This window comes from Bipolaris victoriae (genome assembly GCF_000527765.1).
Source record: "Bipolaris victoriae FI3 unplaced genomic scaffold scaffold_77, whole genome shotgun sequence".
Classification (NCBI taxonomy): domain Eukaryota; kingdom Fungi; phylum Ascomycota; class Dothideomycetes; order Pleosporales; family Pleosporaceae; genus Bipolaris; species Bipolaris victoriae.
In genome coordinates, this window is record NW_014575315.1 from 1,581 (window position 1) to 134,432 (window position 132,852).

General features: G+C 50.8%; 47 protein-coding genes across 47 annotated transcripts in view; 26 read left to right on the forward strand and 21 right to left on the reverse strand.

Moving 5' to 3' along the window:
- Nucleotides 1–2,095: 2,095 nt before the first annotated feature.
- Nucleotides 2,096–2,275, reverse strand: COCVIDRAFT_106227 (hypothetical protein; the record flags this gene model as incomplete). Its single annotated transcript, XM_014698446.1, has 1 exon — nt 2,096–2,275. The coding sequence occupies one exon, from the start codon at nt 2,273–2,275 to the stop codon at nt 2,096–2,098; it is 180 nt and encodes a 59-aa protein (XP_014553932.1).
- Nucleotides 2,276–2,685: 410 nt separating this feature from the next.
- Nucleotides 2,686–3,840, forward strand: COCVIDRAFT_40067 (hypothetical protein; the record flags this gene model as incomplete). Its single annotated transcript, XM_014698447.1, has 4 exons — nt 2,686–2,938; nt 2,992–3,085; nt 3,137–3,546; nt 3,608–3,840. The coding sequence occupies 4 exons, from the start codon at nt 2,686–2,688 to the stop codon at nt 3,838–3,840; spliced, it is 990 nt and encodes a 329-aa protein (XP_014553933.1).
- Nucleotides 3,841–5,532: 1,692 nt separating this feature from the next.
- COCVIDRAFT_18222 (hypothetical protein) lies at nt 5,533–6,156 on the forward strand (the record flags this gene model as incomplete). The annotated part of the gene is made up of 1 exon (XM_014698436.1): nt 5,533–6,156. The coding sequence occupies one exon, from the start codon at nt 5,533–5,535 to the stop codon at nt 6,154–6,156; it is 624 nt and encodes a 207-aa protein (XP_014553922.1).
- Nucleotides 6,157–6,641: 485 nt separating this feature from the next.
- On the reverse strand, nt 6,642–8,089 carry COCVIDRAFT_40068 (hypothetical protein; the record flags this gene model as incomplete). Its single annotated transcript, XM_014698448.1, has 6 exons — nt 6,642–7,042; nt 7,089–7,207; nt 7,265–7,318; nt 7,369–7,421; nt 7,471–7,732; nt 7,782–8,089. 6 exons carry the CDS (start codon nt 8,087–8,089, stop codon nt 6,642–6,644), a joined length of 1,197 nt encoding a protein of 398 aa, XP_014553934.1.
- Nucleotides 8,090–10,279: 2,190 nt separating this feature from the next.
- On the forward strand, nt 10,280–11,588 carry COCVIDRAFT_40069 (hypothetical protein; the record flags this gene model as incomplete). The annotated part of the gene is made up of 4 exons (XM_014698449.1): nt 10,280–10,307; nt 10,914–11,040; nt 11,164–11,332; nt 11,397–11,588. 4 exons carry the CDS (start codon nt 10,280–10,282, stop codon nt 11,586–11,588), a joined length of 516 nt encoding a protein of 171 aa, XP_014553935.1.
- Nucleotides 11,589–12,394: 806 nt separating this feature from the next.
- On the forward strand, nt 12,395–13,426 carry COCVIDRAFT_106330 (hypothetical protein; the record flags this gene model as incomplete). The annotated part of the gene is made up of 1 exon (XM_014698450.1): nt 12,395–13,426. One exon carries the CDS (start codon nt 12,395–12,397, stop codon nt 13,424–13,426), a length of 1,032 nt encoding a protein of 343 aa, XP_014553936.1.
- Nucleotides 13,427–15,886: 2,460 nt separating this feature from the next.
- Nucleotides 15,887–16,507, forward strand: COCVIDRAFT_18225 (hypothetical protein; the record flags this gene model as incomplete). Its single annotated transcript, XM_014698437.1, has 1 exon — nt 15,887–16,507. One exon carries the CDS (start codon nt 15,887–15,889, stop codon nt 16,505–16,507), a length of 621 nt encoding a protein of 206 aa, XP_014553923.1.
- A 992-nt stretch (nt 16,508–17,499) lies between these two features.
- COCVIDRAFT_106294 (hypothetical protein) lies at nt 17,500–20,852 on the forward strand (the record flags this gene model as incomplete). Its single annotated transcript, XM_014698451.1, has 2 exons — nt 17,500–20,598; nt 20,655–20,852. 2 exons carry the CDS (start codon nt 17,500–17,502, stop codon nt 20,850–20,852), a joined length of 3,297 nt encoding a protein of 1,098 aa, XP_014553937.1.
- Nucleotides 20,853–23,779: 2,927 nt separating this feature from the next.
- COCVIDRAFT_106302 (hypothetical protein) lies at nt 23,780–27,376 on the forward strand (the record flags this gene model as incomplete). Its single annotated transcript, XM_014698452.1, has 2 exons — nt 23,780–26,333; nt 26,391–27,376. The coding sequence occupies 2 exons, from the start codon at nt 23,780–23,782 to the stop codon at nt 27,374–27,376; spliced, it is 3,540 nt and encodes a 1,179-aa protein (XP_014553938.1).
- A 677-nt stretch (nt 27,377–28,053) lies between these two features.
- On the reverse strand, nt 28,054–29,080 carry COCVIDRAFT_18228 (hypothetical protein; the record flags this gene model as incomplete). The annotated part of the gene is made up of 4 exons (XM_014698438.1): nt 28,054–28,307; nt 28,372–28,468; nt 28,520–28,803; nt 28,858–29,080. The coding sequence occupies 4 exons, from the start codon at nt 29,078–29,080 to the stop codon at nt 28,054–28,056; spliced, it is 858 nt and encodes a 285-aa protein (XP_014553924.1).
- A 1,168-nt stretch (nt 29,081–30,248) lies between these two features.
- On the reverse strand, nt 30,249–33,835 carry COCVIDRAFT_40074 (hypothetical protein; the record flags this gene model as incomplete). The annotated part of the gene is made up of 8 exons (XM_014698453.1): nt 30,249–30,581; nt 30,706–31,019; nt 31,353–31,597; nt 31,818–32,014; nt 32,086–32,336; nt 32,409–32,713; nt 32,909–33,128; nt 33,316–33,835. 8 exons carry the CDS (start codon nt 33,833–33,835, stop codon nt 30,249–30,251), a joined length of 2,385 nt encoding a protein of 794 aa, XP_014553939.1.
- Nucleotides 33,836–34,237: 402 nt separating this feature from the next.
- Nucleotides 34,238–35,225, forward strand: COCVIDRAFT_106332 (hypothetical protein; the record flags this gene model as incomplete). The annotated part of the gene is made up of 2 exons (XM_014698454.1): nt 34,238–34,580; nt 34,645–35,225. The coding sequence occupies 2 exons, from the start codon at nt 34,238–34,240 to the stop codon at nt 35,223–35,225; spliced, it is 924 nt and encodes a 307-aa protein (XP_014553940.1).
- A 357-nt stretch (nt 35,226–35,582) lies between these two features.
- On the reverse strand, nt 35,583–37,229 carry COCVIDRAFT_18231 (hypothetical protein; the record flags this gene model as incomplete). Its single annotated transcript, XM_014698439.1, has 1 exon — nt 35,583–37,229. The coding sequence occupies one exon, from the start codon at nt 37,227–37,229 to the stop codon at nt 35,583–35,585; it is 1,647 nt and encodes a 548-aa protein (XP_014553925.1).
- Nucleotides 37,230–39,217: 1,988 nt separating this feature from the next.
- Nucleotides 39,218–41,217, reverse strand: COCVIDRAFT_40077 (hypothetical protein; the record flags this gene model as incomplete). Its single annotated transcript, XM_014698455.1, has 3 exons — nt 39,218–40,089; nt 40,483–40,687; nt 40,720–41,217. 3 exons carry the CDS (start codon nt 41,215–41,217, stop codon nt 39,218–39,220), a joined length of 1,575 nt encoding a protein of 524 aa, XP_014553941.1.
- A 332-nt stretch (nt 41,218–41,549) lies between these two features.
- On the forward strand, nt 41,550–42,301 carry COCVIDRAFT_106335 (hypothetical protein; the record flags this gene model as incomplete). The annotated part of the gene is made up of 2 exons (XM_014698456.1): nt 41,550–41,973; nt 42,033–42,301. The coding sequence occupies 2 exons, from the start codon at nt 41,550–41,552 to the stop codon at nt 42,299–42,301; spliced, it is 693 nt and encodes a 230-aa protein (XP_014553942.1).
- Nucleotides 42,302–43,669: 1,368 nt separating this feature from the next.
- On the forward strand, nt 43,670–45,739 carry COCVIDRAFT_106283 (hypothetical protein; the record flags this gene model as incomplete). Its single annotated transcript, XM_014698457.1, has 2 exons — nt 43,670–45,544; nt 45,593–45,739. 2 exons carry the CDS (start codon nt 43,670–43,672, stop codon nt 45,737–45,739), a joined length of 2,022 nt encoding a protein of 673 aa, XP_014553943.1.
- A 362-nt stretch (nt 45,740–46,101) lies between these two features.
- Nucleotides 46,102–46,461, reverse strand: COCVIDRAFT_18234 (hypothetical protein; the record flags this gene model as incomplete). Its single annotated transcript, XM_014698440.1, has 2 exons — nt 46,102–46,281; nt 46,318–46,461. The coding sequence occupies 2 exons, from the start codon at nt 46,459–46,461 to the stop codon at nt 46,102–46,104; spliced, it is 324 nt and encodes a 107-aa protein (XP_014553926.1).
- A 2,667-nt stretch (nt 46,462–49,128) lies between these two features.
- Nucleotides 49,129–49,648, reverse strand: COCVIDRAFT_40080 (hypothetical protein; the record flags this gene model as incomplete). Its single annotated transcript, XM_014698458.1, has 2 exons — nt 49,129–49,226; nt 49,288–49,648. The coding sequence occupies 2 exons, from the start codon at nt 49,646–49,648 to the stop codon at nt 49,129–49,131; spliced, it is 459 nt and encodes a 152-aa protein (XP_014553944.1).
- Nucleotides 49,649–51,170: 1,522 nt separating this feature from the next.
- Nucleotides 51,171–51,951, forward strand: COCVIDRAFT_40081 (hypothetical protein; the record flags this gene model as incomplete). The annotated part of the gene is made up of 3 exons (XM_014698459.1): nt 51,171–51,293; nt 51,346–51,576; nt 51,625–51,951. 3 exons carry the CDS (start codon nt 51,171–51,173, stop codon nt 51,949–51,951), a joined length of 681 nt encoding a protein of 226 aa, XP_014553945.1.
- Nucleotides 51,952–55,503: 3,552 nt separating this feature from the next.
- On the reverse strand, nt 55,504–55,986 carry COCVIDRAFT_40082 (hypothetical protein; the record flags this gene model as incomplete). Its single annotated transcript, XM_014698460.1, has 1 exon — nt 55,504–55,986. The coding sequence occupies one exon, from the start codon at nt 55,984–55,986 to the stop codon at nt 55,504–55,506; it is 483 nt and encodes a 160-aa protein (XP_014553946.1).
- A 3,619-nt stretch (nt 55,987–59,605) lies between these two features.
- On the forward strand, nt 59,606–60,131 carry COCVIDRAFT_18237 (hypothetical protein; the record flags this gene model as incomplete). The annotated part of the gene is made up of 2 exons (XM_014698441.1): nt 59,606–59,836; nt 59,901–60,131. 2 exons carry the CDS (start codon nt 59,606–59,608, stop codon nt 60,129–60,131), a joined length of 462 nt encoding a protein of 153 aa, XP_014553927.1.
- Nucleotides 60,132–61,648: 1,517 nt separating this feature from the next.
- On the forward strand, nt 61,649–61,903 carry COCVIDRAFT_70975 (hypothetical protein; the record flags this gene model as incomplete). The annotated part of the gene is made up of 1 exon (XM_014698461.1): nt 61,649–61,903. A coding segment is annotated over one exon (255 nt), but the record flags the coding sequence as incomplete, so codon positions are not given.
- A 3,207-nt stretch (nt 61,904–65,110) lies between these two features.
- Nucleotides 65,111–65,923, forward strand: COCVIDRAFT_106263 (hypothetical protein; the record flags this gene model as incomplete). The annotated part of the gene is made up of 1 exon (XM_014698462.1): nt 65,111–65,923. One exon carries the CDS (start codon nt 65,111–65,113, stop codon nt 65,921–65,923), a length of 813 nt encoding a protein of 270 aa, XP_014553948.1.
- A 291-nt stretch (nt 65,924–66,214) lies between these two features.
- On the reverse strand, nt 66,215–66,505 carry COCVIDRAFT_40084 (hypothetical protein; the record flags this gene model as incomplete). The annotated part of the gene is made up of 1 exon (XM_014698463.1): nt 66,215–66,505. The coding sequence occupies one exon, from the start codon at nt 66,503–66,505 to the stop codon at nt 66,215–66,217; it is 291 nt and encodes a 96-aa protein (XP_014553949.1).
- A 443-nt stretch (nt 66,506–66,948) lies between these two features.
- Nucleotides 66,949–69,972, forward strand: COCVIDRAFT_18239 (hypothetical protein; the record flags this gene model as incomplete). The annotated part of the gene is made up of 9 exons (XM_014698442.1): nt 66,949–66,966; nt 67,036–67,069; nt 67,125–67,130; nt 67,181–67,225; nt 67,276–67,389; nt 67,446–67,576; nt 67,626–67,671; nt 67,727–68,894; nt 68,949–69,972. The coding sequence occupies 9 exons, from the start codon at nt 66,949–66,951 to the stop codon at nt 69,970–69,972; spliced, it is 2,586 nt and encodes an 861-aa protein (XP_014553928.1).
- Nucleotides 69,973–70,511: 539 nt separating this feature from the next.
- Nucleotides 70,512–72,164, reverse strand: COCVIDRAFT_106342 (hypothetical protein; the record flags this gene model as incomplete). Its single annotated transcript, XM_014698464.1, has 4 exons — nt 70,512–71,190; nt 71,241–71,613; nt 71,742–72,027; nt 72,099–72,164. 4 exons carry the CDS (start codon nt 72,162–72,164, stop codon nt 70,512–70,514), a joined length of 1,404 nt encoding a protein of 467 aa, XP_014553950.1.
- A 277-nt stretch (nt 72,165–72,441) lies between these two features.
- COCVIDRAFT_106285 (hypothetical protein) lies at nt 72,442–73,235 on the forward strand (the record flags this gene model as incomplete). The annotated part of the gene is made up of 2 exons (XM_014698465.1): nt 72,442–72,753; nt 72,816–73,235. The coding sequence occupies 2 exons, from the start codon at nt 72,442–72,444 to the stop codon at nt 73,233–73,235; spliced, it is 732 nt and encodes a 243-aa protein (XP_014553951.1).
- Nucleotides 73,236–73,523: 288 nt separating this feature from the next.
- On the reverse strand, nt 73,524–74,099 carry COCVIDRAFT_40088 (hypothetical protein; the record flags this gene model as incomplete). The annotated part of the gene is made up of 2 exons (XM_014698466.1): nt 73,524–73,668; nt 73,747–74,099. The coding sequence occupies 2 exons, from the start codon at nt 74,097–74,099 to the stop codon at nt 73,524–73,526; spliced, it is 498 nt and encodes a 165-aa protein (XP_014553952.1).
- Nucleotides 74,100–75,084: 985 nt separating this feature from the next.
- COCVIDRAFT_106339 (hypothetical protein) lies at nt 75,085–76,262 on the forward strand (the record flags this gene model as incomplete). Its single annotated transcript, XM_014698467.1, has 3 exons — nt 75,085–75,201; nt 75,256–75,968; nt 76,022–76,262. The coding sequence occupies 3 exons, from the start codon at nt 75,085–75,087 to the stop codon at nt 76,260–76,262; spliced, it is 1,071 nt and encodes a 356-aa protein (XP_014553953.1).
- A 647-nt stretch (nt 76,263–76,909) lies between these two features.
- Nucleotides 76,910–78,402, forward strand: COCVIDRAFT_40090 (hypothetical protein; the record flags this gene model as incomplete). Its single annotated transcript, XM_014698468.1, has 3 exons — nt 76,910–77,188; nt 77,278–77,409; nt 77,458–78,402. The coding sequence occupies 3 exons, from the start codon at nt 76,910–76,912 to the stop codon at nt 78,400–78,402; spliced, it is 1,356 nt and encodes a 451-aa protein (XP_014553954.1).
- Nucleotides 78,403–79,400: 998 nt separating this feature from the next.
- COCVIDRAFT_106316 (hypothetical protein) lies at nt 79,401–79,550 on the forward strand (the record flags this gene model as incomplete). The annotated part of the gene is made up of 1 exon (XM_014698469.1): nt 79,401–79,550. A coding segment is annotated over one exon (150 nt), but the record flags the coding sequence as incomplete, so codon positions are not given.
- A 596-nt stretch (nt 79,551–80,146) lies between these two features.
- On the reverse strand, nt 80,147–80,968 carry COCVIDRAFT_43932 (hypothetical protein; the record flags this gene model as incomplete). The annotated part of the gene is made up of 1 exon (XM_014698470.1): nt 80,147–80,968. A coding segment is annotated over one exon (822 nt), but the record flags the coding sequence as incomplete, so codon positions are not given.
- A 1,264-nt stretch (nt 80,969–82,232) lies between these two features.
- On the forward strand, nt 82,233–82,876 carry COCVIDRAFT_106277 (hypothetical protein; the record flags this gene model as incomplete). Its single annotated transcript, XM_014698471.1, has 2 exons — nt 82,233–82,465; nt 82,519–82,876. 2 exons carry the CDS (start codon nt 82,233–82,235, stop codon nt 82,874–82,876), a joined length of 591 nt encoding a protein of 196 aa, XP_014553957.1.
- Nucleotides 82,877–84,468: 1,592 nt separating this feature from the next.
- Nucleotides 84,469–88,346, forward strand: COCVIDRAFT_40092 (hypothetical protein; the record flags this gene model as incomplete). Its single annotated transcript, XM_014698472.1, has 3 exons — nt 84,469–85,999; nt 86,100–86,504; nt 86,557–88,346. The coding sequence occupies 3 exons, from the start codon at nt 84,469–84,471 to the stop codon at nt 88,344–88,346; spliced, it is 3,726 nt and encodes a 1,241-aa protein (XP_014553958.1).
- A 2,005-nt stretch (nt 88,347–90,351) lies between these two features.
- COCVIDRAFT_28922 (hypothetical protein) lies at nt 90,352–91,188 on the reverse strand (the record flags this gene model as incomplete). The annotated part of the gene is made up of 1 exon (XM_014698473.1): nt 90,352–91,188. One exon carries the CDS (start codon nt 91,186–91,188, stop codon nt 90,352–90,354), a length of 837 nt encoding a protein of 278 aa, XP_014553959.1.
- Nucleotides 91,189–97,413: 6,225 nt separating this feature from the next.
- COCVIDRAFT_106333 (hypothetical protein) lies at nt 97,414–98,528 on the reverse strand (the record flags this gene model as incomplete). Its single annotated transcript, XM_014698474.1, has 7 exons — nt 97,414–97,453; nt 97,656–97,697; nt 97,955–97,975; nt 98,050–98,128; nt 98,216–98,280; nt 98,347–98,389; nt 98,444–98,528. The coding sequence occupies 7 exons, from the start codon at nt 98,526–98,528 to the stop codon at nt 97,414–97,416; spliced, it is 375 nt and encodes a 124-aa protein (XP_014553960.1).
- Nucleotides 98,529–100,835: 2,307 nt separating this feature from the next.
- On the reverse strand, nt 100,836–101,850 carry COCVIDRAFT_106255 (hypothetical protein; the record flags this gene model as incomplete). The annotated part of the gene is made up of 2 exons (XM_014698475.1): nt 100,836–101,084; nt 101,161–101,850. 2 exons carry the CDS (start codon nt 101,848–101,850, stop codon nt 100,836–100,838), a joined length of 939 nt encoding a protein of 312 aa, XP_014553961.1.
- A 749-nt stretch (nt 101,851–102,599) lies between these two features.
- On the forward strand, nt 102,600–103,205 carry COCVIDRAFT_106213 (hypothetical protein; the record flags this gene model as incomplete). The annotated part of the gene is made up of 1 exon (XM_014698476.1): nt 102,600–103,205. The coding sequence occupies one exon, from the start codon at nt 102,600–102,602 to the stop codon at nt 103,203–103,205; it is 606 nt and encodes a 201-aa protein (XP_014553962.1).
- A 242-nt stretch (nt 103,206–103,447) lies between these two features.
- COCVIDRAFT_40097 (hypothetical protein) lies at nt 103,448–104,763 on the reverse strand (the record flags this gene model as incomplete). Its single annotated transcript, XM_014698477.1, has 6 exons — nt 103,448–103,480; nt 103,544–103,675; nt 103,746–104,343; nt 104,392–104,474; nt 104,563–104,635; nt 104,720–104,763. 6 exons carry the CDS (start codon nt 104,761–104,763, stop codon nt 103,448–103,450), a joined length of 963 nt encoding a protein of 320 aa, XP_014553963.1.
- A 1,397-nt stretch (nt 104,764–106,160) lies between these two features.
- COCVIDRAFT_40098 (hypothetical protein) lies at nt 106,161–108,641 on the reverse strand (the record flags this gene model as incomplete). Its single annotated transcript, XM_014698478.1, has 5 exons — nt 106,161–106,527; nt 106,586–107,379; nt 107,429–108,111; nt 108,176–108,203; nt 108,261–108,641. The coding sequence occupies 5 exons, from the start codon at nt 108,639–108,641 to the stop codon at nt 106,161–106,163; spliced, it is 2,253 nt and encodes a 750-aa protein (XP_014553964.1).
- A 5,668-nt stretch (nt 108,642–114,309) lies between these two features.
- Nucleotides 114,310–116,218, reverse strand: COCVIDRAFT_40099 (hypothetical protein; the record flags this gene model as incomplete). The annotated part of the gene is made up of 2 exons (XM_014698479.1): nt 114,310–114,453; nt 114,518–116,218. The coding sequence occupies 2 exons, from the start codon at nt 116,216–116,218 to the stop codon at nt 114,310–114,312; spliced, it is 1,845 nt and encodes a 614-aa protein (XP_014553965.1).
- Nucleotides 116,219–117,072: 854 nt separating this feature from the next.
- Nucleotides 117,073–118,461, forward strand: COCVIDRAFT_18253 (hypothetical protein; the record flags this gene model as incomplete). Its single annotated transcript, XM_014698443.1, has 1 exon — nt 117,073–118,461. One exon carries the CDS (start codon nt 117,073–117,075, stop codon nt 118,459–118,461), a length of 1,389 nt encoding a protein of 462 aa, XP_014553929.1.
- Nucleotides 118,462–119,984: 1,523 nt separating this feature from the next.
- On the forward strand, nt 119,985–126,094 carry COCVIDRAFT_40101 (glycosyltransferase family 2 protein; the record flags this gene model as incomplete). The annotated part of the gene is made up of 7 exons (XM_014698480.1): nt 119,985–120,155; nt 120,262–121,351; nt 121,398–121,968; nt 122,001–122,171; nt 122,527–122,736; nt 122,820–124,768; nt 124,821–126,094. 7 exons carry the CDS (start codon nt 119,985–119,987, stop codon nt 126,092–126,094), a joined length of 5,436 nt encoding a protein of 1,811 aa, XP_014553966.1.
- A 496-nt stretch (nt 126,095–126,590) lies between these two features.
- Nucleotides 126,591–128,215, forward strand: COCVIDRAFT_106341 (hypothetical protein; the record flags this gene model as incomplete). Its single annotated transcript, XM_014698481.1, has 2 exons — nt 126,591–127,887; nt 127,971–128,215. 2 exons carry the CDS (start codon nt 126,591–126,593, stop codon nt 128,213–128,215), a joined length of 1,542 nt encoding a protein of 513 aa, XP_014553967.1.
- Nucleotides 128,216–128,696: 481 nt separating this feature from the next.
- On the reverse strand, nt 128,697–129,205 carry COCVIDRAFT_106245 (hypothetical protein; the record flags this gene model as incomplete). Its single annotated transcript, XM_014698482.1, has 3 exons — nt 128,697–128,739; nt 128,835–128,959; nt 129,158–129,205. 3 exons carry the CDS (start codon nt 129,203–129,205, stop codon nt 128,697–128,699), a joined length of 216 nt encoding a protein of 71 aa, XP_014553968.1.
- Nucleotides 129,206–129,609: 404 nt separating this feature from the next.
- On the forward strand, nt 129,610–130,732 carry COCVIDRAFT_28934 (hypothetical protein; the record flags this gene model as incomplete). Its single annotated transcript, XM_014698483.1, has 3 exons — nt 129,610–129,779; nt 129,877–130,483; nt 130,541–130,732. 3 exons carry the CDS (start codon nt 129,610–129,612, stop codon nt 130,730–130,732), a joined length of 969 nt encoding a protein of 322 aa, XP_014553969.1.
- Nucleotides 130,733–130,910: 178 nt separating this feature from the next.
- The window catches only part of COCVIDRAFT_106244 (hypothetical protein), a gene marked incomplete at both ends in the record, with an annotated part of 2,224 nt that continues 282 nt past the window's right edge, over nt 130,911–132,852 (reverse strand). The window contains 2 exons of the mRNA XM_014698484.1: nt 130,911–132,767; nt 132,814–132,852. The exon at nt 132,814–132,852 is cut by the window's right edge and continues 282 nt beyond it. Coding sequence (XP_014553970.1) covers nt 130,911–132,767; nt 132,814–132,852 — 1,896 coding nt within the window. The remainder of the gene's footprint in view (nt 132,768–132,813) is intronic.

The following is a 132,852-nucleotide window of genomic DNA, read 5'->3' on the forward strand; positions in this document are numbered from 1 at the left end:
TCCTCGGTCTTACCTTCCGCATGCAATTTAGCGCTAAATATGTTTCACTCCACCACCGAACAGCCTCGAGATGCACATAGAAAAGCAAAGAATTGAACTTGATAGAACAGAAAGGCGAGTCATCGGAGTTCGCGGCGAACGTAGTTTGTGATAACTCAGAGAGATGGATGAAAGATACTGAGGCTTAATATTAAAGTTCTCTAACAAGACCCACAATTAAGTCTATACCGAGCCAAGTGTGATATGTAGTGGAAGTCTTACATGCCACATGCGGATTCATGCAGCTGAGCAGGAACACGGCACATATCCTTGCTATCAAAACCATACATTCGGTAGCTCTCCAAGAATAATCCAGACAGTTAGTTGGTCCTAGGAGTGTTTTTCTACATCTCCTAAAAGACATTGGGATGGTGAACAGAGGCCAAATCAAGCTGTATTAGCCTAATGAGCAGACTATAAGACTATTGGTGATAGCCGAGGGGAGGTAGACTATATGAAGGAGGTGGAAGAGAGAAAGCTCTACCCAAAGGCACCAAGGTTCGTGCGAGGATCTAGCAAGAATATTGTTACATAAGACCAATCATCTGTTAATATGTGAGAGGTCAGGCGGACGATGTTGTTTCTACCCAATAGTATATTGAGATCACACTTACGAAGAATAAGACACAGAAGAGAGCCATAACCCAAATTGATCACGAAAACGGGTCAAATCTTTTAGCATGGGGCCAGTACCACGCATACTGTGTGACTACGTGCATGCAATACTATAATAGCTCTTCGAAAACTCCACTACGCTAACCCGTGCCGCTCCTCGTATGGTAACCGCCCACTATGCGTTAAATACAACCAATTATACCCAAAGCAATAGGCTTTGGACCAGTCATAATTTTTCTAGAAATACTCAAGAGCACTTTCAACACCGTAGTCTCACAGAGTAGCTGCACTGAGACTCAGCGAGCGATATTGCCCTTCTAATGCCTCTTTGCGACTAACACCCAATTGGACGGGTGATGTACAAACAGTGGCACGGGTATTGTATGATGAAACGATTTGGCGCCTGGTGGAGGATGATGTGAGTACTTCAAGCATATTGATGTGTCATTAGTAGCATTAGAGACTTTACAACCCCACCCACTAGGCTGCAGGTGCTGCAAGAGACCTACTTCAGCGCGCACCCACTTCTTTGGCTTCTTCCTATCACTACGTACGCCAAAGTCCTGAAGAGCGGCTAAGCGCGAACTATCTTCAACTATCAAGGTCCCTTCTATCTCAACCCGCTTTCTTTTGTGTAATTTTCTTTGTGTTAAGCCTCGTTTGCTACCGAAGTAGTAGTGCTCTTTCTAATATTATACTTAGGAACAGTACGTGAAATAAGAGAAGCCTTGAATGTTCGCTCTGAAGCGGATCTACCGAACTGATTTTGGCCAAAGCATCACCCTAGCCTTGCAGAATCAATTAAGCCTGTACCTGTCGCATATTAGTCCTCTAGGAAGGAACGAGCGCAATCACTGTGGAGGTTACAATCGCAGTCGCGTACAAGAACATGCAAACGACTAAAAAGTAGAATATCCTCTTTCTACTCTTCGTAACCATCATGTCTCAGCGCCAACGCTGTTCAACGGAAGTGGCTAGGGCGTATACACCCGCCACAAGCGTCAGAAAGGTTTAGCTAAAGACGAGTTCCATCGCGTCCATAATAGTAGAGTGAGCTAGTAACACGGACATTGCATCTTTCTTAAAGAGCTCGTAGCTACCAAATCCCGATTGGAATGGTGCTTTGATAGTGGTTGCGGTACCAGGGGCCGCTAGTGCTGTGTTGAAGGCGAGGATGTTACTATCTACGAGCGAATACACGTCGTAGATTGTGGAATTGCAAGAGAGCGCAAATCCCAAGCGACCATCATCAACTTTCACGACAACGCTATGGGGTAACTACAGATCTTTCAAGATTAAAATTCCAAAAATAGTATAGCTATTACATATTTAGGACACTAAAGTCTATTCCTCTAGCTAGACCTAATCCTCTACGCTTAGTACTTTGTGCGTAGCTTAAATTACTTTTAGAAATATTAAGTCTTACTCTTAGAAGTATTTCTTACATAATACCATCTATTACAGAAACCTTATCTCGCGATAGAAGGTAGAGATGATCGTAGGTACTAAGTAACGCTCTCCTATCTGCGATTGGCAACCTCCAATGGCGCTGATGCCACGGTAGTAAGCGGCCCTTCCTTAAGGGGTCGCACGGACCATTCAGGGGAAGACAGGGGCCCATTTTTAAGTTTATTGCATGTAACCCTACTACTTGCGACAACACATCCGTACGTAGCGAGATGTACTTGCAGTTCGGACTTTCGTTGCTATGGTAGGCACGGAATTAGGGCATAATACCCCCTCCAAATGCTGCACTTAAGAAAGAAGTGTTTTACATCTAGGCACCGTATACACTTCAATGTCAATGCTTGTTTGTTTGGGGCAAATAATGTCCGCTCAGGCTCGAAGCAATGATACATGCGCTAGACAAGAGGCTAACATCCCCTTAGACGCTTAGCACCCGTATTCAGCCAAATTTAGCAACAGCTCTAGAGCGAACTTCCAGCGATGTTTTCTGTATAATAAGTCAGAGGCATCGCTGTGGCAAGTGTTCGAACTCAGATCTGAGATTTCATTTACACACTCATCAATATGCTCTTCAACATTATCGCGCTCCTCGCTGCAGCGAGCCTCACTCAAGCTGTCGTTCTCCCCGCACGACAGGTCAGTGATGGCAGCAAATGTATCGATCCGCCGCAGAGGATTGAGTGGCGCCAGCTCGAACCGGCTCAGCAGAAGAGCTACATCGATGCTGTGCTTTGCCTCAAGACGAAGCCTTCGCGTATCGGTCTCAGGTCACTGTTCGATGACTTCCCGCACGTCCACTTCCAAGTGGCCAGCAGTAGTAAGTCCGCCATTTATCTTGATAGTTACGCCGCTAAAAATGAACTCTTCCAGTACACAACCAAGCAACGTTCCTGCCCTGGCACAGGTACTTCACCAAATGCTACTTCGATGCGCTCAGCGAGTGCGGATACAGTGGCCCTGGAACGCAAGTCTTCCACTAAACACTCAAAAATAGACTCCAATAACGCAGACGTAGCTATTGGGATTGGACTCTGGACCACGAATCCCTCCTCGCATCCCCGGTCATGTCGTCCACCACCGGCTTCGGCGGAAACGGCGACCCCAATCGCAGCGAGTATAACGCGCCGACCGACCAGACACTACCGTGCGTTGACAGCGGACCCTTCAAAGACCTGCGCCCAGAGTATCTTCCCAATTCGCCCACCGAGATGACAGAGGGAGGTCACTGTTTCTTCCGCCAAGTGGCCGAGGCCAACGAGCCAGAGGCATGGAACATAATGAAAGACACGCTAACTCCGGAATACGTTGCCAATCAGCAGAAGCTTGAGACTTTCGCAAAGTTTGCGCCGGATCTCGAGGCCAGTCCACATGGAACTATCCACGCCAGTTTGGGCGGCGAGATGAACCCCACGACTTCGCCAAACGGTGAGTACAGATACGCATTTAGCAGGCTATTGAGTCTGCAAGTGACTAATGGAATCTCTAGAGCCACTTTTCTTCCTTCACCACCCACAAATCGATCGTCTGTGGTGGACTTGGCAGCAGCAGAATCTAGAAAAGCGTGTAGCTGATTACAGCGGCATGCATCGACCTTGGGGAAGCACGAGTTTCGTTCCGGCGTCTATGAACGATACATTGAACATGCTAGGCGTCGCGGACGACGTGCTAGTCAAGGATGTTATGAGCACCACCGGGCCAGTGTTGTGTTACCGGTACTAATTGCGATTTACTTCCATTAGTAGGCGAGGGAAAGTATTAATACCTATATCATAGATAGCAGCAAGCCAGTGGAGTGTTCAATATAATATGGGGTTGATAAGGTATACTGTTCCATTTGACTGGAAAGAAGCATATCCAGGTCTAGCACTGCAAGCGTAATAACGCAACGCGGTGTCGGATTATCGAGCGATATATGTAGAACAAAGATTAAAACGTGCCTAATAGGTGATCAACGGACATAGAACACAGATAACAACAAGCTAACCATCGGGACTAAGAGCTCGTAGCCAAGATGAAAATGCTCTGGAGACCTTTATCAAATGGAATGTACTAGGGGTTGGAAAGATTCTAGATAATGAACTTTAATAAGCATATTTACCATCTGAGAGGCGCATATCGGAAGACGCAAGGCGTTCGTACGCCCGATTGTTTTGGAATATATTCAACTAACCTCGGACGCGGTGTATCGTAGGAAAATTCACCATGAATGACAGCTTCCCACCCCACCCTGCCCAAGGCGTGTTTGTCAAACTTTTGTCCCAAACGTGATAGAATAAAATATTGCACAGGACGGCTATTAGTGCTGACCGGGCTCAATAGAATTTATCAGCACGGCCAAGAGCAAATTGAGTTGTTCCTCCGTAGGTCAGTGCCGCTATCGACAACCGTGCTCAGCCGTTCCGCTTTCTTCAGGCATATACTTGGTAAAATGCGGAAGTAGGGGCAGTGGAGGAAATATAGAGTTTTGCTTAGTAAAATTTTAGATAGATTAAAACTTTCATAGTACTATTATATTACGACCAATAAGCAAGAGCTTAAGGCTAAGTGTCTTCTCGTCGCGGATTACTATCGGTAGGTTTATAATATTGAATCTTTCCATCTCACGATATATTACAAAATCCCGAATTTCGCCACCGCCCTACTGCCCCTACTTCCGCATCTTACCAAGTAAACACTAGTGCACTGTACATGTCGAAAAGAAAGTTTTAAAACCACGGTTAGACATTAGGCCTAGAACTTGTGTCTAAGCCTCACTCTGCATCCTATGTGCATGTACTACATATGATCTATGATCAAAGGAGGTGGCTACGTTACACGGCGAACCCCACAAGCGCTCTTTTAGCTAAAAGCCTCAGGTTTGTCCGCCTAACATATCTATTACATAAAACGGTAGTTTAGAGGTGCCTAGGCCAAAAAGTAACCCACATAAGCTGATGTAAGAGCGGCTGGAAAGGTATATTGTAGGTAGTAGCAAGGAGTTGTATAGTCTTTGATCGTTCCAAACATATACATCAGTCACAGGATCAACACTACCTTGTTATCAAGTTGAATTGTACTTATAATGTTCATGCGTAGTATTCCGTATATAAAGCTCTTGATTCCCAATGAAGTGTGTAGCTCAATAGTGCTATTCATTACCTAGTAAACTCTATTCTAAATTGTCCTTGCGCTAGACAAACGGTAATTTCCGTAGAAATATACTTTTTAAATCATTCCCAGTAATAGCCTTTCGTATTTGTACAATCACGGCGCTTACGATAATATCAGTTCCGTAGCTTACTTGGAAACACAACAAGTATAAGAATCAGACAATATCAGCATCATTGTTCAATATCGCTTCCATTACAACCCATTTTCACAAGCAAACATTGCAATAACTACTACACGATTAAACGTTCTCCTCAACCCAAGATGCTCCTAACTAGCACCAAGACATGGATGTCATTGTTTCTTGCTTTAAGTGCAGTCCCTACTGTGCTCTGCGCCCCTTCTCAAGGCTCTCTCAATCTCGAACCAGTCCAAGAGATCACTTCTCCTCTTGCTCTCTTTCCGAGAGCCATCTCTCACGCTATGACTGAGCGCGACGTTGTCCCTACTCATTTGGACAAGCGCGCTGTTATCACCTCCCCGAATACGCGACGAGTTATCAACCTTTCATTGAAGGAAGCAATCCATGGTATTGCTGCTGGTACAACGTGGACGTGGAGGATTGCCTACCAATTTGTTGGCAATATTAATGGTCAAAGCGGCCGCCTGACTGGGGCCAATGAAGGATCAAGTGCAGGTTCTGCGGCTTTTCCGGATTTCCAGATCGAACACATCTTCAGCAATGCGGTTGACGGCGTCGTAACTGCGATCTTCGACGTAGTCAATTCAGCCAACCAGAAATTCGAGCTGAAGCTTGTCTGGGATGAAACATTCAAAACAGCATCAGCGACTGTTGAACAAGTAATACACTCCTACTGTACTTACTTTACCCCTGGTGGTGCCCAGGAACATCTTAGTCAGGATCAATTCTCATTTACTTTAGTATAAAGTTATGTAATCTAAACATAAGGCTTCAGAGTGCGAGTAGGAGTGTGAGTGGGTGTAGAAGTAGAAGCAGAGTTTCTTCGTAAAACTAGACATATTAGAATAAATAATATCTACGTCATGCCTGTCGAAACTATCGCGCTCGTTATCTATCAATACTATTTCGCACTAGTAGCGTTGATATAAGTAATACATCTATAACGCTATTCTTAACCTCTATATATAAGCATAGCTATTTAATAGCTAAAGTACTTAAGAGGTAGCTTATACATAGCTTGTTCTACTGTTGGAAGCCAATTCGTAATACTCGGTGTTCCATTTATCGGAATTATTAAGGTGCGCTAAAATGTTAATAACATAACGTCAAGTGATATAGGTTGACTGTGATACCAATTCATGGTGAATTTTGTCATGCTTTGTGTACTATATTATTGAAAAGGTTAAAACAGAAACTATTGCTCCAAGTTTGCAATGCTATGATTAGTTTCTCACCCTAAATCTTCCGAATAGCAACCTACCACTGTCTGTTCAGGCTGTCTTGCCAGCGATGCTTCGCCTTTTTCTATATCAAGCTCTTCTAAGCCCTTAATGGCTGATACATTTTCCATTCCACTGCTGTTCTGATCATTTCGTGGTTGGTTCGAAATCATTCCATGTCTTGGATCCTCCGAGACATTGATCTTGCCCACATATTCTTGTTTCATAGTTGCGTGTTTCATAGATGCATTGCTGATGGATACGTCTGCAGATATAGAGTCTAGAATATGGCTGCGGTTCCTCGCTTTCGTAAAGCGTTGACGGGCGCGCTGTGCAGATGCGAAGACGTAGTTTCTATTACTCCGGTTTGCTGGATGAGGTCCTCGAATGGCCCAGAACGATCTGTGGAATACTAATGGCTCAGCGGGGGATGCAAAGTAAGGGCTATGAAAGCTTACGAGGTTGCAGACAGGCACTGTTAACAGCAACAATGGCGATGCAGAACTCTCGTATACCCCAGCGCGCAATATTAAGAACAAATATGTTGGGTACGACAGTGAGTGATACACGAGTTATACTTCCAACCTAATGGTAAGCCTTGCTTTTGCATGAAGATCAAAGCATAATCACTCACCATGCTGCGAGAACGAAGAGACCAGAGGCCAAAAGGACAAAAATACTAAGCCGACTGGGTATATAAGGATCTAGTCGCATTGAGAAAGAAACAAGGCCACATACATATACAGAGGCTTGCTTAACTGCCAAAGAAGCGGAACCGGTATACTAAGCAACTTAGATGTGTTAGTATGGGTACTGATTGGCGGTGATCAATGGACCTACAAAAATATCTGTCGTAGCGTTAAGACAGCTTGCAAGAATGAGTATTTTCGGTGACGCGGTGCATACCAGAGGTGGATGTGGAACTAACTGCCATCTTTGGTGGTATGGCAGGCATGAGAGGCTCAAAGCCAGTGTGGTGGCCGTGAATCCTGACAAGCATAGACATATAGTGAACCGTAGCATGTACACTTGCCAGAGCTCCAGGAATATTCGCCGGTAGAGCATTACGACGACACCTTTGAGACTAAAGATTAGAACGATGCTTATTCTTGGTTAATATCTTTACAGTAATGCGATAGTATTATACTTACTAGGCGTACCAAGAGCCTAGGAAGAGTTTGCTTGAAAACTCTACTTCTGCAAACTTGTCATCGTCGAATAGAGCTATCTCAGCTGCAGAGTAGTCGGCATTCGTTCCAGTGTGATACATTATTTCTGTTACGGCGCACGTGTAGGTCCAGGCGAACAGTGCAATGAACGCGAAGCCATCATCAAGTTGCAGCCCCGTTACTCCAACAGTACGAAGGCGCACTGCGAACCTAATAACAAGCCATAATGCACCAACTGAGTAAAGACTCCAAACCTCTGGTAGGAACTTTTCATCGCGCGCGGGTGCCATACCGGCAAGCTTTTGTTGTGGTGTGCCAAAGTTGGTGATTATCACAGATCTAAACGGCAGTTCTCGCGGGCGTGAGTCAAAACATCACCACTGATAACGATATAAATGGTTGCATCCATCTTTAAAAGACTAAGAGTTTCGGATTTGTTTGTTTGCTCGCGCGAAGAGGGGGTAGGTTTGGTCTTTGAAGCCCGTCCAAACTTTATTCTTGAGCATACTCGCATTCGCATCTATGAGTAGAATACTTCCGACGCTTCCAATTCGTCCATTTCGAGCGTGGGATTCACCTATCCTTTGCCTTCCGGGAAACGCCATTGGATTTATGCTTGTTCCAAGTTCCGAAAATCTATCGAATCTTGCATGTTGCACGGAAACCTTCACAATCCTGGACAATTTGGTAACGAATCGGAGTTCCCGGAGTTGGCCCCAATGACCATGTGTGGCTGACCGAAATCGCGGGCTCTGAACGCCCATCTCCGCTCAGCTGGAAGCCGCTCGCTTCCTGATAAAAGGCGCATTCTTCGGAGCCCCTCGTTATTTCCTGATCAGGCAACTTAGTCGGGCTGATTTCCAATCATGCCGCAGCTAATTCGCTTCTAGATAGCATACATGTGCTTTTATCTTAGGGTGTAGCGCTTCTTCCTATCTATATCATCCCAATGCTTTCTTTTGGTAGTATTCATCGCGTCACTATATCTCTTTTAGTACTCTTCATACCAGAAGTTTGTGCTTTATTTATTTTTTGGTTTCTTAGGATAACGTATTGTTGCGTCAAAATATTGACGAGGCTACGCTGGTTTGCAAAGCGGCCTAGGGCTTTCTAATGAAGGCTTGCAACCCCTTAGTTGACGACCTCTATAAATTCAAGAAGTACTCGTCAACAAACTTCTCAGCTTCGATTTATTAGCTTTTAACTCAAAAATGCCGCTAATCTACCTAGTACTTACCAACGAGAGCCTAGGCGGCCTCAGGCTCGGCAGCGGGAGCATCAATGGCGATGGCAACAAGAGGAGCGATAGTAGCGAAAAAGTTCATGTTTACGTCGTATCGTTAAGCTTTAGACTTCTTCAAGTCACGGAGTCCTTAATAATGTTATAATGCTGTGATACTCTGAGCTGTGGGATTTTGTGCAATGTTGGCGAATTTTATAGTACTTATATTTCATTTCAAAGAGGCCGGGTGCACGATAGAACCCCATGCTCGATCCTTGGCCGGTATTTCCGGACTGAGTTCCGAGCTGCGCTTTCGATTTAGTTGCGAACGCATGTATTGCCACCTGTTATGTTACAAATGCTCAAGACCACATGATTATTTGATCTTTTTTCCCGATCATGTCTCAGTTATAGCGCAACTTTCTCCAGTTGTAGGCGTTGATATCCATTTAGTTTTGTAGACTAGTGTTCTTTGTAAGCATATATCACAGATGGCCTAGCTGAACCGAGCCTTTACTAGTATGTGCATCTATTGCTGGCTAATATGGTCGTAGCTTTACGTGGTTCCGCATTCCCCGAGATAGCCTGCAAGATCTTTGCAATGCGGTTAGGCCCGTGATCAGCAACACCTCGCTTGCGGACAGTCAATACGCGGCTTCATGTCCTCACTTGGACAATTCTCTAGTTTTAACGATGTTGATCTAGGTAAAATTCTTGTTAGGAGAGACACCTTGATTTGAGGGGTTGGGCTATGTTGCGTTTCGTCGATATACAGTCACTCTGTTTTGAATTTCATACTACTCTCGCTTTTTATTGCAACCAATCTCCTGCATAATATCTGGCCATCGGTTAAGAACTCGGGAAACGAATTTCGGTTCTTTTATAGCGAACCCAGCCGTAAATCTTTCAAGATACGTACAATGCAATCATATTGACCTCTCAAAGCATCCGAAACCGAGCATATCGTCGCAAAGGTGAGAAAATCGTGTCATGGGATACAGCTACGTGCTTATTTTGGTGCAGCAGACTCCGATGGATGACGATGCTGACGTTCTTCAAAACCCTAGCCTTGGAAATGTTCAGTTTGAGAAGCTCAAATAGCGCATGAGAATCAATTTGCTGCTTTTCCTGTTCTCATTTGCTTCCATAGTTGCTAGTGTTGTCTTTTTCCAAGAGTATCTTTAAAATACTGGAGCACGGATAGTAACGATCACTTCGGTAGGTATTTCAACCAAGAATCGAAATTGGTCAGACGGACATGTTTACCCGATTCTTCCTTAGAACCAGTACGTTAGTATTTTGACCCGCATTTTATTACAAAAATCGTAAACGGAACAATTTTGATGTGCCCATGAAATTACTTCGCGGCCCTCCTTCATCAAAGACGAACGAGTCGTGGCACCTACTTTCCGAGGTATACTCCTGAGGCATCAGCAAGGAGGACCTCTTGAAGCCCGGCAAGAACCCAGAAAATACGGTCGAAACTGATCCCAAATTGGGTTCTGGTGACGACAAGTACAGCTGACTGGGTGTTACTCAGGGCCCTTTGATCTTCCTTCTTTACTAATAACCCACATATCAAACCTTCATTTCAGCGTAAATCTTCAAGTACAATATCAACGAATAAGTCATCGGCATCGGAACCTTTGCAAGGGTTACAGCTCATCCTCCCACTCTCTTTCCTCTGAAAAGTGGGAAATCGTCACATTATTCGCTGTCAGCATTGCGAAAATATAAAGCGAGAATTTCCTAGCGGTGCTAATTCTGCTGATCGTGATTGAATGCAACATATACCTTTTGCCAAAGTGCTGAAGACACCTGTGTACTTCCGCATTCTTAGTATCCTCTCTCTCGTTCTAATCCTTCCTTTAACATATCACTCTCGAATTAAGACTCAATATCGTATACATTCGCGTATCTCCGCATCAAAACTCCTCAATGCATTCCGTTGCCAGCATCATCAAACCTCCGTCCGTTCATATTCAACTGCCCTGCTGAATCAAGCATAACCTTTAGTAGGTATGAAGAATATGAGCGCCTGACACACATCTGCGATCCGCTCTGGGACGATCCAATCCCCTAAAATGGTGGGTTTTTGATTCTTCCATCTGCAAATGGCGAGTTGGATCAATACGATATCAGCATTTTCCACCAGCTGCACTGCCTCGCCATGATCCAAAGCATTGTGCAAGGGCTGAAAGAAGATACAAATCCCGCACACATCCACATGCGTCACGACCATGGACACAGAGGCCCTAGGTCTGGAATAGGCAATAAGCATTGGCAACATTGCTTCGATTATCTACGTCAAGTGAGGCCATTTGTGCTTGGCTTTGTTCCATCTTGTGGCCGGTGGCCGCTAACGCCGCCCTTAGATAATCCTTTGCAATGATGACCCCGCCATTGAAGAACCAAGGATTAATTCGACTGGGACAAAATTCATCGATGTAATAGTAAAGCGTCAATTTTGTGATCACATTACTCTCTTCACGGCGAGTGTCGAGTCTTTTCGATACGCCAATGAAGAGATTCGGACTGGTAAAAGGAAATTTGCGTATCACGATTGATTGAAAACTCGTATATAAACATATCAAACCAACTACAATTCGTTGGTACCGCTACAAGCTCTCCAGAATTCGCAGTATGTCTCCTTGTGTTATGTCCAGGTTGTATGTCTTTGTTGCATTTTTGCAAAATGCTGCTAGTGTCCATTTAATCTCATCAAATGTTGTTTTTGCAGCTTCTCCGACGTTAGACATCCGCTCGATGCACGAAAGAGCAAAGAATGCTCCTGCTATATATATGAGTAATAAAGCCAGTGAAAAAGTATGTATTGTTTGTATCAACCGGTAGCTGAGTCCTGAGGCGTGCTCCTGAATGCGATTTTTGACCCAGGGCTAGGCCAAAATGAGATGTTCACACTGTGATGGATACGCCTTGTTGATGTTGGCTATAATAGAGGCGCAGGTACCAGAGTTGGATCACTCAAGTGCAAAACATGGATAGTCCATTTCATTTAAGGACCCACAGATCGCACACTTCATCATGCCGCATCTATCGATAGAGCAAACTGCCTTTTGTTCAGCCTTGTAAATTCGCCCCCACACTCCATCTGCAGCTTAACCTCTTTCAGTTTATGCGCTGAGGGGAATGACTCGCGCTCGTGTTGCATGTCATATCACATGGTATCTGCCAATCAGCATGGAGTGAAACATGAGGCTTAGATATGCACACAGTATTGGATCATGCTTGGCATTAATACATGTAAATAGCCATGCAGCCGTCAGGCTGAAACTGACTTGAATGTCACTCGTTTCCTACCTCCACGGTTTATCGTATTTACTAAATTTCTTTCTGTACAAGATACCGCATTATGACGAGGACGGTGCGAACGTTGTTCCTCATCCTCTTCTTTCAAGTCACTGTAACAGCAGCCGCCGGCGAAACGGGAAGCGACCGAATTGGGACCGGCCAATGCCCCGACAATGTTGAATTTATCATGGCCTATTCGCCATTCAAACCGTACTGGAAGTTTGATAAGTTCAAAAATGACGTACAAAGTTGCTGGACCGCAGCAGATTGTCTCTTCGAGTCCTGTGGTGAAAGCCGGAAGCAACAGTTTGCAGCCACTGCATTGGTCATGGGGCTCATACCGTTGACTTTAAAGGACGTTGCATGGCCAGAGCGCCGTATTGTACACGTCACCAAGCCTCTGCCATGGCTGTGTGACATTCTAGTCCTGGCTTTGGGTCTTGTACCACTACCGGCCGAAAAAGGAGCCCTTCTATCGACTCATCAGAGAAACGAAGAAAGTAATGGCTTGGCAGGATACGCGTGGGATATGAGAAGGTCAACCATACGCTTTATGGTAGTCACACTTGCTGTGTGCCTCTTGGCCTGCTATGCAGCGTTGGTATTCAACGAAATATACAGCAAAAGATCTGCGCTCGGTTGCGTTGTTCCTTTCTTCATCACCGCCTGGTATGTCGTCGCTCTACTTCCAGCATCAATCCACAGAGCCTTTGCGGGACGGAGACAAGCACGGATCAAGAGGCTGGATCAAGAAAGAGGAGCTCACATTGGAGTTCGACCTGACGACGTTCATTTGGTTCCACTCCAAGTACACGAGAGTCGACCAGCAGTTGCGAAGAATACAACGATTACCGTAGAATGTAACAAAGGCAAGGTGGTTTCTGCTATTCAGGGAGCGGATGAAGACTGGCCTGTTCAAATGGCTTGGGGTATATATTATATCGCTGGCACTCTAATATTCACGAGTATTATGGCGGTGACTATCATAGAGTTGGTGGTTTGGGTCTTCTTGTGTCTCGCAGTCACTGGTACTAGCAAGGTTCTTGCGTTCTTTATCTGCCTCCTTTTCGAGGAAACAGGTCAAAGAAAGTGAGTGTTGGCTGCTGTTTTGCTGCTCATCATCGTCTAGCCGTAGCCCCGAATCTAAAACTGGCTAAAAGAATAGCAGTCCAGGAGATGTGAACCGAAAGATTGAATATGCCACTTCCGCTTTGAATGTCTGCGCTACATGGGGTTGACCGTGTTCGTCGTTTCGGCTCCTGTTCGCTGCTTGCCTAGCAGCTCCAATTCGCTCAGCCTGGTATCGCTCTATTATTGCATCAGTTTCAGTCAGAGACGCTTTAATGGCTCTAATATGTTGCTACAAGGTATCGTACTCCCTTTAGTCTAAGGATTAGGAAAGCAAGGTACGCTGCATATGATGTTATTGGTAAGTTAATATAGTACACCTTGATGCGGTATAGTCTATTTGGAACAACGCTATATAAGTAGAATACATATAGGATGATTGGATTTATTTAAGCTTCATTAGAAATATAACATATCCAATCAATACTTAATTTTAATTTTGTACTATTTCATCGTCTAATCATTTGAGCATATTAGATGTCAAAGTCTCCAAGTCTCTACCTTCTATACTCCAAGTATATGATCAGGATGTCTGTATTCAGATAAAAGAGAATCAATGCTGTGACTTGGAAACAAAAGAAACAATCATGTCTTTTTTCCAAGGTATATCTAGCGTCTTATTCGCCAGATCGATGGTGAGAGGCGAAGGTTTGCAAAGGCGATCACGTAAGCTTACATGTAAGCCTATCAGTGACACAGTGGACATCTCATTCTTTCTCTGAATAGAAGTTGAGGTACAAAAGGCGTAGGGTTGCAAGAAAAAGCATGTGTTTTTGTGGAGAAAGGTTTAGCTTAGGTAGTGGTGAATTAAGTAGGAGATATAGGAAGAATTGATTGTGATGTAGGGAAGAATAAAGTTACCAGCTTCTGTGCGTTCTCTCATCATATGTCAATAATCATAGTCCATTCGTTGCCATCCGATTGGCTATTTTCGGCATATAGAGCTTTTCGGCACATAGTAACGAACGTTACTTTCCAATAATCTCATGCTAAGAAGGCGGCCATATTTGTAGTAAGTACACTCTTATTAATATAAAAGGTTCATTTCTGATCGACTCTTCTAGTTGGCATCATGACAGTACCTTTAGAAAAGCCAAGATAATTTGGTCCACTTTCCACGCAGTTCTCCCACTACTCCTCTACTACCAGATCTCGGCGCAGAGTGAACCCGACCCGCATCCTACTGAATAGTACCACGACATGCCTGCGGTTCCACCCAGTATTAAAGTAATAACGCACCCATGCGCTGCCGACCTTTCACACGAAAACAACTTCAAACAGGACGGCGGAACCTTCTACTGCTACCCATTTGCCTTGGTCAGCGAGCGATCGCCATTCTGCCGCTCGTATCAGCTCTATGTGTATGCAGTAATGAACGTCCGTGATACATGGATGATTTATATGACATGACAGCTACATTCCACTAAAGGGATGTGTTCCAGCACAGGGAACTGGATGCATAACGATTGATGATGGTGTTGCTACGACTATATACGAATACGGTAGGGGATAGGAGTGTTGGTAACGGAAGTTGAAGCTGGAAAACGTATTGCTGTTGTTTAGACATCAACGCAAGAGACCTCGCGAATACCATTGCAAAAGCTTGCTTAAAGGTCACAAAGTGGCTAGTGTCTGTATCAACATGACCCCGTCAAAATAATACAATAGCCCTATACTCTAAAGGAAATGAGGTGGTTTGATCCATGACTTTCGGATATAAACAATAGGTGCATCTAGGTATTCGAGATGATTTTATGATTTCATATGTTTCTCTTTGATGCCAAAATCAATCTTGTGCATACGAAGAAATATGTGCTGTTGCATACTAGACCGGGTCCAGGACTATAATAGCGCCAAAGCATATTACAAATCACCCAACAAGCATCAGATTGATACATAGGCTCTTTGGTGTTGCTTGTGGACTGGCTGAATATCCCACAGCCCTTAGCCACTAATCACTTTAAATACATAACTAATACCTTAGATATAAACAGAGTTTCCTACGGAAGGTGGCTGATCGTCACGAACAAATCATCCTCTGAGTCCAAAAGGTGTGAATTGATCAGCTCATACTTGTGATGACTGTTGAAGCTGGCACAATGCGACAGCATATCCCTCTCACAAAGTAGAGAAAGTTCTACTATGGACAACGTGTCTGAAGGTGCCTGCACAGATTCACACAACTTCTTGCTCTTGTGAACTACCGGAATGTGATCGAGACAACAACATTGTTACTAGTACATTGTGAAGGGGAGAGCTGACCATAGTCGCCACACTAAAAATCATGAAATTTCTTCTCTTCTCTGGGCTTACTATAAGAAGGAAATATTTTTCCTGTGCTCGATGCTTCCCCCACATAGCAACAGACATCAACCCAAAAGCATTTCCAGTCTTGGATCCAACTACCAGCTTCCCTTCTTCGACCATGGATGCATGGGCCCTCATAATGGTACTCGTCCTCATGATGTTTGTGATAGCAGGGCTAGTAACCTACTTTGGCTACCATCAGTACAAGCGGCAGTTCTTCCCGAGCTATGACGAGGAACGCATGCAACATACTAAAGAAAACGAACAAGCCAAAAGCGAAAGTTTCGAACTCCGGGAAATTGGGCATCCGAAAAGTGTACATCCCAGCAGTCGGTCATATGAGCATCTTCACGCTGTACAGGTGAACATGACGCCAATAGCAAATCCAATAGCACCTCGCGTAGATATTGAACACCAGGTTGGAGAAGGCCTAATCGCCCCATCGGAGCGAGTATTCATGACGGCCGAGGTGGTAGACGAGAATAACCGTGGAAGACATAATACTGTCAAGCATGCCCAAGATCAGCGGATGCACGGTGCACTTGGAGCAGGCACAATGCGCAATGTCAACCCAGTGAACCCAGTAGATGTTGATTATGCCGCTGAAGAACCAATCGCTTCAGATATCTGGAACAAGATTAACAATCGCGAAGTACGAGTTCCTCGGCGCAAGCCCCTGCAGAAGACGGCCGTACAGAAGGTTGCGACAATTCGCGCTGTAACACCTGACGCTGCATAGTGCAATGCGCAGGCTCGCAAACTATTGAGCCCGGGACTAGAGAGAAATTGATCTTGTGGATAGAAAGCAATGGAATAGGGAAAGCGGAAAGGAATGCACCACTGTTGTCTAGTGGTAGTAAATGGCATCAGTCTGAAAGCTTGAGTCGTGTGAGCTGGACCTATAGAGGCTATGGAAACCATCTGGGACGGCTTCAGCATCCTGGGAGAGGTAGGTCATATGGTCAAATTCTTGGATAGGACAAATGGTTGCGAATCTAGCTCCGGTGGCATGTCTGAGTTTGGTCGGTAAGATGGAGGGCATTGCCATTGGATAGAAGCCAGACAGAGCTGTAAAGGAGCATAGATTTCATGATATATTTGAGAATGGAATTCAAAGTACCCGGAACATGCGCACAATGGGATTGTGTGAATACATGTACTAGTATGTGGGTTTGAGAGACTGTGGAAGTTTGCACAGCTGTTGTTTGCAGAGGCGGGCGGCATTCGAGAATGTTCTACAGCATTGGAAATAGACTTTGTCATCGCGACGGGGGTGCGGACATGACGATCGAGGATAACAGAGTATAGTACAGAGAGGCGCTGAATGAGGTGAGATGTGCGGAGAGATGTATGGATGCCTATGCAGTTGTATGTGGTATTAACAATGTACATGGAAAGATGGGTAGTAGAGCAGGTGCGAGTTAATGGAATCCAAGTGTCGCGTGGTGCCGAGGTTTTGCCATCGCGGCTATCGGAGGAGGAGCTTGGACGTGCGGTGATGATGTCGAGATTCCGACGTTGCTGATCAATTGATGCGTACATAGACGATACATATGCCGCCACTACCACATCGCCTTTTATATTTGCACATTGTTTAATTATTCCTCTCCTCGCATCAATTCACGTGGCGAGAGCACGTGTGCTGCGTGTTTCCACGCACAATACTCTCATTCTTTGTATACACACATAAGACTTTCCGCCGCCTGGCCGCACTCATAAAACAGACACATCATGCTCCAGACCCAGAACCTGCCGTGGCGGGCAGCCCTCCGCCAGGCATCGCGCTCGAATTGTACAAAACTCACCACCAGATCATCGCCACGATATCTCCCCGCCCAATGCACAGCATCGCTGGTTGCGCGGCCGCTCCACCGATGCCCCTCGCCACCCGCCGCCCTCTTCGCATACCGCAGCTTTTCCACATCGCTGAGCAAGCAAAAGGAAAAAGACCCCAAGATACCACCTGAGCCACTGGACGAGGGCGCAGCCGAAGAGACAGATGAACTGAAGAAGCTCAGGGAGCAGCAGAGAAACCGAGAGGTCGAGGGCAAGAGTGACACGCCAGAGCCAATACCCCCGCGCACCGGCTCCGGGCGAGGCAGCGCAGCAGGCGGAGGCACTGGAGGCAGCGACGGCGGTGATGGCGGCGGCAAGAAGCGAAAGGGCTCCGAACGCGCCCTCGTCAAACCCACGATACCAGACGTCTACCCGCAGGTTATGGCGATACCACTCGTTAAGCGCCCCTTGTTCCCTGGCTTCTACAAGGCCATCACAATCAGAGACAGAGAGGTCGGCCAGGCAATCGCCGACATGGTGAAGCGGGGGCAACCGTACATTGGAGCCTTCATGTTCAAGGATGAGGGCGCTGACAAGGACGTTATCGACGACCCTAACGAGGTCTACAATGTGGGCACATTCTGCCAGGTTACAAGCGCATTCCCTGTGGGTGCCGATGATAACTTCGCCATGACTTGCGTCCTCTACCCACACCGCCGCATAAAGATGACGGGTCTGAAGCCGCCAGCACAAGCCAAGGAGGAGCCATCAGTAGCCGAGAGTACTTTGGACGAAAGCTCTGAAACACCAGAGGCGGATTCAGCTGCGACCCAATCCAAGGGCGATGTCGTTGCCAGCTTCGAGGAGTCCACCGAAGAGACCAAGACGGCCCAAGGCGCCCTGGTCCCCACCATTCTCAAGGGCCGCAAGGTCAGCATCGCCGACGTGAACAACATGGTTGAGGAGCCTTTCGACCTAAGGTCAAACAAGACAATCCAGGTGCTGGTCAACGAGATTGTCAACACTTTCAAGGGTGTCGCACTCTTAAACCCACTGTTCCGAGACCATGTCTCGACCTTCTCTGTACATACTACCATGAATGTTGGCGAGGACCCCGTCAAGCTGGCCGATTTTGCAGCTGCTGTAGCACAAGCCGAGTCACACGAGCTGCAAGACGCGCTCGAGGAGATGGACATTGAAAAGCGGCTGAGCAAAGCGCTGGAGCTTCTGAAGAAGGAACTCATCAGCGCGGAACTGCAAAAGAAGGTCGCAGACGATGTCAACGCCCGAGTTACGAAGAAGCATCGCGAATACATGCTGATGGAGCAAATGAAAGGCATCAAACGTGAGCTCGGCATTGAGTCTGACGGCAAAGACAAACTGATTGAGAAGTTCAACGAAAAGGCCAACAAGCTGGCTATGCCCGAAGCCGTGCGCAAGGTCTTCGAGGAGGAGATGAGCAAGCTGCAAGGCCTCGAGCCCAACGGATCAGAGTTTAATGTAACCCGCAACTACCTTGACTGGCTCACACAGCTTCCTTGGGGTTTACGTAGCGCCGAAAACTTTGGTATTCAACATGCACGCGAAGTCTTGGATGAAGACCACCATGGTCTAAAAGACGTAAAGGACCGCATCTTGGAGTTCATCGCTGTCGGAAAACTGCGCGGCACTGTTGAAGGTAAGATCCTTTGTTTGGTTGGGCCGCCAGGTGTGGGCAAAACATCTATCGGAAAGTCAATTGCTCGTGCTTTGAACCGCCAGTACTACCGCTTCAGTGTCGGTGGTATGTACGATGTGGCAGAAATCAAAGGTCACCGCAGAACATATGTTGGTGCACTACCTGGACGTATCATTCAGGCTCTCAAGAAATGCCAAACTGAAAACCCACTCGTCTTAATTGATGAAGTCGACAAGATTGGCCGGAACAGTAACCATGGTGACCCAGCATCTGCCCTTCTCGAGCTACTTGACCCAGAGCAAAACAACAGCTTCCTAGACCATTACCTGGACGTGCCTGTCGATCTATCCAAAGTCCTTTTTGTGTGTACAGCCAATATGGACGAGACCATCCCGCAACCACTGCTTGACCGTATGGAGGTAATACGGCTTTCGGGCTATGTTTCCGACGAGAAGATTGCAATCGCTGAGAAGTACTTGTCTCCTGCGGCCAAGGAAATGAGTGGTTTGAAGGATGCCGACGTTGTGCTTGAGAAAGACGCAATTGTCGAGCTCATCAACAAATACTGCCGTGAGTCGGGTGTGCGAAATCTCAAGAAGCATATCGAAAAGGTCTACCGGAAGTCTGCCTTGAAGATTGTCACTGATGTGGGCGAGGAGGCCCTTCCAGAAGCCGCAGCTTTGACTGAAGAGGGCAAGGCTGCGCAACAGGAATCAAACAAGAACGAGAACGACCCCAAGGAGACCCCAAAGAACATCGAGGAGCAGACTACCGAAAAGCCCCGTGTGGCTCTCAAGGTACCAGATTCAGTACATGTCTCAATCACCAAGGACAATCTCAAGGACTACGTCGGCCCACCAATTTTTACCTCTGACCGCCTATACGACTTTACGCCACCTGGTGTAGCCATGGGTCTAGCATGGACCTCCATGGGTGGCTCTGCGCTCTACATTGAATCCATCCTGCAAAATGCGCTGTCCGCTTCGTCATCACCTGGTCTCGAGCGCAGTGGATCCCTCCGAGATGTTATGAAGGAGTCGACTGGGGTTGCCTACTCATTCGCAAAGAGCATCATGGCTCGCGATTTCCCAAAGAACAGATTCTTCGAGCATGCTAGGATACACTTGCATTGCCCCGAGGGCGGTACGCCCAAAGATGGGCCAAGCGCTGGTATCACAATGGCCACCAGCTTGCTCAGCTTAGCGCTCAACAAAAAGATTAGAGACGATGTTGCTATGACTGGCGAGCTTACTCTTACTGGAAAAGTGCTGAGAATTGGTGGACTACGCGAAAAGACTGTTGCAGCACGAAGGGCAGGTGCAAAAACAGTGATTTTCCCACACGACAATATGAGTGATTGGCTGGAACTACCGGAGGTACGTGTCATGTTTTATCTACATTAGGAGAGCGTGATTGGCTGACTTGCGAACAGAACATTAAAGAAGGCATCGAGGGCCGCCCCGTGTCATGGTACCGGGAAGTGTTTGACATTGTGTTCCCCGATCTCGACAAGGAAGCCGCCAACAAGATGTGGGAGAAGGAACTAAAGTCCAAGAAGGGTGACCGTAAGAAGCGTGAGCAAAAGAGGAAAGAGGAGGAGGAGGAAGAGTCTGGCGATGACGACGACTAAGCTAGACTCCTAGATGTAAGATATGTACAGTGAATACGAAAGATATGGGGTTGTAGTAACGCAAGCGCATTCTAGGCGTTTTTAATGATGCTGTTTAGCAAAGCATTGGGCTATGAAGAATACGGGGCGGCTCCGAGATCGACTGCAACTTGGGTAATGAAGCGATGAATGAAATTCTCTTCTCTACATCAATGCCAAGTGGGCTCCAATCGTTGTGTTGTCTTTCTTTTATGCAAAAGAGAATGGATGACGTTTTGCTATGATTTTGCTAGAAACACGGGCGAGGGAAGAAGAAGAGAAGGCGGGTCGGTCCGTTACCCGGTACGTTTCCGTAAATGTACAAGGCGTACCTTTTTTTCGCACAATGCTGCGACAGGCAATATCGCTGTTTGTCAACCTCGCGAATCTAGTCTTGGTGGAACGAAGATGAAGCGGTTTGAATTTTCCAACAAAAGATTTTATATACGATATTGCGCGCCAGCCGCCGCATAGTGCATACTTGTAACATCTTATCCCACATGCAACTACACGTTGGCCCTCTATAGACCTACCATTGGTTTGATTTATTCTTGTACTGTCCATCACCGCACAAGCCACATCGGATGTCTATCTGTTTTGGATTTGTGCGTTGGTTCGCACGGCTTCCTTTGCTCTCTTGTTATGAGACTGCGTGGCATACCGTGGCGTGGCGTGGCGTGGCGTGGCCCTGTATGCTGCAAGTGTAATGTGTTGCGTGGGCATGAACCATATTGACGTGTCAGGAGGGATGATGCGGACACACGGCAGGTAAGCTGGCAGCCGGGCAGATTGCACGAGGGAGTGTGATGGGAAGAGACAACGCATACTCTGCGAACTAGAGGGCACGAATCAAGGTTGGCAATCTCTCGATCTTTGGTCTCTGGTCGATACGAGGTAGAGGGACGTTGTCATAGGCGGCGGAGATTTGTGCTTGTAGTGATGATGTACTATGAACAAGGTTGCCGTCATTTTGTTCAGAGGTGAGCTATGAAGAGAGAAATTGCACGATTTTTTTGTTGGGGCGCAGCGTGGCATATTTATTGCATGTGAATACACGTACATATACTGTGTGTGTATATATATAGGTATATTAGACACCGATAAGACTGCTGAGGAACCAATGCAGCAGGAGACGCCGGTGGAAAGCTGTAATACTTACTAGAAGGAAGGAAAAAAAGTGAGATTAACACATCCCTGTACCTGCTTTTGCGCAAGCATCCTGAAACTGCCGTTGAGAAGTTTGCTCGCAAGAACGGAGCTATCTAGGCACCTTTGGCGAGTTGTCCCGTCTTTCCACGTCCGGTTGACTCGAGAGGCAGCGAAAACGGTTGGCTCTGCGTCCTGTTGGGTGGGGAGCAAGGGCAGTTGCATGCAGAGTTTCCAGTCAGCATCGAGGGACGATTCCGCGAAGACCTCGAGGTGCAGTAGTCTGGCCCTCGTCTCTGCTTGGGCTAATGTATGCAGGCCCGAAAGAGGGGTTTTTTGCTGCTATGCCAATGTGAAGGATTAATGAGGGGGCGGGATGGCGCCAGAGGGGTAGTGATCCGTGAAGGCTCTTCAACGCAGATTCTGGTAGCAGCCGGCTTGTCATATGCATCCAGAGAGAGGTGCCGGAGAGTCAGGGCGTGAGTGACGTTGATGCCAAAAAGCCAAACCGTGTGTCACTCTCACCGCAGGTTGGTGTAGTTGGCTGCCACACGCACGACAGAGGCCAATCAGGCACCGAGTCGGCGGTACCAGGCGGCTTTTCTTTGCCTCACCAGCGCTTGATTTGACCAAAATGTACCCGAATTCGGACTTTTGCTGGCTGCCTGTCTGCCTGCGTGCTGCGCATCCTGCAGGCTGAAAAAGGCCCTCTTTTTTTGTGCTGTGGCCCAATGGCCGGAACAGGCGCTTGACCGCCAGCTGTCTAACGACAATGACAGCAACCCCCAAAACGGTGCTATGCTGCTGCGCACTTTTGCTGCTGAAATCCGCCCTCACTTTTTTTCCCTCGCCCCCCCCTTCGCCCCCTTCAGCCTGTCCCCCACCTTGGTGTAACTCTGATTACATTGGTACCGGTACTGCAGGCTTGTGCGAGGTGCCAATAGATTGGCCCTGGGGTATTTGATTTGCTGAGTCGGTCGGGATACGCTAACGTGGTGGTGTTGCTAAGCCGGCTCGACGGAGAAAGTCGCGCCCTCAGTCCGCATTCATTGGCTGCCACCAGCCCAGCCTTCTGTCGCGCACTCATCCCAACTCACATCAGACTCATCGAGCACGTCGCATTCATCGCTGCCTGCCCTCCCCTTTCCCGCCCTTCCCCAGCCCCCTTCGACGATCGACGACTGCCTGTCCGCCTGCCCTCGACAGCCCCATTGACCCTCGCCCGTCGCTGGAGATTCCGTCCGTCGTCCGCCTGCCTTTGATTAAGGTTAGGCGCCAACCCGCTCCCTGGCATGTCGCTTGGGCGGCAATAAAACACCTATCGGTCTTTCCTGTCTGTCATTTGCACGTTGGGACTGCCGAGATTGAGTTGCAGAGATTAGCACCAAGGGAAGAAAAAAATAAAGAAACAAACAAAGGAAAAGAAAAAAGTCTAGGGTAGAGAGGGGCAAATGCGCCATCGCAGCATCGAGGCACAGAGCAGGAACTAGGTTGGTGGACGCAGGAAGCCACAGTGGCACATGATCGCGACACAGCATGCAGCTGGCGCCAAACCCATAGCACAATTTTAATCCATCCGATCCGACCTGCCAATTTCCTCGCCGCGCGAATAGAAGGCCTGCCACCGCCTGTCTGAGTCACTTGGTCCTCGACACACCGCGAAGGCAACCACCCGACCATCAGACGGCTGGCAACGAGCCGACACACCACCCACACGGCGCTGCACAGCGTGGGACGTGTGCGAGAGCCGTTGTGAGAAGAAGATGCCATTGCCATCAGCGGACAATGGCGAGACGAGCAGCAGCCGCAGTAGGCAGAGGGCGCGCGCAGAAGTCAGCAAGCACAGGAGCATGTGGGATCACCTGAGCTTTCAAAAGATTGGCGCCTGGCTGAAGAAGGAGGAGCAGGAACCGCCGCCATCGTCGACCAAAGCCCCGAAGCCCGCCGAAGAGAAGAACAAGGAGCCCACACGACCGCATTCGAGTGCTGGTTTGCTGGGACGCAGAGGCAGCAAGAAGGTTATTCCAGGGCTGCCTAGACCCTTGACGTTCAAGCGGATGCAGAGTGAAAAGAGGGATAAACTGCTCGAGGTCCCCGTTCCGGGCGAACACAGGAGAGCTGCCTCGGTCGACCGCCAGAGCTCAGCTCCCTCAAAACGGGACATTTCGCCACCTCCCCTTTCCGCCCCTTCCATGTCAGCGCCTAACGTCCTGAGTTTGTGTGAAAGCCATGTGAAGGAAGAGCCGCACCCCGTCATGGAAGAGCGTACTATAGGTGGAGGTCCGGATTCGAATCTCCCACCCGGCGCACGTCAGGTCGACTATGGCGTCGAGGAACCCGAAGACTACATGTCTGCAGGCGCTTCTGTTGGGGAACTGATGCTGCCTCCTCCCCCTCCCCCTCCCCCTCCGCAACCGTCACAATCTCCACCTCCACCTCCCGCATCACTACCGCCACCACCACCTGTTGAAGTAGTGGACACCTTTTCCGAGCATAGCTCACATCACTCAGGGTCCGTCATTGATGATATCCGGTTGCAGGAAGAGTTGGAAGCAAAATGGATTTTGAACCTGAGCATGCACTTCCGGGACATGTCAGACCGCGAAAAGTTCTTTGTGACATTTGCCGAGGAGCCAAACAGATGGAGAAGGGTCACAGTGTCCTGCGACTACCGCAACATGGAGCCAGACTCACTTGAGGCAGATCTCAAGTCTCTCCACTACCAGCGTGACAAGAGTTCGCGTATTTATGAGGCCATCCGCGATTCTCTGCCAGCTATACAGTTCTACGACACTGTGACAAACCTGAAACTGGAAACAACAGATGGTCGCCTCCATGTTCACGTCACAGAGGATGTGAACGAAATCATTCCGTATCCGGCTGTTTCGGCGATTGTGCATCTGGATTGCAAGCGATTTCGTGAAGACGCGATTGCTTTTGACTCCCACATTTCTGGCTTTGTCTACAAAGTCTCGGTTGACAACCGGACACTGATCAAGAAGGAAATTCCTGGGCCAGACGCGGTCGAAGAATTCCTTTACGAGATCAATGCGCTTGTGAGCGTACAAAACTCCAAGTCTGTCATCAAGTTCGAAGGCGTTATTGTCGATCAACGAAACGAGCTCATCAAGGGACTCCTGATTAGCTATGCTGAACAAGGTGCACTGGTCGATATGATTTACGACTTCAAGACGACAAGTCATCTTTACTGGGAGCGCCGGGAGCGATGGGCACGGCAGATCATTCAGGGTCTTTCAGAGATTCATGAAGCTGGCTTCGTACAAGGAGATTTCACCCTGTCCAACATTGTCATTGACAATGATGACAACGCCAAAATCATCGATATCAACCGTCGCGGCTGCCCAGTTGGATGGGAGCCACCGGAACTTGCCAAGCTCATAGAGAGTGGACAGCGTATATCGATATACATTGGTGTCAAGTCTGATCTATTTCAGCTTGGTATGGTGCTTTGGGCATTAGCAGAACAGCAAGATGAACCTGAGCGCCAGCAGCGACCGTTGACCCGCACACTGGATCGACGCGATACTGACATCCCACCTTACTTCCGTGACATCATTCGAGCATGCTTGAGCGAGTCACCCCAGTCCAGACCGTCAGCTGCAAACCTGCTTAAGCGGTTCCCCGAAAATACCCTAGAAGTCGACTTCAAGCCAAGGGCTACCGTGAGAGACAGCATCTCCACGCATAGGAGCGACAAGGAATACATCGATCCTAGGACAGCTGTAGACCTGGAGGATATTTCCAACCATCGTCGCCAGTCGAGGCAACAGTCATTCTTCGAAGAGGTCCATGTCCCCCGCACAGAGTACCCCGAATCTTCCGGCTCCTACATCATACCCAACGAACGCTCTCAGCGCGGTCGTTCCCCACATCCTCTCAGTATCAGCGACAGAAATAGGCGAAGTGACTGCTCACGCTCGCCCTATCCTGGCCATCGATCCGTCATGTCGTTAGATGACTCAGAGCTCGAAAACGAGCTTGCAAGCCTACCGGCTAGCAGGGAAACAAGATGGGAGCAAGTCTACGTGGATGGCGATACTAAGCTTGTTCAAAGAGCTTGTGGCGACCTTGACGTGCATGAGTTTGCAACGCAGGAGCCGAAAGACATTCGCTTTGCGAGTCCACCAGGCGAGATGGAGGATTCATTCATAGGCAGTAAGACTTCCGAAGAAACCCCACTGGGCTTATCGATGGGAAGTGGACTCCAGCCTATTGAGTCGCAGTCGATGAGAAACAGCCTGCAGGGATCGTCTGAAAAAGGACAATCTCACGGTAGCGGCAATGATGCCTCATTTAGTGAGCGGGTGCACCATCTTGCACAATCATGGCCGCAGCCATCACACACACCCCCAGAACCTGCTGAAACTCCAGATTACTATTATGACAGCCAACAACCGCAAAAGCCCGACTCTACCACCCTGGCCGGCCTCGAGTACGATGTTGCCATGGATTCCTCGGCACCCAGCACGGAACCTCCATCGCGGACCAGCACGGGATTCTCGATATTCGATCGACCAGAACCCCTATCAAGACGAGTGCGAACAAGTCTTCCGGCGTCACAAGGATACCGCATGCCTTTGCATCAAGATTCGGGGTTCGGGGAACCAGAGCGGGTGTCGTATGAGAGCGAACGGATACGGCATAGCCTTGATGGGAGTATCAAAGACTTGCAGTTTTCATCGGACGAGGAAGCACGAATCGATGAGAGGCTCTGGGACGAGAAGGATGGCACCCTGTTCGGTGAAAGTGTCCGTGGTACTGAATCGGAGATCAAACCTCAGGCGATATCCATTTTCACCACCCCAGCATCGCCCCACAAAGAAGAGAAGCAAGTTGTAACGTCTGTGCCTCGGCAGTCGATACCAAGCGTTGGACCCAAAAACATAGTCCGCGTCGCTGATGTTGAGAACAAGGCTTTGGGGGAAAAGACGTCGGATACTACGATCCGTCCGCCCAGCATCGCCGCACTAGATTCCCATCAAAGTATCTCCAAGCCAGTCGACTCCATGGAGGTTGTATCCAGCGATGTCACATGTACAAGCAAGGGTACAAAGGCGAAAACAGAGACGAAGACGAAGAAGATTACATTCAACACTGGCTCAGCAAAAGACACAACACAATCCCGCACACGAGCTGGAAAATCACACCGCGATCCACTTGTCAACGATTATTTCTCCGCAACCGAGGACTCCGACAACGATGACAATGATGGTGGTAGGAAAGCGTCAAATGATTTGTCAGACTACCTTTCTCACTCCATTTCCTTTGATCAGTCTATTGATTTTTACATGCGCGAACACGAGAAGACACGGGTCGGTTCGCGAGGACCAAAAGTTTGAAAATTGCTGTTAGGATCGTTTTTTACCCCCTCCTCTTCATGCCTTCCTCCAACTCCTCTTCTTCTTTTTACCCCCAATTCAAAGGACCAAATGATCACGCTGTATTACTCTGAAGTTTTATCTTCCATTCGCTTCTTTTTTTCTTTCTTGGTCTTTGTTCTTTGATACCTTTTCTGCCCCACGTTCTTCTTATTTGATATCACCCAAATTATTAGTCTCGCGACATCTTCTTTTCCTTTCTTCTTTTTCTTTCCTTTGCCTAAATAGCTTTTGGTTTAATATACATGCATCTTCAATTCTCTGCTCTTGTCTTTCCTTTTTATTTTATGCTAGCCCCTTTTTGCTATATCTCATGGTACTTTGATGCCTCTTTTCACGAATGATATGTACGACTTTATTTTGCCTCATGATGCGGCCAGTATGTCATCTTCTTTCTTTTGCTTCATCGTACGGCGTTGAGCGATTCGGGTCTCTTTTGGGTTGGGTTTAGAGGCGTTTGGTCAGGTGGCTGACGGTCGCTATCCTAGATTGCATCACGTAGCATTCTTAGCGAAATTGCATGTTTTTTTCTTCAAAATGGATTTTTTGCTGATCTTGTACGTGTGTGCGTGAGTTATGTTCACTTGACGTTTGACGTTCATGAAAAGTAGATTATTGAACTACCTTGATGCTATAACTTAGACCACCCATTCGTTAGGGTCATGAAAAACTGCATCTGGAGGTGCTTGAAACTGTTCCGGCAACTCCTTTGCGAAAGCAGGATGATCTGCATCCCACTTCGCTTTCCACTCTAGCAATGAATCGTAACTATTGCATTGATGCTTGTTAGAGAATCTAATGGAGCTATTATGCGATCCCGTCCATACGGTTGGTATTACCCCTATATCAGCTGCACACATCAAGGTCTCACGAATATTGTCTAGACAATGATCTGATGGGATAAGTTAGTACTGTTCTATCACAGCGTCTAGTTTGTTGAACTTTGAATCACGTACTAATATGGCTTACGCGGAACCACTCCGGCACGAGATTATCATCTTCGTATTGGCGGTAGTAGGGTTTGTTGAAGTAGAGGGCTTTTCGGAGCTCATCCTATCGCACCTTAGCAATGCTTTGATAGCGTAAAGGTAGTACTAAACGTACCAAACAATGTAGGTCGTGAAAGGCTTGAACAAACACGATGAATCCTTCTAGTTCAGAATCGCTGCGATATGTTCCTTTTGGGTAATATTTTTGCTCTCTAGGATCAAGACCATGGCTGATACCGACTGTCTTTGGAACGAGAAATCCAACATCGCGAACTCCTAGTTCTAGCCAAGCTCTATCTACTGAGGGGCTTGGTGGAGCTGACCACCTACTTGTCCCATTGACCCTATGCTCGCTGAACTGAGTTAGGATGTGGGATCTGTCAAGTTCAGGATAAAGTCCTTCCACTTAAAAGAGTTAGCCTTCGTAAATTTGAGAAACATAAAAACACATACTTCTAGGCAGGTCCAAGGAGTATGATAGGTAACTCTGGGATCTTATATATCTTGCGGTAAAGACAATTGAAAGTAGATTTGTGAGGATAATCGCGCATACGGCTACCAGCCATGTTTGCTTTTTAAAGCAAGACGGCTTTCTTGATACCTCTTCTTGGTATAAGAGGGCAAATTTCTCGTCTTGCTCTGCGATGTCTGGCAAACCATCGGAAATAGTTGACATAGTCTTGATTAACAATGGATGTTTGGTGGTAGGTTGTGTATGACTTCCTGTACAACAAAGACTGTACAACGTGAATATGGTTTGTAGAGATTAGGAAGTCAAGATTGAACAACATCGAGTTCAACCGTAGTAGGAACGACAGCTAACCTTCTCGTGATGAGACTTGGTATGATGATGCCAATAGTATACTATAGCTCAGTTAGGGATAGATACGGCTTCAAATGCGGATACCTCGTATCAGCTGACGTGGCCTGTACACCCTACAAACAAGGGGAACATCTTGGCCAACCGATCTACAGTCTATACCAGGGTTTGTAACACACATTTGGTGTACTTGGCACTCTAATCGGCAGGAGATAGCTAGTAGGGCCGATGCAGTAGTAGTCCCCGGATCACGAAAGATCAGTAACGAGAAAACAAATTTCATTTGTTTGATTACTACGTAAATCTAATGTGAATTGTTTTTGAACCATTGTACTATGAGAAATAACTTAAGCTCTGTAAGCTGTGGCTTCTCAAATGAACTATAAGGTTGAGGTGATACTGCATTATGCATCAAAGAGAACGCAAAGTTTATTTGATTGTAGCGGCTTTTTAGTAGTGCCAAGGATACGCTAGTAGGGTAAGCTTATCACCTGTGCAGCTTCTTTGGGAAAGATGACCATATACGAGATAGTGATAGGATATTGACGTGTTCTGTTACGGGGTCGTAGGAAACTCCTCATAACACCTTCGGTAGTTATAATAGCAGCATGCTTATGCTAGCTTGTATCCCTTCGTCACGGGCATCCCTAGGTGCGAGAACCGACCAATTAGCTTATTCAAATCACAGACTCCTGCCCCGAACTTGCAAGCTGATTAGTTAGTTCTAGCATGCAAGGATGTCCGCAACGGAGAGATACACGGTAAGAAATTTGACGATGATGATAGCGGTGATGAAACTGTGGTGTGATTTCCAACGTAGATCGAATTGAGTTCTCGGCAGTTCACCTATACGCTCTTACGAGAACCGCATTAAGAGAAGCGGTAGTTAAATTGCAAGAATTTAGTTATAAAGACGTCCCGTAACGAAAGAAATCTCTACACACCACTTTGTACAATCAAAACTTGAGTGTAATCCACAATGCGTTTCTCTACCCTCTTCACTTTCACGAGTCTTTTGGCTTTTTCAGCGGCCATGCCCACTCAGCCATTGACTAGTAGAACTGAAGCTGTGGATTCCAACATCCCGATCAAACGTCAGTACAGCGCCGGCAATAGTCGCCCTCAAGCAGCGGACGTAGACAGCATCCCGATCAAGCGTCAATACAGTGCCGGCAACAGTCGCCCTCAAGCAGCGGATGTGGACAACATTCCTACAAAACGGCAATACAGCGCTGGCAACAGCCGTCCCCAAGCAGCGGACGTGAACAATATTCCGACCAAGCGCCAGTACAGCGCCGGCAACAGTCGTCCCCAAGCAGCGGACGCGGACAACATCCCAACTATTTAGGTGGTTGATCTTGTAAGTGTGAGTAAAAGTTGCCTTGATATTGCATGGTGTGTTCATGAACAAATAGCTAAGCCATATTATCCAGTACAGATGCAGCCTCTTCGTATCTACCTAGCTTTTGTAGCATTGCAACAAAATTTTCCAAGCAGTTCCGCGTTTTCGAGTGCTCTTTGCCCCATACCCTTACCGCTAGCCCGAGCGTTTCTACGTATATTCGTTCCGCCTCGTCGTATTTGCACATATCTCCTAACACCACTGCTAAGCTACCCATTCTAGCCAAAGTACGTGGGTGCTCCTTGCCAAAGACTTTCTCTGCTAGTTCTAGTGACTTTCGCGACATTTTTTCCGCCTCTTCATACCTGTCTAATTGCCGTAGCACTCCTGCTAACCTATTCATGATGTCTATAGTGTATAGGTGCTCACTGCTCGAGACTTTCTTTATTAGCGCTAGTGTTTCTTAGAATATCTGCTCCACCTCTTCCTTTTTGTCTTGATCACTCAGCACTGCCGCTAGGTTGCTCATATTGTTTAGATCTCTTGTGTGATTCTTGCCCAGGATTTCTTCATTCATTGCTATCATCAGTCGATATATCTGCTCTGCCTCTTCCAAATGGCCCTGGCGTCTTAGTGCAATTGCTAAGTTATTTCTGATAAATCTTATCCTCTTATCCTCTCGGCAAATAGTCTTTTCACGTAGTACTATCGCCTCTCTAAACATCGTTTCTGCTTCTCTGTATCGGGTCTGCTCAGATAGTGCTATCCCTAACTCATTCTTATAACTTGCGATAAGTGGATGCTCCTGGCCAAGCGCCTTAGCTGCTCTCAACACAAGCTGACGATACGTTTCCTCCGCCGCTCTGTATTGTCCCAGAATCATTTCGCATTTTCCTATTCGCTCAAGCAGGCTCCACCCCAAATTCTGCTCTGAGGTTTCAGACATAGCCATGACGTATTTGGCATGAGGCAGATATGTTGTCCAGACTTCCCTTGTCTTGGAATCGCTGCGTGGCACAATCTTTTCCAATCTTACAATCGTCTTTTCCACCCATTCGAGCCACTGGCTCTGTGATTTCAACCAGCTTTACATTGCTAAGTGCACTAGTGGGTGGACATCGAATGATCCCTTCGGCCTTTGTGTCTGCTCTTGCTGAAATTCGCACTCGTCACGTATAAACTTTCGTTCAGTTATAAGAGCGTATGCTTTCAATGTCCCAATCGTGTTCGTTCGTTCGTTCTACCTGTAACCTTTCGGCCGGTAGCATTGACTCTGATATATCGTTATTCGCTGTACATGCCATGAATGACAGGTAGTCGGCTGCTAGTTTGTCGCGTGACGTGATTTGGTTGAATGAGATATACCAAGTTGTTGCGATGGGATTTTTCATTTCTAGATACCTTTCTTGGTCTTGGAACTCTTCAATGGGAAGCTGAGTCTCCTGTTGCTCGCTCGATACATCTGTATGTAGTCGCAGAGCTGGATGTTGTTCTGGTTGATGAATGCTGCCGCCTGGACGATTGCAAGGGCAAGGCAAGTGAGCATATTGAGAAATTCGTCAACCATTACCTCATCTTTAACCATGCGTTGGTACTTTTTGAACAAGCGTGTTCTCAAGACCTCCTTAGCATCTTCCCTGTCGAGTATGCCCAGCTCTATGACGTTGTTTGCAGCTAGGTCGTGTGCGGCCTCTACGACTCGGGTTGTAAAGATGAGAGAGCCTTTTGGGCTGTATGGAAGATAGTCGATCAGCCGATCCTCGTTGCTCCCTCATTTAAGTGGGTTGAATAGTATTCTCTCATAGTCCGCATTGTCGATAATCATCAGCCACTGCCCATAACTTTCGTCGCTCAGCCATGCCTTGACAAGTGTCTTGACATTGGCCTTAGCATCTGTAATGCCAGTTATGCGAAGGAGTAGTCCTATCTCTCGATATGCCTGTTCAAAACCTGCTTGGCTGATCGCAGGTACCCAGAACACGGCACGCTGAGGTTGCTGCTCCCGTGTTCGAAAAGCTGTCTCAAGAGCGAGAGCTGTCTTCCCGCAACCACCTAGGCCGTAAACAGCATATCGACAACAGCCTTCCGAGGCTATGTGGGTATCTATTAGGACAAGCTGTTTCCCCCGACTGACGAAGGACCGAGGTCTGGGTAGTGGAACAAACCATAGCGCTGTAATGTGTCAGCCTGGTACACACACGTGTTATTGATAATTCAAAGTTATATTTCCATAATCCTATGTGATTCATTGCCTTAAACAGACCTGCAAATGACCTTCAGGATACCCTTTCATGTCTTTGACTGCGACTGGTTGAATTCTGCATAACAGCTCCCTTGTGAACGCAGCCGCATTACCAGCTGCATGCGATCTCCACAAGTCGTTTTTGTGCGAATCTGCGTAATTGGAGATGCCACGGACAACAAGGCATCGTCTACTCGCGTCAACGCCTGCTGCTTCCATCTCTACACACAGGGCCCTATTGCATCGCGCTCTAATCTTATCACGTAGCTCGGGGTCCTGGATAACTGTGTTGCCGGTAGCAATCCTACCTTGATGAGAGACTAGCGTTTATAGGTGCTCTCTAGTTCGTTGTGGGCGTTGAACCAGTTTGCTTGCATCACAGTCCTTGCATCCAGATCCGTGGCTGCCGACATGACGATATTCAGCCTTGAAGGGTTTGTCATGCTCGAGGCCTGGATGGGCAAATCTCTTCGCTCGCTTCGTGCGCTGCAACTTCCGAAGTTGGACATCGAAAGAAGTTTTTTCCCATTTCATGGTCGCTAGCAAGGATACGAAGTGCTTGGGTAAGTCTCCAGTCTGGGTTTTGCAGTGTGCCCACCATGTGAAATATTCCGTCAACTTTGGCTTTCCCTCGCTTGTGGTATACACACGCAGGTCCGTCGTCACCAGGCCATCCCACAACCACATCTCCAAGGTGAATATCATCCAGAGCATCATCAGGTACTTGTTCGCGGGGGATACCGCCTCCAACTCCCACAAGCACCGCCATGCGAATGTTAGGAAATGTCTTGAACATGGGCCCCGTTAAGCGCCCAGCGTTGACATTACCTGTCCCTCCCGGTGGACAAGTCCCAACAACAACTGCGTGACCATTGATAGTGCCGCATACGTAAGTATTTTCGTCGTAGTAGGTATCGTAAGGCGGTGTTGGGTGCTCTTCATCAAGCATCAGCCTCGCAGGCAAGAGTTCGAGGTCGGCTCCAGGACACATCCAAGCGACGTGATAATCTGCACAACTGGTGTGCATATTGCTGGATGGCATTCCCGAAAGTGCGACTGGGGTTGAAAGCTCTCGAAATTATGACTGTGGTTAAAAGCAAGACAGTAAGACATCGAATAGACATGCTGTTTCAGCGAGGATGAGTGTGTGCCGCAAGGCAATGGCGCTTCAGCCTCGTCGCATTGATTCTGCCTGATCGACCTATTTCAGCCCTCTCAACACAGGGCCATGCCCCACATCGCTGCGCCACACGATATTCTGCTCGTTGGTTACTCAAGGCGCTTCTATCGCGAATCATGGCCAAAGAAGTGTTTATGCTTGGGACTAGCATGCATGAAGGATCAGGGACCTGCTTCCTAGGCATTTGAGATATCTAGGTAATTTTCCTCCATGTAGTTTCTACCTGTTCGCACTCACCTTTACTCCAACATGGACGAATTACCCGTCCACAACGCGCCCCTAGGTCCAAAAAGCAGAACCCAAGACAAGTTTGAAAAGGCATGGATAGCCAGCACGGCCGACAAAAACATCACATTGCACAGCTTCCGTCGATTTAAAACCACGCATCTGCTAAATTTACGTTTCCTAGAAGATGAGATTACCCAAATGGACCACGTTTTGTACCAAGCCGGCCTCAGCCTCAACTTGCCTATCTCCTCATTCGATCGGCTTGGTCTCAAGAACAACAGGAGAGATGACAAAGTTCCCAATATCGATGAATTGATCACTCCAGAATTCATTTTAAAGCTCCGCGGTCTTTTGAAGGAATACGGTACGTACACAGCCTCTGAACTACACATCAACCCCCACTAACACGAAATCCCGGATCCAAAAAGACGAAGCCCTAGCAGCCTTCAACAAAATTATGACGATGGAAATCAACTCTCTTCTCGACGACGATCTACTCTCCAGTTTACGTAGCGACCTCAGTCTGGGAGAGAAATACAAAACGAGGCTGCTACGAGTAGATCTCGGAACGCGAGAGCGGGTTGATCCGTTCCAGCGCTGGCTCTACAAGTACCTACGCTTCTTTAGATTCAGAAAACTAAAGAGGAGGGACCAGAACAACCCTGGAGACCTAGGCTCGACCTGGATTTGGTACCGCTTGCACCACCGCCGCCGCCGCCAATGGTTGTACCCAGATACTCTTCTCATAGCCGAAATCACCGGGCGTCTATTCACCGCAGCATTTACAGCCATATTCCTCATTGCTCCTTTGGTTATTCTATCGCACGAGTCATCTAAAAACGTTCAGTTGGCGATTATCGCAGCGTGGATACTCGGGCTATCATTTCTCGTGTCGCTTTTCCTCAAAGTGACCAGCTTCGAGATGATGGCCGTGGCAGCAGCTTACGCTGCTATTTTATCCGTTTTCGTATCCAATGTACCTGTGGATACAAGGACAAGTGCGAATTAGTTAATCACAAGAGCGCCGCACATGTATACTAGACTTGTATAATTCAGTTTAAGACACCTTCAGGTATCATCTTTTCTCCACGCAAACGGCATTTGCATCTTGAACAGAGTGGTATGAGAATAAGTTTTGTTATTCGAAAAAAAGGAAACTCGAGTCAGGATGATTGTACTCGGTCAAGTAACTACGCTACACTAATAATTCTCTAAACGCGCTTTCCCGTCTAACTAGCACTGCAGACAACATTAAACAGTCCTGTGCTATAATCACACACGCACAACTACTTCTCTTCATCATCAACCAACCTCTCGCTTTACCCCATATACTAAGTACACACAAAAGAAAAACGGGGTCAAACGCTTAGAAAGCGACAGCCTTCATGCCGCGCTTAGCAGGCATGTTAGCGAGATTGGCGCGACGCACGCGTGGAGAAGTAAGGAAGCCGGCTGGGAGCTTGATGGTTGCCTCACCGGCTGCTTCTTGTTGCTGTTCCTGTGCGGCGGGCGCTTCGGCGGGCGCTTCAGCAGGTGCTTCGGCAGGGGCTGAGGCTGAGGCCTCGCCCTTGTTGTCTTGCGCAGCGTCCTCAGCGGGCTTCTCGGCTTGAGCAGCCTCCTCTTGCTTCTTCTTTTCCTCCTCAGCAGCCTGCTTGTCTGCCTCCTCCTGCTTCTTCTTCTTCTCTTCTTCGGCGGCCTTCTTGTCGGCCTCATCCTGCTTCTTCTGTTCCTCTGCAGCCTTCTTCTCCTGTTCCTGAGCAGCCTTGTCAGCCTCTTCCTTGGCCTTCTTCTCTTCCTCAGCCTTCTTCTTCTCTTCCTCAGCTGCCTTCTTCTGCTCCTCTTCGGCCTTCTTCTTCTCTTCCTCGGCAGCACCGGTTTCAGCAGGCGCCGCAGGGGTGCTCATGGCCGGGGAAGCAGTCATGTTGGCAGCACCAGTAGCCTGTGCAGCCTGATCCATAATCAAAGAGAAGCTTTCGGTGACCTCAGCCGCAGGAGGAGCAGACGATGTAGGCGGTGCAGCTTCGCTACCGTTCATGCCACCGGCGGCTGGGGGCATCTCAACAGCGGGAGGTGGAGATGGCATTTCAGCGGGAGCATGAGGCATCTTGGCAGGAGGAGTCATCTCAGCAGCAGGAGGCATCTCCGCGGCAGGAGGCATCTCCGCGGCAGGAGGTGGAGGAGGTGCCGTTGTATGGGCAGGGGGAGGTGATGGCATCACATGAGCGGGAGGTGGCGGTGGCATCTCTGCAGCAGCGGGGACAGATAGAGCTGGCATCTCATGAGCCGGGGGTGGAGGAGGCATTTCCGCAGCAGGAGGTGGAGGGGGCGCCATAGTATGAGCAGGAGGTGGAGGTGGCATCTCGGCGGGAGGAGGTGGTGGTGGTGGCATCTCAGCAGCAGGAGGAGGGGGCATAACATGTGTAGGGGCCGGGGCAGGAGTCTCGTGAGGCATAGCAGCAGGTGGTGGAGGAGGTGGAGGGGTGGCAGCTGGAGCCTCTGTCTTCATGGCCATAGAGATGCTGGCCATTTCCCGCGAGACGTGCATAGCTTCCATAGCATCAGCCGATGCCTTATGGGCAGCGTCCTTTGCTTTCTCAGATGCAACGTGCATGGATTCCATGGCTGCTGCAGCCTCCTGGTGTGCCTTTTCCTTTGCTTCGGCTTCTGCTTGGTGCATAGCCTCCATCTGCTTAGCGGCCTCTTGGTGGGCCTTCTCCTTTGCCTCTGCCTCTGCCTGATGCATGGCTTCCATCTGCTTAGCGGCCTCTTGATGAGCTTTTTCTTTGGCCTCCGCTTCAGCTGCATGCATTGCTTCCATAGCATCCGCGGAAGCTTTGCCAGGATCAACTCCTGCGGCTGGTGCTGGTGCAGCCTCGGCAGGCATTTGCGTGCGCGCGACGACACGAGTAGGCTTGAGGTTTGCATTCGGGAGTAGCTGTACGTTCCTTGGAAGAGGACCGGCGGCTACGGCCGCAGCCGAAAGGAGAGTGAGTAGTGGGTAAATAGTCTTCATTATGAATGGTCGGGTTCTTTTTTTTGTTTTCCTGAAAGGACTGGATGCGGATCACCGAGTGTCTGTGTATTACAATGGTAAAATGAAGGAATGAAGAGCACAGCTCAACAATGATTAAAATATGAGTGCTCGGCACTGTTGAAAAGAAGGTAAGGGACTTGAAGACGGCGTTGATGAAAGAGATGACAAAACCTATGAGGCGCCGGGCCTTTCGCGTTATATGTACTTTGGGCTGTTGCTAGGAAATAAGGCCGAATCGGAACATCCATCTGGGAGCAAAAACATTACGTGGAATCGGTGTAAACTTGCAAGTGTTTGATCTCGGCCTCCTGGCCGCATTCTCTGCATAGCCATGATGCCTTGAGGCACCAGGGCGACCAGACAGGGCAATCCAAAGGCAATCTCCCCACTCTTCTCCAACATGTACAGCTGCCATTTTGCCGTCTAGCCGCAAGTGATGGTGCTTGGCACGAACATGCTAGGGTAAAACCCATGTGCTGAATGAGGCGCTGGGCAACGAGGTCCAATCAGAGGCGTTAGATACCAGCGGACAGACCAAGAGCGCGACTTCAGCGGTGGCAGTCTTGGCCTGACAGGAACTGTCGGAGAATACGTAGCAAGTCCAGATGCAGGAATATTGCAGTGTTGAGGCTCTGTTGGTCGATGCCATAAGGCCTATGCGCGTTAGGGATGTGAGGCGAATAAGGTTTCAACATTCCGGAACGAGCAACGGCCCGCATGTCCTGACAGCCTCGAACCCCAGGCCCAAGCCACCGTCCCTGCCAGAGGCCGATATTGATGTCAGTGATTCTAGCTCTTGGAGGTTCTTGAGGGTCGCCCAGGTCCCTGTTCGTGTTTGCAAAACCCGTTGTAGCAAAGTGCCTGGTTTCAGCGCACGCCACGGCGCCGGTTGCGACCTCATCCGAAGTAAGGCAGTGGGATACAATCGAATCAGGATTTTTTTTCTTGATGGTCGGCATGTGTTGCCGGAGGAGCTGATGCGATCGAGGAAGCAGAGACCAAGTTGTCGTGATGCTGGCACGATGGGATGATGGCAAGCTGTAACTGCCTAGTATACCACAGAGCGAAGAGAAGCAGATCAGACGCCCATACTCATTTCTCCAATGAAAGACTACCCCAATCTTTCATGCTGATTACACAGAACTATCGCTCGAGACAGAATGGCATGTTGAAGGTGTCGCGCAATAGTCTCCGCATGCGATGGCGATCGAGGATCTTCAGTCCGAGGGCACGGGCCTTGTGCAGCCGTTGGGACCATACTACCAATCATCGCATATTCGACCTCGGAATTCATATTCGCAGCAAGGGCAGCACAAAATCTCTCCTGGAATCGCTCGTTAAACCCTTGGAAGTCACGGCAAAGCATAAAGTTTTATTTCTTCGGGAACAACCCATGATCATGCGCGGCGGTATGTCCACGTTCCATGCTCGCGACCAGCCCTGTCCTTTGTCAAACAACGTGGGAAATCTCGGTATGAGGCGTCAAACGCATCCAATGCACCCAGAAAAAAGGTTTGCGCCCGTCTGATCAGACGACGATCTTCATGCCTTTAAAGAATTATACCATACCAATGCTAGCAAGGCCGTTGTTAAATGGCTCCAACCTAGCATACAGTCCTCCACAAGTCGATCCAACTGGTCTCTTGAGAAGGGTACCGAAAATATCCTGCATTTATGGAACGTACAATGCCCGATGAAGGATTTTCGTTTCTTTTGTCCAATGCCGATGTTGGAACCGACAATACTCTCACGGAGCCACAATAGTTTGGCAAACGTATTCGCAAGGCATGAAATCTGGCAACTCTGATTCTCGAGAGGTCTCATTATATGCTAGCCTTGAGCATATTGGGAGTGGAGTTGTTTCCTGGACATCCTTAGATGAGAAGGCGCCCATCGTTGAACAGTTGATCCTGCCCCAGGATGCGGCAGAGGTTTCAGCACAAGAAAAAGGTAGCGCAGTGGATAGTTCAAACAAACTCAAAGGTCTGCTGACTGTCCTCCGTCAAGTGCCCATCTCTGAATAACTCGCCGTCCATCAATCCGAAAATGAAGCCACCGCCAACGACTTGATGACGGCTACCTGACGGGCGTATGATAGTAGGATATGGACATCCTGCGACAATACAAACATCGTCCCCTACCAAAACACCACGGGTTGCAAAGCCCATATAGCCCTTCTCTGTGACTATTAAGCTTTTTCTGTCCACCCAATCCATGATTCTTCGCCTCACAGTTTCAAGGCTGACGCGTTCTGAAGGAATTTGCCAATCTATATCTGCTTGGAAAGCGTCGGGGTATGATTCAGACCCCCAAAAAGGCGTCATACGTTGTTGCGGGGTCATTGCAAGGAAAGCGCTATGGTCTTTAGCGTCCTTGTATGGCTCAACCAGATGATCGATGGCTCCGGTAACTGCCGCGAATCGCAAGCTCATTGAGATTTCGTCTGTAATAGTTTCAAATACGGCCATGAGATTGTTCTGTTCGACAAAAGTGAGGAATCGTCCATGCAACAAGGGGTTTTCCTTCCCACAGTCTAGTAGCCAGTGCAAGAACGTACGGATGCCATATATTGAAAGTCGGTGTTGAAATTCGTCGACGGAGTGATATCCGAGGATATTACAGCAAATTGCTTGAAGGAAGGTAGCCCCCGTTGGATGAGACATGGTGATGTTGGATACAGTGAAATCGAATAAAACTTCTGTCACCTGTTGAGGAATCGAGAATTGGAAGACTGACTGAACGGTGTCTACTACGCACCCAGAGGTCCGTAGCAACTGAAGAGAAGTTGTGGGGAAGATTCTTGTTTTCCATCCTCCATGGGCATGCACACCAATCCAGTCTTGATGGGTATATTCGATGCAATCTCGGCGGAAATTTGGTGTCCAGGACGGCAGATTCGGGACGAAGGGATCGATACTACTGTCCGGCTCTTGTCGAAGGATGAGGAGTCCGCTTTGTTTGGCGACATTTTTAACTAATTCAATGAACACTTGAGCTATTGGCTTGGTATAGTCGACAGTGACAGGTATAGGACGTTCACAAAAACCCAACATTCCATAGATTTTGTCGCGGGATCCGTAGCATCGCATCGCACCAAGCTTGATACCACATCAAGGATATTCCCCAGATTGGCTAACCGTAGTTCAAGCGTGGGGGGGTGAGGCAAGTTCCCACGAAGCGGTAATGATCTCATCAGCACTGTCTTTCCACCGAATGCTCTTGCATCGAATACAATCGATGATGTCTCGGAAAACCATGATCATATTGAATGATATAGACACGGAGCCGGAAATCATTGTTACTTTGGGTGGAAGAACGAGCTCTTGCTGAACCCAAGTTCTATACCAGTATGATCTAGAAAACACCAGTCCTATGTCTTGGACATCAGACATGCCCAATGTTGATTTACCGTCCCGAAGATTTTGGGCAATATAATCCTGGAGGCCAAGTACATTTGGTTGCACTGAACTTTGGCAAATTTGATGGCGAAATGGTCAATGTCCTCAACACGCTTGGTGAAATCACCCACGAAACTGCAGATGAGGGAAAATACACGTTGCGCGCTACCATCGTCATCTTCACCCAGCCATGCGTAAGTCAGTGTGGTCTTGGAATACAGTTTGCTCATCATGGCCACCTGTGAATTCCTTTCATCGAGATCTTGCTGGTTGATGCACACTGCATCGACCCAGAGAATAACTTCTGAGTCGGACTTACGGATGCGCCGTAGTGCAGCTTCGAGATTGTGGGTAACCTGGACTCTGATACCATTGACTATAATGTATTTGGTGATGTCCTTTCGGCCCCATTCATATGATAGAGCCTTGTACGATGGTTGTTCGGCAAGACTAGTAGTGAAGAGCTGGCACGAGATGATGCTTTCCGGGATGTTGGTGGGATGTATGCGAAGAAATCGAAATTTTTCTCGGGTTGGGTTAAGTGGTTGATAAAGTGAGATGTTTGCCATCTGGATAGCTTATGGTGTGGAGAGGCAGCTACAATATTCATGTTCCCGTGGAAGCCGGGCGTTCAGATCCTAAATAGCCAGCGCTGTCAGGGCGTATTGGGGGCGGTTTCAGTTACCTCGTATGTCAGGCAGGATGGCTGTGTACATATGAGAAAAGTGTGGCGGTGCGTGTGGGGAATGGTTGCACAGCCACCAAACATCACCACAGCGTCTGCTATCGATGAATGCAACAGTCAAACACAAGACATCCGCTTATATCGCCCATAATTGCGGCCAAGCACCACATATAAAGGAACGGCTATTCCCTCCATAACCCTATCCTGCAGTTCAAAATGGCTATCCGCATCTACCCCGCGACTCCTTCTGTTGCCCCACGTCTCGCTAGTATTCATGTATCAGCCTTCTCTTCCAACCGGCTCATGCGCGCTATCTATCCTACGCCAGCAATTTGGGCAGCATTTGAACACGCCGTAGAAGAAAAGTTAATCGCCGACATGCTCGATGAAAGGACGAGTGTGATGGTTGCACAGTCTGCAGAAACGGAAAAGGATGGTAGAGGAGAGATAGTAGGGTTTGCAGTATGGTGCCACGCTTGTCCGGAAGACAAAGAGGAGGAAAGGAGCAGCAATGTCAAAAAGACATATACAGCACCGCGTTGGAATCTACCAGTGGGGACAGATTGGGAGATTTTAAATGCATGGAGAGCTGCTGCTGCGAAAGTCGCGGAGCATACTATTGGAGATTGTCGGCATTACGGTGAGTATACATGTCACGTTTCGTTTCTAACTGACTCTTGGTAATTTCGGCCTCGACAGAACTATCCTGGATCGCCGTATCACCAAGCCATGGCCGCCAAGGCGTGGGCAGAATGCTACTTGACTGGGGCCTCGACACATGCAACAAAAAACGGGTGCCTGTGTACTTGGAAAGCACCGTGGATGCGGCCGAGAGATTTTATGCAAAAGCTGGATTTAAGGAAAAAGGAAGAATTCAGTTGGTGGTCAGGGGCGAGTTGTACGAGGAAGTTGCTTGTGTATATGAACCAAGTGGTATACAAGACGAGGATGACGCGAGGCTGAGATGAAGGGCCGCTTGAGGATATAGGCTCCCAAACACACCCAGTACGCCTACGCGATGATGACGGATACAGCAACCCAGTAAGCAGGGTGGATCGATAAGTACCCGGTTCCCACACATGGTCAGTCATTCAGAAGATCTGCGTAGGCTATGATCTCCTGACGGGGTTCTCGCTAAAGATGCGATCTGCTCGGGATCGGTTTCGAGTGCCGGGACGCGCCATGAGGTGCGTCATGGGCATACTACTAGCGGAACAACCTTCCCTGCTGGGACGCAGGGGCTCCGCTCCCATTGGCATCTCGTTTGTTGGTTCAGTCAGGTACTATTTCCGGATAACTGAAAAGATCTTCAGCAACATGCGGGATTCGCCTTCGGAATGGATGGAATGGGTTTAGGATATTGTGTGATATTTCGTCATGTTGAGGTGATTGCTAAGAAGAAGGTTTCGTCCGTATTCTACATGCTAATTTTGCCTAGGCACACGGAGTGATACACTATATGCTAATATGACAGTACAGATGGTGCATGCTAGTTCAATTCGCCCAGCCAGAGAGCTGTGATATCTGTGCGAGGCAACACATGTGCGCGTGACCGTTACGGCGAGTGCGTTTGCAAAAAGAGGCGGTCTACGATACTCCTTTCTGTATAGCAGATATACCGCATACACACATGTTACTGTATAGTAGACAGTAGATACCCCTTGGAGGCACGTCGCAGAGAGGCCATAGTCAGGGACTGTGTGGATCCAGCGATGCTTCTAGAGCGTGCTCTAATTTGCTGCTGACACGGTGGCAGCGCAGCCAAGGAGGGATCGAGGGGCCATTTGGACCAGTGTTCGCTGTCGCAGGCCCCACGGGGACTCGCGTCGTCGAGTCGGGGGTGAGGGCGAGTGTGCCGGCGGGTGGTGGTGAGATGGATTTTTTCACAGAGCATTTCGGGTGTCGCTGACTTTAGCCCGTCTGCTGGTGGCGGTGGCCAATCAGCGAATCCATGACACACAGATTTCCACTTTTAGCCGGGCCCGTTGCATCACCCGTGACCGACGTCGCCGCCTTTGGCTTCGAGATTGCTCCCACACTTCTCCTTTCGGCGCCTCCCAAGCATCGCTACCATCTCTTGATCCATTCTTTGGATCCACCGCCAGGTCGCGCCCGCGACGCACTGGTCGTTTGGGTTCGCATCGACGGCCGCAAACGCAGTTGGGCCCATGAGGTAACGCCGACGACGACTCACTGCCCAAGCCCTGAGCACCCAGCACCACGCCGATATATGCTGGACTCCCCCTCAAACCACATCTGCCCTCATCCCTTTGATCCACACAAAAGCACTCTCTCTTCATTGCCATCTCCCCTTCCGGGCGCCCCATCCCCCCGCAATGGAGCCCACTTCGTCCCATTCATCTGATCGCACAAACGGCGATGCTCACGAGCTCGACCACCTTGCCCCCACCTACCCAACACCCTCAGTACAGCCTGAGCAGGCAACGGGCAGGACACGCGTGCGCTTCAACAGCTCGGCCAATGTTGAAGTCCCCATTTCTCCCCATCTCTCTCCCAGCAATGAGCCCGTTCAAGGATCCGATTCGGCAGAAAACACTGTCGACCAGCACACGGCCGATGCCGAAGAGCTGCTCAATGCCCACAATGCCCGCCTTGCACATGCTGAAACCGCACGTGCTGAGAGTTCAGAAGGTCATGCTTTTAATGACACAGACTCGGACGGCGGCTATGCCGTCACAGGCAACAACAATGGAGGCATCTTCTATCAGATCCTCCAGACATACAAGAACCCCGTACCTGCCTTCCCCGACGCCGCCTCCGAGCACAGCAACACCACCCCTCCCCATCCCGTCTCTTCTTCTGGCGCCAACACGCCAAAACGGAAATGGTACAATGCCAACAAGCCCATCCAGTCAACCGACACACTGGCTACTCTGATTGGTGCTTCGGCCAAGTTGGCCAACCCCAAAGATGAAAAGAAAGACCCTCCTATGCGACCACGCCAGCACAAGCGCACGGCTAGTGGTGGCATTGTTGCAAAAGTCTGGAAGGCCAAAGAAGACCAGGACGCCAAGATCAAAATTCATGTGGCCAACATCCTCAAGCGACAGCAATACATCATTCGCATGTGTCGTGCTCTCATGCTTTTTGGCGCACCCACTCATCGCCTCGAGGAGTATCTTGCCATGACAGCAAAGGTTCTTGAGATTAACAGCCAGTTTCTCTACATCCCTGGTTGTATGATCATTTCCTTTGACGACAACCTTACCCATACCGCCGAAGTCAAGATTGTCCGCACTGCCCAGGGCGTCAACCTGGGTAAGCTCAAGGACACCCATGAGATTTACAAAGAGGTCCTGCATGATGTCATCAGTCTCGACGAAGCTCTTGCCCGCCTCGATACCGTCATCAACGCGAAAGACCGCCACCCCGTCTGGTTGACCGTCATCATGTATGGCTTGGCCAGCGCGGCCGTTTCCGTCTTCTTCTCAGCACGCTTCATTGACATGCCTATTATCCTCGCCCTTGGTATGGTTTTGGGCGTGCTCCAATTGGTCATCGCTCCACTCTCCAAGACGTACAGCACTGTTTTCGAAATCTCGGCTACCATTCTCATGAGCTTCCTTGCTCGTGCTTTTGGCAGCATTGACAATGGAAACCTCTTCTGTTTCTCAGCTATTGCACAGAGCGCCATCGCCTTGATCCTTCCCGGCTGGTTGGTCCTGAGCTCTGCCCTCGAACTCCAGTCCCGTGCCATTGTGCCCGGCTCCATCCGACTCGTCTTTGCCATCATCTACTCTCTCTTTCTGGGATATGGCATAACCGTCGGCACAGCCATCTATGGTGCTATCGATAGCAATGCCACCAACGCGACCCAATGCCAGGAACCCCTACACCCATACTGGAGCTTCCTCTTCGTTCCTCTGTATGTCTTCTTCACGACTTTCACCGTACAAGCAAAGTACAAGCAAATGCCCGCCATGATCATCATTGCATTTGCTGGTTACTTGGTCAATTTCTACGCCAGCAAGAAATTCTCGTCCTCTGCTCCAATCGCATACACATTCGGTGCCTTCACCGTCGGTGTTTTGGCCAACCTCTACAGTCGACTGCGCCACGGAGTTGCTGCTGCTGTCCTCCTACCCGCCGTCTATGTACAGGTGCCTGGATCTCTTGCATCAAGCGGGAGTATCAACTCTGCTCTGAAAACTGCATCCGCCTTGATCAAAGGCGCAGCGGGAGCGGCTGATGTAAGACACTTGATAACATCTCAAATGGTCACTTCTAACGCAAATTAGTCGAGTCCCGATAGTTTGAACGCTATCGTCTTCAATGTCGCAGCTTCCATGATCCAGATTGCCATTGGCATTACTGTCGGCTTGTTCATGGCGGCCCTCCTCGTCTATCCAATGGGCAAACGACGGAGTGGTCTCTGGACTCTATAGAGTATACCTTCTGATTTTTTTTCTTGTTCTGCATAGCGATACGGCGTCTCGGAAAACTAAAAGCGAAGGCGTTTGGGGGAGTTTGCATGCTAATCACGAGTAGTTGTCAACACTACCACGTTCAATCTGGTCGGTGCCTCATGGCAATGCGTGGTGTCGAGGTGAAGTGTGAAGGTAAGCCCCATTGCAGCTACGGTTGATTCCAGCGCAACCTCCAAGCAACCTTCGACCGCCTTGCGACAACCATTCCCTATCCCGGTAGCCGTTGCGACATACCATATCCATCCGGCCACTCCCGCAGCCTTTGTATCATTCCCTCCCGGTTATTCCCGCAGCCTTTGCGACATCCTCCACCTGGTCACCTAGCAACCCTTGCCTAAACCATCCACCCGGTCATTCCCAAAGCCCTTTGCCATATACCCACCCGGATAATCCCACAACCTTGGAGTCATTGCCCTTCCGGAACCTCCCTCGGAGCCCCCTTTGGAACCCTGGACTCTTATGAAACTGCCCTTACGATTTGGTTTCCTTCCTTGGCCTACCTTTAGTTTGCTTTCCCTTTGCGCCAATTTACTTACTTTAGGGCCTGCGATTACCGATTGCGACATATGCCGTACCCTACGGTTCCTCTTGTACACGGACTTCCAAGCAGTATTTAATCCCTGCACCTTTGCGTCCTCGTCTCCTGCCCATGATGCTTTGTTAATGTTTGCAAAGCTCATGTCAGTGCGAGGATGATGTCTATGTATTTAATGTGATGACTGTTATCATTAATGCCAGTGAAGATGTGAATTGTTAACCTTGGTAAAGTGGGCATGTTGGCGATGAGAGGCGGGTATTAGGGAGATTGATAGGGTTCTGTAGTAAATAGACGATAAAAATGTTATGATTGAGTTTGAAACATGGTCTTGACAAACATGGATGCTCTTGTTGGTGCATTTCCTATTTGACCCAAGTGCTCAGGTCGAAGAGTGCGTATTGGATGTGGGATTGAATGAATGAATGAATTGTTGAAGTATGGCCTAGCAGTTGCTTCAAGTGGCGAAACGGCTTCTGTTTCTCTTTTGTTTATTAGATTGTTAGTTTCTGACACTACACTCGACATGTACTTGGATAACCGGAGGTGGGATTGTGAAAGACGGCCGAGAGTGAGTAGTTGAGTAGAGGAGGAGGAGGAAAATGACGAAAAGGAGAGGAAGTCCAAGATGCACAGTCAAAGTTCAAACCCATCACTCCACGTGAACAATTGCTGATCAAGCCTCTCTCCCTCTCAAGCCACTGCCCAATCCACACAGTGACGTCGCCATACCTCTCCCGCGCCCCAACCCCTACATACGCAAGCACACACACACGCAAGCAATCTAAGTAAGCAACAAGCGCACCCAAGCTTTTCCCTCTCTTCCCAAGACACGCCCAAACCCTACGTCAAGCCGCATGAAGTTGAGGCTCAAAATCCACACACCCATGCGCATGTCCCTGCATCCTCACGTCAAAGGCTTTTCTCACACATGCACACGCGCAATCTCTCTCATCCAAACAACGACACTGAAAGGCGAAGAAGAAGTGTGTGTGCGTCTAGAAGGATGCATGGAAGGAAACGCACCGACCACCACCACCACCACCGCCCAATCGCTGCAGTCAGGATATGTATGTATGTATGTAACTAAGGACCCGTGCTGGAACTGGCAGGCTTTGGCTGGGCTGCAGCTTGGGTCGACTTTTTTGGTCTTGGGTTTTTGGGAAGTGTGGCTGGCTTTTGGAGAAGAGAAAGAGGGAAAGGGGCTTGATTGGGTGGTTTGGTCGGGTACTCCTTACGCGAGGGGGGAGCATATGGTTTAGTCTTGCATTGTGTGTGTCGCTGACATGGGGGGGGGGTGGTGGTAAAGATTCGGTTGCGGGTCGGTTCCGAGCGGTGGTTTTCATTTTTTGGGTCTGGGGGGGAAGGGTGCACGGGCGGTTTAGACACATATACGTACGTACGTAGTTTTTGTGTAAGATGATAGTATACTGGATGCTATGACGATAGTGAGGTATTTTTCGACAAGGGCATGTCCTGGGGAATTTGTGACTCGAGATGCGTTTTGGAGCTTGCGGACAGACGCGGAATCCGCAGGCAAGCATTTCCAGGCGTCCCGTTGACGCGTACGGTGGTCGGGCATAATCGGCAAATGTGTATGTTTGAGTGACTTTCCGGTGTGGTTTTGTTTTAGGGGGGGGAAGAGGGCAGCTGGCTGGCAGGAAAGGACAAGTGACGGACGGATCGCTGTTAGAGGCGGAAATAACGAAAGGCGGGATGCGAGTGTGAAGCTTACCAAGAAGCTAGAAGAAACAAGTGTTGGGGGAAGCATTCAAGCGAAAGGAATGAAGGACGTCTACTAGGGTAGACTATGATCTACAATAGGAGATTCGTTTGTGTATACACAAGGCGTAGTCTACCAATACAGGTGCATCGAGTATCCAACCACGACGGATGTCCGATGGTGGCTGGTTTTTTCTCCCACTCCCCCATTCTCAACGATGAGTTCCCCGCTCGTCAAGATGCCACGGAAAAGCTTGGCATGCGCATGGTGTGGGCTTGTGTGTGTGGGTGTCGTACGATGGATCTGGAGCATGGAGTATCGGAAGCAAGCAGCCAGCGTCAGTCAGTAAAAGCAGCAATGTCCCAGTGCTCTTGTAGGGCTGTATTAGCGTCCGCCGAGTTGACCTGGCACTGGACCCTGAGGTGCGCCGGCCCCATGACGCTATGACGATTGGGGACTGTGCTAAGATATTTATAAGGCGGGACGGATAGGCTGGGGGTTGAAATGAAGAAAATAAATGCAGGCCGACTCGTGGTCGTCAGGCGTTCTCACCAGTCAAGCGTCAGGTGCTGGGAATCCTTCAGTGCTTGTTATTGAGACGGCTGTGTTGATAAATGCAGAAGACTTGCATTAACAATTCACGGGCTGGGACTAGTGGTGTCGATAGTTTCCGGAGCGGGTACACAACGACGCGGGAGAACAGGAGAATCAAACCCCACGAGTGGCTTAAATTTGGTGGTACATACACAGGGTCTTTCTGGAAGTCTGTTGCTGTCGCTGACTGTTTAGCCGGCTGGGTAGGCTTGGTGCTTTACGGTGCAGCAGGAGAGTTGTGTCAGCAGCGGGGCAAGTCATGTTGAGTGGTTGTCTTGCAGGACCGATTATGTACGCAGGGTAGGAGATATCTTGGAGCAGGCTTGCTTGCTTGCAGGTAGCACGGACCTCGAATCAGTGGATGGGAGAAATGCAAATCAGATAAGATAGCCATATGCATATTGTCTCGCTGCTGTATGCATATGTGTAGACGTACTGCAGCGGCCGATGATCTTTACGACATGCAGCTAGCTGGCAGTGCACATGCGTATGTGGTCAAGGGGATTGGAGGCGGATGGGCTTTCCAGGCGAGGGGAATGGCCGGGGCCAGAGTCCAGACGGCTCGATGGAGGCTTGTACGTCACCAGAGCGGTCTTGTTTGCCCAAAGCAAAATTACTCTTTTCAGCCAGTAGTCTAGCGCAGTCGCAGCAGACAGAAAGCAGCAGAAGGCGGCAGGTAGGGCTGTGGTCTACTCGACGACCACGTGGATTGGTGCAAATATATGTGCAAGTCGTACGACACGGCACAGATGAGAGCGACGTTTGTGAAGGAGTAGGTGGTGCATCGGTGTAGACTGTATACAAGTAGTGTGTATAGGTGTATGCTAGTGTTGCGGCCAGCACGGGTCAACGGGGGCAATAGGTTGCTTTTGGGGGGAGCAGAATGATGGAGAATGAGTCGATAGCGCCGCGGAGGTGGCGTGGGGAGGGGAGGGTACAATAGTCGCACTGTGGGAATAGGCGGGTAGCGGTCGCTTACAGCAATGTTACATGGAAGAGGTTGCTGATAAGTCATGGCTATGGCGCTTACGTGGACTGGTAGAGTCGAGAGTAACACGTGCTAGTGCCGGTCATGCCCGCCCGCCAATCCCCAGCCTCGACACCCCATCTTTGACCGATCGAGGCGGCCAAATGCTACCAGCCATCAACTACACGCGATAATGCGTGCTTTTTACAAAGACACTGCCGACCGACTGTCATGGTGTGCAGTATACCCTCTTGACATGGTGACAGCAGCAGCAGTAGCAGTAGCAGCAGCAGCAGCACTCACTCGCCAATACTAGTCGCATGGCAGCAGCATGCTCGTCCGTCGCCCAAGATGCAGGGCTGTTATCGCAGAGTCACCGCTTGGAGCGGCTTGAGGCCGGCTATTGTGTGTACGACGCAGGCGTCCTTTGGGCTCCGTGTGCTCGCTGTCGTCGTGTTGAAGCGAGGCCGAGGGGCGGTGACAGAATTGGAGGGCGACTGCATCTGTGGCTGTCTGTGGCTAGCGCGAACGACACGTGACCCCGACCGAACTTCGGCCTCTGCCTGCCCTGCCTCCCCTCACCCACAAGCAACACATGCAGACGAGCTGAAGGTCCCCCCGGGCTCCGTACGTCACTGCAGCGATAGCGACACCTGGCTCTCCTGTCGTTGGCTAGTGTACCACCAAACCACAAGAGACGGTCCCGGACACCACCCACGGCTCTGCATGTGAACAGCCCAGTCACCAAAACCACCCCCCCCCATGCCACTCGAGTGGATGTACTACCTGCCTACTAACTACTACTACCACTCCTCCCTACATACCCTCTGCCCCTCGCCACCGCTGTCTCGCCCTCCTTCAGCCTTACCACGCATGGTCAGCGGCCCTCTTCTCGAAAAGACACGCCCAGGCACCTTTTGGATGCTGTCAAAGGCGGGCACAAATGACGGGCGTGCGTGCTGCACATGTGCGGGTTAGCTCAGCAGGCCTGCCAATCTTTTATCAAACACTCAAACCAGCATAGCGCACGCCTCTATGCACGCCCCTGGCCCGCGGCAATCGGTGGTCCAACCTGGCGAGCCATTCCTCGACGAGAATAACAACATCTTGGGATGCCCGCTGCACGCCTGGTCTGTGCCCCGGACGCGTGGGCCGAAAGTATTGCGACAGTCCCACGCAAAGGCAAGCGTCAGGCTCGCCTTATGCACGTATTTTCGCTCAGCGCCACATGTCTAGGCTCCGCTGTGGCCGTTGGAAGCGGACATGGTGGCATGCCCATGGCTATGGCCTTTGCCAAATCCCTGTCCAAGCCCTCGGCCACCATCTCTACCGACTAGTACGTCGACGCACTCGATGCCCGTCGTGCGCTTCCTGTATAAGATCTCAGCTTGCCCACCGTTGTGTAAGCCTTCTTCACCACATAAGCAAACTTGCCTAGACAGACATCGCCATCGCACGCCATACTTAGCCGCCCTCTCAGCCTTGCCATACATACTACTACTACCAAACCTACTAATCACCACCACCACTCTTCTCGTTATTGCTTACAGTGCACCCAACTACCACTGCAATGGATTCCCATTCCTTTGACTATTGGATGGCCCAGGGCAACTACGTTGTTCCCCCGCACCAGACCACCGTTTTCGACATGCCCCCAGAGCTGTCCAAAGTCCCCAGCCTCAGCGGATCGCCTGTAAGTTGTTGATCACGCTAGTCCCGTCTTCCTCAAAACTCATATCCAAAAGGTTTCTTCCACATATGACCAATTTCCCACCCAAATACAGCATGCATACTATCCTCAGATTGTCGACGAGCCCATGCAGTTTGGATCGTATCCCATGCCAATGACTCCATCTGATTTTGGATCCGACCACGACAGCCCATACTGCAGTCCCCGACCATTGCAACATGTCGAGCCAACCTTTGGAGCCGTGCACACAGCCGCCCCAGCTGAGCGAACACACACAACCTCTGGCGTAAGTCTGACTCTAAAAATACCTTGCATCTGATCTAACAAACACTAGCGCCGACGAGCTCAAAATCGTGCTGCCCAGCGCGCTTTCCGTGAGCGAAAAGAAAAGCACGCACGGGATCTTGAAAACCAACTTGCTATTCTCAACGAAAAGTACAGCAAGCTCGAGGTTTCACACTCTGAACTCAACGCTGCGTACGAGAAGCTCCGGAAAACCATTGAGCTGCTCACCCAGGACGACGATGCCGAGGGCGAGGATGAGGACGGCACTTCCACACGTCGACGCAGCACAAACTCAGATACTCTACGGAAACTACTCGAAATACTGCACGGCGAGTTCAAGAGTACGACACCGGTGAAGACTGAAGCTGTTTCCTGATCAGCCAGCAATGTCTTTTTCTTCCACCATCGCTTGTTGCATCACTTCAATTCTTGTATACCCCTTCTTCTCGCCACGCTTCCACGACGATTGTTCTTTTGCAGCGCTTTTGCTTTGGGGTTTGGGGTTTTGGGCAGGTTACATACAATGACTCTGGCGCTCACTCGCTCGCTCACGACAAAATAAAAACTACTATCTAGGCAAATGTTTGTTTTGTCGGAAAGCGTAAATACCTTTTTAGACCGCGGGTAACTCCTTGACGCAGCTACGGCCGGAATAGTTATTTTGTTTGATAGGAAACCATAATGCCATAGAATCAACTTTTTTTTTCCACACTACCTAGATACATATTTTTGCGTTAGCCCAACTAGGACTACTACTACTACTACCACTGTACCTCTTGGGTGCTATCTGCCCCCCCCCCCTCTCTCACGGACCCGTGACCCTTGCATCCGGGTTAACCCTAAAAATCCCAAATAACCGCATTCCGCTTGTCCTCGACTCCACCGCGCACCGGCCGCCGACGCCCCCATAACTGCACTTCTGCGCTAGAGCAAGCCACGGACTCGTATCCCGATATAGCAGGCCGAACAGTCAGCAAGCAAAAGCCCGGTATCCAAGTCAAGTTTTTTTGTCTCAAAGTTGGCTAGTTCTAAGCCAGCCTCATCAGCCCTCTCTTGTCTCTTGTTGTTGTTTTTTGCTTTTTTTTGCTACCCATACATTCCGTCGGTTGGACATGGCTGGATCATTTCCGCCAATCAAAGCTTAGTTGGAGCGAGTAAGTTGCAGCTGGTCGCCTACAACAAGTAGTAGTATACACATGGCATTTCCCGTTTTTCCTTGTTTTTTTTCTTTTTTTTTTCCCTCACCTCTTGCTTTCCCTTTTAAGCATGCAGAGCTAGCTAGTTTAGCGACTTAGGGGACCCCCCCCCCCCCGTCAGGGCGGATAGAAAAAAAAGAAGGTCTCACATGTTACATGTACATGTATCTTAATTTGTATCTCGCTTCTCCTTCTTCTTCTTCTTCTTCTTCTTCTTCTTCTTTTGGTGGCCTTTTAAGATCCGAGACATAGATGTCAATCGGAGAATGACACAGTGCATCGCTTGAGGCTGACTTACTTTACTACTTTTTTTGGTTGTCTTATTTCGCTTTTTGTTGCTTCAAAGGGGAGGAATGACGGATAGTGTACTTTACCGTTTTTAACCACACCCGACCTCTTTTTTTTTTGGCTGACCCCACAGACTGTTGGACAGCGCGCACGGCGGAGTACATTACATGAAATGGTCAAGCGAGGTGGGGGGCAGCAAGGGCATACACGTAGGTGATTGTGGTCCGGGAGCTGGAGTTATTTTGGTATCCGTGGGTGGGGTTTTGGCTTTGGGCTGGACTTTTAGGCTGCAGACAAGCGATGGGTATTGCCGTGTATGGGGCAATGGTCATTTTCCCCTCTCTTTCTCTTTCTCTTGGAAAAGCGAAAAAAAAAGAGGTAAGCAACTGGAGAATGTAATGAAAACTCGGTGCAATTTTAGAGCGAGAGTAGTACGGACGAAATGTAAAGGCAGGACAAGACTTCGAGGCTGAGAGAAGGGAGGGGAAAGTTAAAAAAAAAAGTTAGTAAGTTGTTGCTGCACGTGCGGGACAGGTACCCGAACCCGATTTTCTCGTATAGCCAGCCAGCCAGCCAGCCAGTTCACGTGTTGCGCCTCTTTCACCCCGTAGAGCTAAAAACACACATGTCTTGCACTCAACACCATCACCACCATCACCACAAATAATTTTAGATACGCAGACCGCTTTCTCGAATCCCCCGCTTGCTGCATCATCATCATCGTCATCATCATCAGACACACAAATAGCACACGCCAAATGTCCGATGCATCCCCAAAAAAATGATCCTCTGGGGGCCAAAACAACCACAATTACCTTTTACAACATACGTCTCTACACGCACTAGCTCACCTCTCTTTTCGCTTCCTCTCGCTAAACATCATCCGCTAATGTATTAGCCCACCTGGCACACTTCCCGTCCCGCGTATACTTGCCACTGCACACAATTGAAGCCAGCACGTCTCCATCTGCATCGAACAAGTGCCATTGCGGCAACGAAACCAGTCAAATCGGCACAACCTCCCTTATCCAGTCTAGCTTCCCACCGCTGTTTCTTTTCCCGCTTTCCCCGTAATAGTAGTCTCTCTAATCCAGCTATACTCGAGACCCAAGAAACCTTTTTTTTCAAAAAAAAAAAAAAAAGACGATATGTAGGTAGGTAGTTAGTATATACTAAAATAAGGAACGTCACTGTCCGGGGAAATCCCGTACTACTAGTCCCCCTCTACTAGTCTCTTTTTTTCTTTTTTTTCTCTTCTTTTTCTTACCCCCCCGCCACAATAGGTGGAGTTGTGGTATGATGGTGGCGTAGCGTAGTGGCGCAAGAATTGCTGGCGAAGAGAGGTACGATGGTACGCGTCACGTGAGGAGTGGCGATGGCGAAATATGGAAAAGTTTGGGACCAAAGGGGGTGGTTTAGTCGCGGGACGGGAGGTATATCGTGGTACACTATGGTATGGACCCTGCGGATGGGAGGGAGATGTTACATGGCTTTGTAACGGTTGCGGCTCTATTTTTTCACGGTTGGGGGGGTTTTTTTTGCGGGTTTGCGTTTCTGAAGTGGTCCGAGGAGGAAGGTTGAGTATACGGAGAGGAAGTCGTATGATGGTCGTACGTTTTTTTTTTGTGATAGGGGATACGAGTTTGTTGAGGGTTTGAGATGTGGGAAGGTGTACGGGAATGATGTGGGATGGGGAGTAGGAGTGGGCGAGGATTGAATCGGTTTGGTAACGCGAGTAGCGAGTTTAGTTGAGATATGAAACGAGAAAAATAGTAGTAACACGATATTGCTTTGTGATTGCAGATACGAGTGGTTGCAGGTTATGGTGTCATGGAATAGCAATGAGTGACCTGAGATCCGAAATTAGAAGGTAGTTTAGCGAAGGAAATGTTAGGGTGACGAGCCGGTTGCACATTCGCTTTCGCATTGGAAAATGAGGTTGAGGTTTTATTTTCCAAAGCATGTTCATGTCTTGTATTTGTTCGATCTGTTGTTGTCGGAAAAAGGTAAACAGAAATGTAGGAATCGGTGAAACGTCATTGGCATATATTTTCTTTTTGTGGACTTATCTTTTCTTTTTTAGTTAACGATCCGAGATTTTGTAGTTGATCAATAAAGTATAAGTATACTAGGTATTTGCTGTTTGCAAATTGAGACACCGTTCAAAGGTTCCCCGCAAAAGTATGTCCGCAAGTGGCACTCATCGGTCTCGCAGTGTCCATTATGTCTGGCTTTTTTGAATCAAGTTTTATTCTACAAGAACATCGCTTCTAAAAAAAACACACAGCAAGCGAAATTATTGCGAGTTCATCCAGCCCATACCTCCCAATGCCATCCTGGTGTGCTCAACCATATTCGTAAACCCATGTTACCCTCACAAAGCCGAAAAACGCCAGCCCATTCTCATGTCTCATAGCTCATAGCTCATCACCCACACACCAATTTCAACACTCCACCGTCGCGGCAAACGCCCCGGTCCCCTGCCCCTCGGGTGCCCCAACAAAATCTCCCTCACTCAACACGCGATCAAACATCAAACAAGCCGTAGCCAGATACCCGCCCTCGGTGCCATAATAACCCGGGGGCACGACCACATTCTCTGCCCAAAATGCCGTCTTGCACTCGATGTGGTCGCCGTAGCCGTAGCATTGTTGCAAGCACTGCTGTGCCATTTGGGTTTTGTTGGAGGAGAAGGAGGGGTAGTAGGCGCTGTAGAGGGAGGCGTCGGCGGTGGCCGGGGCAGGGAGGAAGGACTGATTGTTGTTGTTGTTGCTGCTAGTAGGCGGGGCGAGTGGTGTGATGGTGCAGGTGGAAGGGATGGGTACGATTGCAGGGCCGCCTGCTCGTGGGGTGAGGTTGGATGTTGGGAGGGCGGAAGCGAGGGAGCAGAATGCTGCTGTCGCTGCTGCTGTGAAGATGGTGCGCATGACGAGTGTTGTGATGACGAATTCGCGGAACGACGCGGCAGGGCTGTGACGATAGGAAAGCAACGGGACTTTTTTTTATCGATTTCCTGAGGTGGAGAGGGTTATAACTCGTACTCGACGCGGGTCTATATGCATATTTATTGACTGTGGCTGTGATGTCAATGTAGATCCGACCAAACCAGCCTCGCGCTTTCAGGGTTCAGCCGCAACGTTGTGTGCATGTGTGTGCATGCCAGTATTTAGCCTGGCAGAGATCGGTAATCGAAATCCTCGTATGATGTGACTGCGTCTTGCAACGGCTGTCAGCCGTGTTCGTACTTGTGCTCAAAGAGGGTGATGCAATCGTCTGCTTGATTTGATCGGCAGTGGTGGTCAAGTCCCAAATGATGTCAAGCGCGTTCGCGATGTTGCAGCATGCTTGCGCTTGTCTAGGGTATGCAATAACTCGCTTGGGTATCCTAGGCGGGGAGACACGTTTTATTCTATTTGGGGCGTACAATGTCTCATTTCGGACCATGTCCGCTGTATTGTTTTGAGCGGTAGTGTCGTGAGTGAGGGGTTGGAGTAATTGTTGAGGAATAACGTGGTAGTACTAGAGCTGAGATGGAGAGTAGTTTTTGCAGTCATCAATCAGGGCATGGTATCCCATTCGATGGGAATGCGCTGCCTTGCTCTATCTTGACTTTCGCTATATTTTTTGAGTTTGTAAAAAATGATCTCATATGTCTTGAAAAATCGGGCTATGCCGAAAGGAAGAAGGTAGTCGAGTGGCGACGATGCATGTTGGAGGAGTTAAAATTTAATATGATCAGAGAAGATATGAAAGGGAGTAAGGATGATGACTACACAGAAAGAAGATATAAGAGTATGCGTGGTGAATGGTTCTAAGTGTGAGTATATACGTACATATCACATTGATAAAGCCGACAATTCTCTCGTATAGGCAAGAAGATTAGATCAATATAACCAGAGATCATTGAATCACATTCTAATGGTATATATGCATTCACTGCCAGGTGCTTAAAGTCAATGTTGGGGATTGAAATCTTTTACTGTGCTCATACCAGCTGGCTTATATAATGAATCCAATCTGATACCACAAAGTTACATGAGTATCTAAACAAATCAATAATTCGCTGAGTGATGAGACTTAATCCTGGTATTTCATCAGGAGGTATTAAATTTCCATTGTGCAAAGTATGAGAGGGGTTTATTTTTAATGGAGTAGAGAAATCAATTATACGGATACAATTCAATATGATTTTGGACTGAATTCAACAAAAATATCCATGATAGCTATTTTGACATTTTTTACATTCCATTGAAGAGACACTTTACTTGCACTATGGCATCTATTATTTTTTCGTACTTGCAAACATCTTTTGTCAATCCAATTTTGGGGAGCGCACATCACGTGACTGATTCTCAGCACGTCTATATGACTTCTACTATTGAGATAATCATCGTCTTTTCAACATATCGCACGAATGCTGAATCGCAATTTGGCAAGAGATATAACAGGGAGTACAATGGTCTCACAGATCATCTCTGAATGACCATGCCGAATATTCTCCCTTCTCAAATTTCAGATAGTGCCAAGCAAGACCACGCGTTCGAGAACAAAGGGACATTTTCCAGACTTCTTCCATGGACCAGGAGCACCACAATGTACTAATATTAGTGTACCAGGCATGAATTCGGTCGTTGGAATTGTTTCTGCAGCCTATATCGAGTACATGCTAAGCGTGTCACATTAGACAGGCTTCGGGATGAATTCGAGACTGGTGGTGTTTACGTTGAGGCAAGGGGATGGTCCACGTAATGGTACACAAGTAGACAGGTGCAGCAAAAGCAAGGGGATTTCCTGATGCGGAAGCGGGCAGACTGGCTTTGACAACATGTCATACGGTAGGGCTATTGCCGAGGGAGCCTGGCACGATTACCTTTGTTTTTCTCCCAGGGACGGGGAGAGTGAATAAGCTGTCGAAAGCTAATATGTGGGCGAGGCAGTGTCGGCAGTAAGCGCATCGCTGGCAGGCTGAAACTCGTGTTGCGGGATGCTGGACAAGGCCGAGAAGATGACGAGGTGTGGTTGAGAAGTAAATGAACAGGTTGATTGGGCCGAACGCCGCACCGTAAACGGCCGTACGATATACGAGGCTGACACTGAGGGCTTTGGGAGGGGGAAGGTTGGGACAATGGAGAGAAGGCGGTATTCAGACGTTATAGTCTTGTATTCATGCGGGCGACTGCGCCACAGGAATGGTGGTGACGGCGACACGGGACGCGTTTCGAAGGGCCCGGTCAATGGACAAACAATGACAGGCAGCGAAGGGGCTCAGTCGGGAGGTGGGTCTGACAGGAAACAAAGTATGAGGCGCATTGGACTAGACGAGATAAGTATGGACGAGTATTGTCAATAGTATGTGCATGTGGAAAAAAGGGCCGGGGCTAATGTGGAGTAAAAGGAGATGACGAATGGAAGAGCATAAAGATGCATGACTATTATGGGTGATGAAGAAGGAGCAGCAGCAGCAGTAGCATAGTGAGTGTGTGACCATGAGTAGGGAAGCGAGGTGGGTGTGGCAGGACTGAATCGAAACATTTATGCGGATATGGATAGTGGAGTCATGTCGATGTGATTGTCGGAGTAAGTATATGGTTCAATAGTTTGGATAGCGTTGGAGGGCGTAGTTGTGGTTCACGACGCTATCAAAGGAGAAGATTGTGCAGTGGGAAGCGAGAGCAACAGGCAGGTGACTGGATTGGGAAGTGCCATGAGGACAAATTAGGCTGAGTGAGAAGATCGACAGGCGCGGTGTGTTTGTGCGGTACGATGGTACGGTGGTGACGGTGGTTCCTGCCTTTGGTATCCTGGGGGGAAGGATTGAGTCTGAGCCGGATTAGTGGCATGTGTACTTATGTACACGGTGTGTATGTAGTCTCGAGCACGGCAGTTGTGGCGGATGCGGGGAGTGATCAGTATGTGGTGCAGCAGCGGCGGCGGCGGCGACGTTGGGATTGACAACGGCATGCAAGAGGTTGCTTTTTGTCGCCGATGACGGCAAACGGCTGTGTCTGCAAAGTGCGCAACAGCAGCAGCATCAGCATCAGCAACAGTAGCATCAGCCGGCGTTGGCAGCCGACGCGGGTTGATAGCCATGGCCTGGGGGGGGGGCACAGACAGGGGCTGATCCATGTCCCGCACGACACAAGCAGGCCACGCACAAGCGGGCAAGGCACCAAGCTGGGAGCGGCGAGCAGAAGCCAAAACCGCCCACCTGCCTAGGGCGAACCTTGGGCCTTGTCAGTGGTAGGAATAGTCGACTTGAAAAAACCATGTGCTCCAGTTACCAGAGACTGCTAATGCAGGCGTGGGCACCATTTGGCTGCACAGGCGGGGGAAAGATTGAGATGATACGAAGGAAGGGCAGCGGGAGAGGGCGTGATTCAAGGGGCTGCGTGGCACCCCGATGGCCCTGCATCTAATTCCATGTAGGTAAGTACTTAGGTTGGAGCAATGTCGGTGCAAACCGTTGGGAAGGAAGTGAGTGAGTGAGTGCTATTCTATTTACACAGTAGATACTAAGCAAGTACTTAGACCAGCATCCATGTATACATGGCTAGCAGAGTCGAACAAGCCATGTCAGCAGCGGGCGGAAGGTTGGGCGTAACAAGTAATTATGGCCCATGTCAAGCCAACCGTCATGGCCCAGGAAAAGCTGCCATCTGGACGACGGGGCGCCGGGGGAGAAACATGCGAGTGGAGGGACAGAGGGCAGAGATCAGCGTCATTCGCCCCCAGCAGCGGGTCCCGTGTTTTGCCGAAATGAAGGGCTCGGCGATACTCGTCTGTCATTGGTCAGTTTACCGAGTGTTTCCTGACCCCTGACCCCTGCCCTGGACCTGGCGAGGCTGCCCTCCATGACAGAGACGGGAGAGAGAAGAAACGATCAGCGAGCGTGTCTAGACTGCAGCCTCTGTGTCGCATCATCGCCATGGCCTCTGCACCCGCCAGCACCAACGCCCTCGCCCTCGCCCTCGCCCTCGCCGCCGCTTCTGTCCATCTTGGCCAGCTTGGGAGGGAACAGAACTGGGGTTGCCCGTCCCCCCCAATCCCCCTCCCCTCCCCTTCCCTTGCCTAGTGCTGTTTGACCACACAACCGACAACCGTCTGCACGACCAGGGCTCTGCCGGCCAGGTGCAAATTAATCCGCATCCACAAGCACAACAGTCGCCGCCGTCTGCAATTTGCACCACGCATGCTATAGGTGGGCGCCATGTGTGCGTCTGTGGCCACAGCCGCTGCGCCTGGCTTGCCCTCTCCTTCCCTCTCCCTCGCCCGTAAACTCTGCACCTACTGCCCTCAGCATTTTGCGTCTGTCAAGCCTTCACCACCGTTCGACGAGTGCAACCGACGACGCGACTACACCCTGTCGAGCGAAGCGGCGTTATATTTGGCCACTATCGAATATCGAATGCACACACCCGCCGCGCCAAACCCTGCCTTTTCCCGTCCTGGAAGCTCCCAAGCCACCGCTAGTCACGAGCTGCTGGAGCCCTTGGTTCTCCTGCAGGGTGCACACGTTAGCCACGCTTGTCCCTGCCAGCCGTCGTTTTGGCCTCGACACCGGAGCGACATCTGCTGCTGACGCCGGCATTGCCCTTCCTTCTCCCTCTTCACCGTCCCGTCGCCCGCGCTGCCTTCCCAAGCCGACTCTTCCTCACCCTCAGCCGACAATCCTCACCGGGCCCTCTCCTCCACCGACACTGCGCGCACCACCAAGCCGCCCGTTGCTTCACCCTCCCTCTCGTGGCGCCCCTTCGACAAGCCCGCAGCCTTACGCTCTCTCTATCCTTCTCTCCCTCTGCCTCACCACCCACCCCGATTCTCCGAATCACAAACGCTCCTTTGAATCCCACCTCTTGCTCCCGCAATCGCACCTCCGCCGTAATCAGCCCCTTGCTTCTTGCCAACCGTCGCTCTCGTTCCTTTTTGCCAGCACAAGCTCCAGACTCCAACGCGCGCTTCAGCCCCGCTGGACCCATTCAAGACGCGCAAGCCTCCCCGTTAGCCAGGAACAAAGCAACTCCACCCTGTCGCAACTTCATCGCCACTCTGCCCACTCTGTGCCCATCGTCATTGTTCTCCAACGCACCCTGGATCCCGTGCCCTGATCGACGACTGCGACGCTTTGCTCTACACTCGGTTGCCGGTTGACATCCACCTGTCTACCAAAGTCTTGTTTGACGCTGGTCCGTACCGTGCATCCGACCCTGCGTGACGACTGCCTTCTGGAACCTGTCACTGTCAAACATGACGGCATAGATTTCACGACAACCTCCAGATTCATTGCGACGACGCCAACACTACACTTGCTAGTGCTTTTGCGTTAATTCTAGCTGCACTGACAGTCTAGTGAGTGATGCTGCCCTTGTCGCGCCCCCCCCAAGGCACCATGCTGACGGACAACAGGTCCATTCTTTACCCACATTGACAATCGTCAAGTCCACTCGTTTTACCATAACCCTGACAGTCTGTTCTCCCAACCACACCAATTGCACGTGTCGTGACCTGACAACCCTTAGGCTCCAAAGGCTTTCGCCTTTGACCATCCGCTAGACACCTAATCATCCGTAGCACGGGGACATAATCGTAAATATGCCACGATCTTCAACCATCTGGGCGGCCGCCCTCTTCATGGCCAGCATGTCTGGCTCCGGCCCACTGCTCACCACTGCCGAGGCCATGCCTGCACCAGGACCTGGACAAGCACAGGATCGCCCTCGATACTACTTTCCACGCCACGTGAAGCGAGACGACATCAACGCGATCGTATCAGCACCGTCGTCATCTTCTTCCTCGGAACAAAGCACCTCTGACCGGCTCTCGTCGCGTCAGATTGATTTCCCCTCTTTTATTGAGACTCTATTCCGTGGCTCATCTGACAAGGCGGCGCTTTCAACTTCGTCGGATCCGGTCGTTAACACAAACGATGTTGATGTTACTCCCAACGCCCCGTTGGAGGTTCTTTCAACGCTGCCCCCAGTCAACTCTACTGCACCTTTGTCTCCATCTGGTGTCCCTCAGTCTACGACCGACAGCCCGGCTCCCTCGGTGCAGGTGCCCACCTCGACACCCAATCCTTCTCCATCGCCGTCACCTGAGCCGCAGCCCAGTCCGTCACCGTCACCGGAGCCTCAGTCCACTCCATCCCCTGAGCCAAAGCCGGAGCCTCAACCCACACCTGAGCCCCAGCCTACTCCATCGCCGTCCCCGTCCCCATCGCCTGCGCCTGAGCCTTCTCCATCCCCCGTGCCTGAGCCTGAACCCACTCCAGAGCCAAAGCCAGAGCCTAGCCCGTCTCCGGAGCCTGAACCCCAGCCTGCTCCATCGCCGTCGCCTGAGCCTACTCCGTCGCCATCGCCATCGCCATCGCCTGAGCCTCAGCCCACTCCATCGCCGGAGCCCAAGCCGGAGCCTAAGCCGGAGCCTCAACCTACTCCTTCGCCTGAGCCATCCCCGGAGCGTCAGCCTGCTTCATCGCCATCGCCATCGCCATCGCCTGAGCCAGAACCTCAATCCACTCCTTCGCCTGAGCCTCAGCCGGAACCAAAGCCCACTCCATCGCCGGAGCCGGAGCCTGAGCCTCAGCCGACTCCATCGCAGCCATCCCCAGCTGGATCGACAGGCGGTTTTCCCTCGGTGATTGTTCAGCCTACTTCGTCTCCTGAGCCTCAGCCCAGCCCATCCCCTGAGCCTCAGCCCAGCCCGTCTCCAGAGCCTGAACCCCAGCCAACTCCTTCGCCTGAGCCTAAGCCGGAGCCAAAGCCCACTCCTTCGCCGGAGCCGGAGCCTGAGCCTCAGCCGACTCCATCGCAGCCATCCCCAGCTGGCTCGACAGGTGGTCTTCCCTCGGTGATCGTTCAGCCTACTTCATCTCCCGAGCCCGAGCCTCAGTCCAGCCCATCACCAGAGCCTGAACTCCAGCCAACTCCTTCGCCATCACCTTCGCCATCACCCATTCTTCCAATCCTTGGCTCTACCGGTCTGCTTCCCGACATCATTGTGCTGCCTACGCCTTCCAGCCCTAGCCCATCATCTACTCCGGATGAACAGCCGTCAGATATTGTGAAGCCAACTTCCGATGCGCCCGTCTCAAGTCCTACTGCTACCACTGGGGGACTGCCCGATGTCATTGTGTCACCTACTCCAAACACTCCATCGGATGCTTCTCCATCAACTGGACAGCGCATCGGTTCCACTGGAGGCATCCCCGAGACAGTAGTGACTCCTACTGCATCTCCTGCCCCTTCTGCGCAGCCGTCTTCGGTTCAGTCGTCAAGCTTCCTTGGACCTTTCATTGTTCCAGGATCGACTCAATCCGCTTCCGAGAATGTTCCTGAGGCTTCACCTTCACCTAGCTCCAACATTGGTTCTACTGGCGGGCTTCCCGACATCATTGTGCTTCCTACCAGCACACCCCTGATTGTCCTTCCTTCGCCTAGCTCTGGTGCTGGCTCTACTGGCGGGCTTCCTGACATTATTGTGCTTCCTACGAGCAGCCCTGCAAGCGCTCTTCCCACTCCTAGCCCAGAAGTTGGCTCCACTGGAGGAATCCCCGACATCATTGTTCTGCCTACTAGCAGCCCCTTGATTGTCCTTCCCACCTCCAGCTCCAATGTTGGCTCCACTGGTGGGCTTCCGGACACTATTGTCCTTCCTACAAGCAGCCCTGCCAGTGTTCTTCCCACTCCTAGCCCTGAGACCGGCTCCACTGGAGGAATTCCCGACATCATCGTGCTTCCTACAAGCAGCCCCGCCAGCGCTCTTCCCACTCCTAGCCCAGAAGTTGGCTCCACTGGAGGAATCCCCGACATCATTGTCCTCCCTACGAGCACTCCCTTGATCGTTCTGCCCACACCCAGCCCAGACACTGGCTCAACTGGAGGAATTCCTGAGAGTATTGTTCAGCCCACTAGCACTCCATTGGCTGCCCTTTCTACGCCCACCCCAGACACTGGCTCAACTGGCGGAATCCCTGACATTATCGTTCTTCCCACCAGCGCTTCTAGCGTGGAGTCACCTCTGCCATCTTCGGGCATCTTCATCGGAATCACTACTGCTCTCGGCACTCAAGGGTCTGCTTCCCCAACCCCATCTCAGCCCCTGGGCTCGGGACCCATTCCCACCTCAGAGGCTGCCGCCACTAGCTCTGTGCAACCAGAGCAGTTTGTAAGCTCGTCCATTCTACCTGATGTGTCAGGCATCCTGCCTTCTGGTACAGGTCTTGCTTCCACTGCCCCGACTCCGGTGCCTACTTCCGGCGAGGCCAGCCTACGCCCGACAATCATTTCTTCGCTGGCTTCGTCTGTTGGTACTGGCATTCCCACTAGTGAGCCTATTGTCGTTCCTACTGTCTCGGCTTCGAGCTTCGCGTCGGAGATCCTGTCATCTTCTGGAGTGTTTCCCTCCTCAGGTACTGTGCCAACTGGATCTGTGCCAGTCCCAGTTTCCACACCTGTCTCGTCTGGTGTACCCACTTCCGAGGTCCTCTCTTCAACTGTCCCTACGCCCACTGCCTCTGCTCCAGTTAGCGTCACACCTCCGGCCTCGGGTATCACTCCATCCGGCACAGGTGCTGTTGGTACATCTGCTTCCCCCACTGTCACACCTCCTGTGAGCAGCCAATCTTTGAGTGTGCCAGCATCGGAAGAGGTGTCATCAGGACTACCGACAGGCTCAGCAAGCAGTGCTGTACCCACACTGATTCCGCAAACATCTACCAACGCCACCGAGAGTGAGCTACCTACGCCAACTGCTGGCACAGGCTCCGTATCCTCAGCGCCAGTCATCTCGACACCAGTGGTCTCGACACCAGTACCCGCGTCGGAGACTCCTCTGCCAACTCCTTCGCCTACCCGCACTGAATCCGCCTCGCTCATCATTCCCGTCAGGCCATCTTCCATCAGCAGCGTGGCGCCAATTGTGTCCCTTACAGCGACTGCAACTGATAGCGCGACTACCTTGGTTGTAGGTACTAGCATCATTGTTGAGGCCTCTTCCATGCCCACTCCATCTGCTAGCCCTACTGCCAGCACTATTCCGTCAAGCTTGCCAAGGATGATTGCGCCTCCCGGAGGTGTCCCACCAGCCATTCAACAAAACACCTTCATGGGCCAAGTGTGCTTCAAGTGGCCGCTCAACTATCCATTTGTTTCTGCCAATGATGGTGGTCAGCAAATCTTCCACTACCTCCCCATTGCCATTGCCAACGCTTTGAACATCTCTGTTTCTGATGTCAAGAACTACGGTTTGAAGCCCCTCAACACAATGGAGTACTCTGGATTCATCACCACCGTGGCTATGTTCACCATTCCCGAGGATCTCCAGACTAAGCTGGCACTTCAACTTCGCAACCCTGCTTCTGCTTTGTGGAACAATGAGGACTCTACTGTCAACGATTTGACCAACTTGATCAACACCGCATGCCCACTTGCCGCTGGTAACCTCCCCGCCGATGGTCCCGCCGGTGGTTCTTCTGGCGAAGGCGAAGCTTCATCTCCTAATGGCGGATCTAATGGTGGCGGCGCAATGGGAGGAGACATTGGTGCCAGCCGCAAGGTCAACTCAACCAGTGCCATTGTCGCTAGCAGCGCCATTGTCGGAGCCATTGCCTACGGTGCGGCCATGTTCTTCGTTGCCCGCCGATACAGGAACAAGCGCATGGCCCACCAGCGGTCCAGCTCTGTGCCTAGCACCGGCCGCAACACCTTTGGCTCCATCCCTGGCGGTGCGGCTGCTTGGATGCACGGTGCACGCAACGGTCGTATGACACCTGGCAGCCGAGGCAGCAGCGCCAGTCAAGGACGCAGCATCAGGACACAGCAAATCTCAGCGCCCGTCATGGCTGAAAACTCTCTCGGCTGGAACTAAGGCGTTTTCGCCGCTCTTCTTACGTCACGCCTTAGCGGAGTGATCGTACCATATACCGGACGTTTGTCACTTTGCAAGCCACAGCCAACGTCTGACGCCCTTTGATGTATTTACATTACGGCTGTCTACTTTATCAAGATGTCCACATTCATCTATCGCACCGACCTCATTCAGGCCAGCATTTGCATCGCATCTAGCTGCTCGAATTTCCTCTTATCTTGTCGTCACTACCGTTCGGACACTCTCGTTAACACTGTCATAAAGCTAAAGATTATACTCCAACATAGTTTTCTATTCTTTTTTTCCCTTTCGTTGTATTTCTCTTCTAAGATACCAGTCTTTGCTTTCGGAAAAGCTAGACCGTTTTTTTCCTCTGTTCGATTTGTGGATGGGTGCGGTGGCAACTGTATGCCAGTGTCGAGACTTGGTGTAGAGTCCACTGGATCTATCATGCATCGCGCATGTATGGATAATGAGGGGCACTTGTGGGGAGGTTACAGTTCCAAGTAAATAGTCTTTGGTGAGAATCGAGAAAAGTCTACAAACTGCAGAGGCGTACCAGATGGTGATGAACAAGCGCATGAGCCAGCGGGGTAATAAGATGGTGTACGATTAGTCGATATAATACCAAAGCCTGTAATTCACTTTAGCCGGCTATGCCTTGCTTCGCCTGGATATCGAGACGACCTTAATCATGCTGTGTAACGTGCAAAGGCGGTCGTGTCGCGCATTTCGTCTGCTTTCTATGGCCTGCAGAAACTGCCACGTTGGGAAATAGTGACCTGAACCCTGTCGCGGTCTTGGCGCAGCTCCGCCGACATCGAACACATTGCGGACTCGCAGTAAGTTACGACGCAACCCGCTGACGCCCATTCCTCACTCTTTTACCCGTCTCCACACCAAACAACCTCCAGCACTAGCGCCTCGAGCTCCCTCTGCCCTCGACCTGCGCTTGTACGGACTGGCTACAAAAGCCACGTTCCCATAACCCACCCCTCCACCCCGAGCATAACTGAGCTACAACGATGCGATTAGACGTAAAGGTACGTCGCATAATGCAATTGGAATAATTTCATAGTGGAATACCATTGTTGACTTGGATATTGCTATAGAGGCAGCTTTTTGCGCGCTCAGAGCGTGTCAAGGGTAAGCGGACTTGAAATGCGCATGAGCTCTTGTGGATTGAACTGACACGCTACAGGCATCGGTAGGAATTGCACTCTCTTAACAAACGACCTTTACTAAATACCGCCAAAGACTTCCACCCAACGGAGCCATGGATCCTCACCACCTTGTACAGCGGTACGCATAACCTCAGGTCTATGGTCATGGATCAGCGCTGACGGTAACAGGGCATGTTCACATCTGGTCGTACATCACGCAGTCTATTGTTAAGACGTTCGAGCTCACCGACGTGCCCGTCCGCGCTGGTCGTTTCATCGCTAGAAAGAACTGGATAGTGGCAGGTAGGACACGATCCTCCCATGGATACAAGAAGAGGAATTGACAAACACCAATTCAGGTTCTGATGACTTTCAATTGCGCGTGTACAATTACAACACCTCAGAAAAGGTTACATCTTTCGAGGCCCACCCCGACTACATTCGCGCCATCGCCGTTCATCCAACACAACCTTTCGTCCTGACCGCCAGTGTGGGTAATACCCTACGGAAACACATAGAGGAGGCTAATGTGGGCATAGGATGATATGACAATAAAGCTCTGGGATTGGGACAAGTCATGGAAGTGTATGTACAAAACTCGTCTATGAGTGAGAAGAGAGCAGATGCTGACACGTACTAGGCGTCCAAGAGTTTGCTGGTCACCAGCACTACGTTATGGGCATTGCCATTAACCCCAAGGACCCCAACACATTCGCTTCTGCCTGTCTCGATAGGACAGTCAAGATATGGTCCCTTGGCAGCTCAACACCCAATTTCACACTTGAGGCGCACGAGACTAAGGGTGTCAACTTCATCGATTACTACCCTCAATCGGACAAGCCATATCTACTCACTACCTCGGACGATCGAACGGTCAAGGTCTGGGATTACACCACAAAGGCACTCATTGCAACGCTCGAGGGCCACACTTCCAACGTTAGTTTCGCGGTCTACCACCCGGAGCTCCCCGTTATTGTTTCGGGATCAGAAGACGGCACGATCAAGATCTGGCATTCTTCAACCTACCGGTTAGAACAATCATTGAACTACGGTCTTGAGCGCGCGTGGTGTGTGTCATACCAAAAGGGCAAGAACGGCATTGCGCTTGGTTTCGACGATGGCGCCGTCGTCATTACCATGGGTCGTGAGGAGCCGGCAGTCAGTATGGACGGTAGCGGAAAGCTGCTTTGGGCCAAGAATAATGATATTCTCACATCCGTCATCAAGGGCAGTGATCAGCTCAAGGACGGTGAACGGCTCACGCTTCCTAGCAAGGATCTCGGCTCGACCGAGCTCTATCCACAGGCTCTGCTCCATTCGCCAAACGGCCGTTTTGTGGCCGTCTGCGGCGATGGCGAGTATATTATCTACACTGCACTCGCTCTTCGTAACCAGGCGTTTGGTTCTGCCATGGACTTTTGCTGGGCGTCGAAAGAGCACGACAAAGACTATGCCATCCGAGAATCGTCCACCAGCGTCAAGATCTTCCGTAACTTCAAGGAGCGAAGTGTTCTCAACGTTGGTTTCTCTGCCGATGGTCTAAGTGGCGGTGTTCTCCTTGGTGTAAAGGGACAGGGCGGTATCGGTCTGTTTGACTGGGATTCTGGAGCTCTGGTCCGAAGGATCGAAGTTGAGCCAAATAATGTTTTCTGGTCTGAGAGTGGTGAACTCGTTACCTTGGCTACGGAGGACACTTTCTACGTATTGCGCTACTCAAGAGAGAACTATCTCGAGGCAGTACAGAATGGCGAAGTGGACGAGGACGGTGCCGAGTCTGCTTTCGAGGTTGTATGCGACATCAACGAGAGGTAAGTCGACTGTCACACCACGCTATATGATTGCAAGAACTAACAGAATCAAAGCGTTCGCACTGGTACATGGGTAGGAGACTGCTTCATCTACACAAACAGCACAAACCGCCTTAACTACCTTGTGGGCGACCAAACATACACCATCTCGCACTTTGATTCACCACACTATGTCCTTGGATACCTGCCTCGTGACTCGAGGATCTACGTTGCGGACAAAGATGTCAATGTCGTCTCTTTTGCCCTATCTCTGGCAGTCGTTGAGTACCAGACGCTCATTCTCCGTGGTGATCTCGAGGCTGCCGAGGAGACGCTGCCCTCGGTGCCGAAGGACCAGAACAACAAGATTGCGCGTTTCTTGGAAGGTCAGGGATACAAGGAAATGGCACTCAAGGTTGCCACTGACCCTGAACACCGCTTTGACCTCGCCTTGTCTCTGGGTGATCTTCAGCAAGCCGTTTCGATTGCTCGGGAACAAGACACGGAGCACAAGTGGAAGACGGTGGGCGACGCTGCACTCAGCAACTGGGATGTACAGTTGGCGCAAGAATGCTTTGTTAAGGCTAAAGATCTCGGTTCGCTCCTACTTCTGTATAGTGCCACCAGCGACACAACTGGCCTAAGAGAGCTGGCTGCTCTTGCGGAGACTGCGACAGCCAACAATGTCGCATTCTCTGCGCTGTGGCAGATTGGTGACGTGCAGGCCTGCATTGATCTTCTTGTCAAGACGGGCCGCTTTGCTGAGGCTGTGCTCTTTTCACAAACGTACAAGCCCAGCGCGACTGCCGAGCTGGTGAAGCAGTGGAAGGCATCATTGGAAAAGGAGCAAAAGACCAAGGTGGCCAGGCTTCTTGGTACGCCGCCTCATGGTGATGGCGAGGGTGATGCTGAGATGTTCCCTGAATGGGATGAGTATCTGAGGCTAGAGAAGGAGGGAGGTACTGTTGAGGACCTGCTTGTGCAAGAAGAGGAAGGAGAGGCTGAGGATGCGGACGAGGAGATTGCAGCTGGTGCAGAAGAGGACGAAGAGGAGGAGGATGAGGATGAGGATGATGAAGAGGAAGAGGAGGAGAAGTAGAGTCATGGTTTATGATGAATGATGTCGTCTGCCTGTTTGGCGCGGTTGCTGCTTGAGAATATAATCTAAGAGTAGTCTTGTGGGAAGGAGAGAGAATGTGTGTACGTCGTACTCTCAAGCCCTCAACAAAATGGACATGAAAGTTTTTCAGTTTTTTTTCTTATTATTCAATATCAAAAAGGGTCGAAACAAAAAACGCCATTCCATTCTATTTCTAATGATACATGTTTCCCATTGACATAGATATATATATATATATATAACGTACGTATGCGTATGCGTACGTGTGAGTATGTTTAATATTCATGCATATGCATCATGGGTACATAAAACCCAACCCAACGCAACCATCATCTTTGTTTCATGACCATGATTTGAGTGGTAGTAGTAATTCGGTTGAAAAGATTCCACAGGGGTTAAGCTCATTGCATAACAGTTTTAAAAAAAAACGTCGAGAGAGAAAGAGAGAGAGAGAGAGAGAGAGAGAGAGAGAAATGTACAGTTTAATGCTAATGATGCAAAATATCTCAGGGTTCTCTTTACCTCGAAACTACGGGGTCTCTTTCGTGCCTGTTTTCCGCGGCGGGCGGTGTAGGCCTGGGTCGATACTTGTCATCGCGGAAGACGGCCTCGCTACCGCGCTCGCTTGCTTCTTCAGTGGTGGTAGTGACTTCAGTTGTAGCATCGTCATCGTCGTCTTCCTCCTCTGATTCCTCCTCGGTGGTATGGACTCTACTCCTCACGTTGGCATTCATTTCTTCGCGGGTCTGATCGAGCGTGTCCAGGTCACGGAGGCCCTTTCCGCGACCGAAGAAGTCTTCAGTGCGGAGACCGCGGACGTCTGCGGCTTTGACAGCCTTGCTGCTGCGCAGGGTGCCGTCAGCCTTCTTGCGGCGGATGTACTCGCGGACGGGGCCCATGGCGGCGTCGCGGCAGGCTTCTTTGATGTCGGAGCCGGACATGCCGGCGGAGACGCGGACGAGGTAGTCGAGGTCGAAGTTTGCGGTGTCGATTTTTGTGCCGCGCAGGATAAGGGAGAAGATGTTGTGGCGTTGCGCGGCGGAGGGGAGGGCTACGGGAAACTTCTTGGGCATACGGCGGAGAATGGCTTCATCGATGTCTTGGATGCGGTTTGTGGCGCCGAGGATGCAGATGCGCTGGGGGTCCGAGGTGCCTGAGGAGGTGGACGAGGCGAGACCGTCCCAGTGGGTCATGAATCTGATATTGTGAGTTTAATCCACTTTTTTTTCTGACTGAGAGAAACGTACTCTGCTTTAACCATGCCGCTTGCTTCGTGTTCGCCGCTTCTTCGCTGTCCAAGCACCGCGTCAATCTCATCGATGAACACAATACTGGGCTGGAGCTTTCGCGCAAGACTAAAGACAGCATTCACAAGCTTGTTGCTGTCGCCATACCACTTCTCAGTCAGAGTCGAAATGTGCAGGTTAATGAAGCAAGCGCCGGATTCGTGTGCGAGGGCTTTGGCCAGCATCGTCTTTCCGCAGCCGGGAGGACCGTAGAGCAAGACACCTGAAGGTGCACTGAGGAGCGAGGAACTGTGGGCGTATAGGTGGGGCATGGTGAGGGGGTAGATGACGGATTCCTTGAGTTCTTCAATGATGGAGTCGAGACCTCCGATGTCTGTCTATTGTCAGTCCTGTTGCCGTTTTCCAAACACTGCTGTTGACAACATGCACGTGTGTGCGCCAGTCGGCTCCGAGCTGTAACCCAGAGCTGAGCACCCTTCTTGTGGACTTGTCACGACTTACCCTCAAAGCTGACAGGAATCTCCTCGGGCGCAACGACTTCCATGGCGATTGTTTGTTCGTACGTGTTGAGATTGAGGTCTTGTATCCGTGGCCGTCGATGCCGCGAGTCCGTCTCGTCGTCATCTTCGCTATCATACTCGCTATAGCTTTTCCGCCGTTTACTTGTGAGAATAGCATCAAGTTTGCGAGTTGCGGCCGTGGCCTTTGCGCGGGCTTCTTCTTTTTGTTGGGCTTCGGGATCGAGGCGCGTGAGCAGGTTGCGGATGACAAAGTATGCTATTAATGGCTGTCCTGGACATCAGCTCAATTCTCAACATCGAAAAAAGGGCGAGTAAGCAAACGGGGGTAGACACGTACTGCAGCAGCTGCCATGAGGATATCCGGGAGATAGCCCGTGAGGCTACTCTTCTTGTTGGAACTCATCCTGTCTGGCGCTCAATGTCGCCCGATGCAACCCAAGCAGTATAATTCGCGCAGAATGAGACTAGGGAAAAGAGTGAATAGCGAGTGTGAATAGGGTATATTGGTGGTTTAGATAGCCCAAAAGTTAGTTGGTATCCAGGGACCGACTTACGGGCCGCCACCAAGCTGCAGCCTCGGCCTTGGCTGCATTCCCACCTCCGCCGTCACACGAGCCTCCGACTCCGCATTGCTGAGCGATCGCATTGACCCCTCACCACCACACACATACACACACACAATGGCTGCGGTATACAGACCAGCCGAAGCAATCGCTCTACTGCGACCTACTTTCCTCCTCCCACGCATTCAGCCCGCATCAAGTCGCCAGGCGCAACTCAGGCGCAAAGCCTTCTTCTCCACTACACCAAATGCACAAGCAACACACACATCGACGAGCAATCCGTCGCCGCAGCCCCAAAGAAAATCCATCTCGCTGACCGGCGACACGGGCCAAGTGCGCTGGTCCGACCTCTCGCCAGGCGAAAAAATAGTCCGCACAACCCAGCAAAGCGTCAACCTGGTCGTCGTTCTCGTCGGCATCTTAGCAACAGTACGACTTTCGCCATTCGCACCCCTCTTCCCTAGACATACATGACTAACGCGCAATTTTAGGGCGGCGTAGGCTACTTCCTCTTCTCCGACGTCTTCAGCCCCACCTCCAAAACCGCCTATTTCAACCGCGCAACAGACCTCATCCGCGCCGACGCCCGCTGCCAGAAACTGCTAGGTCCAGGCGCGGAAATCGCGGCGTTCGGCGAACCGTCGTGGTCGCGGTGGGCGCGCAATCGCCAGATCAGTAGTACACAGGAGACGGACAAGTGGGGCACGGAGCACTTGCGGTTCAAGTTTTATGTGGAGGGGCCGAGGGGGCAGGGTGTGGTGCATGTGCATTTGATCAAGAGGCCGAGTCAGGATGAGTTTGAGTATGAGACGTTGGCGGTGGATGTCAAGGGGCATCAGAGGATTGATTTGATGGCGGATAAGAAGAGGGATAGGGTTGCGCCTAAGATATTTGGGGCGAGGTGGTGGTGAAAATGGTGTGTCGGTCAGACGAGCGAGGGTTTCTTGCACTGCAAGTCATGCTGTTTTAGCAGGAGAAAGATTGATTACGATTGGATTTGCTGAATGTCTAGGTAACAACGCTTTTCTGGCCTACATCTCTCTCTCTATTACGGATTACTGAGCCTTTGGTATATCAGCTCTTTCGACTATTGACCACTCTGTGCCTGTTTCAGGGCCAGAATTCATACCCCCATGAACATACACATCTCTAGTTCATGTGAGCCTTTAAACAGCCCTCATATAGTGTATGAAATGAGACTAGGGGCATGTAGGGGTGCTGCAGATCTTGCGCACATTCTGAGGCGCAATGGTCAGAGGACCGCCAATGCAGGTGCGCTCGTCACCTTCGGTATGGCAGGTGAGCGGATCGACCCTGACGGGGGTACCAGAGAGCCAGGTGCTTCTGTCATATCCGTTAGCTGAGTTCAGATAAGAGATGACGTAATAATCATGTCCAACACAACGCAAGTACTAAACCTACCCGTTGCAAGACCAAGTGTGCGTAATCTGGTAGTAGGCCTGCTCCTGGGGTCCACGGAGATCAAAGAGCAGACGACGGCTGGGCACCTGGCACTCGTTGCTATTAGGGACAGAGGAATCAGAAGCGCTGCATAGGGCGCCATTCTGGACCGAGTCGACAATGGTGGCACCAGAGGCAAAGGCCGACTGGAAGGTGAAGTGGACGCTGCCCGAGGTGGGTGAGGTTACGAGTGAGTATTCGGAAATGGTGTAAGATGTGGGCGTACAAGCCTCGTCAGCTCGCATGTTGAGGGCGGCAGGCGAAGCCACGGCGACAGAAGCAAAGAAGGCGAGGAGCATGTTGCTGGACTTCATCGTGTCTTGTCTTCGGGAAGGTGGTTTGAATGAGCTTTGGTGTAGTGGGGAGTATACTGTTAGGATTGCGAGTGGATGGAGTGGGTTGAGTGAAGAAAAGTTAGAGCGTACGAGGGCAGCAGTGTACAAATAGTTAGGAGCGAGCTGTATGTGACATTCTTTTGTGGCTATCACACTGGTGTCCAGAGTAACGTCAACAGACAATTCTGACTACGCCAACGGCGTGCCCAGCCTTGGGGCAATAGGGAATACGATCTTGCATACGAGCATCCATTGGGCAGCCTAATAATAAGCTGATATGTTGGCGGTAGTTGGTACGACGCTCAGGTTTCACCTGGCGAGTGATCTATTGTCAAAGGCCAGAGGTCACTGTGAGATGACATGTCAGCTGTCCCTATAGAAGGACGAGGAGCTTTACAACTCGCGTTGGAATCACGAAACCCGTGTCATCAAAGACAAAAATGTATACTGTGACCGTGTCTGGAACTAGGGCGTCCAGTCCTTCTGACAGGTTATTCGCGAGATGATCGCAGTTAGTCGTGAGACGATGGCTGTCGAGGTCCAATCGGAAGACTAGGCGTGTTATTTGGGGGCGATCCAAGGCTCAGCCTTCTAGTACATCTTCTGATGCAAGCCACGCTGGGTAGTATTTTTGGTACAAGACTCGGGACTAGTGGTGCCTCTAGGAATGCGGGAATGCGGGGATACGCAAGAGTAAAGACACAAGGGGCTAGGGGCGAGGAAGTATTGTTGGGAGCTGGTGTATGTGACGTTACATATATTGTACATGGCCTCGAGGATAGGGCAAGGCGGGTTGAATCTAGTCTGAAGATGGGCTGAGAAGGGAAGAAGGCAGGCTGCAGTCTGGCCATGTTGTCGGTGCTAAGGGGTTGTGCGTCATTGGCCGAGAAGCGAAAGACCAGCATGACATTCCCGCGGGGAGCATCGTCATCTCATACGAGCAAGTTGCTTGCACCTCGACACAATGGACATCACGCCCACCTTCAACCAGGTGCTTGCAAAGCACAATGCGCCGCCAATCAAGCCCTACGAGTTTCGAGTTGAAGCACTCGACGACTTTGTCAAAGAGGCATACCGCATTGTAGGCCACGTTGCGCGTCGCAGCAAGATGGGTCATGGTAGCTAACTGCAACAGCGAACTCACATAACCAAGCTGCACACCGACCTGAAATCGATACGGCAGAGCTATCTATCTACTGCGAATCCACCCCGCCGAAAACAGCTGGCACGAAGCAGTACTTGGTCGACCGCCGACAAGGACTCAAAGTACCTGAGCGATGCGCAGCGCAATGAGATTGACATGCAAGCGAAGCAGTCCATACGCCAACTCAACGATGCGATCAAGACACTGGGGGTTGCAGAGCAGGCACGACAGGCAGCTCAAAGCCAAGTCGCGCTGAGGAAGCGGGCGAAACAGGGCCTGGGTGCGCTGGGACGATGGGCAGCAGGCGGGGCAATCACAGCAAAGAGCCCAGAGGAGGAGATTGAAGAGGCCAAGGCAAACACGATCAAGGCGCATAGAGAGAGCATCATATGGTCGCTGCAGAAGCAGCTCGAGGAGTGTGGGCAGTTCCAGAGCAACATGATGGAGATTCGGCTCACGCGAGAGGTGGAGAAAAGCAAGAGCGTATTACACAAGACAAGGATGACAGCTCCGGTTATGGCCGACTACAGCGAGGCCAAAGGTGGGCAGGGTGCTGAGGCAGACTACCGAGGGACGGCATCGTACAACCCGGACGAAAAGAGCACGGTGATTGAGAATCAGCTGGATCCCGAGCAGCTTCAGCTGTTTGCGCAAGAGAACCAGGACATGCTTAAGCAGTACGAGGACCAGCTTGACAAGATCCGGTATGTGGCGGTGGTGTATGCGCGTGACTATGCATCTGCTAACGCCCACGCAGCGCAACGGAAAAATCACTCACCGAGATCTCTGAGCTACAGTCGACGCTGGCCAGCAATCTCAGCATGCAAGCAGCGCACATTGACCAGCTGGTCGAGGACTCGCTCAACACACAGGAAAACGTGGGGAGCGGCAACAAGGAGCTAAAGCGGGCGACGGAGCGGGGCAGCACGGCGCAAAAAGTGTTTTGGGCGACGAGTGTCTTTTGCGCGACGCTGGTGCTGTGGGACTTGTTTGTGTAAGAGGATAATAGGAGCAGTATGAGGTAGTAGTTGTATGAAGTAGCAGATACCCAAGATGGCGAAGATAATGCCAGGCTCGGCGCATTAGAATCGGGCGCATGCTGAGTGGACCAGATTGCTACAAGAAGCAAGCAATGCCAGCCCTGTGGGGTCCCCCCCCCTCCCCCACAGCGGTTCATTCCTAGACTGCCCGCAAACCTGGACGGGAGCTTGTCACGACGTAATCCAGGAGCAGAGGCAGCGCATGTGCATGTGAGAAGGAAGGCCTGGGCGGGTACTCGGCTGCCATGGTGCTCGACATGTGCCTCGGCTTGCTCACACGACCCTGCATCAGATGAACCGAGCAAGAAACACAGCTGTATCGTGGTACATATATAGCGGCCTGCTGGGTGCAGTCAGGCCCTGCATTGCCTGGCGTTCTTCGTTCACGCTTCTGCATCTGCATCTGCATCTCGTCGCGCCGGCACCCCCGTGCTCCACTCTCCGCCCTCCGCATCTCCTCACCGGCCGGTCACTCCCCTCCCCCCAAATAGAATCCGCGGGGGCTAGCGTGGGTAGACGCGGCGTCCAGTTTCCCTTTACTCGGGCGGTGAAACGTAACCGGTGCGAGACGTGGTGCTCTTGGTTGGCACTCAGACGCCACAGCCATGCCAGCCTCATCTACTTCATCCCCAGCTCCCTCCTCAACCTCTCCCTCCAACACCATCACCACCCCTCAAACCCGCCTCTCCCAAATCTCCTCACACATTGACCCCATGGCTGCCACCGCTTTCGACGCCAATGTCGTCCCCCAGGCGCCTGAAGATCCCTTGTTTGGTCTGATGGCCGCCTTCCGTCGTGACGAGCACCCCAACAAGGTTGACCTGGGCATTGGCGCCTACAGAGATGACAATGCAAAGCCTTGGATCCTGCCCGTCGTCAAGATGGTGAGTCCACGTCGAGTGCGGGGTCGTTCACACCCCCCACATGCTACTATTAACTTTCTTTTCTACTATTACTCACACCATCTTACCAGGCCGAAGAGCGTCTCCGTACCGACCCCAACCTTAACCACGAATACCTGCCCATTGCCGGCTTACCCGAGTTCACAACAGCATCACAGAAGCTGGTTCTCGGTGGTGACAGCCCCGCCATCAAGGACAAGCGGGTAAGCTTCTCACGCCACTTTTCCATGGCCTGAGCTCACTCCACACAGGTCACCAGCCTCCAGACAATTTCCGGTACCGGAGCCGTCCACTTGGGTGCCCTCTTCCTCGCAAAATTCTACAAGCCCCAGACAGAGCGCACAGTCTACTTCTCCGACCCCACATGGGCCAACCACTTCCAAATCTTCTCCAATGTCGGCATCCAATACAAGACATACCCCTACTTCTCAAAGGATACAAAGGGCCTCGACTTTGATGGCATGATTTCTGCCATCCAGGGCGCGCCCGAGGGTAGCATCATCGTGCTACACGCATGTGCCCACAACCCTACGGGCGTTGACCCTACCCAAGATCAGTGGAAGAAGGTTGCCGACGTCATCAGGTCCAAGAAGCACTTTCCCTTCTTTGACACTGCCTACCAGGGCTTCGCATCTGGCGACCTTGCTACCGATGGCTGGGCCATCCGCTACTTTGTCGAGCAGGGCTTTGAGATGTGCGTTGCTCAGTCGTACGCAAAGAACTTTGGTTTGTACGGCGAGCGTGCTGGCTGCTTCCACTTCATCACCTCGCCTTCGTCCGACGCCCAGTCCACCATCACCCGCATTGCCTCGCAGCTTGCCATCCTCCAGCGCTCCGAGATTTCAAATCCTCCTGCATATGGCGCCCGCATCGCCTCGACGGTCCTCAACGACCCCACCCTCTTTGCCGAGTGGGAAGAGAACCTCCGCACAATGTCTGGCCGCATAAAGGAGATGCGCAAGGAGCTCCGCAGCAAACTCGAGCAAATGGGCACACCCGGCACCTGGAACCACATTACCGACCAGATTGGCATGTTCAGCTTTACCGGTTTGACCGAGAAGCAAGTGCTCAAGATCCGAGAGGACTCGCACGTCTACATGACCAAGAACGGCCGTATCTCCATGGCTGGTCTCAACTCACACAACATTGACTACTTTGCAAAGGCTGTAGACAAGGTCGTGCGTGAGACGCAGTAGATGTAGAGGGCTTGTACAACATTACCTGGTAGACAAGTCGTCATTGCAATACATGCATGACATGACTAATGACACTTGATGTGGGGACCTAAGACGCCTGCATCATTCCGATAGCATAAGATGGCGAATATAGACCAATTGTCATTTTAGCAAAAGTTTTGATCTTCTTCCATAACTGAACGAGATAAGAGCCCATTTTCACTTTGTGATGTGTGATTTTCGAGTAGTTATATAAATTGTGTCTGGTGAAAAGTTGGAGAAGGAGAAACTTGAGACTAGAATTACTCAATTTGTTTCAATTCATAAGGAAACATGCTAAGACAAGACAGGAATGGAAATCCATCCTAACCAATCTAGGTAGACTACCGAAATTCCAAAAACAAAAAGGGTATATAAGAAAAAGTCAAGCGAGTGACTCCCCCAACAACAACAACAACAAACAGATACGCTCCAAAACAGTAACTAACCCGAATATCGAAAAAAAAAGAGGGGGGAAACATCCAAACTACATATCCCCATCTTCCTCTCCCTTTCCTCCTCCTCCTCCTCCTCCTCCCCCCAACTTACCCATCCTACCAACCCCCAAACTCCAACTCTTTTCCCTCTTCTTCTCCTTTTCCTTCTTCTTCTCATCTCTCGCCTCTCTCGCGCTCCTACACCCCGCCTTAGCCTTAGCCTTGTTATCGCAATCCCCCGTACTTCTAAACCGCCTATGGCCACTCGCATGTTTGTTATCTTTGTGCACGGCATCCTGTGTAGCTGAGAGCGAGAATTTAGAGACGGGGGGTTGGATGGGGCGGTGGGTTGGGAGGGGGGGTGCGGAGGGGGAGCGGGTGTGGGTGTGGATGAAGGGGAGGGGGAGGAAGGGGAGGGGTTTTTGGGGTGATGGAGATGGGGAGGGGGGAGGTAAGGGTGGGGTGGGGTTGTAAGGAGGTAAGGGAGTAGTGGTGGTGTCTGGGATGGAAAGAAGGGTGGAGCCTTGGAGGGGGAGGTTAAGCATGGTGCTTGTGCTGCTGCTTCCGCTGGTGTTTGTGCTAGAGGGCGGGGAGAGGAAAGACGAAGTGGTGTCTTTGGTGGAAAAGTTTCCTACGCTACGGGCGCGGCGACGGTGGTTGCGTTGCGGAGGCGGGGGCTTGGATCTTGAGAGGTCGAGGGGCGAGCAGGAGCGTTCTTTTTGCTTGAGCCTGGGCTTTTGCGGCTTGAGCAGTGGCGTCATTGGGCGCAGGGCTGGGTGGAGGTCTGCGGTTATGGCTTCTGGGGGGGACCATGTTCTGTTTCGGAATGCGGGGTGCTCGGACAGTGAGGGGGGTTTGTGGCTTGCTTGGATGGAGACTATGGCTTGTTTGAATGAGAAGTCGGTTGTTCTTCGTCGAGGACTCTTTTCTGGGATCGTGGGGCTGTTGAACGCTATCTCGGGGATGGGGGTGGATAGAGATCGCATGTGTGGGTTGCTGTCTGGTTTGTGGAGCACGGCTGGTGGTAGTAAAAGTATTGGGATGTCGGTCGATTCTGATGCTGCATTCTTCTGCATCGGTGGCTGTGAATCAATACTCTCTCTTGCGCTTAGCCATTCAGGCGTTGCCGGGTCTGTTCTTATGCCTTCGTCCAGACTTGGCCTTTCTGAACCGAATATAGCTGGAATCCTCTCAAGCGCTTCACATAGTGCTTTTGGATCGAATTGCTTATTGCTCAAATGAATCGCTGTTCTAATTTGCCGCTCGGAAATCTTCTCGGACATTTCTCTCGAATGTGAGGCTTTGGATGACAGGGTGGATGTGTCCGAAAGTTCAGGTGCAAGGTCGCTATATGTAGGTCCAGGTGCAGCACCATCATCGATATGCTCTTCTGGTGATGGCTTCGCAAAGCAGTCCCGCCACGAGTTGCATGCAAGAGACTTGGTGCACGGCCAGAGTACTGCTGCCTGCATAAGATCGCACAGCTGAGGCTCGAAAGGTTGGATATCCCATTCTGCAACTTTCTTTGCTACCCATGGGTTCTGTGTGCATTGCAGCTTGGAAAAGTATGCGCTGCATGCTTGGACATTGGACATCGGGTGGCCATAGTCATGCAGGTCTTCCAGCACCGTTAAGAACTCCTTGTTGAAGTCGTCGAGGCTCTCGTGCTGATCCACCTGCAAGTTCAAAAAATGACAAAACGCGTGGTGGTAACCTTCAAACTCAAAGACGCTAAAACGATTGTCCAGTGCTTGTAACATTTGCAGTGCAGTGTACTGTGTGGGGGGAAGCGGAGGGCCGACACCAAATACATCCTGCATCACTTCTTCTGCTAGTGACTGGAATATGTCAAATTTGACCTCTCGGTCTCGTCGCATCCATTCTCGTCGTTCTTCCAGTAAACTTGGTTGTATATCGTTAGGTTCGGCTATGGCTGGTGTTGCCTTTGGCATCGGCATCGGCATCGGACGCCTGCCATTGCAGTATTTCCACCGATTTTTCGTTTCCAGAGCAAACCTGACACTGCGTCGCCAGCGCGAGTATTCAGGTCCAGTAGCATCTAGTGTGAGAATCCGAACGCCTAGGAGGCTTGGTGAAGTAAGAGGTTGCATTGGAGATGGGAAGTGTACATAATCCGAAGCAACATGCGACAGAACCAAAGCAAGTAATAAACAGTGGGAAAACGGGCCTTTAGGAGAGACATGCCAACAGCCGTTGCCACAGCATCGATCGTCACTCACTGACATGCCGCCATCGCAGGTACCACACCCGTAGCGGCCCCATTCCTCTGTCCCTAGTCCGGACTCTACGGAAGAAAAAGCCAAGCAGTCCGAGCATTCAGCCCCGCATCCACACCCCAAGCCTACGCTCTCAAACCTGGGGCCCCTTGCCTGTAAGCCTCGCAAAATGACGGTGTAGCGTTGCGTCACTTGCCATTTGCCCTGGATGTCGCACGCGGATTGGCGTGGACGACTGCCAGCACTGTTTCAACACTCGCAGCTTGCTTGAGCACCAACCCTGGTACTTACGTACATGCGTGCGGTCTGAGCGGGGTGATGGTCGGCTCAACACGAAGCTGACTGCACACAACCGATCATCGGATTCCGAGTGCATCGGCAAAGCACAGCTCTTCCTTTGGTTATCTTAGCTTTCGAATTCCGAGATGCGACCGTAAGCGTGTGCACTGCCGTACAGTTCACCGGTACGTATCTACAGTACATAAGCGTTGTTCAGCCTTTTGCATGCGCACAATTCATTCTGCGACATTTTTTGTTCTTTATCGCAATAGTTTCGAGTACAGACCTGAGAACGAATGCCATGAAGTATAGATATCGAGTCGTGGGGCTCACAGATCTTTCTAACCGAGTGTGGTACTACGACTGAGAACTAGCAGTAAGTAAGCACGAAGGATCCGAGGCGAGCTATAGTCACGTGGCCTGAATAGTAATAAGACCCTCTCTGAGAGAATTCTCACTCTCACTCTACAAATCTTTTATCCGCAAAAACCAACTGCTTAGTCAATATCTTATCGAGAGGCTGGGCCAGTGAGCACTACTTGTCCATTGGTGCGCAAACAGTATATATTATATTTTGTACAGAAATTTGTCATCGAAGTATTGAGTACGTTTCGAACACTAGGCGTTGTGGCGGAGTGGTTATCGCGCAAGACTAGAAATCTTGTTCCTTCGGGAGCGTCAGTTCGAATCTGGCCAACGTCGTCTTTTTTTGTCATATCATCATGCTGGTCTGACTGATATCCTTGTTCTTCGTTTTTGTTGGCGGAATCTAATTTTTGTTTATCTGCACATAAGTTGTACCCTATTAGCCTTGGCACTACGCTTCCCTCGTGGATACAACATAACACCACTCACATTCATGCCACCCCGAGCATTTCCGTTCCCGTTCAGAGTGGGCACAGACATTTGCAGTATCTCTAGGATACGCAACGTTATTACCAGGCGCAACGATGGCGATCCGCTGCGCCCGCTGCACCAATTCTTGAAGAGAGTTCTTACCAGCCATGAACAACAGTACTTTTGGCAGCGTTTTGCATCCGCAGACGACATTCTCACAAAAACCGATGCAGTTGCTGCATTCCTCGCAGGCCGGTGTGTATAAAAAGTTTCAAAAATATCATAACCAGAAGCTCACATAGCAAAAGATTTGCTGCAAAGGAAGCATGTCGCAAAGCATGCGACCATCTGGATAAAAACGCCAGAGGCTTTCAACAAATCATGATTCTCCCCGTTACTTCGCTGGATCGTAACGAACACCAATCGTCACGTCCGCAAGGCTTAATTCTTGATGAGGTCTATAAAACACGGGCGCTTTCAACTGATTCTACGGGTGCCAGTTTTGATGGCAAGGCGCAATCTTCCCTTCTCCTTGACGTGCATGAGTTGGAGGGACAGCTATGCGAGATCAGTATTAGTCACGATGAAGACTTCGCGACTGCGGTAGCTATCGTGCCTTCTATGAAAGGACACAGCAGCACATGGATTGGGGGAAAGTTGCCGTAGAACCTGGCTCAAAACATTTTCAGTATCAAAGTATAGCGTGTGGTGAATGGACTTGTCAACACATGCATAGACTAGAGGGGGCGAAGTTGTACGTATACTTAATGCAATGTCGATACCTTGGGATGATTCAATGTTGCTAGCCGCGCTTGTCTGCACCTCGCCAGTTTGCGACACACTTTTTTTGCTTTCCAATACCCTGATAGGATATAATAAGGCTAACATGCGAAAAAGGCAGGCGGATAAGAGTGACCTTGCTAAAATGTGGGTATATGCCAGGTACCTTTCGGTACTTAGTCCGGGCGGCTAAAATCTGGGTCCATCTTCATGTACACCCAATACATCTTGACTAGCATAAGTCATAAACCAGCACAATTCTCAACCCCACGCAGATAGACAACAAAAGCTACCTGGAATGAAATCTCATGGGAAACAACACCGGAGTACGTGTCGCAGTCTTGAATAGGCTGGGAAGAGACCATCACACTGGGCTAACCGACTGATTCGAGCGTCCTCGAATCTCATCAGCCTGCGGCTCGAAAACATGATCAAAGATAACGTGACTCTGCATTCGAGCTTCCTTTCAGTAGTCCACAGCGGACTCATAAACTCCAAGCCTTCGCTGTCCTGAGTGCGCCTTGCGATCAGGCTGCACGATCGCCATGTAGGCGTACCCTTTGCCGCTGGCTTGTCGGCGCGAACCGCTGCACGGTCGTCTGAACTTTCAGCCGGGCGCTTAGCCAGCCGTGCTATTGCACGGCGGCCATGAAACATGACCGCGTCCAGAACTTCGGGTACGTTTTTACTGAGTTTGACTCTTGGTAGTGGGGCTCTTGTTGCATTAGTTGCTGTGCCGCAATGTATACTATGGGGGGAAAGGACGCAGGTACAGTTAGGGACGGGAGCGTACAACTCAAATAGTATGCACATGCTCCCATATTGCGAGCATGGTACTACGGTACTGTCTCTTTCTTAGCTGTTTTTCTTTGCTTAAGGAGTTTCTTCGCAGGGCGAAGGTGCCGCGAAGACTATAATCATGGACCAATCTTTGGGAAGCCCCGTCTCTCCAGTTGAAGCAGGGCCTCTCAGCCCACCTCCACCTAATGATGTACCTCAAGAATCAGGTTTGCTACTCCATAGTTTTATATTGGTTAATTTTCTAACACCGCAAAGTACAACACAGCGATGTCCAAGAAACCAATTGGCTTCCATTCACCTTTAAATGGTATTTCTTGGTCGTACCCATTTCGGCCAGCTTGAGTCTTGGAATCGCTGTATCGCTGCTTGTCTGGTATTCGCAAAACCATTATGGTCTTGCTACTGATGATGGCTCTTCTGCCATACTATTTGGCTGGCGTTTCACACCTACCCTACTGGCTGTGTTGTACACTCAGCTAACAGTAATCCTTTTCGAAGACGCGAAGCGGACAGAACCTTTTACACGCTTGGCTCAAGCACCGCCCGGGGGTGTCAATGCCTTCGGAACGGTATTACAGACACCGAGGGCATGGTGGACCATCTTGTCCGATCTCTTTAAACGCAAGTCGATTGGTAAAACCAGCTGGTGTCTGATCTGCTGTACATTCATCAACATCATGGCTCTCTTCGCCATTTCTCCCTTATCTTCTGCTCTTCTTACATCTGCAGAAGTGGTCATCTCGAAACCAATAGAATTCAGCAGGATTGTACCGAGGGCTAACGCACAACTACCCATCGTTGCCAACAGAGAGACATATTTCAGGACGATGGCTGCTCTTATGAGAAATGTTTCCACTTCGGCCTGGATCTCGGACAAATCACTCACATTACCGTTCTGGCCTTCCATTGAGAGTGGCCAGCTTGGACCCGAGCTGGTATCCAGATACGATTCTTGGACAGCCGAAACAATAGCACTTCATACGGATCTGAACTGCCAGGACATGGCTTTGGAGAGTGATACTCTGGAACCCACACCATACAGTGCATACGACCGGATGCAACATGGTCCTTACAAAGGCATTGAACCCATGGTTCATTTTGTTCTAAAGTCGAATGATGCATGCACGTACAACATGTCTTTCCATCCTACTGCTGGCCAAATCAGTGCTGGGGGCTTAACATGGTCGAATACCTCTACCTTGTTTGTGCAAAGCAAGACATTACTGCTTCTTGGTAGGAAGCCATTCCCTGCCGAAGTCTCAAAGACAAGTCCGTATGCCAGGCATAGTGCATCCGATGAGTGCGCGAATCGCGATATTGTTATACTAAGCACACCTTGGGCGAAAGACGTACAATTCAATACCAGCTGGGGTCCCGGTATCGAGCATAACCGGACCTTTGAACGATCGCCTGAATTTCGCATGAAGGCGCTACTTTGTCAATCTCATTATTTCCAGGAAAGCCGCAACGTCTCCGCATTGATGACAACAGGGAGGCCACCAAACATTACCTCCACGCATGTCGACTCGGCCAACCGCACGTTGATACCAAAGGAACTCTTGGACATATCCAAATTCGAACGAACAATTTTACAAGATTCTTGGGCCGATTACTTCAACAGGGATAGCATGCAAACTGATGCGGCCCGCGGCCTGGATGACGTCCAGGGCCCATACGCTGATCCAAAAATAGTTAGGTCTGCGCCAGTTTTCACTGGAGTTGGCCCATTACTCGGTGCCATTTATTCTTTCAACATCACTCGGATGTTTGAAGACAAAGACTTCGGTGCCCAGGTTGCGAGGGTCAAAGGCCGGTTCTTTACCGAATGTCTTCGCGAGGCCCTCCGCGATCCGGCTGCAGTGGAAACCAATACTATCAGGGGTGAAACTACCTTGATAGAAGAGAGAGTCATGGTACTTAGGGAGATTGGCATAGCCTTGGCCGTTCTGTTCCTTGTATCTTCTCTGCTGTTGGCCCTTGTGTTTTGGGTTTCCCGGCTTACTTTTCGCCCGCTCAACCTCAGTACAGACCCTGGCAGTGCTATTGGGCATGCAATGCTCATTCGAAGTCAATCAGAGCAGGCTTCAATATTCAGGAAAAATCACAAAGCATCTCATAAGAAGCTTCAGGAAGTCTTGAAGCAGGACATGTTTTATATACAGGATGGAGAGATACGCGCGACTGAAAACCACGCCTCAAGTAGTACGAGTAAGTTGAACAAAATGAACTATCGAGCCTAGGAAAAAACTGACTTCGTGTTAAGCCACTGTTGCAACCTCTTACAAGCGACGGCACTGGCAGCCTTTAGTCTTGCGATTAAGCATGCTCTTTGCCCTCTTCTGCTTTCTCGTCTGCGTTCTGATAGCAGTAATGATACTCAACGCCTTCTCTATACGGTCCCGCCTTTCGCAGCAAGCTTTTATATACGAAGCCGACATCTCGAAGCTTGGCCTAAGCTTTTCTACTTTCGCCCCAATTTCGATCGCACCAACCGTTATCAGTGTAGTCATTGGACTGTGGTGGGACCAGCTAGACTCAACTTTCAGGATACTACAACCGTACATTTCAATGTCACGGCGGCCTACGCCGATCCGGAACGGAGCAGGTCTAACATATCGCTCCAAGACCTGGGCTGGGGCAGCCATCAAGGCCGCGCTAAATAGACATTGGATACTGTTCATGGTTGCTCTGGGTAGTGTTCTTTGCCAGATCCGTACGAAATCTCCTAGAAACCTTCTCTTCATTTGCTGATAATTGTACAACAGTCACCGTATCGATGTCAGCAGTCTTTGAGCGGCAATCTACAAACGTCATTCATCCGACCATATTTCAACGAACTCTAGAAGATAGAATGCTGCCAATCACGACTACTCACAGGGCCGCGGATGATCTTTGGTCAGGAACAAACCCAGGTAGACTTCCTTGGAAAGTACTCAACGAACTTCTCTTAGACCCACCGAAGAATTGGTTACCTGGAGCTACCATTCAGCTATCACTCAACGGAACAAAGCCTACCTGGACACACGATGGCTGGAGTTTCATCCCCATTGATATGTCTAAAGCCAGTGGATTAGCACCGGTCCAACCAAATCCCAAACAAGGCATTTCATATCCGAGCAATGTGACAATCACGACACAAGCTCTTCGAGCCAAGCTCGAATGTCAAAGAATACCGGAAATAGCAAACATTTCGACATGGCTCAATACGACAGATAACCTCCCATCGTCATATCAGGAAGAAGTAGACATACCAGGTTCAAAGGATGGCTATGTTCTTCCACCAACGATCTTTAATGATGGCCCCTCAAATACTTCCACTTTTGCAACCGGTAGTATGATTCGATGCTGTTCAAATACAACAACCAACGACACAGACACAGCCGTGATTGGATATTGGTCACCGGTCGAAGTCAAGAGATTCCCTTATGAGGATCGCCAGTGGCCGGTACCGTTTGTTACGAAATGGATTGTCGGAAAACCACGAGGAGGTGGTGAAGATGCTTTGGTTTTTGACGAAGTACCTGCTATGCAGGCCGCACGTTGTTTGCCAACCATCGAGGCAGCAGATGCCAGAGTAACAGTAGACAAGGATACGGGCACTGTTCATTCGTTTGAGATTCTGAATTCCGTTCGTCCGGCACAGGAAGCCTGGTCAGAGGTATTCGTACAACGCAATTTTACCGGCAGCTCGTCAAATCAGCACTTAAATGAAACATACAAAGGACCAGTGAACATGACCACGAGCTATGGAGTTCTGTTCATGGGGTCGATGTTCAAAGCTGCCAACGACAAAATCACACTCTGGGAGTACATCCAAGATAATGCCTTTGTCATGCGCGATATGGAAAGCGGTATGAACATGGACTTGATGAGTTACAGCATGTACAATCTCGTCAATAGAGATCCCAGTGCACTGTTAGACTACGACACGCTTGTTACATATGCTGGACGAACCTTCGAAACCTTCTTTCAGCATTTCGTTACCAATGGTCTATCTTTGGAAACCGGCGGATTAGCTTACCAGAAAATTGGCGACAACAGTATGCAAGAACTAGGCGCACCTATCACATGGAACGGTACAGCTCTTCCGCAACGCGAGTACGCCAACCAAAATACGAACCGCACAGCTGAAGGAGAAGTTTCTAGCCGCATTCAAATTCTTCATATGAATTCAGTGGCTACTTACCTCTCCGTTGCAATAGTCATTTGGCTCATCGGAACTACGATTGTGATAACCTGGCTACAACGGAAGTATACCAGTACTCTAATTCGCGATATCCAGCTCATCGCTGATGTCCTGGTGCTCGTCGCAGGTAGTGACAGCCTCCTGGAGCTACTTCAAGATCGAGGCTATGGGGTCAAGAAATCTGCAGACGTTAAAACCATGTTGGGTTGGTTCAGAGATAGGGACGGTGAAGTTCGGTGGGGTATTGAAGTGGTTGGTGGAAGAGCTCCGGTTGAATGGGTAGAAGCGCCGAAAGTAAGGAATGATAGCCCCGAAAAAGGGGTGTCTAGAAGACCGCTGCTTCCATGGAGAAGGAAGCAAACTACTTAGGCAGTGGGTCTTTTATGTAAACTGTTTTTAATGCTACAGAAGACTACTTCAGATGGCCTACTTTTCTGTGTTCGCAAGTTCGTAGTGAAGGTATCGCCCACCAGAACAGCAGCATATATGCGCACTTTGAATTGTATGTGCATCAACCTTGTACCAGGTGGAAATATTGCAATTTAAATGGTTGCACAGATTAAGGTCTGAAGATTAAAATTTCATTCTACGGTATTACTTAGACTATAGGGCCCAACCTCAATCTTTCTAGGATGATCTCCAAAGTTTGGCGATCACTATTAGCCTAGATACGCCGAGGTCAATCAGGTTCCAAGATGATGGTGAGCCTAGGCATTGGCATATATACAGGACTTGACAAGCACTCAACGGTATTGTAAAATATGCACATATCAGGTAAACCGTGTGAGCAAGGGAAGTGGAGACTGGGTCTATGACGACAGTTGTGGGGCATAACTATTGACTCCACAACTGCGATTTATAGAACTTTGGAATATTGAACTACTGCACGATGAGGCAATACGCCACCCGACTTCCATGCATACACGAAGCAGGTACAATGCTACGATGTGCGGTTCGACAATTGAATAACCATGGAGCGGGACGATTACCAATAAACTTCGGTACGCAATCTCACGGCCGGCTGAACATGTACATAACTTGAAAATGGCTCTGCAACACCCAGCCTCTACCACATCATTCAAAGCGCCTGGGGTTTATAGCTCATATTGGCAAAATTGCCTATCGGAACCTACACCAAATTAGACACTCGTGGAACGCAAACCAGAACGCACAAGTTTCCAGACCATGACAATCACACGTGAACTTGCGACTGTAAGGTACAAGTGGGGCTCTCAACCATTGTACAAACAAACGTGCTCGCATGGCCTGTATGTTGCTAGCGTAGCCAAGTCGCGGTCCATCCATGGCCGGCGCTGACGGGTTGGCAGTTGCCGGAAAAGTATTTGTGCATTTGTGCACAGTCTTTGAACTTTAAAGGCCATTGATTACAGAATCACTGCTCACCGAGCATGTTCGCTGATCATTAATGATCACAAGCAGATCCACTGCAAACAAGCACCATGGTCGCGATGATCAGTTTACGTGAGCTGGACCGTTCCGCATGCTCAACCGTTAGTGCAGTGAGTATGTATGTACAACCGTTCAGCATGTTGAGAGACGGAGTACGATGAGCATATGTAACAGGGGCAGTTACTTCAGGCAGTCAGGCATTGAGCTTGTTTCACAATCCGACCTCAAGATTCACGATTGATTGATTTTCGTAGTCCTCACGAGGTGTACACGCAACGTGTTTCGCAATTGCAGTCCAGGCGTCCGCCCATTACCGGCTGCGCCTTCTGATGACGAAAATACGATGAGGCAAATGGCGCTACGCAGGTTGAGTCTATTGCCACACATATGGTACATTGAATAGTATTATAGTAATAAGAGAATGTGCTCTGTAGATACATAGGAAATACACTAGACTGAAGGGTCTTCCAAGCAAGATGCTCGTCGACAATGAGAGAATAATTTAACATCCCTGGCGGGAGCGAATTGATGAAACAGATATATCCCACTAACCGGAGATGAATAGAGGCCAAAACCCCAAGATAAATATAGTGGTCATTACTTCATGAGAATTGAAATTAAAAGTGTGTTAGAGAACGTAGCTGCTGAGACACAGAATCTCCAGGTGGCGCACCCCTTGGAACTACAGCCTCAAGAGCGTGGATGATGTATGCAACCAAACCAAACGATCCCAAGCAATGACGGGGGACGCTTCGATAAAGAAATTACATAGTGAAAAATATATTGACCTGCGACGCTGTCTGCCTCTTTCATTACGGATGTTGAATTAACCTTTGTCTCCTGTCCTATTTGTCTTTCCTGCGCATGTGGCGAAACAGGTATCCTGAATTATAGACGTTTTAGAATGTCGTTGAATTAGCTACTAAGGATCCTGGTGTGGAAAAAGGTACTAGAGTACTTGGATTTATGCGTGGAAAACTTGGTGACGACGGCCGTGCTCGTGCCTCTTAGCATTGACATATGCGGTGACGTAGACGATTTCGGTCTTGACGAGACCGGGTCCGGACGGAGAAGGCGTAGGTGTGGGCGACGGAGTAACGGTGGAGCTCTCAGCGCTGGAAGTAGACGAAGGCGTCGCAGAAGACTCGGGTTGCTTCGAGGATGATGGCTGGGGCTTGGGCTTGGAATCGGAGTCCTTGCCGGGCGCTTGGCTACCACACAGGTAGAAGTCCGTGTTTCCGTTGGTTGTGCATGTCTTGGTCTGCTTGTCATCGGGAAGAACGTAGGACATTGTGTCGCAAGTAGCCGCGTCGTCACAGGCGAGAATAGGGCACCAGGTGTTGTCCGCGCCTGCCTTTTGTTTGCCAACTTGGTCACCAGCGACGAGGTAGTATCCATCTTTTCTGGCTGGGCAATCCATGCCTCCACAGTCTACGTAAGAAACGTCGAGGTAGTTTCCACCGAAGGAATCGGACTCGTCGATGAAGTACTCCAATTGCGTAATGTCGGTTCCCTTGCACTGCATCGACTTGGAAATCTTGATGGAAACACCAACGCCAGTCGAAGCTGATTTGAGGTAGTTCTCGGCATAAGTTTCACCGGTCTTGAGGACAACTGCCTCATCGTCTGGGCAGCCATCGCCCTTGAAGACAGACCAGAGGTAGACATCGTAATCGCAGCGGTTGATAATTCGGGCATAGGGTTGATCGAGATTGCATTCCTTGTTCAGCGATACGGCGCTCCTCGCGGAGGCGGTTGCGATAATGGCTGAAGCCGTCGAAAGGAAGGTAGTGAGCTGCATTATGGATTGATTGACTCGACCGGTGTATGGATGAACGGATAGATGCAGATTCTACAATAACGACCGAATGAATGTGTGCTGAACACCTAAAAGAGTGAAGTTATTCAGCGAATGAACGTGGGTAGGCAACGAGGTGCTAACGGCACGGTAAAGAAAGAGTTTCGGCCCTGGGGGGTGCATGAGTAAATACGTGGTGGCTAGGCCCACTATCAACATGACCCACGACGGAACCACTTGTCGCCATAGCGTGAGCTTGTTTAGACGGTGCCAAACGCGTGGCTAGTTCGGAGGACAAGCACGGAACAACACCCCATCCCAGGCGCATTTTGCCCAAGTAGGGCACGGGACGGCCCAATCGGACCTGAACCATGTAAGATCGTCAGGGCCCTTGGTATTGAACTTACGACCGTTCAACCACCTCCCATTGGATCAGCCACAAAGCAGATTCAATTAACGCAGGGATTTTGCCGATCGAGGTCATTCTCTGGCTGCACTTGCTGTAGAAATTTCCGGCGTGAACCATAGATACAGCAGCTTCGGCACGTCTTACTCGACAGACACAGACGCGCTGCTTCGTTAGCTAATCAAGGCTGTTGGGCGAGAGCTGCTCACAATGCATAAGGGTCGACCTCCAGCATTCAATTCAGTTGCTGTTCGAGGCATTTCCGAGATGAACCCACTTGGCACCCTCAGCCACTGCCCAAAGCGAATCATTCACCCGCACCGCGAAACTCGAAAAGGGGCTGCGCCAGGCTTGATCGGCCGTCCACACAGAGTCATGGGACGATAGCAAGGCGGTATGCGACGAGATACTGTTCATACGGCAGTTGTCAGGCTCCTGTCGGTGTGTCCATGTCCACAATCCTTGTTATAATACCGGTCCAGAACGTATAATAACAAGGCAGTCCATCGCAGAAGACGATTTAAGCCCCAGTTGTTGTCGCAATATTGCAGCAGACCCCATACTTTCCGCCACCAAGCCTCATCTCAATTCCCGCATTTAATTTCCCGCACACACCAACCCGAGACCATCCAAGACTATAGGCGCAATAGAAGGTTGATAGAATCGTAAATGATCAAAGTGCACAGTTCTTGCGCTTGGCGGCCAGAGTAGAAAAGGGACTGCCACGATAGCTTCAAGGAGAGGAGAGTGGCGTTGCGAAGCGCGCGACCGATGTGGTGATGCCTTCGGAAGCATCTCTGCGACGCGACTCGTTTACGGGCGTACTATCCATGTTCGGCTGTTGCAGGCGGACTTTTCAATAAGCTATGTTATTGCATAGTTTAATTCGTTTCTGCCAGGATAATCGAGGGAGTTTCGATGCTACAGAGTGCTTAAGTATATGTGTACTATGTGCAGCCAGTCACGTTCAATGGTCACGTGACTGTTACTAGTCATACTCTTCACGATTCGACTACCTTTGAGCAGCCGCCTGTGCCAAGTTCACACACGACCGCCTTCCTATATCTTTCCCTTGCAAATCTTCTTTCGGCTTGTTCTTACACGAAGATTCTAACACCTGTGTCGTCTAGTCCTATGGAACCGTATTTGTGCATGGCATAATTCTTGAGCACAATGGTATCCCTCTAGGTTACGAGTTGCTGGTTGTCAGGGGCTCTACGTCCACTAGTGCTAACACCATTCAGCTCTAGGCAAGTGGAACTTTGCCCGAAGAGAGGTGATCTTTGAGTCGAGTATCCGGGGCACGGCAATGCTATCTATGGCTCAATCCAAATAAAGATTAAGCAGCGTATTCTAATATTACAGCGGAAGCACAACGTCTTTCACGGCGCTGGTTCAAGAAGCAAAGCTATGCTGAGACCTACACAACGACACTATAGTACAGTATAGACCAAGCTAGTGGCTTCCTTCTGTCAAAACGCCTTCCACGGTCGCTCAAGCGACACATTGCGATAGCCTCGAACACCGGTGTAATTTCGACACTATTATCGAGTAACTCGACCTCTTGATTCATCCCAGTAAAGCCAACATGGAGAACATCAGATCTTTAGAGTACACCCAGGAGGTCGCAAGGCTGCCTTTTGTATCGTCGATAAAGTATGGAGAAAACACAACGACGATCCTCCTATGGCAACCAGAACTAAACTCCACTCCTGAGCGAACACATTGTTGAATACTTGTGCACATCTAGAAGCATATCCTCTGGAACATGACAGAATCGAGAACTGATGTCAACCGCCTGAAACAAGCTAAGGGAAGCACGAGCCTATCGTTGCGTATATCTTGTGGCTCATCGTGGCTCAGGCAACCAACATTACTCGTATGAGAAGCAAGTTCTGGAATAGAAAGAATCAAGGTTCCTTCTCCACGTTGTGGCGTTGACGGGAACTCACGGCTTTCTGACGTTCAGGGGTAGTGTTCTTGTTCTGTCTTGTGCAGATGTCATTCAAAAACTTTATCCGCTATTGAGTATCTTGCCGTCCCTTCACATGTGGTTGACAGGTTACGCAGAACAGACTGACGTCAACTTGAACAGATTGTGATCAACTCGTGAGTAATCAAATTGTCTGAAAGCGTCCTACAGACCTACTCACAGCGATATGGCTCTTTCTTCAGCGTATGCCTACCGGTCATATTAATACGAGATGAGCTTGTCACCTGCTCGTTTTCCTACCAGAAAGATCCGCTACAGGATTTTGTGTGGGTTGGACATATCATGCTTAGCTCGTCGTAGTGGGGTGTCACAGATGAAGCACAACAGACAATAGCCGCCGAATCCGCTCCCAACAAGTACCAAACAATCATTCCGCCCGTCCGCCCGTCGTAACGCCCTACCCGCCAGATTGCTGACGCGTCTCTCTTCCTCATTCTGGTGACCCCCGATATCAACTTTTAGTCTCCAGATGCTTAATGCACCTCAAGCACGCGACCATACCATGAATATTCGGGCGTAATTATGCCGCTCGACTACAAAAGCAATTTTCAAAGTAGATCAAGACGAATGCCTTCCAATAGCGGTATAGTCGAACAATAAACTTTCAAGGTAAAGACATTGGTTCAAGGCCACCAGTCTCAGGTAGAGGACACTGGCATGAGATAAGAGATGAATTGTAAATCCAGCATGTCACACTCAAAGATTTTTTTGATTCGAAATCTGAGAGATGAACCATGACGAGGCTGTAGGAATCAAGTGCTTGCATACATGGTTTTGGTGGCGCGAGCCAGACTTCCTGCAAGCACGCGATCTTCAATCCCACATATCGGTTGGGGAACTATTCGAGACTAACTAGAAAGAGGACCCCATTGCAGGATTTATCTCCACCTCGACTGTTCCCTTGAAGAGCTTACGTCGCCAGAAGAGAAGAATGAGGATCTCCGTCTACGATGTCGTTGTGAGTCAACGCTAGCAAAGCTCCATACACACGAGCCGTCATATGAGATAATCTACAAAAGTTGTTGACTCGAGGGCTGTTACCGCGCTTACCGACCCACCATATCTAGCCTCTGCTACTTGCTTGTACCATCCACAAGGTCGCATGGTTGGCCCGACAGAGCGGCTCCAGGTACGTGGCGGCGCATTAAACGGTACAAATACGCGCCACTGCATGTAGACAAGCAGACGCTCACTGGCCAACAACGACCAGTAATGTTGAAAATGCGACCGACGCTACTTTAAAAATCGATAAACGAGGTTGGGCCGCGACCACCAAAAAAAATCTAGGAACTTCGGCGTATATACAAGAGGGGCTTATGCCTTTTGTTGGCCGCGGAGTCGCATGATTAGAAGATAGATGTTAGTGCGGCATGATTGAGAAGGACGAGAAAACAAAAATCCCAAAGGGGCATGCATATGCGTAGAGGGACCCATGCAAGACGTGTGATGCAAGTTTGCCCTGGCTCGACTAAAGCACGAACCCTCGCCCCCTCTCCAACGTCACTCTTTTTGAACAAACCATTAAAGTTCCCACAAAGTATACCTTGTAACTTTGTTTTTTTTTCCCTGACCCATCCTACCACGTGTGGGTACATCCTAGCAGAACTCAAGTTTGGCTGGGTGACGCGCGCGAGGAAAAGGCAATCGACATGGGGGTTCTTTTTTATTTCATTAGTACTATCCCATGTGCGCGTTTTCCTATGCACGCAATTGCATGTCACATTGCATTATGCTCCACCTTGCATGGGCCCAATACCACCGCTTTTTAGTAAACATTTTCAGTCCAGAACTCGGGCAAGAAAGCGACAGGTTGACCCGATCTCTTTTTTTTTGTTATATATTTCTAAACGACCGCTTCGGCGATCCTACAGGAAAAAATATGTATATATATGCTGGACGGGTGGGTCATGTTTTCGCAAATGGGGTTACAAAAATTTCCAAGACGCCGGGTTTGGCCAAGGATGACTACGTAACAGTACGCTCCTGTTCACCCACTTTCTGGCCCCAGTGGAAGATCCTTCCCGCGTGGAGACCAGTCCGCTCGAGCATAAGAGAAACGTTCTAGGCTTGTGGTCTATGCAGCTGTGTCCGCAATAGAACAGAATATCGTAACATATCCCGCTTTTTGTTGTCGGAGCTCGTTTCCTTTCTTTGCAAGTCATGTAAGAACTAGAGAGCCGTCCCCGTTCCCGATGCTGACGGGAAAAGCCATAAGATAGAGAGAGGAGTGTGTGTGTGTGTGTGTGTGTGGAACGGCAACGGCCCGCAGCCGGTGAGCAAATGGGTACTTTGATAATGCACTTTTGAAACGGACCAATTGTACTTGGTTGCCCCATCAGCTCCTTCATGCATCCGGGTCATATGTTGGTCTAGACGAGCGTCACATTCAACACTGATGATGATGACGCTGACACTCTAGAGATACATATGCCAGATCCTCCATGAGATATCGCGATGCACAAGTAAATAGCGTCATCCAAAAAAGTTTATCATTGAGCCCAACATGCACGGCATCGGGCAAAGAAGCAGCGAATAGGAGCATTCTTCGTCTGGCGGGCTTTGCTGCAAGCCACAATTAAATAGCCAGCCTACTTTGACCATCTGGGGGGGGGGGGGGGGGGGGGGGCAGACGGGTACTAGGCGAACGGTCCTCCTTCGAGGTTGCGGGAATACCGCGTTAGTCGAGTATAAAATATTATGGGCCAAGGCTGAATGCTTCGGTTACACAGCAGGATAACTGCCGGATTATGCGCAAGCCGCCTCTACCGCCACCCAACAGGAGCGTGTGTGGGCTCCCGAGTCCTACAGGCCAAGCCTCGGTATGCCGATGTAAGACTGTGTGGTTAGATTCGGCAGCACCCGACCAGTGAGGACTCGAGATGACGGAGTGTCGGTGTGCACTATAGTTATGGGATTATATCGGTTGCCTTGGTTTCAGCCGAGAATCAGCGTCCGTCAGATTTCGACGTCAGGCGTAGCCTACACTTACATGCATACCAGACGGGCGGAATCCCTTGAGTCTTTTTTCTTATATGGCCCCGGCTGTAAGTCTTGGGGGTTACTAGGGGACTTCGGTTACAGAGATAGAGTAAAACAGTCTGAGACAGTGCTAGCATTATTGGATTCCAGGTATTTGGAAACAAAAAAAATGACGGGACTACGTGCGGGAAACCATCCGCCATAGATCGTGCTCTATACAATATGCGCTAATACTAGAATGAAGCAGGAAAAAAGAAGAATTTCCGACCAAAAGGATATTGCAAAAAACCAAGATTATGGGATGAAGAAAGCGAAAGTCTAGCCCATTTACGCAGTAAGTAAATGCATAAACCCATCAGGGCTCAAGAACTAGAACGCTGGGCTGCTCTTGGAAACAAATCTATACATGCAGGCAGCCCCATGTTTGCATGCATAGCCCTCCCCATCTACAATGGAAATTTGCTTAGCATTACACACCCTGCCGAACGAGACGAGCTTTGCTTTTTATCCAATCATCAAAAACTCCTAAGCCGGGAGGGGGCCAAGGAATTAGGCATATTTGCGTTAGATGATCGTGTACAAAACAAAACAAAATAAAACAGATATTAAAACCTTTTTGGCCGTGATTGCCGCATAAAGCGCGCAAAAGCTCCTTTCTCTTCCAACCCCCTCCCCACGAAGCACATGATGCAAGAGGAGGGCGCTAGAGTCGTTCCAGAAGGTTACAATGGGTTGAGGGTATGGCAGGCCGAAAAAAAAATGGGTCGGGTAGTAACGGGGTATATGTCGAACAAGAGTGGTGAAGAAGGGCGGCGTAAAACGTTGTATCGGGGAAAGGAGGACCAGCGATCTATTCCCCTTTCCTGTTGATGGACTTGAGTTCAACTTCACTGTCATTTCGTCAGTTTGTCTGATTCGATGCCCCAGCAATTCTGCCGTAATGGGTGACATGGGTAGAGGGACGGAAGGTGAGCTGTGCGTTTGGTCAAGCGAACAACGCAGTTGCCAGACACACCACGAAGATAGGCGTTTTGGGGGACGCGGAGACTCTCCCGGAGATGATAAAAGAATAAAAAAAGATTGGGTGCTTACAAGATCAATTTTGCATCTGCGGGGATGTGTCCTGGAAAACCACTGTGATCAGGACAGTTAGCGATCGCTCGTGAGACAAGAAAATTGGAGGCTGGTGATATCCTAGTCAAGGCATACCGGCGGCTACAGCGGTATGTTGATTTTGGGGTACACAGAAAAAACGAAAGTGTTGAAGTTTTTGTCCGGACTCCGAACCTCGTGGCATGTGTTCGGCCGCTTCTGCGGCCGTGGGAGGCCGGTCGTTCGGGTTGATCCCGCAGTCGGGCCCATCAAGTATGAAGTTCACAAACCGGACTTACCGAGCGCCATAAGCATAATCACTGTATTACACATGGTGTTAGCCAAAAAACAACAACACATGCAAGTGGTGTGTACCCGCAAAAAAGCTACTTACGATGTGATTTTGAGGATTGCTACCTCACCCAACGACATGGGGGGAATATCCTCGGACCCCAAGATACCCTCATCCCAGCCTGCATGTTGGAGTCAGTTGACGTGCACACCTCAATTTGCCATTTGGCATGTGTGGAGCGGGCTGGTTGGGATTGCAAGGCGCATACCTCGGATGACTCGACCTGCGCCGATTAGAGTCGTGAGATCGCCCCGGCCTACTGATGTGTCGAATCTAGCATTTTGGTTAGCAGGATGCTCCAAGTCCATGTGAAGGCGTCCACGTTGCCAGTCTACTTACTGTGTTCCCTTGTTGTCTGGTGCCTCGTCATCGTACAACCATCCTAATAACCTTTGGTTAGATTTTGGCATTGACGTGTGAATGCTAGCAGCAATACCAGTGTATTCAACGCAAATTTCGTCGTGCTTCTTGGGGAAGTCTGTTCCATTGCCTGGTTTGGCAACAATCTTCTCGACGCCCATGGTGTAGAAAGAATGTGCTATGCTTGTGTGTGGCGTTGGAGGCGCAAGTATGTTGTAACGGGCGGGATGCTAGCGTGGACAAAAAGTCGAACGTTGGTCAAGTTTATGACAGATATGATGGAGAAGAAAAAGAAGGAAGCTAGAGGAGTGCGGAAAACAAAAAGTGCGTGAGGAAGTGGACAAGGGGAAGATTTAATAGCAGGCGCAAGGCGTGGTGGTGCTTTAAGGAAGATGCTCCGTGTATGCTCTGGCAAAAAAGCTTAGGCTTAATGAATGGTCTTTGCTTTGACAAGAAAAAAAAGCAGTCCGGGGGTTTGCAGGACAGCTATGGGATAGATTGGCCTGCTCCGATCCGTCGAGCATATCCTTTAGCCCCCCCTTCGCATACGCATCCGTTCCACAGCTTCGGCTCGAAGGTAATTGTGGGCTACGAACCACAGCCGCCATCAGAACCTGACTGTCTCCCGGGGAATCCTACCCGACGCTCGAGCCGTTTTGGATGTCAGAAGTTTGTAAGGTTGGTCTAGCCCTTTGAATGCGTTCGTCATCTGCAACATCCTAGCTGACACGCGATGTGGGCTCCACATCTAACATGGTCGATGGTTGTACCCGTTCCTCAACTTTTCCCGCGACTACCGAGCAGCATGACAGCTTTGCAACACGGCCGTTTGCCCTGCGGTGCGGCGGCTGACCCTGCATCCACGCGGAAGGCAAAAAAAAGCAAGACATTGAAAATTGTTTTTGGGCCATGGTGGGATAAGGGAATGGATCTTGAGGACGTGACCTATTAGGATGGTGGGAGCAAAAGGAAGCAAGGGTGGGGACAAAGGGTTACCCTTAGTGGGGGTGCAAGGCTACGTACAATTGTTCAAAGGCAGCGACGTGCGGTCGACTGTCACCACGAAGACGCCCTTCGTCACAAACGAATGCACGGCACGACTCCAAAACCTTAATCCCGCATGGAGGAACGGAGGGATACGCAAGGAAAAAAAAACGCCGACACTGTACCTCTCCAGAAAGTCGCACGACGTGAGCAAAAAGGAAAAGCGCCTATAAACGCCGTAGGGCTAAGTGATTGACGAATAAGCTACTACCGCAACTTGTATAGGATGTGATTCGGCAGCCAAACCCGCACCAACGCGAGTCCCCCTGACTACTCGAGGCCCGACAAGGCAACTGGCCGTCTTGTAGTATTCTAGTAGATTCAGAGTGAACAAGGCTAAACATGGATTTAGGGAAAATGCAGGACCGTTTGCTAAAAAGCAATCTTCGGTCCATTTCACGGGGCGACTGGCCGTATTACTTACGTATACCAGACTAGTCCAATAACTAACGCAACAACCTCCCCCCCATGGCCTCATGAATCCAGCGTTGGAATGTCTCACAGCCTGTGGTGACGAACACAATGGGTCTCGTCGTCATTGTTTAGCATTTGACCCCCCGCGCCCATGTGCCGTCCCCCCCCCCCCCAAAAAAAAATCCCTTTGTCGAAAACCGTAAAGCCAAGGGGCCCAACAAACCCTAATCATCTCGCGGGTGGCATGTCTCTGGAGATTTGCCAATCACAGTAGAAGCGGCAGCACTGCCGGATGCCGTGCGGTGCTAGACCCACCCCGGGGAACAATCATGTTTTGTACTCCTAGCGTCTGGCGTTGGAAAAAGACAGCCAAATGCGGAGCAGCGGGCTATCGTGCTTCTCGCGGCAAACGCGAAATTGACATCCCTGGAAGGGCGAGAAAAAAAAAAGAAACGAGGCACGGGTGGCGTGGGGCTGAGGAGCAATTGCCATAGCCATTACACGTGGTCTTTTCGACCGTGCCTTTGCCATGGCCTTGTTCAGCCCGCCTTGTAACCTTCGGACAAGACGATCTTGAGCCCTGTGCGCTGAGTCGGGAGCCCAACGATACGGTCCGGGAGCAATGCACAGTTTGTATTGGCTAGACGAGGTGCGCTTGCAGTGGCGGCTGAGTCGTGGAGAAATGATCACCCCCACGCATATGGAGTGCAGCATCGTGAACATTAAGCACGTGGCCAAACTCAAGCTACAGCACAGCTGCTAAACCACTTGCAGCCAGGGCACCAAATACGAGCCGACGACGATTGTCATCTCCAACAATGTCCAATCAAAAGGTTACGCATTGCTGGTAAACGTAGCCACTACCCTAAAACCACCGTTGCACAAGATTCCGCAAGGCTATTTGCTCCGGTCCTAAGACCCGCAACGTTCAGCACAAGAAGCGAACCCCTCCCCCCCCCTCGCCCTTGGTCAGCGGCGCACCAAAAAGTCGGCCCATGACGAAGCCAACTTCACGTTGCTTTTTCCCAAAACGGCAACTGCACCAGGTCGGTCAGAGCAATGCTGGCAACGCGAGTGCTGGTGGTAGTGGTGGTGGTGGTGGTGGTGCCTTTGCCCTGCTCGGCCCGCTCGACGTAGTGCATGCGGTCAGTCCCTACAGTCTGGATGAAGGCAAGGAGCCGCGCATAGTTTGTGCCAATATGATCGATTCCATGGCTGTCGTCAGACATGACGAAACCGCCTCGCATCCGAACGAACATCTATAAACGAAACCCCCCCAAGTCAGTTTCAAGCTCAGCTCGCCGCCGAGCTCGGGCAGATGGCGGTGTGACTGACCTGACATATTGGCAAGCACGGATACGGCTCGGCCAGACCTTTGCGTAACCCGGCAGAGTTGAGTTCGAGCAGACCGCCATATGAAGCAATGAATTCCAGGTTGCGCTCAATCTTCTGCCAAACACCAGCCATGCCTTTGAACCCATCGTCGCGATGATCGCTCAGCAGACGGATGAGGTCGAGGTGCCCGACGACGGGGGGCCGCAGCGCCTGTAGCATCTCCCATTGAGAATCGAAATAATCCTCAAACAACCTCTCGTCGGTCCCGCCCGCCTTGTCCCTAGCCTGCTCATACGTCTGGCGGTCGTAGTCGATGGGAATCGTATGCACGTGGTGGACAGAGCCCATGAAAAAGTCAAACGGATATTTTTCGCGGACGCTCCGAATCAGCTCCAGGGTCGACGGACGAATCCATTCTGATTCAAAGCCAATCAGAATCTCTATCTCGCTCGAGTACTTTTCTCTCAGCCGGTTTGCTTCGACAATGAAGTCGTCGAATAGCTTGGCAAGGCTCTCAACCGTGTACGACTCAGCTTCTCCGGGGTAGAAGTCTTCGATTGGCCGGGGTATATGCTCGGTTAGCGCAAAGGTATGGAACCCTTTGGCTATGGCTGCCTGAATGACCTCTTCGAGCGTGTCCTTTGCATGGCTACAGAACTGGCCAGAGTGGCTGTGATGTGAGTATGGCATGTTGGGCTTATATCTTTGCTGTTGACCTTTTCTTGGGGTTGGGGAAAATTGTAAAATGTGACTCGACGCTGCGCCAAACAAAGACAGCGTTCTCCTATCAACGCCACCGGACTAAAGACTGCGCAACATGATGCAACGTGACAGAGACGACCTGATATAGCTGTTTTTTTTTTTACAAAACAGCCGCGTACTTGCTAGCCGTGTCTCGCGTCTCTTCCCGCATATGGTGGCTGTCGCGAAGAGGAGCGTGGTGTAATCCTTCAACGCCGATTCGTCGGTTTCCTTCGGCATGTGGGTTGACATCGCCCCGAGGTATCCAACTACCGTGCCACATCAACTCATGTATCGTGACCGTGTTGCAATCCGGGGTATGGTTGTACCAAATATTTCGAGTCAACAACAAGGTTTCAAGGTATACGAGGAAGTTGTGAGCCAGTACTATGTATCCATGGCTAATCGTAACCAGACTCTGATAGATGACCCCGCGTGCCTGGTGGAAATCCGGTTCTTGAGTCGGAGTATACGCTACAGCCGTCACATCTAGTAGTCTACCAAAAAAAAAAGAGAATCATACTAGAATTCGTGTATGAATCTAAGCTGCCATTGGGAAAAAAAATACATCACATTTCCTGTGACTGTGGCAGCCACCAGTTATTCGAATAAGCAGGATTCTCGTAAACATTCAACGGTTCTCATAGAGGAGAAGTCAAAAAAATAAAAAAAGCCAGTATCGCCCAACACTCCCAAAAATGTCCACCACCACCTCCTCCCCCCCAACCCTCTACTTCGGCTACGGCTCCAACCTCTGGCTACACCAAATGTCCACGCGCTGCCCCTCGTCCGCCTACCTCGGCATCGCCCGTCTCGACGCCTACAAATGGATCATCAACGAACGGGGCTACGCCAACATTGTCTCAGCCACACCCTCCGATCACGTCTACGGCCTCATCTTCTCCCTCACACCCACCGACGAACACCACCTCGACAAAAACGAAGGCGTACCCCTCGCTTACACTAAAGAACACCTCCCTTGCACATTCTGGGCCGGCACTTCGGACCGCAAAATCGATGTGACAAGGCCGCCCAGCGAGACGGAAAAGTCGGTTTTGGTGTATATTGATCGGAAGAGAGTTACAGAGGGGGTACCAAGGGAGGAGTACGTGTATAGGATGAATCGGGGGATTGAGGATGCCGTCAGGTGTGGGGTGCCGGAGGGGTATGTGAGGGATTTTATGAGGGGGTTTATTCCCGAGGATAATGGTGGTGAGGAAGAGGGCGGAGAGGAAGGAGGGGTGGGCGAGTTTGCAAAGAGGCAGGCTGCTGGGTTTAGGGATGAGAGTGGGGTTATTGAATAGAGCAAGCATGTAAAAAAAAACATTGGTAAATAATTGAAGAAGAGAAGCAAAATATTCCAAAGTCATAATACGACTACTCATTCATGACCAAGACTACTAAACCATACTCTGTTGGCAATGAGATCCTGCTCTGGACAAAAGCCAATACCGAGACAATCTCCCCTTCATCACACTGTATGTATCCATACCCCAACTTCCACACCCTCCCCAATCTCATCAACACCCCCTAAATCAACATCACTTTACAACTCCTCACGAGCCCGACGGTAGCTGGCCTAATCACCACAACGCGTCAGCTAAGGGGGGACTTAAAAGTCAGACGACTGGTGTCTACGCACCTCCTGTTCAACCTGCAGTTGCTCAACAACAGGTGCCAACTCAGATAGGATCTCGTATGCCTTCTTGTGGTACTCGAGTTGGGCAGCAATGAGGTCAGCAAGATTACGGAGTGGTTCCGGAGTGTCGAGGACCTGTTTGTAAGAAAAAAGAGAAACAGGTCAGTACTTGTATATCTCAGACCAAAACAGCTTCACAACTTACATTCTTCATCACACCAACAGCCTCCTCAGTCTGGCCAACAAACTCGTCCTCGGCCTGCTCAATCTTTGCCCTTGCCTCCTCTGTCAAATCATCATCAAGATTGTCCTTCTTGGCGGGTTGACCAGGGAGAGTAAAAGCAGGTCCCCTGGCATTGGCCTTGGTCGCATCAAGTGTCAGTCGCGAGTTTTCGACAGCCTTGCGGGCACGTGTGGCAAACTGAATGTTGGTGTTGAGCGTGGTACTCCACCCAGCTAAGAAGCGGCTCTGAATCTGAGCGTCCTGCGCCAGACGTGCCTCGCCAACCTTCTCACTGGCAATGGCGTACTTCTCGAGGGCAGTAGCGAGCGGGTCCTCGCCTGAAGATGTTTGCTCAGAGGTGAGCATGTGCGAGGCATTCAGGGCGGCGCGGGCAACAGCATGGCTGAAAGTCTTGGGCTGGGGCTTTGCGGAGGGAGGGGCAGTAAGAGCTGCCTGGGCTTCGGCGGGGGAGGTAGCACTCGAGAGTAGATTGACCTTTTCTGCGACGGTTCGGCCGAGGTCGTTGAAGGACTCGCGGATGTTGGCTGGGTAGTCGTAGGCTTCGTTTGCGTATTGTGAACTAGGCAGTCAGGATATGGTTTCTAGGGCGGGATACGGGGCGTCATACGTGACCTGGAGCATAGTCGTGTGCACCTTTTTCAGCGCATCGACTCGCTTCTCGAGCTCAATGTAATCCGGGGGCAGTTGAGTCTGTCATGAGCCGTGTTAATACTGCACTTTGCTACAGCGCGGATGCCCTTGTGAGGTGCTACGAGAACTCAATCGGGAGACTGCGCACCTTGTCCTCGACATTGCCAACCTGCTCCTTGACATATTGCTGTGTTCGGGCAGCCCAGGGGGTAAAGGTAGCGCTGTAGCAACCGTGTCAGTCCAAGTGTTCCTATCTGGTGCCGGGGTGCAAGTAAGCAGCGAGGGGGGCGCGGGGCTGTACGTACGAAATGTTCTTTCCGAACGCCGAAATCTTGCCAAGGTTTTCCATTGCGGTGTAGCGGGGTTACGGTATATCCAGACTCTGTTCGTGGGTGTTGTCGAGGGCGGGGCGTGGGTGTTGTCGTGCTCTTACGACTTTCATGTGTTCTCCGCCGCCGTTGCTGTCAGGGCGGCGCATGAACCCTGCATTGCACTAGTCCTGTTTGGGACCATATCAACCCTTTGTCTGGACAAATACCTCTACAATGCATCTGTTTTTCTTCGATACATGGGTTGGGATGTGTATAATTTCAGACAGAGAATCTGAATAAGTACTCATCTGAATCTTGACACTATTCTCACAAGAGTATACTCGGTTATCGTCATGTACGTATGTGCTTCATAAAAAGAAGACCATCCCCTACTCAGCATGGGATGCTATTATGAGTTCCGCTAAAAGATGCCTTGTTCAAAAAAAAGACACATCGATAAAAGATCAGCACGCCACAGGGGAAACGTATACATATTCGGCCCCACTGGTTGTCTCACCACCACTACCCTATAGCAGGGAGTGATACAGGAGTCATGTAAACTGCACGCAAATGCCTGAAACTGCATTGCTGACCAAAAGCAGTTCCGATCAACACTCTGCAGTTGGATGCGGTGCCATGTAAGAAGTAGGAGAAATTGCGCCATGAATAATGTCCTGGATTCCTAGAAACACAAAGCCATGGGTCATTAGTAGTCATCACATGCAAGCTTGGGACTTTGAATCCTTCATCAATCCGCTTTTGGTTGTTCACGGTTACTGATGCCGTGCAAATGCCTCACAGCCCTTCGCACTCCATAAACGGCGACCACATGTGGAGGCATCTTAAGCCCTTGCGTCCAGATTCTGCGCATACTGCCATCCGCCGCGCGAGTCATCCTCCTCATGCCTGTGAATAAACTTTCCATGTCTATGTCCATGCCCATGCATGTACATGGTGCTTGGCCTCTTCGTACTCGCATTCTGGTAGGTAGGGAACCTCCAACACCCGATCGCCGTCCGATGTTAAAACTAACGTGCGCCCCAGCATGACCTGCAGCAGTCACACCGCATAAGTGGACCCCGCTTTCGCTCCATTCTTCCTTTTCTGTAGTGAGCTTCCCGGGGGGATCGTGGCCCTGAGATGTGATACCAAGGCAAGCCATTGCATCTCACCCACGCAAGCCCAGTTGCACTTGCCAGTCAGTGTGTGACAGGACGCCTCTCGGGAGACGTCACCGGCGGTACAACTCCGGAAAGACCAGAAGAGTAGAGTGTTTCAGGTAGAACATGTCCTTTATTGTGATATACACAGGTGTTGCATCAAGAGACATGGGCAGACCGATAAGCGTCTTTTGGTACCAACAGAACATGCGCCTCCCAGTTTCTTCATTACAAGCGTCTTCATAGCGCAGGTAGCTTCATGCGAGTAAGCCACGTTACTGTACAGAGTATTGCCTTGGTACGCCAGGTGAGTAGCTCTCCGCGATGGACGATTTCCGATCACTTCCGTAGCCCGATGGCCAATCTGGAGAGCCGTATGCAGAGCCCAAGCCGTCGGCACTCGTGACCGTCATATTGTCAGACGTCGGCGAGTCGGATATGGTGAGCGAATTGAAAATGCCGCGCATCTCGCGCAAGTCCTCGGAAACTTGATCTTTTGGCGCCTGTGTGCGGTCTTTGATAAAGTCCTTGATTGAGCGAATGATAGGGGGGCACCCTTCGTCGTCGGGAAGCCACCAATCTGATGGCGGGGCCCCCATGGATTCAAGCATACGGTTACGGAGAACGTCAGAGTAGATGTATCTAGAGCTATGTAAGCATAATGAATCACACGACCATACTACTTTGCAGGTGTGCTTACCCTGATGCTTCAATCTTGGTAAATGTCCGACGAATCCACTGCATGGTCTTTTGGTCCTTAGGCAGAAACAAGACGGCAATTGCAAAGCTAACTTGCGCCTCTAGTAGGGCGCCTGGAGGCGCATCTGGATAAGCGCACATGGCTTCAAACATCTGTACTGCTCGAAACGCCAGTTTATTGTACTCGGGATCTATGGGTTGCTTCAACGCCATCGACGACGATATGGCGTACATGAACTGGAGGCCCCATATGTCCATGTATAAGAAATTTGTCGTCCACAATGGCCCGCCCCAAATGACATCTGGTTCGTAAGGGTTGGTGATGTCGTCTGGATCTGGGGTTCCAGGGATGCTGTGAACCTTGTGGCTTGGATCCAGTAAAACCTGCGGAATGCCTTGCGGTAAAGATTCCATTCTTTCTTGAAGCGCGGGCAATTGAGTCATGAATTCCTGAGGACTGAGCAGTCCTTTACCGGTCCTTGCAAAAAGATCGTTGGAATCCTTTGCTACCAGCCGGGAATACGCAAAGCGCTCTTCGTACTTCATGCCCAAGTCGTCTGGGTTCTCCTTGACCTTTTGGACGTATGATTCGTGGGCAGCCTCGTACCATTCCCGGCCCAATGTTGCCTCTCCGCCAGATTGGAAGCCAACGAATAGATCAAATCGAATGTACCAAAGAAGTACCTTGGACAGGAAATCCGACTTTGTGATGCTCTGTGGTGTGAAGAGGCGTGTGAGCATGTCAAATGCAGCTTTCTGGTGGCCCATCAGGTTGACCCAGTCACCAAGCATTTCCTAGTATCCTATTAGAAGAGTGACGTCAGTCCGACAATGTTGTCCTTACCTCTATGCTTGCCAGTTGCAATATGGTCAAGAAAGTAGCAAGACCCTGCTTCTTGTTCTTCTCAATCGCCATCCGCAGGCGCGAGACCGACTCGTTGTAGTACTGGAGGAATGTGGATATGCGACCGTCGGGCTGGGACAGGGTATGGAAATATGCGGCATATCCTGCAACGGCGTATTTGAGAGGCTCAAATTTCATAACCCAATGCATAAAATCGCCTTTGAGCCAGCCACGTGTGTCGCGCTTGAGGGAGTAGTGATGGACACTCATGTGGTTGCGGAAGTAGTTGAGATAGAACTGGAGATCTCGGGTCGAGCCCTGGACGGGCTTCGCGGGTTGCGCACTTCCTTTCCGGGACAGTGATGGTCGCACAGTGGGCGGGACAGTGGATGAGGCCTCGGTCGATGGGGAGACACTCTGATCGAGGCACGAGCCAGGAGTGTAAGACGAGTCGCGGTTTTCTTGGCTTCTTGACGTGTCGTCGTCGTCATAGTCGACGTAGTCTTCTTCCTCATCTTCGTCCCTTATGGAAGGCAGACGTTCCTTGGCATCTTCTTCACGGTCCTCGGGCGATGAAATGTTGTCGGCAGATGAGGACTTTGCCGACTTGGAGCCGCTGCGGGTAGATTTCTGACTGGATTGTGAGTCGGGATATACGCATTCGCGACCTCCCTTATGACACCCTGGTGAACGCTGTCAGAAATCAAGCCCTGTTTCAACGAGTCAGAGGCAGAAGCAAGCACTCACTCTCGCACACGGGGTGGTTTTCGTCACACTGCTACATGTCAATCGCTCTGCCTATTTTGGAGCAAGTAGAGAGAAGGCCACATACCTTGACTCTACGCTGCCTGCAGGTAAAGCATCCGCTCCGTGTTCTGCGGTGCTTTACCTGCTCGCCAGGCGCCGGTCGGCGACGCGCGCGGCTGTTGGCAGCATGGACGGAGCCGATGGGGCCAGATGCATCATCATATTGATCAGGGTAACTAGGCTGGCCAATGTTTTCGTATTGCACAAAGGGACCGGGAGCTCCTGGTTGGAAGGGGTTGTCTGGCATGGCCATGGGATAGGAGCCATGTGGGATCATCGTCTGCGGGGCATGCTGAACGTTGTTGTTGCTATTGCCGTTGTTATTATTGTTGGGAATGGAGTTGTGGTCGATGTTGTAGTATTGGGGCGGGATACTGTGGCCTGGCGGGGGGTAGTATCCAGACATGTCTTGTGAGGGACGAGGGGGGAGAGAGTGCGCAGTGAGGAAGAGTGCAAGACAAGGTGGTGGCAATGATGGAAGACTGGTGAGGATAGTGGTTGCAGGAAGAGGACCAACGTCATTCAGGTGCAAGGGTCCGAGGTCGATCGCCGTGTCAACGGGTGTGACAATGGCTCGGGCGTCAGGTACGGGAAAGTGAAAGGATATAGAAGTAGGAGCAAGCTTGCCGGAGCCGTGGGTTAGTCTAATGCAGGCTGGTTTGGGCGCGCGGGTACAGGCCCCCAGCTAGCAGCTAGGACAGGCGGTTCAACTACGTCTCCGGTAACCCTGAGTGATGGCCACACACGGGACCAGGTAGACTGCGCGACACCAGAAAAAGCTGGCGATGGAGGCATATGCAGTACCGATCTAGGAGCAGAAAAGGGGGGGCCGGCGAGGGGATGGTGGTGGTGGTGGGGGGCAGATAAACAGGGGGAGGAAGTGATGAGTATTGGTAGAGAGGAAGCACAGCAGGGGGTGCGCAACTTCAAGGTTGTGCAAGAGCGATAAAACTGAGAAAGATGGTATGAGAGATTGGGAAAAAGAGACAGAGAGAGGTCGGAGCTAGAGCAAAGAGGGCGAGGTCGGTGGACAGAGGAAGACAGGCAGACGAGAGAGCCGGCCCGAGCGAGAGCAGAGGCGTGTGTCTAGTCCTGGGAAGAAGCAATGGTGTATGTCCAGGAAGGGATAGTCTGAGGTTCATCAAACGTCCGCATCTGAGAAGCCGGGGTGCAGTGAAGAGGAAAAAGCAAGCTCCAAGCCCACTGCGCTGTCTCCAGGCCGCTGTGGGCCGTGCACGCAAACGCTTCCGCTTTCCGCGCAGTACTGGAATCCCAGGACTGATCGCTCTGGGCCAGTCCCAGGCCGTGCGAACAGGTCCACCCACCGACAGCAGCCACCTCAAGTCTGGGGGGGAGGGGGAAGGGCAGGGGAGGGTATCGAAGAGCAGGGCAACCAGCGGCGGAGCGGCCAAGGGGTCTGCCCGCTCCGAGCAATAAGTAGGCCCATGTACGAGAGAGCATCTAAGTACAGTTCATCAGATGCGGCCCATTTTGACACATCCCCGACGCTGATCCCCGCCTGTCAGCCTATGGACTACGGCTAGAGCAGGGCATATTTTTTTGTTAGGCGTGCAGCGCGCGGCTGCTGTGACGGCTGCTGGCTGCTGCTAGAGGAGGGAGTGTGGGCGGGGCGGTGGGCGGCGTGGGTAATCAAGCCATGGAGCCATGGAGCGTGCTATGGAGCAATTGCAAATCCAAGGAGGGTCGAGGATCGCCTTTGCAGCAGACGGATCGAGCCAAGGGCACGACACAGCACCAAGGCGGACATGATATGCGCCAGCCCCAAGTCCCAATCCCACCATCAGCGTGGTGAGGGCGGCATGGTGGGGCCCGCACCAAAAGGGCCCCCCTCTCCCAGCTGCCCCCTCCCCATGCCATCCGTTGCTCAAGTCAGCCGTGGGTGAGTGGCGTCGCGGCGATTGCGACGCGTGCTGCAGGTCGAGGTCGTCGTCACAGTGCGTGTGGATGGATGCTGGGTGGATGGACATGGACTGGGTATGTATGTAGGTCAAGATGCCAATGCAGACATGTATGTACATATGTACGTATAGACCGTATGTATACTAGTAGGTAAGGCTGTGGTTGGGTATGGACAGGCATGGTACATGGAGGTAAAGTAAGTGGTTACTGAGGAATGCATGCTATGGGCCCTTTTTCCTTTGGCGTGGACCCCCCCACTGCTGGCCTGAAGTGGGGATTGGGCCGATGCAGTGCAGAGCAATTGCCCGGCGGACGGGCTTTAGACTTTCAAGCCTCATCAATGTGCGTGGTTATAAAAAGACGGGTGGATATTGGAGCCACCGGGCCTGACTCAACCAGGGCGCGCGCGCGGGCGGGAGAAGGAGGGCTGCTTCGAGAAGGTGGCAGCACTGCCAACGACTGGCCACTCGCAGCGCTTTTCCTGCCACATACTGTACATACATGATGATTACATACATGCTTACATGGCCGTGAACTCTAGCCCGGAGCCCAGTCCCGTGACGGCCGTCAGACTGGCAAGTGGTGCAGCTTGGGAGACTTGGTATGTGTGTATGTGTACTTGTATAGAAGAGTCGTAGTAACTAGGTACATATGTACCTGTATGTAGGCATGCGGCGGGAGGCAAGTGGCATGATGAGGAGGATTCCGAATTGCCCACTCTGGTCCGGCTAGTGCAATTTGCACGGCAGGCCAGGGCCGAGTCGAGTAGAATCTCTGGAGCAGCGAGCAGCGTGAATAGAGTATATCGGTCGTCGAGTATACTTCGTTAGTGTCGTCAGACCATGGGGAGGCTAGGGTGAGAGATATCGTCATGGGCCTGGTCTGGCTGATTACCAACAAAGGACAAAGAGCGACACACTGAAGAGAGAGCAGACGTCCAATGTCACGTTGACGCGCTAGGCCCGAAGCGGCGGGGGCAGCGGATGCCGCAATGGCCGCTCCGGCTGCCCCCTGAGTGGTCGAGTGCCGTGCGCCACGCATCATGGACACGGCATTGTCATTTGCAGCATGCAGTCAGTGTGCAGCGTCTGACGGGCTCGACAAGCACCCTGTGCTGATGGTGCCCATCTTGCATGACCCCAGCGACCGAGCGGCCGGCCGGTCCAGCCTGGAAGCCTGCTGCGACTGGTGCTGATGGTGCTGGTTGCTGCGGCACAAGAGGCGGGCGCATGGCGTCGCCACATGAAGCGCGTCAGTGTCGGTGTGTGTGAGAGCATGTCATAGTGTAAATGAGTGAATGGTGTGTGATGGATGGAATAGTTGGTTATTAGTTAGTTAGTTAGTTACAAGTCGGAACACTCCAATTCCGCGGCTACGGCACACTCAGTCAGCCCCACGTGTCGTCGACAGGGTCAGCCCTTCTTGCCCATCGTGCCTTCCCTCTCTCCAAGCGCTTGGACCTGCACCACCCACAACTTCACACACACACTCTTCCCTACACCGGTCTACAAACAAGCAACTTGGCCACCGAGAAAAAACAATACCATCCGGCCTTTGGGGTCTCCTGCAGGACCCCTTCTGTCGTCCTGCACACCATCATCTGCCCATCACATGTCTGCTGCCCAGGGCACCAAACGTCATATTCCATCTGCCGTGCCATGGCCACTATCGACCCTTCTCCACTTTGTCTCACTCACCCAAGTCGCCGCCCGCGGACCGTCTCTGCGAACAAACTAACTGACTGGCCAGAGCCCTGACCAAAAAGTCCACATGGCGGCTCTCCAGGGCCAGGCCCTTTTTTTTCCTGTCTGCTGCTGCTTGCCATCCAGAGGGTACACTTCTTGGAACCTCGCCATAAAATCCTTTGCTATTGACAATGGGATTCGGCCCCCCCCTCCTCTGTTGACGTCCTTGTTTCCCAAACCAGCCTTTTGCAATTTCCGACACGGCCCCAACCTGTCCTGACGGTGCCTTTGGTAGTACCGATAGATATATTTACATATATGAAATGTGAATATACTATACTAGTTTAGATTTATAGAATTGCTATGTCAATATCATCCCAAAAGGTGGAGATTAGACTTCAAGCTTTCCCACTAGCCCTGAACCAAGCAAACCGTACTCGTATACGTATCTTTCGTTATACCGACACAGGCCCTGTCTCTTTTTGCCAAGAAACCAGGGCCCAAAAAAAGAGAACATGGTCCAAGTCGAAGGGTAAGTAAAAAAGCCGCAAGTAGACCCGATCAGCGAATGAGGGCTCTGATATTGTAATATACTCACCATTATACATTATCAGGCACGCACGCAGGACAGGCACGCAGGACAGGCACGCAGGACAGGCACGCAGGACAGGGCAGGACACGACAAGTGCAAGCAAAGCCCCATCCAGCTGCACAACTCCAGTGCACAAAGCCAAGCCAAATCGCCCCAAAAAAGGACCTTTCACTGCCTTAGGCCATATTATAGCCACTATACTCCCCATCAGCTTTAATATCACCCACTACAAACTTCACACCGATATGCCTCCCCTAGTCCAATCTACACATACAGCCGCGCCTTGGTTGGTGCAAAAAAAAAATCCAGCAAGTCAACGCAGAACTTGCGCTTTCCGATCTCTCTCTCCCTGCTCCATGCCTTGCCCCCGATCACCAATAACCCCCAACCCCACCAAACCAAAAACCCCACGTCATGCCCCCCCCGGCCGTTCCCTGCACCGTGTACATAGTAGAGCACACCTCGATTGCCAGCACCAGCATCATCAACGGCATCGTTCATCCCCATTATTTCCCCTTTTTTTTCCTCGACGAATCCCCCCCCCTTCATCTCAAATCATGACTTTTGCTACCCTTTTAGACTACGATTCCCAAATGCGCAATACAAAGTCCACGTGTGCATATGTGTTCCGCGGAGATTGAAGGTCGGAAGTCGGAAATCGGGACATGGAGAAAAGGCGAGGCTAAATGGACGGGTGTGTGTGTTTAATAAAGAAAAAAAAAGAGGAGTAAAATGGACGGAACGGACGAATGTGTAGTCCGTAGTATTTACTTTAGCTTTTCTTTTAGGCGAAGGGGGGATTTGGGGGGGAGGCTAAGGTGGATTTAAGGTCAAGTACGGGACTAGTGGTTGGAGTGTGTTGTTTAATATCGTAAGGGAAAAAAGTATGGGCTGTGAGAGTTTGATACAGGAGGTAGTAAAGAGTGAAGAGACAGGAAGGTAAGAGGGCAGATAGAATGGTACGACACAATAGGCAAGTCTAGTCATTAACTATGGGACCAAAACAACAGCAACAACAACAACAACAACAACACATCACCTCCTTCCAACACACTGCTTTCGAATCCTTTCCGTACTGGACTTTTTCGACATTTCTCTTCGCTACTAGCACTCCCTCCGGCCGTTGCTTCGTTAAAGGTGCAAACCAGAAACTTTGCAAGGAAATTCGTTTCACATGCTTGAAAATGTCTCCCCCCCCAACACTCCCAACACTGTTCCTCTCTCTTCTCTCTCCCTCCACCACTACCACCGCGCCTCCTTATCCATTTCCATGAAAAGACAATCCAAAAAAGAGAGATGATAAAAAAGCTTACATACATACACGCCATATATTTCCCCTTTGACCATACAGTTAGATGCCACGCCCCATCCATGATACCAGAAAATGCCAGTTCAAAATAAACAACAATCGAGATTTTTCTGAAAACTCGCATGCAAAAACAGCTAGAGAGACTCCATTCACTCCACTTTGTCCGTATATGTCAGGATGACGAAAAGGGAAAAGAGGGAAAAAGAAAAGAAAAGAGATGACACTCCCAACGTATATGAAACCCTGACAGGAAAAATTTGCAAGTGGATAGAAAAAAAGAAAATTCACGTCTCACATCCCATCCAACCCCCACATCCGTGACCGAATATAGATGTTGGAGAAAATAGAGACAATGCCCCGTTTAACAGGATAGGGAAGAAACAGACGGAGATAGATAGAGATAGAGCGATGAGAAAAGGAGAGACGGAAAATAAAAAAAAAGGGGGTATATATCAAGAATCTGAGCAATCGTGCACTCCCTCCCTCTCTCTATGTGTATATCATGAAGAGAAAGAAGGAGCACAATTTCGGGCAAGTTGTCCTCTAGACGAAATAAATCTTTAGCCCATCATGCAGTTGCTTGCGGTAACGACGGTGGAGGAGAGGGAGGAGAGGAAGGAGTAGCACTAGGCTCGACATCGCTCTCCTTGCCCGTCTCGTGGACTCCCTCGCCGCGACATAGCGGACACGAGTTGCGTCCTGTAGTCAGCCACTATATAACACATTAGTCATCTTCTATCCCCAGACATTCAAAGGGACATCCAAATCAGACATACCTGGTCAATGCAGATCTTGTGAAACATGTGTTCGCACTTGATGAGCTTGCGTGCCTCTTCATCCGCTTCAAAGTCGCACAGGCACACTAGACAGCGCGCTCCAGGCACGAGATCAATCGTCTCCTCGCCCTCGACTGCCTCGGCTACCAGCACGTTGCCATTCGCCCGGATCCTGAGCAACCCGGGTGCCGAAGCCACATCCTCCTCACTTGCAACAGGCGGTTTTGCCGGTCCTAGTATTGATGAGAGGAGCATCATGTCCTCGTACGTCGGAGAGTCGGTGAATAGACTGGGCGTTGTGAGGATGGGGTGATTTTCCGGGTAGCTGCCACCCAGCACATAGATGATCCAACTCCGTGACCCCTCGCCGGGGTTATTGTCCGGCTCCACCACTCCTCTCCTCCGCGGCGCTCCAGATCCGTATCGTGTAAAGTCGGATTCGCTCAGGCGACGGGGTCGTGCATTGCGCGGCTGTGTTTGCGGTTCTTCTTCGGTCGGCTCTAGAGTGGATCCGGCACCTCTTGGAACAAAGCTGTTTCGCCGAGATGGCGTGGCTGACTGGAGGATGGGCGATGGAGGCGAGGTAGACGTATTTGGCGTGGTGGCGCCCGAGGGGCCGGCGGACAGATTCATGGTGGTAGCTGGTGTCGATGGAGGAGGTTGAGGTCCCGGGGGTGAGTCTGTGAGCGATGACCAAGGGCGAGGGCGCTCTTGAGCATTTCCGCGGTGGTGCCTTGGACCGTCGTGATTCGAGGGAAAGTTGAAGCCGCCCATGGATGCCCGGCGGCGGTGGCTGAAGCGAGTGCCGTTTTGTGGTGGCTGCAGGATGTTTGCGTCACCTGGAGAGGTAGGAGGTGTGGGAAAGCTGGAGAGGGCATCGAGAAAGGGCGGTATGCTGGCGTCATCTTGTCCTGTGCCGCTGCCTGGCTGTATAGACCTGATGCCTACAATAATTATAGGCACCATTCTGCCTTCACCTTCTTCTTCGCCTTCCGATGCACCATTTGCAGAACCGCTGCCATGGCTCCCGTCGTTGTCACTTCTTGTGCTATCAGTAGCCGTGCCAAAGCGAAACATGCGGAAGAAGTTGAGCGGCGCCTGTCCTGCGCCAGGAGTGTCACCAGCTGCACCATCTTCATTGCCCCGCAATGCCGATGCTATGCTGCCGTTTTGAAGCGACTGTAGAAACGTATCAAAAGTGCCGTCTCGAGTGGCAGCCTGGTTATCGTCACCCACGAGCGAGGCTGCGGTGGCGGCTGCGGCGAGTGAGAGCAGCCTGGACAGCACGTCTGCCTGATCCTCGCCCTGGCGCAACTGCTGGGCATTGTCCATGGTCTCGCCCTCCTGCCAGAGCGAGCGTCTCCTGCGCTGGTGGCCGATCATGTTGCGTATGCGGCGCTGCGAGGGAATGATGCCGAGGGTGCGTCCGTCGCGCCGCAGTGGACTCAGAGGAGCCAACGGGCGCTGGCGGTGGGCATCTGGTCGGTCGATGGGCGAGTTTGAGCGGAGCAGCTGGTCAAAGTCCAAACCCAGGTCTGGGACCTGTACACGTGGAAGGACCAGCCCTCGGTCGGTGGCGGCGTGCGGGAGGGCTGGACGGGAGGGCGAGGAGCGCGAGGGAGCGTCTGGGGATATGGATGGCAAGACAGGCTCGGTGTCACGAGTGCGCAGTGAAGGACGGGCATGCAGCAGGCCCGTCATGGAGCTGAGCGAGGAGCGCGCTCTATGCAAGCGCGAGCGCGAGCGGGAGGGCGGGGGCTCGCGGTGCGTTGGCGGGGGCTCGTTGCGGGCATCGAGCCAGCCCAGGTGGGAGGACAGGCGGCGGGAGAAGCGTGCATGGGAGGAAGCTGGCGGGGGTGGTGGTGAGGGGGCTCTTGAGCGGTCGTTGGGGCGGATGGTGGTGGTCGTGTCCAAGTCGGTGACGGGCGGCAGCGAGGGCGAGGACGAGGCAAGCAGGCCAGGCGCCCACGAGCGCGGGCGTCGTCTGGACCGGTTTGGGGCGTCAGTCGCGCCTCTGGAGTGTGCCTGGCCCATTGTGCGAGGGCATCGGGCGGGGGGGAAGATGGGGGAGGGTGGCCTTCGCAGACAGACAGACAGACAGACGGAGAGGCAGGCAGACAGTCACGATGATCGAACAGACAGACAGACAGACACGCCGACCGGCGGACAGTCCAGCCAGGCCGGCCACCGGCCACCGTCGTATGGCGCAGCGCAGCCCCAGGACCGGCTATGCCGAAAGAAGCTTAGCGGCCATCCGCCAGGCCTGCCTCTGCCCGGGCGGGCCAGCCATGAAACAGGTCGCGACAGCTTGACGCTGCTAAGAAACGACAATCTCCTGGTCCTGTCCTGTCGTATCCTGCTCCCACTCTCACCGCCTCGTCCGCGTCCACGTACCCGACTGCTGCTAGTAGAGTGCTACACCACACCTGGCTGCAGTGTCGCCGGGCAGGGGGTCCGCGCCTACGCCCGCCGCCTCGGTCGCCGCCCGCCTGGCACCACCACCACCACCACCACCACCGCCACACAAACACCACCACCACAGACACCCATGCAATATGTACTTCACCACCCACCTGCGCGACCAGCACACCGTGCCCGTCTCCCTGCGCGCTGTCCATTGCCAAAGACCCGCAAAAGCACCCTCCAAAAGGAACCCCGCCGACTCGTCCGCCCGCGCCAGCTCCGACTCTGATTCCGACCTTTTTCACGGCCAGGACGAAGAAGCACCATCCACACCAGCACCAGCACCCTTCCCGCAAGCACATCCACGCACCACAGGCCAATCGTCCACCGCCGTCTCGCCCGCCCCGGAAAAAGCCCAGCTGCGTGTCGCAGGCCTATTGCCCGACCGCGCACACGACGTGCCTCCACCACCCTTCCCCCATGCGCCTGCCAGCACTCTCAAAAAGCCCCATGGGTCCACTAGAATCCAACAGCAAATGGCCAGCCCACCTGTCCATCTATACGCTGTCGACCCCGCTCCCACGCACCCGCTGGCCCACGACCCCCACGATGGCCTCAAAAGGTCCCATCTCGACAACCTCTCCACATTAATGCATTCGTGTCTGCTCAAGGGTGACTATGACCGCGCCAGTCGGGCCTGGGGCATGATCTTGCGCACCCAAGTTGCCGGTGGAACCCACGTCGACCCTCGCAACCATGGCCGATGGGGTGTCGGCGCCGAGATTCTTCTTCGACGCAACCCGCAAACGCCACGCCCAGACTCCCACGACACACCCCAGCCTGCTCATCAAACTAGCCTTTTCTCCCCAGAGGGTTTCGAACTGGCTCGAAATTACTACGAGCGCCTCATCGTCCAGCACCCAACCCGGAAAACCCAGCCATATGCCGTCGACGAGCGCATCTTCTATCCACCCATGTTCTCGTTGTGGATCTACGAGGTACGCGAAAAGAGCAAGCGTGCAAAGATGCAGCTGCAGGACGAACTCGCCAACCGATCCGTAACGTCGAGGAGCATGTCAGTTGACAGTGCTGCTTCCGGAAGGCCGGATGACTCTGGCGCAAAGGAAGAGGCAATCCGTACAGACGAGCTGGCCCAGGCTATCGAGATTGCTGAGCGTCTTGACCAAGTCATTTCATCACCGCCCTTTGACAGACAGGCCAATCTTCTCCAACTGCGTGCCAACGTTGCCCTGTGGATCAGCGACCTTGCACTCGGGACACTCGACGTCGACGAAGACTGGGATGCTGAATTTCCTGCACGAATCAGCGCAAGCAGCAACATGCCCGTTTCAAACAGAATCCAGCGTTTGTCCAATGCTCGCAGAGAGCTCAAGGAAGCCCACGCTTGCTTCGAGCAGGCTGCAGCAAACGGCGCTAAAGTGCAGGCTCCACTTCTTTCCAGCATCAACCTGAGACTCACCCAAGTGACCAAGTACTTGGACAAGTTGCAGCCCTCCCAATTCGATGACGACGACTACTAGTCTCTCTCAACCCGTGATCCATCTCTGCAGCCACACAGATATCGAACCCGGCCCTGTGCGCTGCTCACTCTTCCTTCTTCCCCTTCTCTTTTTGCATTATACCCCAGTTTCTCATGGAAATGATTATGACACAAGTATGTTGGATGTGACCTACTGCGAGGCCAAGCGTCAGTCTGACTGTGATGCGGACAAAGAGACCCGTAGCCACTCCGTAAGCTATGCTCGTGGCAAACCCGCACATGAGGACACAAACTTCAACAGAAGGACCTGTTGCTTTTAAACTTCACTTGATCAGTCACTAACTCTAACATATTGCCTTGCCCTCGAATCGTTCGACACTTACATATGTACATCATCTTTGCACTCCCTTGAGAGTTCCTATCAGATTTCTAGACCCTATTGCATGGCCTCGTCCGGTACAAGGATTTGGACGGCAACCTAGATATCGCACGTCTTGCTCTCTTGAGAGGATAACACATTGAGGTTACGCAAGCTTGAGAAGCATGCTACCCAGCATGTCTTGAACCTTATATAGCTTTGGGGCTTGTCAAGGCCAGTCATTGGACTGAACTTACAATCATGACTTTTTATTGCACTAGCTTCATGTGCTGCTTACGACATGGGCAATTTCCGGCTCAACCTTTTCTCGATGAACCAAAGTTTAGACATGCCTACGGAGGCGACTGAGGTTGGATTGGGTTTCCCCTTCGTACGGCCGTATATGAGATGACTAAGATAATAAATAAGATATTTCTCCCTTGCTAGAATGTATCTTCTCTGCGCATAAGCAAGAAGGGCAAGCAATGTCGACGTTCTGATTGCCACATGCATTTCTCTCGCATTATACTTGTTTTCAGAGGGGCAGACATGGATTAAATATGTAGCATATAGTGATTTTGTAAGATCGTCGTCAGCCTCGACCGCCCCGTCTCTGTTATGTATATCTGACAAAGCCTTGACAAAGCCTAAAATACTGCTCTGCACTATGTCACAGACCCGCACCTCCACGACCAAATATACGAATCAGAATTTCCGGCAAAGTCTCCACCGGCCATCTGCCCCGCCCCGCCTCCGTTGAAACTTGGTGTCATGTGGGGTAGTCGCGCACCTGTCGCGATCAGGTCCTCACAGTGTAGGAACTACCGATACATTTGGTATCCACTGCCGTGTCCTTTCCCGGTTATAATCAAAACTTGGTCGCAGATACCTATATAAGAATATGACCCTGAGTCTGTTCGTTGTCGAATCTTATGCGCATCATACACTAATTAGAGCGGGGTAACACCACATCCCTCACCTGATTGCACCGATACAGAGATACTCAAAGGCATATCAACGAAATAATCTTCCACCATGGCAGTTTCGGACGCACCAGAGTCAAAATGCGATGTGTCAGTCTGTTAATTCAATGCATCTTGAAAAATGGCTAACAGCTTTCAAGTCTGATTATTGGTGCTGGCCCAGCAGGGTACGTACTTGCCTCTCAAACTGCCATATGTAAGTGACTGACCTGGTTTAGTCTGATGCTTGCTACTTGGATGGCAAGATGTGGCATCGACGCTCGCATAGTCGATAAGCGAGGCACCAAGATTTACTCTGGACAGGCAGATGGGCTGCAATTGCGGAGTCTGGAAATCTTTGACAGTTTTGGATTCGCCGATAGAGCGTGGAAGGAGGCGAATCATTTGATAGAGGTATACTTGTTCACCAACTTGGGTCGACTTGACTAACGACATCGCAGTTTTGCATGTGGGCAAGTCTGCAGAAATCACCTCTTTCGACATCTCCTAATGTATACAGAACCCCGGCGAAGACGGTGTCATACGTCGGTCCGACCAAATCCCAGATGTTGTTCCTGGAATCTCCCGATTCAAGGAAATTGTTCTCCACCAGGGCCGTATCGAACGATTCTTCCTCGATCACATCAAGAAGCACTCGAAGGATACCCTACGTGTAGAGCGTGGCGTGCTTCCCGAATCGCTCCATATCGACCAAGACCAAGTAAACGACCACTCACCGGACAACTATCCCATCACCGTGCAGCTGCGGTATCTGACTGAAGAGGAGGCCATGCCCGCCCAGAGCAAGGGCTCCAGCATCAATGACGGCCTTTTCCGGAGCAATCTGGCAGATGATGATACCCAAGATTTAATCGCAAATAGCAGACAGAAAGACGGTAGCACAGAGACTGTGAGGGCAAAATACGTTGTTGGGTGCGACGGCGCTCACAGTTGGACCCGAAAGCAGCTGGGCTTCGAGCTTGAAGGAGAGCCAACAGACCACATCTGGGGCGTACTCGACATTATTCCCATCACAGATTTTCCCGATGTTCGAAAGCGTTGTGCCATACATAGCGCGTCTTCAGGTTCAATGATGATCATTCCGCGGGAGAACAAACTTACTAGACTGTACATTCAGCTCACGGAAATCAAACCAGATGCTAGTGGTCGGGCAGACAGGTCGAAAATCACCCCAGATACTATCATCAAAGCGGCACAACGGATCATTGCACCCTACAAGTTGACATATGAATACTGCGACTGGTGGACCGCATACCAAATCGGCCAACGAGTAGGCAAGAACTTTGACCGCGACAGCCGCGTTTTCCTGGCTGGCGATGCTGTTCATACTCATTCCCCAAAGGCTGGCCAGGGGATGAATGTATCCATGCAGGACGCCTACAATCTGGGCTGGAAATTGGGACTGGTAGTCAAGGGCGTGGCTCAACCAAGTATACTCAAAACGTACCAGTCTGAGCGGAGACGAATTGCCCAGGATCTCATTGCATTCGATCACAAGTTTTCAAGACTCTTCTCTGGCCGACCGGCCAAGGATCTCATGGACGAAGAGGGTGTAAGCATGGACGAGTTCAAACAGGCATTCCAGAAGGGTAAGTACTGAATCTCTAAACCACAAAATATGCTGACGTGACTTAGGCGGTCTATTCGCCGCTGGTCTTTCGGTCGACTACGGCACAAGCATGTTAGTGGGCAAACCAGGCAATGCCGCGGAACAGGGCGATGGAACAGATGTATCGTCCAAGACACAAGTCATTGGCAAGCAAGAACTCGCCTCGGAGACGAAGATAGGTATGCGTTTCCCGAGCCACCAGGTTCTCAACCAGTCAGACGGCCGGGCATGGGAGTTCCAGCAGAAGTTAAAGAGCGACGGACGATTCCGCATCATCATCTTTGCCGGCAATGTTGTCAACCAAGAGCAGAGTACTCGCCTAAAGGGCTTCTGCCAACGCCTCTCATCATCACCACTCCTGGCTCCGCGGCTCATCAAGGACGTTGATGTGCTCACCCTGCACTCATCCAAGCGCATCGAGGTCGAGCTGCTAAGAGACTTCCCCGATGTTCTGCATCCCTTTGATCCTAAGACTGGATGGGACTATGACTCGGTGTATGTGGATGATGGTAACTACTACGAAGCATTTGCAGATGCATACAAGAAATACGGTGTGGACAGAGAAAAGGGCTGCGTCGTAGTCGCCAGACCAGACCAGTATGTAGGATACATTGACACGCTCGATGAAGCGGGACTAGAGGGGGTGGAAGCATATTTTGCAGGCATTCTCAGGACGTAGACAGAAGCAAATCTAGATTTCTGCACGTTAATGCACACTGTCTCTCAACAGCGCCGCAGTATCCTGCAAACGCCCTGTTCACATATGCATGGACCTGTATGACGTGCTTCAGCCCTAAATCGTACACGGTGTGACGGATCAGGCGTCTCCCAGGACAACCACACAACCGCTAACCGTGTAACGGACGGCGATCCCCAGCCAATTGACCACGACAGCGTGCACCGTCCCACGCGGCTGCGGACGAATAATGGTTGCTATGCTGGTGTGCAACGGTCTAAGCCTGAAGTGGGTCAAGTCTGGGGGCCGTACCTGGCGGCTCTAGGGCTGGGCGGAGTGTTGGCACGACAACCGTGGAAGAAACAACACCGCCGGATGTGCCGCCTCGCATTAACTCTAGAGCCCAGCGACTGCATCGATTCCCCAGAAACATTAATTTAGTATTCCCGACGTCGCAATCGCTCTTCGAGTGACACTAGAGAAAGAGTACGACGCTTCTACCACATCTTGGACTCTCTTTTCCTTTTTTTCACGACTCACCGACATATCATGAACGGACCCACCACCCCAGGTGGTGCACACTATGGACGGCCACCTGCATATGACGACGAAGACGGCTCCCCTCAGCTCCAAGGAGGCTCAACCATGCGTTTGTTGACAAACGTGGACGATAGCCAAAGCTATGTGTCGTGAGTATTAGTTTTCCTTGTTTCTTCACTTTCACATTCACTTGCGTCCCACGTTTGTGGACTCAATCTCATTCCTGTACCAGAAGACGCTCCTTCGAGGACACTTCAAACATGTCGACCGCAAATAGCACCGCTGCGGCCCTGGGCACGCACATGACGCCCTCTGAGGCGGGCAAGCAGAGGGAGGCCGAGGCCGAAATTCACGACTTCTTGCGTGAGGCTGGCAATGCGCTCAATGCGACTGGAAGTGCGGCGCCAGCGCAAACAAACTCAGCAGGCAGAAAGTCATTCAGACAACAAGCCATCGGCTGGATGTCGCCTTCAAAAGCAACACCATTGCAAGACCCAGACTTACCGACCCATCACTCTCACAGACAACCCCAGCCAACATCGCGCATGTACCACCCATCACCATCTTCAGTATCCAGCCTGTCGAGGACACCCTCATTAATGGACAATGCCCCCAACATGCCCCCTCCAATTGATGACGACTACGTCCCCTACCGACGGTCAATATCGCCTGATCGGCCGTATTCACCCACGCGCACATCAGTCGACTACTCGCGACCGCCTGCTTCAGTAAATTCCTACGAGCCATACGACCTCCATGGCAGTCCGCGACCAGGCAGCCCTCAGCGGCCATTGCCACCCCAGCCTCTGTTCACTGCTGGCGGAAGGCCTGGCTCCCGCGATTCGGAGCGCACCATGGACATGAGCGACATGCGCTCAATACCCATGCATGACGACGATGACCCATTCACCGAGATGGGCGACGACCGACCAGAGTTGCGCTCGCGAGACTCTTATCTGACCGACGACACATACACAGACGTCTACACCGAAGTAGACGAAAAGGCGGAGCACTACGGACCTGCTCCAGATGGTGCGCAGGCCCGACGTGGTGCGCGAGACGCAGTCATGACGAAGAAGGAAGTTCGCCTGATCAACGGTGAACTCATTCTCGAGTGCAAGATCCCCACCATTCTCTACAGTTTCCTTCCGCGACGAGACGACATTGAGTTTACGCACATGCGATACACGGCCGTTACCTGCGACCCTGACGACTTTGTGGACCGTGGCTACAAATTGCGCCAGAACATTGGCAACCCACGTGAGACGGAGGTCTTCATCGCCATTACCATGTACAACGAGAACGAAATCGACTTTACTCGTACAATGCACGGTGTCATGCAGAACATCAGCCACTTTTGCTCTCGTATGAAATCCAGAACTTGGGGCAAAGACGGATGGCAGAAGATTGTCGTGTGCATCATTGCCGATGGTCGTGGAAAGGTTCACCCTCGAACGCTTGACGCCATTGCTGCCATGGGCTGCTTCCAGGAGGGTATTGCGAAGAACCACGTCAACCAGAAGGAAGTCACAGCCCACGTCTACGAATACACAACCCAAGTCTCTCTAGATTCTGACCTCAAGTTCAAGGGTGCTGAGAAGGGTATCGTGCCATGTCAGATGATCTTCTGCTTGAAGGAACAAAACTCTAAGAAACTGAACTCGCATCGCTGGTTCTTCAATGCCTTTGGACGCGCACTCAACCCCAATATTTGCATCTTGCTCGATGTCGGAACCAAGCCAGGCCCCAAAGCGCTGTACCACTTGTGGAAGGCCTTTGACACCGACTCTTCGGTCGCGGGAGCAGCTGGTGAGATCACAGCAGGCAAGGGCAAAGCCTGGCTTGGTCTTCTCAATCCGCTTGTTGCATCGCAAAACTTCGAGTACAAGATGTCCAACATTCTGGACAAGCCATTGGAGTCGGTCTTTGGCTACATTACTGTGTTGCCAGGTGCACTGTCGGCTTATCGCTATCACGCGTTGCAGAACGATCACACTGGGCATGGACCCCTTAGCCAGTACTTCAAAGGAGAAACGCTTCACGGTCAAGATGCAGACGTGTTCACGGCCAACATGTACTTGGCTGAGGATCGTATTCTGTGTTGGGAGCTTGTGGCAAAGCGAAGCGAACAATGGGTTCTGAAGTATGTTAAGGCGGCCACTGGAGAGACGGATGTGCCAGGTAAGATAGACACTCATCGCCCTTGTAGGACCATCTACTAATATGGTTGCAGATGCGGTTCCCGAGTTCATTTCCCAGCGTCGTCGCTGGCTGAACGGTGCCTTCTTTGCTGCCGTGTACTCGCTGCTCCACTGGAAGCAGGTGTGGGCCACTGACCACACTATCTGGCGCAAGATCCTCCTCCACATCGAGTTCGTCTATCAGTTCGTCCAACTGCTATTCACCTTCTTCTCGCTGGCCAACTTCTACCTTACCTTCTATTTCGTCGCTGGCTCCCTTGCCGATCCTGAAATGGACCCCTTCGGACACAACGTTGGCAAATACATCTTCTACATCCTGCGATACACATGCACGCTACTCATCTGTATGCAGTTTATCCTGTCCATGGGTAACCGACCTCAGGGTGCAAAGAGGATGTTCTTCTGGAGTATGGTCATGTATGGCGTCATCATGGCATACACGACCTTTGCTTCCTTCTACATTGTCATTGTCCAGCTGAAAGATCCCAAAGCCGAGAAGACGATAGGTTCAAACACCTTTACCAACCTCATCATCTCAACAGCAACCACCATTGGGCTTTACTTCCTCATGTCCTTTATGTATCTGGATCCCTGGCATATGTTCACCTCGAGCGCGCAGTACTTTGCTCTCCTGCCTTCGTACATTGCAACGCTCCAGGTGTACGCTTTCTGCAACACGCACGACATCACATGGGGAACCAAGGGTGACAACGTGGCAAAGACGGATCTTGGAGACGCCCGCGCAAAGACGAAGAACGTTGTTGAACTCGAGATGCCGTCCGAGCAACTCGACATTGACAGTGGCTACGACGAAGCGCTTCGTAACCTGCGTGACCGTGTCGAAGTACCTGAGCCCCCGATTTCGGAATCGCAGCAGCAGGAAGACTACTACCGCGCTGTGCGTACGTACATGGTCGTCATCTGGCTCATCTCCAACGCCATTCTCGCCATGTCCATCAGCGAAGCCTACGGCAACCGCAAGGTCACCAACAACTTCTACCTCACGTTCATCTTGTGGGCTGTCGCTGCTCTCGCCGTCTTCCGTGCCATTGGATCCACCACTTTCCTCATCATCAACTCGATCCATGCCATTATGGAGACGAAGCTCAAGTGGCAGGACAAGATTGACGACAAGAAGAGCAACAGGACTGGTCTTGGTGGTGGCAGGAAGTATGGCAGGAACAAGTGGTGGAAGTTTGGTTTCGGTGGCGGCGTGTCATCCAGCTGGTTCTCGGGCAGCACAATCTCAAGCAAGCTTAGTAGCATGGCGCCTAGCAATTGGGGTGGCAGCAGTGTGGGCCGCTAGACGGGTCTTGCTTTGATTCTCACGGTAAGTAATGTGAAAAGTGAGTATAACCTTTACGAATTTTACGAGTGCGCTGTTCTTGTGGGCTTTTTTGTTTTATGGAGATGAGTTATTGGAATGATACCTGGACTTGGAGACGCGAATGGTTATGTCGCACATATGTATATAGTTTCTACTAATGATGATGAGTAATGCTCGTCAATTAAATGAAAGCTTTTTTTATAGTTTGCAAGATGAATGCCATGACGATGTGATTGTCGTTTCCCATAGTCCCGTCATGGTCACATGCAGAAAGCTCAAAGCAACGCGCTGTGCCTGGGAACGACGCTCGGACCATGTTTACATGCATGCCACTCCACCATCATCCCGCCAAACACCCAAGCAGTGCCACGGACTTGCCCACCACACGCAACATTTCCAAAGCGACAACAAGATGGCGCCCCGCAGCAAAGTCGCAAACATCTCCTTCACCGTCGACTCCGCCTCGGAAGACGAAATGACGGTAGACGAGCTCAATGCGACCCAAAAACCCGAGTCCAACGGCGACACCAAAGCGACAGGTCGCAAAGCGCGTGGAAACGCTGCGCAATCAAAGGCGGGCGCCTCTACGACCAAGGCGCCTGCTAAGGGACGGCCCGCGGCGCGCGCAGCAAACGGAACTAATGCGACAGTTGCGAAGAAGAGTAATGGAGCAGTAAAGAAAGCGACCACAAAAGCTGGACGCAAGGCGCAGGCAGAGGAGGATGATGCGAACGGAAGCGACAGCGACGAAGCGGCGGACGTTGAGGAAGAGGAGCCAGCGCCACAGGCCAAGTCGACTAAGAGAGGCAGGCCAGCAAAGAAGGCGCAAGAAGAAGAGAAGCGCGAGGAGGAATCAGTGCCAGCGCCGGCAAAGAGAGGGCGCAAAGCAGCAGTAAAGGAGGGAGCAGAGAAGGAGACCAAGTCCAAGACAACCGCAAAGTCAAGAGGAACAAAGCGCGCGCTCGAATCCGAACCCGAGCCGGAGCAGATGACCATCCCGGAGACACAGCCAGAACTAGACACAGAAACTATGGATATTTCAGAGTCGATAGAAATAGAGGAGATACCAGAGAGCATGCCACCACCGGTACGGCCTTCTGCACGCCGAGCACATGCACAACCGAATAGTAGGGCGCGACGGACATCTGCTGGAGTGAGGCGGACAGGAAGCATATCAGACTCTGAGCGAGACCCCATTATGCGCCGGAAACTGGGAGACCTCACGAAGAAGCTCGACACCATGACAGCCAAGTACGAAGCTCTCAAGGAAGCAGCATCATCCGGAAAAGAATCCAACTTTGATCAACTAAAGAAGCGGACCGACCAGATCGCCAAAGACCAAGACGCCGTCATAAAATCTCTGAAACAGCAAGTCTCCGACACACAATCCCGCACCGCAGACCTCGCCTCACTCAAGAAAGAACTCGCCGCCGCCTCCAAAGAATCCGCACGTCTCGCCGCCGAAAACAAGAAACTCGCCGAGTCCCTCACAGCCGCACAAAACGAAAACAAGACGCTCTCATCTAAACTCGCAGCAGCTCGATCCTCATCAACAATACAGCCAGACGTTAAGACTGTGCCCGGCAGCGCCGTCAAACCCCGAACCACAGGCGTCGTCCTCCCCGGCACAGTCGAAGCTGCAAAGGAAGCAACCCTCGCACGCCAAAAAGTCGATCTGTACAGCGACTTGACCAACCTCGTCGTTTTGAGCGTCAAGAAATCAGACGAAGGAGAAGACGTATATGATTGTCTTCAAACAGGTCGTGGTCGCAGTAAGTTTCCATTTCCCCTTCCCCCCCCCCCTCTCCAACCTACCTTTCGCTCAAAAAAACAAACTAACAAATACAAAAAAAAGCCCTCCACTTCCACCTCACTGTCGCCCCCGGCTCCAGCCCCGCCGAAGAAACAGAATTCATATACCAACCCCTCCTCGACGAACAGCGCGACAAGGAACTCCTGGATATCCTACCAGATTATCTTACCGAAGAAATTTGCTTCCCCAGTGCGCAGGCTGTCAAGTTTTATTGCAAGGTCCTGGATAGTATGAATAAAAAGGTTGTGCTTGAGGACGAAGGCGAGAGCGAAGATGGAGGCGAGTGAGTTTTGTAAGAAAGAAATACGGCTTGCTTTGGGGTCATGTGGGGTTGCATGATGGGGATGGTGCATTGGATGAGAGAGTTTTTGGCGTATTTGGTTGCCTTGTTGTAGTATCGAATGATACCCCCCCCTTCTTCCCTTCAATTCCCATGTTTTGTTCTTCGTGTCTTCTTGAGGTATGATGGGTTTGCAACGTACAATCTATGCTGTTTTTTTAGCAATGAGAACATATGTATACAAATGATGTGTTTTCGTTTTGTTTTGTTGGTCATTCGATATCCCCAAATCGGCTTCATTCTTTTATCTACACAACTTTTTTTCTTTTCCCCTCTTGCTCCGTCTAACGTTGCAGAGAGGTCAAAAAAAAACCATCCCCCTCCCCCTGCGAAACCGTGGTATATTGGGTAGGTATATGTCCATCCGTCACAATGGGGGTTATACCACTGCCATATCTTTCCTCTCGCGGTCGAAACGGTGCGCTTATTTATTTTCCTGAGACCTTGTCTGCGGCCTTCTTGACGTACTCCCTGTACAAACAGTACTTGTCAGTTCTGTATTCGCTGCAATGGTACCCGAAGCTATCGGTAAGGAAAAGATGCAAGGAGGGGATAAAAAAACGCACTTGACAAAGTTCTCCTCTTCGCTGCTCTTCGCATTGATAGGAGGCGTAGTGGGGTCCTCGGCCTTCTTTCCGCCCATCGAGAGCGCAGCACCGGTGAATGTGGTGGCGAGCGTAGCAATCGCAAGCTATTCATATCTCGTTAGCCCCATCTTCTTCATCTACCCATCAATTCCACCTTATCCCTTCCCAGAGAAGCCGGAATGCAGAGAGCAATTGCTGCGACTGCAACACAGGAAACACCAATGCCTTCAATTGATTGTCCTCCGGCGTCTTTCCTTTGCAGCCGAGGAAGCTGCACTGGGGATAGAGAAAACAGGACATACAACGTGCGATCCGACCTGGCGGCCGAAAATCGTGTACATGGCAACCATCTTTGCGGTAGTGAAGGCTGTGTGATCCGTTCCGAGGGGAAAATCGCAGGGAGGATATGAGATGCGGATGCGTCAATGGATGGCGGGCGGGCGGGTAGAGAACGGGTTCGTTGCAGTTCGGAGCTTGCTGGTCTGCTTCGGAAGAACGAGGTGCGTGGCTTGGCGGGCGAAGAAAATGTGGCTGAGGAGCTGTGGCTGGTGTGGCTGCGCGACAGGGATGGTAGGAGAAATAAGGATTATGACGTGCGGCTGAGGTGGTGGGTTGGTTGGTTGCTGGCTAAAGGTCCCGAGGTTGCCGAGTGGTACGATGATAAGACTTGCGTGTGGAGTCTATTCTTTCTTACTAACGCTCTTTACCCTTTTGTAGACAAGACTTCGGATTGAATACTTGCGATTGTGTCGGAATGGCTAAAGATGCGAATGAGAAGGTAGCGGAGGTGGATGGTGTGCCTGTAGAGCGACGGGGAGCGCGTCCTGACTTTTCGGTTCCGCCGCCGAGGAAACAGCTTCCTAAGGAGCTTCAGGATACGCTCAATAATGAGGAGAAGCTGTGGGAGGTTATGTACGATGGCGAGTATGTTACCTTTTAACTGCCAAATCGCATACATCCATCGCAATGTGCAGATGGCTTCTGCCTACTGCTCCTCATAATAGCTAACACGCGACGACAGAGGCGACGACACGACGGATACATCTCTCCGCTATGCAGCCTACGCCTCGCGCATTCGCACCATTATGCTCTCTGCGCACCGCTATGTAGCCTACACCTCTGACATTGGCGAATCCTTCCGTCCAGTCGCCCACCCCTACCTGGTCAAAGGCGCATACGGCATCTCCTGGCTCTATCTCACCGGTGACGTCGCCCATGAAGGCTACAAAGCCTATTGCCGCAACCAGCGTACTCTGCACCCTGAGAAATTCATCGATGAGGCTGCGGATAAGTCGCTCGGGGAACAGAAGGACAAGGATATGGCGGCGACGGGGAAGTCGTTTGGTTCGGGTATCTTTGATAAGGTGCAGGATCTGGCGAAGAATGCGACGAGCACTGAAGGCGTCAAGTATGGCGGCGCCGCTAGTCCACTGACGGGTGGAGAGGTCGTTCCAGGGCGTATACCGGCCATTGAGGATTACAGGGCTGTCATGGCGCAGCGAGCGGTCTTCCAGGCTGTGGCTTCGATGGGATTGCCAGCTTTCACCATCCACAGCATTGTCAGGTATTCTGGGCGTGCGCTCAAGGATGCAAAGAACAAGACGCTGAGGACCTGGGGGCCAATTGGGGTAAGTCATGTTCCATCGTCCAGTGTATGTGGTTGAGAGAGTACTGACACATAATAGCTGGGTCTTGCGGCCGTTCCTTTCTTACCCTATGTGTTTGATGAGCCCGTTGAGCACGCAACTGAGTGGATCTTCTACAATGCATTCAAGACGTTTGGAGGCGAGAAGGCTGTCGAGGGGAGACCAGTGATTGGAGCAAAGGAGCTGAGGAAAGAGGAGACCGAGGCGAATAAGTTGAAGAAGGAACTCTAAAGTGACTTGAGAATCATGACGAGACATCCCTCTTCATCTATCTGTAAATACGATACCCACAAAGTATACGATCCGCTCAATCTATACATATAATATTCCACGAAACTCTTGCGTACTGGGTATCGCTATCAAACAAGGATGGAACCAACGTATGCAAACATCAAAATCCTCTCCCCTCTTACTCCCCTCCTCCCCCATCCCTCTCACAAGCCTCCGTAAACACCCTCAGCAATTCAGGAAACTCACACACATTCATTGACTCAAACACATCCAACGAATACAACTTGAGCGCCCCCATGCGCGGACTCTTGACCCCAAACGCAAGCTTAGCCAACATCCTTGCATCATCTCGAATCGTCACTGCATCCAGCACCCGCTTCACCTTGACGGGGTCAGGCGGCTGCGCCGGCTCATCAGGAAGCACAACCTGCACATGCGTCTCGCACCACGTACAATGACCGCATTCCTTCATGCCGCGCTCCGCATCGCCAAAGTACTCTGCCATGTTATTTGCGAAACAGCGTTTTGCCGTTATTAGATCGATTAGCGCGCGTGTGCGGCCGAGATTCTGGGTCTCGGTTTCTTGCATGCTTTTGTCTAGCTTTTGTACGATGTCGTTTATTTCTGTGGGAGATTGGGGTAAGGGGCGCTCGAGGCGGTATATATTCTGTACCCCTTCTTTTTTGAGTTCGATTGCGCCGCGTTCGTTCCATTCGTCGATTTTACGGACGAGATCGGCACGGTCGATGCCGCTTGAAGCTGCTAGGTCGTCTAGGGCTACGTGCGTCCATTTGCTGGCTTTGGTGGCAGCTTTGCGGATTGCGGATGCGGCGGGGGAGGTGTCGTTGAGGAGGGTGGCTGCATCTTTGGTTATGTACATGTATTTTGTGTAGAGGGAGCCGGCAGCGCGGAAGAGGTTAAATTGGAGTTCTAGTTGGGCGTAGAGGATACCGAGGACAATGGGTTTGATGTCTGCTTCTTGGCTTTGCGTATATAGGGAGAGGGTGAAGGTGTCTCCCGCTTTGAGGTATGCGCGGTCTGGCGAGCAGATATCTTGCATTAGAAGTTTTAGCGAGCGCAGGGAGGGTCGGTCGCCATATGTGAAGATGTTGCGTAAGTAAAAGTCTTTTGTGGATAGGTAGAACATGCAGACACTCGGCTTTCCATCTCGACCTGCCCTTCCGATTTGTTGACTGTAAGACTCAATACTATCGGGTATGTCAAAATGCACAATGTTGCGGATATCAGACTTGTCGATGCCCATGCCAAAGGCTATGGTGGCGACTACAATCATGTCGGTGCTAGAGAGAAACTCATCCTGTGTCTTTGACCGTACTGCAGCGGGCATACCCGCATGGTATGCTTTGGTGTTGAAACCTTGTGCTTGTAATTCTGCAGCCAGTGTTTCGGCGCCTTTCTGAATCGTCACGTATACAATAGTCGTACCTGGGTGCTTTCTGAGATGGGCGACAAGCTTGGCTACGTAATCGGCATCTTTGGTGTTTGCTTCAGCTAGTAAACGGAGATTGGGGCGATACATTGTCGTTCTGAATAGGCCTTCTTCGGGAATGTCAAAGGCATTTCGAATGTCCTTGGCAACTTTTGGGGTTGCGGTTGCTGTCAAACATATGACTCTTTCTATTTGAGCTTCCTTTGCAAATCGAGCTATCTTGAGGTAATCTGGGCGGAAAGAATGACCCCACTCTGAAATACAATGGGCTTCGTCGACTGCAAGCAGTCGAATACCTCCAGGTATGTTTTTGAGTGAAGCAATGAACCCCTCGCTGTTAAGCCGTTCCGGAGCACAGTAGATGAGGTCCAGACGTCCATTTCGGAGATCATCTTGTGCAGCCAGAAATTGATCGCGTGAAATGGAAGAGTTCAATACCGCGGCTTTTATGCCACGGCGCAGAAGAGCGTCAACTTGATCTTTCATCAAAGCAATCAGCGGAGAGATGACTAGAGTGACACCGCTGTGCCCGGCAGTGCGTTGTTTGAGTTCCTCATCTTGATACCTAAAAGCAACTGCAGGTACCTTGAGACATTAACTAAGCGTCTCAAAACCAGACGTTCGAACTCACTTGATAGCAGAGGCTTTTTCCGCCCCCAGTGGGAAATAC